The sequence below is a fragment of the Sorex araneus genome, chromosome 10 (genome assembly GCF_027595985.1).
Source record: "Sorex araneus isolate mSorAra2 chromosome 10, mSorAra2.pri, whole genome shotgun sequence".
Lineage (NCBI taxonomy): Eukaryota > Metazoa > Chordata > Mammalia > Eulipotyphla > Soricidae > Sorex > Sorex araneus.
Window position 1 is genome coordinate 63797216 of NC_073311.1, and position 135000 is coordinate 63932215.

The 135000-nt window shown below is 52.5% G+C and overlaps 1 protein-coding gene across 4 annotated transcripts; it reads right to left on the reverse strand.

The window, feature by feature from the left end:
* Positions 1-38994: 38994 nt before the first annotated feature.
* On the reverse strand, positions 38995-107147 carry BCAT1 (branched chain amino acid transaminase 1). 4 transcript variants are annotated; one of them, XM_055117950.1, is made up of 11 exons: positions 106991-107147; positions 86928-86999; positions 76420-76620; positions 75409-75519; positions 73121-73240; positions 63805-63968; positions 59505-59647; positions 54532-54617; positions 50965-51105; positions 48624-48698; positions 38995-45978 (listed from the first exon to the last, which is right to left on the reverse strand). In XM_055117950.1, exons 1-11 carry the CDS (start codon positions 106994-106996, stop codon positions 45937-45939), a joined length of 1161 nt encoding a protein of 386 aa, XP_054973925.1. In that variant the 5' UTR covers positions 106997-107147; the 3' UTR covers positions 38995-45936. The 4 variants fall into 4 exon arrangements, with proteins under 4 accessions (XP_054973925.1, XP_054973923.1, XP_054973926.1 ...); XM_055117948.1 differs by lacking the exon at positions 106991-107147 and adding an exon at positions 88031-88259; XM_055117951.1 differs by lacking the exon at positions 106991-107147 and adding an exon at positions 87670-87869.
* Positions 107148-135000: the final 27853 nt, after the last annotated feature.

Genomic DNA, 135000 nt, shown 5'->3' on the forward strand with positions numbered 1-135000 from the left:
CTTAATTACGGAACCAATTTGGGACACTATTTGTTCCAACATTTGTTAAAGGCCTTCCCTCGATTATAAGAACACATCTAATTCAGGATTATTTTTCTAGCTGGGAGACTATACACTTGAGTGCAGGCAGTTGGGACGGACCCCAGGGGCTCTGGTGTTTGCCACCACATTCTGCTCGAGGCTTTATAGTTTGTTTACGGGGCTGACCTAAAACCAGAAATATTGTTCCCTGAAGCTGAAAGGACGACAAACATCCCCACTCCAGGGGCTCCGGCTGACCATGGGGCTATAATCATTTAGCACCTGGAGGGCCCAGCAGGGGCAGGAGAAACCAAATAGTCACGGAATGCCCATCCCTCTGGGGTTTACTGCGGAGAGAAACTCTCCGTGAGCCGAGGCATTGCCCTGGGAGGCCAGCAAGGCCAGAGCAAGTGTGGACCGAGTACTAACTCTGGGCTAAACCAGGCTCAATGAAACCACTTCCGCCATTGGCCAAGGCCTCCGGTCTGGCGCACTTCTCAGAGGGTGTCCCTGGAGGGAAATGGCCAGGCTGGGATTGGCGTGAGGGACAGAGACATGACAGCTAAAGGCGGGGCTGTGGACTCTGTCCCAGACCTCTCGGCTTCCAAGGGAGCCCGAGGGCCCCGGGTATGTTTGCAGTAAGGAACCCACTATGATTGTGTGACTAGCATGTCCAACTGCTAAGAAGTCTTATCCAAATCTCTTATGAAAAAATAGTCCTGAGGTGTTTGGTCTCTGTGAGGAAGCTAACGTGTCACTCACTCTAGAAGGTCATTCTGTAGCCAGATAACAACGGAACCAATCTTCCTGATCTTTGCTGTCACTGTCATCCCGTTGCTCATCGATTTGTTCAAGCGGGCACCAGTAACGTCTCTCATTGAGAGACTTATTGTTACTTTTTTTTTTTGGGTTTTTGGGTCACACCCGGCAATGCACAGGGGTTACTCCTGGCTCTTCATTCAGGAATTACCCCTGGCGGTGCTCAGGGGACCATATGGGATGCTGGGATTAGAACCCAGGTCAGCCGCATGCAAGGCAAACGCCCTACCCACTGTGCTATTGCTCCAGCCCCTTATTGTTACTGTTTTTGGCACATCCAATACGCCACGAGTAGCTTGCCAGGCTCTGCCGCGAGGGTTCAATACTCTTGGTAGCTTGCCGGGCTCTCTGAGAGGGGCGGAGGAATCGAACTCAGGTCGGCCGCGTGAAAGGCGAATGCCTAACCGCTGTGCCATCACTCCAGCCCTTTGCTAATATTGATAAAATGGACTATGATCAAGAAATAAAGTTTTGATGGGAGAAAACCTGGGGACACTGATGGGGGGCTGTGGACACGGGTGAAGAGAGCAGTGTTGAGACATCGCACGCCTGAAAGTCAATCCTAAATATCTTTGTGACTCTGTAATTCATGGTGCTTCACTTAAAAAACATATACATAAAGTTGCTTTGAGATTTGGCTAGAGAAAGAAAGAAAGAAGAAAGAAATTCTGTTGGCTCAGTCTGCATCTCGTCAGTGATTTTTGCAGCTTTCTCAGCATGACCTCTTTTACCTAGAACAATTGATCCAAGCCTTCCTCTCAGGGATCCTCCACATTCTGAAATGTTTGTCAAGAAAGATTCTGTATCGGGGCTGGAGCAATAGCACAGCAGGTAGGACATTTGGCTTGCGTGCGGCCGACCCAAGTTCGATTCCCAGCATCCCATGTGGTCCGCCGAGCACTGCCAGGAATAATTTCTGAGTGCAGAGCCAGGAGTAACCCCTGTGCATCTCCAGGTGTGACCTTCCCCCCAAAAAAAAAGAAAAGAAAAAGAAAGATTCTGTATCTGTTGTGTAGGTATGAATCAATTTCCGTGAATTATTTCTTCAGATTCCCATAAGAAAAAGACTCATTATGGACTGACTGTCTGAGGCCCCATCTATCGGCAAGCTGGGGGCTGCTGTGCCCACGGCGTGGCCCTCCTGCCAGGCCTGGCCCGCGAGGAGCAGAGCCCTGCCCTGCTTCTGCCCTGCGAGGCTCATCTTCCTCCCCAACGGCTGACTCTCCAGAGCGTGACACCCACCTCGACCTGAAGCCTTCCGTGAGGGTCCAGAGGGCCTCCTGAGGCACAGAGATGGGGGGGAGCACGAGTCTCTCCCTCCTACTCTCTTTCTGCTTCCCGCCTCTTGCCACTGTGCCCCCAAATTATCACCCTCAGACATAGTAGACAAACACACTTCCATGACCCGTCCAAGAGCCCTTCGGGGGGAAAGTGTCTCTCGTCCGTCCCAGACTCCTCTCCTCAGCTCTGCTAGAAGCGGGCCGGCCGCCGCTGCGGGCATCTGCCAACACTCCATGCCGGGAAGCTCCAGAGCTGAAGGTCACCTCAGTGGCCAAGGGCAGGCGGAGACAATATGGGACTGTCCCATCAGCTCCCCGCTGTCTGGCCCCCTTCCAGCAGGAGAGGGCCCCTGGCTGGACGGGGCCACACAGGCTCTCGGGCCCATGCCTTTGAGTCTGGGTGGCTCTGGCTTGGGGTCCTGGACTAGACTTTTGTCAAATGTTCCTGGTGACCTTCGGGGAGCCTGGGAAAGCGTCTTCCAACTGACTGTGTGGATCAGCGTTCTTCCGCTCAGCACACACGTCTACCCAACTTGAAGAGGAACTCGACGATAGAGCAGCCCCCTGAGCATCAGAATAATGAGAAACTCTCGGGTTCCATGTCCCACAGTGTGGGGGGCTACTTTTGTAGCAGAAAGGAAGGAGACTGCCAGAGTTTTTCCACTGAGTCTCCAGGTTACTGGTGAAAGCACGATCAGCTAGCTTAGGGGAAAGTAGCTGTGAGCTGGGCTTTATTTTCCTCTCATTACAAAGGAAACAGAATGTGTTATGGATGCCTCTCTTAGGACAACTAAATTCCGGGCCAGAGATAGCACAGAGGCGAAGGCACTTGCCTTGCACAAGCCAGCCTCGGTTCCTCTCTGGGCACCGCAAAGGGCCCCCAGGCACTGTCAGGAGTGACCCCTGAGCCCTGCCTCCCAAGTCCATCTTTGCTAGCCTCTGGGGTCTGCTGGTGGCTCCCGTTTCTCCTCTCCCCTCAGGGTTGCACCCACCAATCTTCTCTGGGCCGATGCCAGCATAGGGCCACCATCTCACGTGCCCCAGGGAATGCTGGGAATCCAGTTGGTTTGGGTTATGGTGATTCTGGATGGAAGATATGAACATTTGATATGAACTTGGGCATGGATCACAGATAATGAAGAGCATCTTCCCAAGCCGAGGAGGTCCCAGTTTGCAGTCCTCTTAGAAGGGAAGGCTTGGCAGGTGCCGTGAGTGGTATTTGTTTTGGACCCTTCCAAAGGCACGTTTGGGTCCTTCCAAATCCATAGCGTGAACACTTACCCCATGTCCCACCCAGTGAGATGCAGGTTAACGAGCTCATGGGGGTGCTGCCTGGTGAACAGGCTCACAGCCTCATGAGAGAGACGGGCACACTTGTCTCTCTGCTCTCTGCTGCGTGAGAATCCCACGAGAATAGTCTCTCTCGGGGCTTGAGGGATAGTAGAGTGGATAGGTGCCTGCCTTGCATGTGACCAATCAAGGTTTGATCCCCAGTGTTCCACCTAGTCCCTGGAGTGCTTCCAGGAGTAATTCCCGAGTGCAGAGATAGGAATGACCCCTGAACATCCCCAGTTATAGTCCAATAACAAGCAAACAAGAAGAATATTTACCTGCCAACCGGGAAATGACCCACACGAATACAGATTTTTTGTTGTTGTTGTCGAATCACCATGAGATACAGTTACAAAGCTTTCGTGTTTGAATTCCAGTCATACGGCGATCAAACACACATCCCTCCACCAGTACACATTTTCCACCACCAATGCCCCCAGTATCCTCAACCCCCCACCCTGTGCCACCCCTCCCCCTGCCTCTATAGCAGACAATGTCCCTCTTACTTTCTCTCTGCTTTGGGACATTATGGTTTGCAGATACTGAGAAGTCATCATGTTTGGTCCTTTTCCTACTTTCAGCACACATCTCCCATCCTGAGCAATCCCTCCAACCATCATTGACTTAGTGACCCCTTCTCTATCCCAGCTGCCTCCTCCCCCAGTTCATAAGACAGTATTTCAACCATGGAGCAATCTTCCTGGCCCTTGTCTCTACTGTCCTTGGGTGTTAGTCTCACATTATATTATTTTACATTCCACAAATCAGTGCAGTCATTCGAAACTTTGGTACATCTACACAGTGGAATACTATGCAGCTGTTAGGAAAAATGAAGTCACGAAATTTGCTTGTAAGTGGATGGGCATGGAGAGAATCATGTTAAGTGAAATGAGTCAGAAAGAGAGGGACAGACATAGAATGAATACAGATTTTGCAGTCGTTAGGGTCCTGACCCCAAAGCTTTCACAACTGTGAGAAGTGTTGCATACATCACCCAGGGCCTGGCAGCTTGCTGGAGATGTGCAAACGGACTAAGCGAGCGTGTGTGACTTATCCCCGTCTATTCTCACTCTGGCCAATATCCCAGTGACAACAGAGTGATCCTTTCACAACCCTTAGTAGAGTTACAAGCACTCGGCTCTCCGAGGGAAGGGGAAAGAGCTGTCGACAAACTCTGAAACTCCCACTGTCCAGGAGTCTATGTGTGAGAACAAATGACAGGAAAGAGATCACGGAAATTCCAAGGGAGTCACAACAAATAATATGTGTATAACTATTTTGTTTCTGATTTATATCTTTTCCAAGTAAAACTTCCTGCAGGACCCTCCAATAAAAGATCAGACCTTGTGACCTCTCGCCGGCTTCCTCTGCCCATCCTCTGTTGGGTCTTAGCAGACAACAGGAAAACAAGAGAGAGGAAGAAGGGAAGAACCCCGGGTCTTAAATAACCCGCTTTATTAACAAAGTTAGCTGTACTCGAGAGCCATAAAAATCAGCCTGAGAAAGAATTCTTTTGTGTCTATTCACACTGTTTCATCTCGTCATTTATAATTTTTTGCAACATTTATATGGCATTTGGACAGTTTAAGAAGCATTTGCATTTAATCATTCATTTAGTCAGTCGTTCAGCAAGCATTTATTATTCAATTATGTGTGTCAGGACCATATACCATCTCCTTCCTCCCGAATGCAAGGCTGGGAGGAGAGTAAATATTATTACCATACATACCTGTTTACCAGAGGATGACGGAGAGAGTGAGGATCCCAGAGGCAGAACAGCAGAAGAGAAAGATTTTGGTCCTAGGTCTATTGCCACATGCCTGTGTCGGAATATCCTGCACTCTGCGCTTGAGCGATAGCACAGCAGGCTGGACACTTGCCCTGCCCGTAGCCCACCTGGGTTCAATCCCTGGAATCTCAGATGGCGCCCTGAGCCCCACCAGGAGTGATTCCAAGCTCAGAGCCAGGAGTAGCCCCTGAGCATTGTTGGGTACACCCCCCCCCCCCCAAAAAAAAAAGAAATATCCTGAACACGTGAAGAACTTTGGGTGATGATTTATAACAATAAATGTGAGAAGATGAAAGACTATGAAGAGGTGATACAGGCACAGGAGGGACAGAACAGGAAGGTGCAACCGGGCAGCAGATTAGAAAAACAAGGAACGGGCCTGGAGCAATAGCACAGCGAGGAGGGCATTTGCCTTGCATGCGGCTGACTTGGGTTCGATTCCCAGCATCCCATATGGTCCCCCAAGCACCGCTACGAGTAATTCCTGAGTGTAGAGCCAGGAGTAACCCCTGAGCATCGCCAGGTGTGACCCAAAAAGCAAAGAAAAGAAGAAGAAAAGAAAAGAAGTAAAACAGTGTGTGTATAACTCAGGACTTTGGGAATCACTAATGGGGAACCTCAAATTTCAGAGACCTCATGGCTATTAGAGAGGAAAAAAGGAAGCATGGGGTGGGGGGCCCAGAGATACAGTCCGGAGTTATGGTTCCTGGCCTGCGTGTGTCTGATTCCTGCACCGCACGGTGCAGGCATCACCAGATGCATCCCGAAGGGCCCGGGCACGACCAGGGTGCCCAGGTGCCCCCTGGCACGGCAGGCCCTCAGGAACAGTGCCACAGCCCCAGGCCTTTACGTTCATTTGTTTCTTTGGGTGGTTTGCGGAACATGCCTGCACACACTCAGGGTCCATACCACACCCTGGGCTTCACCTGCAGTGGCCAAGGGTCACTCTCATGCCAGCTGCAAGCGTCCCAGGCTCAGCGGGCACCACAGAGTCTCAGATTCCTGCCCCCAACCCTTGCCCCAAGCCCCAGGAGTATTGTCAGGAGTCGGTCCTGGGTGCAGAGACAGGAGGGACCCCTGAGCATCCCCAGATAGGGTCCAACCACAAGCAAACAGGAAGAAGAATATTCTCTTTGTTTGGGGCACCGTAAGCGTTCAGCTCCTCCAGTCACCGCCCTCTCCAGCGGGTTCGAGGAACTCCTGTCACATCCATCGCAGTTGGGTCCACCTCGTTGCGCAGGGGAGTTGAGGTCCCTGGGATGAATCTACGGCTCTGGAGGCTGAGAACTCGGGGCCTCCCCTGCAGAAGAAACCCTGGAGGAGCAATGTCATGGTCTCCTCAGAGGCTGAGCCCCAGGGACCCGCAGCAAGAAGCAGCGCAGCGACCCATCCGTTTTCTCCTCCCGGTTCTATTCTTCCTCCTCTCACCTCCAAGGTCAACTAGCTGCCCCCAAGTCCCTGCCCAGGCTCAGATTTGTATTTCAGGGAAGCCACCTGGGAGGGTTCCCGGATGATTGGACTTGTGTGATATTTGCACAGCACTTTGCATTCTCCTCACGCAATCCAGTCGTCTGCTTTGGGACACCGGAGTGGGACAGAGAGAGCATAGGATGGGGAGCTTAACTCTCACACTCAAGAGAAAACTTGCCAAACAATTCCTCGCCCATGAAGCTACTTTGAATTCTAAACTCCAGCCCATCCCATCTGACTAGGGGCCTTGGGTGCAAAGTAATACAAAATAATGCCCCATAATCATCACTGTCTCTCCACCTACACACTGCCCAGGAGTGGCCCGTAACTGAATGTTCTTGCCAATGGTTACACAACTGCCTTTCCTCGGGAGGGGCTCGGGCACTGTAAGTGTCCGGCTCACTTAGTTAGTCACCTCCCTCTCCAGGGGGTTCAAGTTCAAGGAACGCCTCCTACAGAAGGATCTAGCCTACTTCTTGGACAAAGAGGAAATCCAGTCACCTGGAATCAGCCTCAGTTCCAGAAATGTCACACAAGGAATTAACATATTAACACAAAAAACATAGCATTAACTTCCCCGCCAGATCTGATCAAAAACACTTGCTATGTAGCAGTTTCACTCTAGAAGAATTTTAGGAGCCATTTCTTTAAAACCTGCCCACATAGCTAAGCATAAAAATAACCACTGTTGTGACCGATGGGAATAAATAGGTGCATTTGGACACTCTCGCCCTGGGTGTTTGTTTGTCCTCGGAAGGCAGATAGGAGCAGTTGTTAGACAGGAATGTACCCCGGAGGGGTGACTGCCCCTCCCTGACATGGGAAAGGCCCTCGGTTTGATCCCCAGAACCACAAAAAAAAAAAAATGAACAAACACCCCATAAACACCGTGATTGATGCTGTTGAAGAAAGGATATCATTGTTGCTTCTTAGTTTTTATTTTTTTTTATTTTTTTTATTTTTTATTTTATTATTATTATTATTATTATTATTTTGGTTCTTAGCTTTTAACTCAGTGGTAAAATCTTAGTTTCTACCTAGAAAGCACTTCTAAGTAACGCCTCGTGCTGGATTCTCTGGCCCAACGTCCTTCCGTTGATTTTCTCCTGTCCATTTCTTGTGTTTGGGTTTTCTCCGCATTTTAGGAGAGCAGCAAAAAGTCCGGAGTTGGTATGAAGATCCGGGGCGCCTTTATCTGTTTGAAGGTCAAGCACAGCTGGACTATTTGGACAAGGCTTCCATCCTCATCGTCCGTGCCGCGGGCTTTGTTTTGTTTGGACAGTGGCGGTGAGTAAACAAACCCTCTATCTAAAGCGAAGAGGAAGTCGCAGTTTACAGCGGGTCCTCCTTTAAAAATGTCCCATCATGACTTTCGCTCCTTATACGGCCAGCAGTGTGTCCACTCCTGAGCCTCTAGATGCCAAAGACTTGGGGCTGAAATCAAATGAGGTTGCTGTTCCCAGGAGTGGGGCTGGAGCGATAGCACAGTGGGTAGGGCTTTCGCCTTTCATGCAGCCGACCCGTGTTCGATTCCTCCGCCCCTCTCAGAGAGCCCGGCAAGCTGCCGAGAGTATCGAGTCCCGAGAGGCAGAGCCTGGCAAGCTCCCCGTGCTGTGTTGGATATGCCAAAGACAGTAACAATAATGACGTTACACAATGAGAGACGTTACTGGTGCCCGCTCGAACAAATCGATGAGCAACGGGATGAGAGTGACAGTTGCCAGGAGCAGGAAAAAATGAGGTATCTGGTTATGGATGTCCAGTACGTGCTCACTAAGCTTGCTGAAAATTTGTGCCAGGCTGTTCAAGGCTCCTCCTCCTTCAAAACACAGAGCTCAGACCCAGCCCTCTTATTTGCGGACTAGGAAAGGGGTGCACAGGGTAGCTCAGGAGTGGAGCACCCGCCTACCGGGCACAAGCCCCACGTTTGACGCCCCGTACCACCAGCCACACCACGTGTGTCCAGGTGGCATTGCCTTTCCGGCCCCCAAAGCCATGACCACGTGTCCCATCTCGGGCACAGCACAGGCGTGTTCAAGCAGGGCAACTACAGGGAGTCCTGGGGCACCCCTCACCCGCCGTGCCCACACAGAAACAAGTGTGGCGATCCTGGTCATCACAACAGCAAAACAACCAAAGGGAAGGGGAGGAGGGGGTGTCATTCTCTAAAAGCAGTTCAACTCCCACCACTCACCCAGGATGTAATTCCTTCCGGTGGGTCGGAGTTCACGCGTGTCCAGTTGGTGAGTTTCTCAAACTCTGAGACACGGAAGCAGGGACCCGGCAGGCTCTACCCAAACACACCTATGCTGTGGTCTCCCAGCCTGTGTCCCCCGCCGGAAACCACCGCAGTGGGCAGGTCGTGGGAGAGCAACAGGAATCCTCTCCGCCAACTTTGCCTCCTTTCGGATGAAGCAGCCGTGGGAGCCTCGTGTTTATGTCACAGCAAATCCATCCAGTGGACTGGAGCACTCTCCCGTGAGAGCAGTTTGAAAGCGAGGACCTTCCAGCCACTTGGCCTCGGAGTTCTGCTCCCGGAATCTCTCTCTGCCTGCTGGTGGGTGGGCATGCAGGTTTCTCGCAAGCCCGTTTGGGCCAGTCCCTCTGCACTTTTCTCTCCCCACCCTCCGTGAGAATGCACCATGGATTTCCTGGTGCAGTCACGGAGGGGGCAAGCCGTTAGACATGCGTGCAGGAGGCATAGCCCCCCGTTACAGGAGATGGCTTGGAGGACCACACACGGTAGCACGCAGGAACTACTCCTGGAGGTGCTCCGGGGACCACATATGGTGCCAGAGATCCAAGTGGGCTCAGTTGCATACAAGCAAGCTTCTGAATCCCCAGACTATCTCTCTGGCCCTGGGAGAATTATTTTCTTTTTTTTTATAGTACAAATAAATTTTTTTTTATTTTTTAATTAGTGAGTCACATCTCCCTAATACCAAAAGCAAACAATGACACCACTAACAAAGAAAACTGTAGACCAATATCCCTGATGAACACCGATGTGAAGATCCTCAACAAAATACTAGCAAATAGAATCCAACAACTCATCAAAAAGATCATACACCATGATCTTTTCTTTTTTTAAACACTCAGATTTAACAAAGAATTCCCCCCAAGAAGATACTCTAATATAACTCACCCATTGACTCATCTGATGCTCAAACCCTTGCCCGCTGCCATGGATGAGATCTACACTGTATACACCAGGAATTCAAACGCCTGGAACTTGACCCTTCAATAACGAATAATTTCTGGCAGAAGCTTGTTTTGAATGTAACCTGGCACAGTCTGTAGTCTCCAAACACCACCAGGAATGACCCCTGAGCACAGAGCCAGAGCACCCCCTACTATGATCCAATTTTTTTTCTTAAAAAAAAAAAAAGAATTGAGAGTTTATGAAAGAAGGTGGTCAACAGTCATCATCAGAAAGATAAGAATGGGGGCTAGAGCCATATCACAGCGGGGAGGGTGTTTGCCTTGCACGCGGCCAACCTGGGTTCGATTCCCAGCATCCCATGTGGTCTCCCGAGCACCGCCAGGAGTAATTCCTGAGTGCAGAGCCAGGAGTAACCCCTGAGCATTGCTGGGTGTGTGACCCATAGAAGCAAAATATATATATATATATATATATATATATATATATATATACATATAAGAATGTGCAAAGGGCTGGAAACGCAAGCGCTACTTGAGAAGCAGGTTATATTTTTATAGTTTTATGATAAAGTGAACTGGATTTTCATGGCATCAACTCCATGTGGCTTTCCTTGAAGTGTTGTCTAGAGAAGTGAAGAGAATTCAGGAAGAATTTCTAACTTTTCTAAACCCTGATGCTTTTGTGGAAGGGATCAAGGGAACTGATGGCTTCATGCTCACTTGCCAGCGTGAGCTGAGGCTCCTGGCCAGACTGTGCACAGCAGCCCCCCTTACTCCCCCTCACTGTCCCCGGCCATCACTGTCCCCAGCCATCACCTCCCCTGGCCATCTCTGCACCTGGGTGGGAACACTCCGGGGAGAAGAGGATGCAAATCCCTTTCAAGTGTGAGCAAGATGAACTTTCTAGGACTTGAGGTTTCTGCTCCCCGGGGGCACATATCCTGAGAGCACTGGACTCCAGATTCCTTAACAGGCCCTTTAATGGGAGGAGAAGAGGAGATGATGAGAAAGGAGGAAGAAGGCAAGGACTCAAGGCATGAAGAGAGCCCGGGATTGGAAATAGAACATTTCTTTCTCCCCTGCAAAAAAATAAGTACCAGCCACATGGCATGGAAGAACACAGATGATGGGATGCAGATGTGCTGGGGAATGAAACCCAGCCACACACAGTCCTTCTGTCCACTGATTTTGCCACTGCACCGTCACCTGTTATTAAGTACACAGGGTCAGTCTGTGCCTTGTCTGGCCTCACTAGAAAAATATATATGTATATATATCTTTTAATTTTCCTGTGCCTGATGAAGCTCGCTGGACCACTGGAAAATAACTGGGTCCTCAAAAGGAGAGAGAAAGTAAGAGGGAATGTGTCTGCCATGGAGGGAGGGGGTGGGAAGAGGTGGGGGTGGCGGGAGAGACACTGGGGACATTGGTGGTGGAGAATGGGCACTGGTGGAGGGATGGGTACAAGAACATTGTTTGATTGAAGCATAATCACAAAAATTTGTAAGTCTGTAACTGTATCTCATGGTGATTCATTAAATATATATATATATAATTTAAAAAAGAAAAGAAAAGAAGTGGGTCTTTATTTGAGGGGACTGTCACCCCCAGCAGTGTTCGGAGTTTACGCCTGGCTCTGTGCTCAGAGGTCACTTCCGGTGTTGCCTGGGGGACCTTGTGGGACACCGTGATCTAACCGAGGTCGGGGCATGCAATGGGAGTGTCTCGCCTGCTGGGCTATCTCTCCAGCCCCAACACTGGGTCTTTCGCAGCAAAAGTCTCTCGGTCCCAGGGTGGTATTCTCCCATTCTGGGGAGGAGAGATCACAGAGACAGAAGTTGTGAATTCTCCTGAGCTCTCGGGAGGAACCGTGGAGACCCAGAGGGTCTCTGTGACTCGGTTGAGAAGGGTGAAACAACCGCTGTCTGGAAGTCAGAGCTTCTGCCTTCTTAGACGTTGTGTGTCGGTCCCTTTCCAGACAAGGCATTACTGTGCCGTCAGGAAGATCCTCGCTCTGTCAAGCAGAGAAGAAGGTCCTCTTCACGCGTGGTGTGCAGTGGATGTTCCCAAGACGTGCAGTTCACCGGGATTCTCTCCTGCTTGACACAGTGATGAGTCAATTCGGTGGGTAGGTCCCTCAAACATAGCTCTCCCTCTGGACGGAACCCAGGAGAGGAATTTCGTGAGGAAGTGAGTTCAGAAGTTGACACGAATTTATAATCAGTCATAGTCACTGCGCCGCTGTTGGGTGGTGGAACTTCAAGCAATCACTTTTTGGTATTCTCTTGAAGCTTGGGAAGAGGAGTATTAGTTGTGCCTCAGTTGCTCTCTTGTAGGAGTGGCTCAACAGACCTTAAGCTCCCTGTGGGAGCAGCAAAGTGTTATCCAGCATCTCTCCCTTTTCTGTTTACAAAACACAAAACACTGACATTTCAACCCATCCCTGAACCCAGAACAGTTTCTGTTAGAAAGTGTCCAATCATTATGCAGCATCACAGTTGGCAGTAGTCTGCATGGTGCAGAGGGGGTGAGAATCATTTTTATTCTCCTGGGAATTAAAATGGCATTGCCCCATTTTAGGAGATGAAGGAATGGAATTAAACTTTGTTACTTTGTTGCTACAAAAAAGGAAGGAAGGAAGGAAGGAAGGAAGGAAGGAAGGAAGGAAGGAAGGAAGGAAGGAAGGAAGGAAGGAAGGAAGGAAGGAAGGAAGGAAGGAAGGAAGGAAGGAAGGCTGGCTTCCTTGTCTAGTTCCTGGAGGCGCTGGTCTGAGCAAGCCCCTTCCTTGCCTTCGGGGCTGAGTGGTTGAGAGGAAGGAAGAGGCGCTCAGGAGGCCCAGCAGCCCGCAAGCCCACCAAGAGTGAAACCAGGCGTTTCCCGGGTGCCGGTGGCCGGAGCAGACACTCGGTGGAGCAGCGGGCTGGAGAACTGGTGGATGGGGCGCGGGAGGCCAGGCTGAGCCCATCGAGACCCCTCGAGGCAGCAGGGCAGAGCAGTGGCAGTGACAGCTGAGGTCCCCCTGAGCTCCCCGGGGCTGGGGCCACGCACACGCCTAGCCCCCTGCTGTGCCCTCATGCCTGCGACCCCTGGACTCCCTGTAGGCGGGGGCTGGGCATGGTGCCCCTCCTGCTGCTTCCCAGGGAACTCCGGGGGCCTCACCAGCGCCACAGCCAATGCCCCGCTCAGACCCGCCCTTCCTCCCGGTCGTGCCCCAGGGCAGGGAAAGCGCGTGCCCGGGAACAGTCAAGTCTCGCCTCCTGAGTGTTCCCTCCGCTCCTGTCCCTCCCGCCACGGGGACAGAAGAGGGGAGTGGGCCCTCCGAGCCGTGCCTCTGACCCCCTCCCAAGATGCTTCTCGGGACGCTCGTTGCCCTGAGCTCTGAAAGCTGGTGCTGAGACCCAGTTCTCTGCCTGCTGTCACTGTCCTTTCAGGAGATGAGTCAGGTCATCCCCGACCGAAACATCACCCCGTAGCTACTGGGAGACGCAGCACATGTCTCGGCTCTTTATGGACTTAGTTTACCCTGTGCACACGCAAAAATACCGGAATAAAGACACAACCTCCAACACTACTCAGGCACCCAGCCACGGCCCTCTGACCCCGCGGGGTACCTTTGCTTTGTTCCAAACACACTTTTGCTTTCATCCTGGGTCTATGTATCTAACTCTTGAAATCCAGGAAGAGTAGCTGGTTTCACTGTATCACTGCCATCCCGTCACTGTATCACTGCCATCCCGTCACTGTATCACTGCCATCCCGTCACTGTATCACTGTCATCTTGTCACTGTATCACTGTCATCCCTTTGTTCAACAGTTTACTCGAGCAGGCACCAGTAACGTCTCTATTATACTCAGCCCTGAGATTTTAGCAGCCTCCCTTTACTCGTCTTTCCCAATAATTGGAGGGTCACGGGAATGAGACCTAATGTTACTGTTTTGGGCATATAAAATACGCCATGAGGAGCTTGTCAGGCTCTGCCGTGTGGGCGAGATACTCTCGGTAGCATGCCGGGCTCTCCGAGGGGTATGCATATATCTGTTTCTGTATTTTGGATATGAATAGGCCACAGGGAGCTTGCCAGGCTCCCCCAAGTGGACAAGTTTTGATATATTTTGATATATTTTGTGATTATACCAAGATGATATATTTTGCATAATTCAAAAATTCTGAGGATTCAAAACTAGCTTCTACAGATAAAATTGGCTTTTCTAATATGAAAAATAAGGACTATTTGTTTTAGCAGCCACAAGTTAGGACCCAAATTTTGTTGTCTAAGTTTTACTTGTTGAGTTGCCAACAACCATGAATTTTTGTGCTGTTTTAATGTTAAATGTCTTCCTTAAAGGCTGTGTATTTTTCAGCCCCTTCATGACCTTTTGAAAGAAAAGTGGGTATTGGGGCTGGAGCGATAGCACAACGGGTAGGGCATTTGCCTTGCACGCGGCTGATCTGGGTTCAATTCCCAGCATCCCATATGGTCCCCTGAACACTGCCAGGAGTAATTCAGGAGTAATTCCTGAGTAACCCCTGTGCATCACCGGGTGTGACCCCCAAAAAAGCAAAAAAAAAAAAAAAAAAGAAAAGTGGGTATAAATTCCAAAATAAAAAGTTAAAAGTGTCTATAGATAATGCAGTTAAGTATATTTTATCAATGTGATCCCGGGGGCCACACGCATGTGCGGCCTCTCCGCAGCTGTACAAGCGTGAATCCAGACCCAGCAAAACCTCTTTCGGTGTGAGCAACTCCTCGCAGAATGTCTCCAGCCTGAGAACTAAGCCTCGGCCCCGTGCCCGCCCGGGAGGGGAAAGGTATTTCTCTCTCTCGCCTCTTTCTCTCCGGGGATGAAGGGTGCAGTGGCCGCCATATTAAGACGACCACAGATTGGGTTTTCAAGACTGCAATTATCTAATATCTGGAAGAAATCTCCCTGGACTTCTTGTTAAAGTACAGAAATTCAAAACCGCGCGGCCGCTACCGCAGCCGCGCGACCTTATTTGTCCTTCACAGTAGGTCTGAATCTAGTGGGGTACTCCTAACAACAATAGTGAGGTTTGTGTTGAAATATTGAATGTAACCAAAGTAAACAGAATGTAAAATGAAACTTATCAGTTACAAGGTAGGGGGTGGGGGCGGCGGGATGGGAGGTGTACTGTGTGGGTTTTTTTTTTTTTTTTGGTGGTGGTATATGGGCACTGGTGAAGGGATGGTTGTTTCAGCATTGTATAACTGAGACCTAAGCCCGAAAGCATTGTAATCTTCCACATGGTGATTTAATAAAATAAAATAAAATTTTTTTAAAAAAGTATATTTTATCAGTTTCTATAATAATTCAGATGTCAAAATTGGACTGATAACAATTTTTACAATAGATACTTTACATAGAAAATAAGCTAATTCTCCTTTATCATGAACTGAGATCAATTATTAATTATATGAAGCATTTACAATGCTGTTCAACTGCTGGTTGGCATAAATTACTAAAAATACCTGTTCAACATACTATGTTGGGCAGCTGGTTTGGTTTTTATAATAAATAAGTTATACCAGAAGCTAAAGAATAAGCGAGATAACTGATCTTGAGTGGAAGCTTCCCAAGGTGCACGGACACAGGTAGAGCTGTGGAGGGAAGGAAACCCAAAGCCCATGGCCAGAGAACTGAACTCCGGTTGTCTCGTCTTGATTCATTCCACTCCAGCTCAGTGCTACAGACAGATGCGTCTTGTGGACTGAGCCCCACGCAAAGCCTCCTGGGCACAGCCTAGCCCTGACCACAGCAGGTCTGGGCTGGGAGCCTGGTACGGTGGGGGGGGCCCAAACCTGGGTACAGGGGAACCATGCAGACCTAATCCTACCTGAGCTGGGAAATTCCCAGCACAACTGGTGTGCAAGCCTAACAGAGCAGGGTGGAAAGAGAATCCACAAACTGCTCATCGTTAATAATCCCATCAAAATAAAACGAAGAAATGGAAAAGGAGGAAGGCTGAGGGCAGACTTCCCCACAGACGCTGGACTATCTGTGTGTGTTTGTTTTTGATTTGTTTATCTTGCTGAGCTGGCTCTTATAAGACCATTTATTTCAACTCCCATGACATAACATTCTTTATGTATACATAAAGAAGCACACATACATATATATTTATATTTATATATCTGATCTGGATTTCAAAAGTAAAAGCGATATATTCAGGATTAAAGCAAAAGTGCATTTGAACTCAGATAAAAGGCTCTTATTTTAATAATCAGTTTAAGCTTTCGACTGTGAGAATTTTTCAAAGGACTATCCCATTTGAGTTCTGTTTACCAACACTGGAAGCCATCTAAACTTCTTAAAGAATTGCGCTCCCGGTTCTTCTGTCTTTTTGAAGAAGGAAGGAGGGAGAAAGAAAGAAAGAGAAAGAGAGATATATAGACAGAGAGACGAGAGAGAGAGAGAGAGAGAGATAGAAGAGAAGAGAAAGCTGCTAGCTTTAAATGCCAGTTTGGAGTCCATGTACGCTATACCCTATTGTAAAAAAATCTCAAATCATTATTATTTTTGCTCAAATTTCCCCCCACAGAAGTCCCTTTATTAAGAAAGGGAGTTAATGAAAAGTAAGGCTACTGTTTAGATGGCCGCAAATGCCACTGGGGAAATATTCCGTGTTTACATTTTGCTGGGCTATTAATAGCGGGGCTCGTACTGCAGCAAAACCCTCTTTCCCCCCAGAATGGAGCTTTGTGCCGGATTCTACATCCTTACATGGTCCCCACTGCGCTCCCGCGGCCACAGTTCAGCCCCCAGCTCTCCGCGCTGTGTCCGGTGCCCTGCAGCAAGGCCCATCCCGGGCCTGGGTGTGCCAAAGAGGCTATGCCCACCGCACGGGCCTTGAACCCTGGATCCCGGGGACGCAGACCGACTTTGGTGGAACAAGCTGTCCAACAGCGCGGAGAAGCGTCCTGGGTCCCCGGGGCCAGCAGTCCTGGACAGCACTGACGTTTAAGCGACTCCGTTTCTTCCTCCAGATGAGCGGCTGGTCGCCGGGCGGTGCTTTATCTCCGGGTTAACTATCCCGCCTGGTGTCTCCATAAACTGCGAGATGCTCAGACGTTTCCTGGCTGACGGACAGGAGCCAGGAGTGAACTGTGGAGTCCCTCTGCTGGTCACTTAGGTTCATCTGGAATGACACTGACTTCTCAGGGCCGCCAGTCTCACTCGCACACCCTCTTCTCTGCCAGCCTTCGACCCTCAGCGCCCCCCCCCCAGCACCCCTCTCTGGTTCCTACGAGGCCGCTAAATGCCAGCAGGACCCGGCTGTGAACCCCGAGTGTCTGCAGCGAGTGTCCGCAAAGCCGGCACGCTCTCCCTGGCTGAGGCCGCCTGCCGCGGGAGTCGGGCTCGGCTTCCTTCTCTCCTCTCTTCTTGGTGACTCTTTTCTCTGTCTTAATGCCTCTGAATGTTTATTTTATTGGAGCTTAAACCACACGGTTACCATCGTGTTGCTATTTATAGCTTGGATGTACGAAGTTGTTGCAGCCCACCATCAACATCGAAGTGACCCGAGACCCCCTCCACCACGGTCCTATGTCACATCGAGTCTGTCGTTTCTCACCAAATAGCTTTTAAATATGAGGTGGGTTGTTTGAGGGTTTTCTTAGGGTGATGGGTGCCATAGCTGGATGGGGGGGGTGATCCCAGCACAGTGCTCTGGTAACCTCGAGGTGCTGAGGATCAAGCCTCAACTACCCACATACGAAGCTGCATGTCCTTTGCCCACTGAGTTGTCTCTCCTGCCCCATTTTACTTTACTTTAATATACTTTTTTGGGGGGGTTTGGGGGCCACACCCGGCAGAGCTCAGAACTACTCCTGGCTCTGCACTCAGGAATGACTCCAGGAGGTGCTCAGGGGGCCCTGTGGAAGGCCTGGGTGGGCCGCAGACAAGGCAAACACCCCACCCACTGTCCTACCACCCCTCTGCCGTCCCTCCTTCAACTTTAATTGTTTTGATGCACCTTTCTTCAGACGCACAGTCTTTGATGACTTTATATATATATATATGTATATATATATATATATATATATATATTTTGCTTTTTGGGTCACACCCGGCAATGCTCAGGGGTTACTCCTGGCTCTGCACTCAGGAATCACCCCTGGCCGTGCTCAGGGGACCATATGGGATGCTGGGAATCGAACCCGGGTCAGCTGCGTGCAAGGCAAACGCCCTCCCCGCTGTGCTATCACTCCAGCCCCGGTCTTTGATGACTTGTACTTTATTTTGCCAACCCTTTAGGCGTTGCTTTGTTTCACTTCATCTAAAAGCAAGCGGAGCACCAGAGGGAGAGCACGGGGGTGAGGGGCTTGCCCTGCACGCAGCCCATCTGGACACAAGCCCCAGCACCACCAGGAATGCTCGCTGAATGCAGAGTCAGAGTGAGTCCTAAGCACCACTGAGTGTGGCCCCCAAAAACAAAGACAAGGGAAGGAAAAGCCGAGCAGGAACCACGTGTCAGAAGGCTACAGGGAGCCGAGTTCAGGAGCCAGCACTTCCCCTCCCGGAAAGCCTCACTTCCACCCAGCCGGAGTCTCCCTGCCCTGGCCCCCAGCGAGGGGAGGCTTTGCATAGGTTAAGTCTTTCCTTTTTCTCTTTTTCTTTTCTTTCTTGCTTTTTGGGTCACACCCGGCGATGCACAGGCATTACTCCTGGCTCTGCACTCAGGAATTACCCCTGGCCGTGCTCAGGGGACCATATGGGATGCTGGGAATCGAACCTGGGTCAGTCACATGCAAGGCAAACGCCCTCCCCGCTGTGCTACCGCTCTGGCCCCCTAGGTTACGTCCCTCACTGTGCTCTGCAGAGGGCATGGGAGGAGATCAAGCAGTTCTTTTTATTTTTTTTTTTACCTTTTTAATTGAATCCCTGTGAGGTAGACGCTTGCAGCGCTGTCATTTGGCATTCCAACACCCAGCCTTCCGCCTGTGTACATTTCCCAGCGGCAGAGTCCCCAGGCTCCCTCCCATCACCCCCCACCCCCACCCCCTGCCTGGCTCTATGGCAGGCAAGCCGTTCTTTCCTCCCCTGGGCAGAACTGAGGCATCCTCTGCACCTTAGCGGTGGCCCCAGAACCTTTCTGTCGTGATTTCTGTTTCCGGTTGCTGGTCTCACTTCAGCTTTCCTGTGGTCTTCCCGGCGTGTGTGCATGGCCTTACTTTCTGGCCCAAGAGAGTCGTCCTTTAGGGCTCCTGCTTCTCCTCGGGGAGAGTCTGATCGGGAGAGAGAGCACCAGGGCCAAGGTGCTGGCCTCCACTCTGCTTCAGCCTCTGGTACCACATTGGGCCTCTCTGAGCGTGACCAGAGGTCACTGCCAAGCTCAGAGCCAGGAGTGGCTCCTGGGAACTGCAGCTCTGGCCACAAAACAAAACCAGACGATGCATTTAACTTAGTGCTCCTAATGCAAGGGAGGAGAGGGAAGGATCCACGGATGCTGAGAGCACGGGGTGTTCCTAAGTCTGCTCGAAGCAACCTGTCCCTCGGCCCACACTGACTCGCTCCAATACTGAAATGATGCTTAGTACAGCACCACATGAAACCCCACTCACCATCCCTTTCGCTAAGTTCTACTGGACGGAACTTCAGTCAAAAACGCAAGCTTAGGAACCAGAGCAATAGTACAGGGGTGGGACGCTTCCTTGCACACGGCCAACCCAGGTCCAATCCCCGGTGGTCCCGAGCCTGTCAGGAGTGATTCCTGAGTGCAGAGCCAGGAGAAACCGCCGAGCACCGGCAGCTGTGCCCCACAAAGACAAAAATTCAAGCTTAAAAAAAATAGATGCAAGCTTAGCACAGATCATACGTTTTTAATAGGAATGATTGCATAGCAAACATCTACAAAGACACAGACTTTAGATAATTTTTTTAAAAAAATCATCAAACAGATGTACCTTTGTCTGCTGGGAGCTATTTATAAGTCAAGATGCTCGAGGTTGTACGGTCAGAAAGCAGAGGGGGCTGCATCTGTAGGAAGCTCCAGGGGGCTGCCGGGGGCAGGAGTGCAAGCTGCCTGCTCATCCTGAGGGGTGCCTTGCAGGGGGGAGCAAACGGAACCTCCCCCCACTCCCTGAGCCGTCAGAGACTCCCTCCCACACAGGGCTCAGTGAGGAGAGTTTGTGTTTTAATACCTTTATTTATGATTGGAATTTGTGTTTTAATACTTTTAATACTTTTCAGCGTGGTTGGAGTTTGTGCTTTACTACTTTCTCGGGAATGGGGGAAGCCAGTTAATCTAGCAAGAAGGAAAGGTGTGTGACTGCCCTTTGGATGTTTTAATAGATAACTAGTTTTAAATCACAGCGCATCAACGCGATGTCCGTCCGTCGCTGCGCCGAGGAAGGCTGCCTGAGCTGAAAACGATGTGATGCGTAGATTTTTTTTTCCTTGAGTCACTGGACTGTGTCATGTGGTCCTGATTACTTCAATGGAAGTTGCTGGCTGGCAGCATGAGAAACGTGGGTGCTTAGCACCATCTATTGTTCAAGAACAAAACCACCGAACGACAGCTAACGGGCAGCGTGCTGGGGGTAGAGCTTTCAAGGCCAGGCGGGCTCTGAGGGGGGGGTGGCCGCTGGACCAAGCTACCGTGAGCACATCGCCTTGCAGTAACCGCACATCTGCTCTCCGGAGGGTTCTGTGCTGAGCAGCCTGCAGCCCGCCCCCATGACCTGAAACCCGGGTCCTCCTCCCCGCTGGACAGTCCCCGCTGGCTCTTCCTAGCTCGCTGCCCACAGCGCGACTTCAGAAGCTGGCCCTCTGCCGGGCTCAAAGCTCTCTCTCGTTTACTTCACATTTCCTTCATTTTACTAGACGCAGGTGATCTACAACACTGTCCATGATACGGTTTCCTGCAAACGACGTCCCAGAGCACCACACCCTCACCCAGAGTGTCCTCTTGCGTCCACGGTTGTCCCCATGTCCCCCCACTGTGGCCAGCTCAGTTCTGTAGACCAGTTCCCGGCTTCTCTTGCTTTGGATGTTTCTGGTTCCCTTCCTCTGCTTCTTTTTATTTATTTTTTTTATCTTTTTTTTGGGGGGGGTGGGGGGAATCACATCTGGCGATGCACAGGGGTTACTCCTGGTTCATGCACTCAGGAATTATCCCTGGCAGTGCTCAGGGGACCAGATGGGATGCTGGGAATCAAACCCAGGTTGACTTCGTGTAAGGCAAACGCCCTACCCGATGTGCTATTGCTCCAGCCCTTTTTTATTTTACCTCTTTGGGTCACACCTGGCAACGCACAGGGGTTATTCCTGGCTTTTTATTACTCCTGGCGATGCTCAGGGGACCCTATGGGATGCTGGGAATCAAACCCAGGTTGGCCACGTGCAAGGCAAACGCCCTACCCACGGTGCTATCACTCCAGCCCCCCTCTGCTTCTTTATATCCTACCCACGAGGGCATTGGGTCTGTGTCGGTTCCTCTCCTCACTAATTCCACGCCGTGTGGTTCTCTGCAGAAATGCAGCCACGTGGGGGAAGGTGCATGATTTCTTAAAGCCAGGAAGTGTTCCATTGTGTCTATAGACAGTTTCCTTACCCTGGCACCTGTTCCAGGACACTGCAATTGTTTCCGGGTTTGGACTCCCGTGGACAGTGGTGCTGCGAACTGAGGGCCACAGATGTCATCCCTTAAGCTTCACATCCCATCACATCCTGCTGACTCTGAGCCCAGCTGCAAACAGATGTTCGCACGGGACGAGGCCTGCCCCTGCTCGCTCCAGAATGACCCCCCCACACACACACCACACAAAGCCCTTGACCTCATGGTGTCTTCAAGGTCTCTGCTCCATAGCCAGCTATCCAGATGCTGTCGTCAGGACACAGAGGGTAAGACACAGATATTATGGGGGAGGCTGACATGGCTACCAGGGGGCGGGACGGTGGGCCTTATCACCTATGATGCCACCCATGATAACACAGACCTTTGTTATCAACCTCAGAAGTGCCAGCCCTTGGCTCTTTTTTGGGGGGGAAGGCAGCACCCTAGCAGTGACGTACTAATTATAATACCAGGGCGGGAAAGAGGAGGGCACCTTCAGTTTACAATGTTCTTTCCTGGAGCCAGAGCGATAGCACAGCGGGGACGGCGTTTGCCTTGCACGCAGCTGATCCGAGTTCCATCCCCGACTCCCCATAAGGTCCCCCAGGCACCTCCAGGAGTAATTCCTGAGCACAGAGCCAGGAGTAACCCCTGAGCATCGCTGGGTGTGACCCAGAAAGCAAATAAACAAATAAATAAAAATACGATGTCCTTTTCTTTCTTTCTCTCTTTTGGCAGGGTGGACAGGAGATGGGGGGGAAGGAGCTACTGGTGATTCTAGGTCAACCAGGCTGGGGTTCACTACAAGGGCTCAAGGACACAGTGCTCCCCAGGCCCTGTCGAGGTGGGGGTCATAGAGTCACCCCTACAGTACTGGAGACCTCCGGGGCTGCACCCAGCAGTGCTCATGACCCCCAGCTCACAACTGGCAGAGTTCAGGAGTGGAGCCCAGGTTAGCCGACACGTGCCAGGCGTGCGCCCTAACCACTGTACTATCTCCGGGCCCCACATTTGTCACCCTTAACATTCGCCTTCTTAGGACCTCGGGCTGCTAGGTGCTGGGGTTCCTGGACCAACACACATTCAGTAAGGATTCCAAAAAGGGCTGCCACGCACCTCCTTCCCGGAACTTCCCTGTTCCTCTACACAATGACACTTTTCTTTTTTTAATTGAATCACCATGAGATACAGTTACAAAGTTTTTATGATTTTCAGTCACACAATGATCAAGCACCCATTCTCTATCAGGGTGCATTTCCCACCACCAGTGTCCCCAGTACTCCTCCCGTCACCCCACCCCAGCCCAGCCCCTGCCTCTGTGGCAGGCACCTTCCTTCTTTCTCTCTCTCTACTCTTGGGCATCATGGTTTGCAACACAGACACTGAGAGGCCATCGTCTTTGGTCCATAGTCTACTGTCAGCTCACATCTCCCACCCCAAGCCATCCCCCCCAACCATCACTGACTCAGTGACCCCTTCTCTATCCCAGCTGCCTTCTCCCCCAGCACATGAGGCAGGCTACCAACCATGGAGCAATATTCCTGACCCTTGTCTCTACTGTTCTTGGGTGACAATCTTATAGTATGTTTGTTTGGAGGAAATTCAGAACCAGTGTCCTGGTCTCACATCCCCAAAGCCCACTGGGCCTTGGAGTCATCACCTAGTGATCTTGACTAGCGTTGGGCTCCATTTCCACCCCCAGTTGGCCCACTTGGCCCCGAGGGAGCCCCAGCATTGGGATGCTAAAAGTTCCAAGTCAGGCATACAGCTGACCCAAGTCTTAGCCCAGCACCCCATATGGCCCCCCGAATACTCCAGGAATGATCCCTGAGCACTGCCAGGTATGGCCTCCAAACAAAGCAAAACCAAAAAGATCCCCAGGAAAGTCCAGTATGCAGAAAATGAAACCCGCCCTTCAGAAGGGCTGTTGACAGTACCGCTGTTATTCTCATTTTTTTTTTAATTGAACCACAATGAGATACACAGCTACAAAGTTGCTCGTGTTTGGGTTTCAGTCATACAGTGTTCCAACACCGTCGTTCCACCAGTGTACACTCCCCACCACCAATGCCCCCCCGTTTCCCTCCTGCCACTCCCATATCTCCAGTCCGCCTCTAGGGCGGACACTTCTGGTGCCTTAAAGTAAGCCGATGACCCTAAAAGTCCCCTGTAAATTGTGTCTTCTGAGGAAGAGTGTGGGATGTGAACGAAGGTGGAAATAAAGCGTGTCTGTCTTGGAGGCTCGGCTGAGGGCAGCCGACCAGAGACTGCGACTGTCCAACAGAACCACCCGGGCCCCTCACCCCAGAGTCCCCTCAGCTCTGTCAAGGGGAGCCCGAGCCCAGAGCCAGGAATAGCCCCTGAGCATCTCTGGGTGTCACCCAAAAGTCCTCCGAAAAGGCCGTATGTTGCGCCTTTGATCCCCAGACTCTCCTGGGTGTGATGGCCAAGGCACAGGCTTGTGGAAATGGTCCATGGGCAGAAGGGAAACAAGTGACCACCCTCCTCTATGGTTCTCAGAGCACTTGCAGAGGAGCACCAGGACCCAGTGACATCAGCCCCAGCCCCAGACTTAAACAAAAGAGATAGAAGAATGACCAGCTGCTTCGTGGCACCCCCATGGGCAAGACTTTCACCCCAGAAACACGGAGGCTGTCGGGTGAGACAGGCCTGTTTCAGATGCAGATATTTGTAATTGATTTTCTTACTGCCTAGACTTTATTTGGTGACTCACTGATCAAAAATCTGGCAGCAGCCAAGCCAACATGGCCCTCCATACGCGTTGCACTGCTTCCTGCTTCATTCCCGCTAACCTGGATGTCCCCTAGGAAGCAAGCCCCATGCACCCACTCCAGTCTTTGAGGGGCCGCAGTGGGTCTTTCTAATTGCCAACCTGTGAGGCAGCAAAATCAAAAGGGCAGGGGAGGGAGTCACCTGCATGTAAAGGGCAGGGGAGGGAGTCACCTGCATGTAAATCGTCAGTAAAGCCAGGGACACGCTGTGGTCTGGTGAACAGTCATGCAATGGTGGGTGCAGAGCAAGTCCCTTGGAGGAAGGGAATTCCTGAGCCACATCAAGGCAAAGAAAGAACCTGTGTGCGGGCCGGAGCGATAGCACAGTGGGTAGGGCGTTTGCCTTGCACGCATCCAACCTGGATTGAATCTCCGACATCCCCTATGGTTCCCCAAGCACCGCCAGGAGTAGTAATTCCTGAGTGCAGAGCCAGGAGTAACCCCTGAGCATCGCTGGGTTGGACCCAAAAAGAAAGACCTGTGTGTTCCTCCAACACCACCTTCAGTGGCAGAGTTTCTGCACACAAACGCAGCTCCAGCTTTCCTTGATGGTGTGTGTGTGTGTGTGTGTTGCAGAATTTACAAGGAGGAGAGGAGGCGGATGACCCACAAGCATTTATTGCACGCCCCCTGCTACCTCATGCCCCCGGGAACAGCCTCCATACACACTGCTGGGTTCATCTCACAGCACCCCTGAAACGTGGCTGTACCCACTCTCCAGAAGCCCCGAAGTGGCAGTGCTCAAGTGCCTGCTGTGTGGCCCCTACCCTGCCAGAGGAGCACACAGGGAAGGGGGGAGGGGCTGGTGAGGGAACTTGCATTTATCTGTGCGGAATCGCCTCTACCTAGTCGTCTAGGGCTCACTGCTGCCTGGAGTGTGGCCTCGGGGAACTGTCCTGGCAGCCCACGGTACAGCCTCTGTCACTGCACGGTGGGCTGAGGATGGATCGCTCCATCCGGGCGTTGGGCTGAGGTGACTGGAGGGGATGTATCGGCAGTGCTCAGATGTGGTCTGGGGCCCGGGGAACAGGAGGAGCTGGTCCTGGAGAAATTAAAACCCTCCTCCCAGCACCACTGGGCCTGGCGGTCTGCCCTTGAGCCACTGGACCTGAGTAGTGCATGCTAGGCTCTGGCATTTTGAACTGACAGGAATCAATGGGGTGGCCTTTGGGCGCCCTGAGCGCTGCTGTTGAGACCTCTCTCTTGCTCCCCTCATCTGTGAAAACAGGCTTCGGGGTAAAGTGACTGTGACCGATTCCCAATCCTGAATGCAGGAAACTCTTCAGTAGACATTGGTGAAATGAAAAACTAAGTCGGCACTTTTCTCAGAGACATGTAACTAGACAGGGACGTGATAGAAAGAGACTTTTATTAATGGCGCTATTTGTTCCAGGCTTCCATCGTTTCTATAGGCACAGATTCTGGGCTATCCTGCACTTAGCATGTGAGCATATCATGGCTCGTGCTAGGAAATAGAGCGTTTCCCAGGGAGAGGCTCAGGTGAGCATGTGCCTGGCATGCATGAGGCCCTGGGTGTGACACCCCACACCTCAGCAATAGTAGGAGGAAGGAAGGGAGGAAGGAAGGAAGGAAGGAAGGAAGGAAGGAAGGAAGGAAGGAAGGAAGGAAGGAAGGAAGGAAGGAAGGAAGGAAGGAAGGGAGGGAGGGAGGGAGGGAGGAAGGAAGGAAGGAAGGAAGGAAGGGAAGGAAGGAAGGAAGGAAGGAAGGAAGGAAGGAAGGAAGGAAGGAAGGAAGGAAGGAAGGAAGGAAGGAAGGAAGGAAGGAAGGAAGGAAGGAAGAGAGGGAGGGAGGGAGGGAGGGAGGGAGGGAGGGAGGGAGGGAGGGAGGGAGGGAGGGAGGGAGGAAGAAAGGGAGGAAGGAAGAAAGGAAGGAAGGAAGGAAGGAAGGAAGGAAGGAAGGAAGGAAGGAAGGAAGGAAGGAAGGAAGGAAGGAAGGAATGGAGGGACGGAAGGAGGGAGGGAGGGAGGGAGGGAGGGAGGGAGGGAGGGAGGGAGGGAGGGAGGGAGGGAGGGAGGAAGCTATTTTTTTTCTTTTTGGGTCACACCCAGTGATGCTCAGGGGTTACTCCTGGCTCTGCACTCAGGAATTACCCCTGGCCGTGCTCAGGGGACCATATGGGATGCTGGGAATCGAACCCGGGTCGTCCACATGTAAGGCAAATGCCCTACCCGCTGTGCTGTCAGTCCAGCCCCTGAAGGAAGCTATTCTTGAAAGAATGAAGGTCTAATTTTAGGCCTAAATGAAAACTTCCAAAAATCAGACCCATGAATGTGTGGAAATGTCGCTGCCCCAAACATGCAGGCCCTCCGTGCTCTCATTAATTGCACTCATTGGTTGCAAGAACCGGCTCAGCTGACATGGAGATTCCTTGATGGGGACAGTGTGTGCAAACACGAATTTCCTCCACAAAGCATTGGAGGAAGCTGCCTCCAACACACAGACCACCCCGGCGCTGAGGAATTCTTCCTCCTTGTTTCTTGCTGGACGTGCATCTGAAGCATTCACAGTCAAGGACACCAGGTCCTTGGTCAAGCCTGTGGTTGCTTTCTATGCGGATGGTCCGTCCGAGACTAGGTCTCCCACACAAAGCCTGTGCCCACACCAGGAGCCATCTCTGTCTCTGGCCTCTTACCTCAGTTTACGGATCCAACTCTGTGAAGCATCGTGCCGACCACATGCATCTCTGGATCCCAGGACACATAGGGGAAGGCAGAGCTCGGCCTGTGGCATTCCAGGAGAATGAGACTATCTGGAAACACACTTCTGAAATACCTGTGTAGGATGACATTGGTTTGTCCTTTCTGTTTTGCCACAGGGATCTTAGGTTTATTGAAATACTCCCATCACAGTGCTCCCATTCCTCTGTGTTTTTCTGTAATCTTTCTTTGTGCTCTGCTTCCCCAACTGGTCAATCACCTTTATCTCCTAATCAGACTCTGTTGTCTTGTAAATATTGTTTTTCTCTCCTCCTTACATCCCTTGCATAATTAATCCAGAACAATGTCCTTTTTGTATAGACACAGGAAGACAGTTAATGCTATACTTTTGGAACTTGGGAGTTAATTGACTGTGAATAATATTCACTCCAGGGCATCTGTTTTCTCAACTTAAGCCTCAGTTGCCCTTAGTTCCTAGCACCCCAAAAGTAGGGTCCCGACGAGAGACTGGAACAGGAGTGGAGGGAGATAGAATAAATGGCAACTGATGTCCAACCAGCCTGGCCCTCATTTCCTCCTTTATCCACCCATGGCATCGGCCGTCCTGGGTGGGGAAGCGGCCCGAGACCACTGAACACAGGTGGCGAGAGAGAGCCATCAGGTGTGGGTTGGAGTCTCCTTCGAAAAACGTTTAGGCATTATTCTATATGATACTCTAAAGGTGTTTTATGCATTTGTCAGAATCTGTAACACTATACAAAAATAAGTGAGTCTGTGTATGATACGGATTGTAGGGACTCCTGACGTATTGGGAGGGAAGAAAGGACAGCAGGAAGCTGACTCAGGTCAAATCTCCTGAGTGCATATGATCCCCCCCAAAAAAAGAGGTGATCCCTGAGCACAAAGCCAGGAGTAAGCCCTGAGCATGGCTGATCTGGCCCCAAATCTGAAAATCATAATAATGCATCAATATCAACTTGTCAAGTATAACAATGTAGCACAGCATTGCTTTGGGTTAATAACAGGGAAACCAGGAAGGCTACGAAAATTCTATACTTTGCTCCATTTGTCGGTAAACCTCTCACGGCTCTGAAAAACAGACTTAGCTGAAAAGGAATTTTAATTCAATGGCTCCTTCAGATGCACCAATTGACAGAGGCGCTAAAAGCACTTTTATCTCAGGAAACCTCCGAACTGGGCCTCCTGAGCGTTAGCCTGCTCCCAGCTACCTCGGCATTGTCAGAAGCAGCAGGAAAAAGTGACTCAAGTCAGGCACTTGGCAGGGCCCGTGGGTGCTTGTCAGGGTCCCCTGTCCCTGGGCCCAAGGCGCTCGCTGCCAGGGGGCCATCTGCAGGGTCCGAAGCTCCTTCCAGGCAGAGGGAAGAGAGGGGCCTTCCAGAGACACCCCACAGAGCTTTTCCTTCTCTTCCTTTATTCCTGTTGCAATCCTAAATAAAATTGCTCCTGCTTTTATTTTTTTTTAATAGCTGGTTGTTTTTTTTTCTTAATGTATTGATTGTAGAAGACTTGGAAGAAGAAACAACTGGCAAGTAACAGAGGCCTCAAAACGCGCTGCAGTAGAGGTCCAGGTATAGGAGACAGTGCAGGTGACACCCGAACACAGAGCCAGCAGTGCTGTAAGTCGGACACCCACAATGCAATGACCAAACTCCTAAAGGTGGGCCGGACGGACAGTACAGCGGGGATGGTACTTGCCTTGCACACCTGGCTCACCTAGGTTCGGTTCCCGGAACCCCAGATGGTCTCCTGAGCACAGCCAGGAGTGATTCCTGAGCACAGAGTGAGGAGTAAGCCTGGAAGCACCTCCAGGTATGGCCCCCAAACAAATGACAACAAAAACTGCGCCTGTGAAGGAGGCAGGCTGAGGGGGCAGGCAGGGGGATGGGGGGGAAACCAGGGACATTGGTGGGAGGAAGTTGACACAGGTGGAGGGACTGGCGATGGAACATTGTATCGGAATAAACAACATTATCAATCACAGTGCCTTGATTAAAAACTAATAAAAATTGGTTTTTTTTGCTTTTTGGGTCATACCCAGCGATGCACAGGGGTTACTCCTGGCTTTGCACTCAGGAATCACTCCTGGTGGTGCTCAGGGGACCATATGGGATGCTGGGATTCGAACCCGGGTTGGCTGCCTGCAAGGCAAATGCCCTACCCGCTATGCTATTGCTCCAGCCCCAAAAACTAATAAAATTTAAAAAATACTGTTTGTGCGTTCCCGTGGGAGTTCAGAAGGAGTAGCCACTCTAGTCAGCTTCCCCGCAGGCAGAAACACAGACTTCTGCCGTGTCATCCCGGAACGGCGCTGGGGGTGAGTGTTGCGGGGAGAGAGATCTGGACGGTAGGTAGACATTCATGCTGCCCCAGTGTTTTCCCCTCCCACACCCAGGAAAGGGGTGCTCCAGGCTCACCCCAGCCTGCTCCCCTGTCTCAGAAACCCAGCTGGCTCTCCCAGCTCCCTGGAGGAAGCCGCCCTCTGCCGCCCTCCTCATCCCACACCCTGATCTCCTACAGCTCCTAATCTTTTCCATCTTTGATAATTGTCATCTTTGAAGGCAGCCTATGAATATGCACGCGGCCTTTGGGCACCGGGTAGCCATTTTATCCAATTAACAGGTAATTAAAACTGCATCTTGAGCAAGGACCTTGCTTTCCTTTCCTTATCACCAGAGAGTGAGCAGGGCCTATCAGGAGACGGGAAGGGAGCTTCCCAGCGCTGGCAGTGCCCAGGGAGATGCCAGCCAACAACGGCCCCTGCCTTCCTGCCGCTCCGCCTCTGTGCCTGACCTGCTCCCTTAACCACTTGCCGGGTTCTTGTTTCCGCAGTTGTTTTTTTCTTTTTGGGTCACACCCGGCGATGCACAGGGGTTACTCCTGGCTTTGCACTCAGGAATTACTCCTGGCGGTCCTCAGGGGACCCTATGGGATGCTGGGAATCAAACCCGGGCCGGCCGCGTGCAAGGCAAATGCCCTACACGCTGTGCTATAGCTCCAGCCTCCTCAGCAATTTTATTTTTTAAAAAATATTTTGTGGGTCTGGAGCAATAGCACAGCGAGTAGGGTGTTTGCCTTGCACACGGCCCACCCATGTTCGATTCCTCCGTCCCTCTCAAAGAGCCCGGCAAGCTACCGAGAGTATCCCGCCTGCACGGCAGAGCCTGGCAAGCTACCCGTGTCATATTCAATATGCCAAAAGCAGTAACAACAAGTCTCACAATGGAGACGTTACTAGTGCCCGCTCTAGCAAATTGATGAACAACGGGACGACAGTGCTGCAGTGCTTCAGTGCTACCTTTCTGCCTAACACCTGAGATTGGCTCTAGGAATTGGGTATAACTGAGCATTTTGGTGACATCTGGGAACTCATTGACTGTTTCAGCTCTCAATGAGACCCTGGAAGTTTCTGCTAAGGGCCAATGTCAGGTGAGAGGTCATAGTTCAACTGGTAAGTCAGCACCCCAACCCTCCCAGTCTCGCCCTACTTCTACACTCACTGTCACTCAGGGAAGGTTACTACCACCCGGCCTCCTATTAGCACCCTTGGTTATTCCCTCCATGAACTTCTTGTTGTTTTAGGGACCAAGCAGGGCTTTGTCTCCCTCGAAGTCTGTTTCCTTCCCTCTATAAATCTTTAGAATCTACGGACGTCTGTTGACTTTGCAGTCAGAAATTTTGAAATACCTCTAGGGTTAGCCTATATTTCATCTGCTATTAACTTTGTATTTGTCTTTGTAATGAAATTTTAAATGGTGTGGTGCTTGTTCCTTTAATTAACCACCCAGTCCCTCGTAAGAGCGAGATGGAGAGTGAATAAGGAGTTGAAAAAACAAAAGCTGTCACCAAGTTAAAATTAATTTTCCCAGTTATGATGTGTGCTATTATAATAATGCCAGATGTGACCCGCGGGGAAGCAGAGTGGAGAACATGTATGTTCCCTGTGTATTGGTTATTACAACAGCATGTCAATCAGTATTCATCTCAAACTTCAAAACCAAAAGCCACCAGGCTGGGGAAATAGCTCCACTGCCCAGCCCGTGAGAGGCCCTGAATCTGATCCCCAACACAGCATGGCCCCGACTACGCCACAGTGAACCATACTGTCAGGTTAAGTATCACCAGGAGTGACCCCAGCCCCCAAACACCCCTTGGAGTAGCCCCTATATTTAAACATATATATATATATATATATATATATATATATATATATATACAGTAGTCCTTCAAAGAGAGCTAACTGTTAACACTGATGGTTCTTCAAATCTTCTCAAAAGGCTTGAAAGAGTTTCTTTCTAGGAAATCAGCTAATCTATTAATCCAATAATCCAACCAATCATGCAACAGACATTATTTTAGCCAACAATTATTGAGACCAGAGTCAAAGGACATGTCCATGGTTGATAAAAATATGACAAAAGGTTCATAGATAATCTTTTTCCTTGCTCTCTTTTTTTGTTTGTTTGTTTGTTTTCGGGTCACACACGGCAATGAATGCACAGGGGTTACTCCTGGCTCTGCACTCAGGAATCATGCCTGGTGGTGCTCAGGGGACCATGTGGGATGCTGGGAATTGAACCCTGGTCGGCCGAGTGCAAGGCAAACGCCCTACCCGATGTGCTATCACTCCAGCCCCTCCTTGCTCTCTTTTATCTTTGCTCCCTACCTTCCTCTTTCCCTCTTCCTTCCTTCCATCCTTCCTTCTTCCTTCCCTCCCTCCCTCTCTCCTTCCTTCCTTCCTTCCTTCCTTCCTTCTTTCCTTCCTTCCTTCCTTCCTTCCTTCCTTTCTTCCTTCCTTTCTTCCTTCCTTCCCCCTTCCTTCTTTTCTTCTTTCCTTCCTCTTCCCTCTTTCTCCCTCTTCCTTCTTTCCATTTTCCTTCCTTCCTCCATTCCTCTTTCCATTTTCCTTTCCTCCTCCCTCCCTCTCTCTTTCTTTAAAACACTCCTCCTGCTGTTGCTAAGGACAGTCCCTGGTAAACATCTGGTAACCAAACAGAAAAGGTGTCTGCCCACAGGTGCTTCTATTTTAACGGAGAGGATAAAACTATGGTCACATTCCGAGCTCTGAGAAAATGGGGGTGTTGAGGGGTTGTGGTGGGGGTGAACAGAGCAATGACCAGGACTGTGACAAGCCAGTAGGATGCAGCCTGCAGAGAGAGACACGTGCACCACCCACGTGGAGGAAGCTGCCCACGGCTGAGTCGGTGAGTGTGTCTGGCATGTCCCAAGCCCAGAGCAGGACTTCCACGTGCTGGTCAAGCTCAGCTAGGACTGACGGAATTCCTGACTTTAGTTCTACTGACAGAGACTTGCGGTTGAACTAACGCCCTTGCAACCGTCCTAGCGTTTCCGCTCTGCGTACCATCATCTTGCCCACGTTCCTCCGTGCTCAGTTTCCGAGGCGAATGTTAAGGATGCTAAATGGGAAGGACAAGTTAGGGATCAAGGTGCTTAGAGCCTGATGTCTGTCAAGGAGGCTTCCGCAACAGGGAAATCTGCTGTTCACATTCCGCACACATTCCGGTCGGCAGAGAGACTTTAGTTCGGGCAGGCAGAGCCCTGGGCCCCAAATTTTTCCCCTCTACCCGGCATCTGCTAAAGGTTCAAACTTTCCTTTAAGGGCTGGAGTGATAGCATAACAGGTAGGGCGTTTGCCTTGCACTCGGGCTGACCTGGGTTCAATTCCCGGCATCCCATATGGTCCCCCAAGCACCACCAGGAGTAACCCCTGTGCATCGCCGAGTGTGACCCAAAAAGCAAAAACAAACAAACAAAAACTTTCCTTTAATGTTCATCACAGAGAGTATTGCTTACAGGAGTAAACTCAAATCTACTTCAATCTAAGTCAAAGAGTAAAATGGCTCTCCTGGACGGAGGCTACCTCTCACAGGTAGAGAGGGAGGGAACAATTAGTAATCAGAGTCTATGCAGAGGAAGAAACATTTGTGGTATTATTCTATTAAAATTGCAGGGGTCAGAGAGAGAGTACAGCAGATTGGACGTTTGCCTTGCACATGGCCGACCCAGGTTTAATCCCAGGAGTCCCCTATGCTCCCAGGAGTGCCTCTTGGATTAATTCCTGAGTGCAGAGCCAGGAGTAACCCCTGAGCATTGCTGGGTGTGGGCCCAAAGCCAAATATAAATAAAATTAAATTGCATTGTTCTGGGAGGGCGAAGAGGTAGTGTAGGAGGGCGGGCACTTGCCGTGCACTCAGTCATACTGGCATCACATGTGATCTGGTACACATACTGGCATCATGTGTGATCTCCTGTCCTGCCAGGGGTCACTGCTGTGTCCAGAGCCAGGAAGAGCCCCTGGCACTGCCAGAGGCAGCCCAAAAGACGCTCCCCCAAAATGTGTTCTGGGCGCCTGGATGACAGAACTACTAATGTTGATAATGTCCTGGGATCTGTATCCATTTCTGAACCGTGTCTGTTTGGGGACCACTGTGCTTTATTGGGGCATCACTCTTTGAGGACGTGCTCAAGGACCGTTCGATGCCAGGGATCAAAGGAGAGGCTCCTTCACGCAAAGCATGCAAGCTCTGAGCAATTTCCCTGGGCCCTGAAAAGTTGATTCAAAGTCAGTGGCTAAAGAAGCCCCCCCCCCCCCCGCCACTACACATACACACACACACACACACACACACACACACACACACACACACACACACGCTACCTAAAAGTAGACATTCCTATATTGCATGATTTTGTAGATCATTTTTGGAGACTGTGAAAGTCATTGATATTCATAAAGAAAATAGTTTTTTGCCTTTTTTTTTTTTTTTTGCTTTTTGGGTCACACCCAGCGATGCACAGGGGTTATTCCTGGCTCATACACTCAGGAATTACTCCTGACAGTTGGGTGACCATATGGGATGCTGGGAATCGAACCCAGGTTGGCCGCGTGTGAGGCAAATGCCATACCCGCTGTGCTATCTCTCCAGCCCAAGAGAATAGTTTTTAACACTTGGGGGCCACAAATGGCCATGCTCAGGGGTTCCTCTTGTCTCTGGACTCAGGAGTCACTCCTGGAGGGAGCTGGGGACTGAACCCGGGGCCGCTGTGTGCAAGGCAGGCTTCCTGCCTGCTGTGCTGTCTCTCTGACCTGGAGACACAATCTTTAGCATTCTTAGGCCCAAAAAATCACCAACAAGGGATTAAGGACCTGCATGCTGCCAACCTGATCAGACCCCCGGCTTCCTGGGACCCCCCAGTATCACAGGGTTTCCGGAGAGAGCTAACACAGCTGGGCTGACCCTCGGCACCCCAGTGCCTGGTCCTGGGGACCCTGTTACTGTCAGCACTGGGGGTCGGTCACATGCTTCACAGGGGTGCTCCTGGCCCCAACCATCCTTGGCACAGAGGGCACCTTGCAGGAAAGAAAGCGCTTAGCTGGGCGAGGCCAGGGGCCGGCCCGGCGAGACTTGGCGGGCACCCTGTTTATCTTCTTAATCGTGGATGGATGCCCAGAGGCCCGGTGATGGCTCCAGACCCAAGGGAGAAACAGCACGCAGGAATTTGGTAATTAAGACTCCCGGGCCTCGCCTGTGTGGTAATTTTCCCAGAGACCACCCTGATCATTCACGTCCTGAGACAGGAAGTGCCAGGAGAAGGGGCAGGAAAGGAGCAAGGGAGCAAGCAGCACGTTTCATCATCCAACCCGCCCCTGTGTGCTGCGGGCCGACTCAGACAGCCTGAGAGGGGCGTGTGGAGTCACTGCCATATGGGGGGAAGGGGGGTTAGGAAATGAGCCCTGCTTTTCTCTTCTGTGTCATTCTGTTTGGGGCTGCACCCAGTCGTGCTCGGAGGCACTCCCGGTGGTGCTCCAGGGACCCTAGGAGTGCTGGGAATCCAACCCCGGGTCCCCCCGACCCTGCACTCCTTCTCCCAGCCCTGAGCCCCCTTCCCAGACGAACCCGCATCCCGCCCTGCAGGGAGAGGCCCCGCCGTCTGCTCCCCGGGCTGTTTCACTCAGGATGAGCACAGACCCGGGTGCAGGCGGCCCAGGTGGGGCCTCATTGAGAGTGGACGTTTCCAGGAAGGCCTAGGAACGAGCGTTCGGGCCAGGAGGTTGCACGGCGTCTCCTGGCTCGCCGGGCAGGTGCTATCTTGGATCTTCAAAGGCCGACTCTGGAAAACTAAACGCCACTCAATTAAGCCCAGCAACAGGAAGCTGAGGTGATTCTTCAGTGCTTAATTGTTCCGTGCCCTGCTGCCAACGGAAGCACGCTGGCACGCAGCCTCCGCGCTGTGGGGAAGGGACGCGCCCACTGTCGGCGTAGTTAGGGCCGACTGGGGCCTAATCGGGGCCATTTCTAGAAACAAAGACTGAGTCTGTCTGATGGGGCTCAGTGATAACCAGCAGGCAAAAGGCAGCCGCTTGGTCCCAAGAGCGTCTGTGTGTGTAGGAGGGGCGTGGGCCCAGCCCCCTGGTCTGGGGGCAGGAGCAGAGAAGGGCCAAGGTCCTGGTCAGGGTCCCACGCACAGTCTTTGTAGAAAGTGCCAATTCAGGGGCTGGAGCGATAGCACAGCGGGGAGGGCGTTTGCCTTGCATGCGGCCGACCCGAGTTCGAATCCCAGCATCCCATATGGTCCCCTGAGCACCGCCAGGGATAATTCCTGAGTGCATGAGCCAGGAATGACCCCTGTGCATTGCCGGGTGTGACACAAAAAGCAAAAAAAAAAGAAAGTGCCGATTCAAAGTCTCCCGGATTTTGATCTTTGTTTCGGTTTTTTTGGTCTTGGGGCCACAGCCGGTGGTGTTCGGGGCTTACTCCTGGCTCTGCACTCAGGATCACCCCTGCAGGCTCGGAGGACGAGATGGGGTGCCAGGGATGCAATGCAGATTGGCCGTGTGCAAGGCAAGGGCACCCTCTCTGCTGCCCTGACTGTCCAGCCCCCTCCAGGTTGAACTGATTTTAAGAAATGTTCAGTAGCTCCTGGTTGCGGATGCACCGTCAAACTCTTCACAAGAGTAATTCATTTCTCTTTCTAACCCTCAGCTGGATCTCCAAATACCTGTGATCAATTACTTCAATTGGTAAACATATAATTACATACAGACATAATTTATAGGCAACTTTTATTTACATAATCTTTCATCAGTTTAAGTAATTGATCACAGGGTCGCCTAGTGACTCTTCATCATGCTCTTGGGCCGTCTGCGTGTTAAGATATTTGGTTATATTCAGCCAAGGCTTAGAAGAAATCAGAGCCAAAACCATGTGCCACCTCTGCTTATTATTAAGAATGTTGATAGGGCGGTGAGTGGGCTAGAGTGATAGCACAGCGGGTAGGGCGTTTGCCTTGCACTCGACCAACCCGGGTTCGAATCCCAGCATCCCATAGGGTCCCCTGAGCACCACCAGGAGTAATTCCTGAGTGCATGAGCCAGGAGTAACCCCTGTGCATCGCCGGGTGTGACCCAGAAAGCAAAAAAAAAAAAAAAAGAATGTTGATGGGGAATGTTTATCAGATATTGCAGCCTTCTTTATTATTTTCTTAATTTTTATTGGCATTCTATGACTTGCAGGACTGTTACTGGTGGTTTCCCAAACACATCATTCCAACACCCACCCCATCGCCAGTGAGCCCCCTCCCTCCCCCAGTGCCCCTCCCTTTCTCTCCCCCCCAACCAACTCCATTCACTTGGACTAGTTCTCCTGCGGTGTTGCCTTCTATTGTCTCTATAACAAATGCAGTTTAATATTTAAAATGTAACCAGAATCAGTAAAAGAATGTCCATTGCATATGTGATACAATCAGCCTTAAATCAGCTTTAATTTTTTTCATGACTTGAATCCCTAGTTTTCAAAATCCTATTGATTTGTTGCTGCAGACAGCACTGTTTCTGTTGCGCATAGAAACTGCTAGAACAAGTGCACTGATTATTCTACATGCAAATAAGTGTTTGCAATTTGACTGCGGTCGTTTTGCTCATAGGCAAGTGACAACTTGACACAAAGGTGACAATACCACATTCCATCTAACAGTAAGTTATTATGGTTTGTCGTTACATATTCCATATAATGTTCAATTGCTATGGCTTAAACTATTACATTCTATTATGTATCAGGGAAGTCAGTTCTTTCTTTCTTTTGGGTGGGGAGAAGGGGAGTTTGGGGGCCCATACATGGCTCTGGAAGTCAAGGCAAGTACCTTACCCACTGTACTATCTTTCTGACTCCAGAGTCTTAATTTTTAAAAATAGGGGCTAGAGTGAGAGCACAGTGGGTAGGGCGTTTGCCTTGCATGCAGCCGACCCAGGTTCGATTCCCAGCATCCCATATGGTCCTCTAAGTGTCACCAGGAGTGATTTCTGAGTGCATGAGCCAGGAGTAGCCCCTGTGCAATGCTGGGTGTGACCCAAAAAGCAAAAAAAAAATATATAAAATAAATATATATATATGCCTTATGATCAAAATAGGTCAGCTTAGGAAAGGAAAACAAGGTAATCCCCCCTCCCTTTTAATTCCTTTTAGTACACCCGTGGAGACTTCCTCTCCAAAGGACGTTGCTATTTCTTCCGATAAGACAGAATGCGATCTCTCTCAGTTCCTTCCTCTGGGCCGGAAGCACTGGCCGCTCAGAGGATGTGTCCGATGAGCTTCAGCACTGACCCTTCCGCCCATCTCTCACCAGAGGACAGGACCTGAAGAGGACCGAGGGGCATTCCTGACGCTCGGAAGTTCAGTTTACAGTGATTACATGAAAACTTCTAGTTCTTGGAGTAGGTAGATCACTGGGTCAAAACAAAACGAGTGTGCGGGTGTGAGGCCTTCACCTCACACACAGCCCCGCCAGGTGGATGCCCAGAACTGCTTGGACTCTAAGCACAGAGCCAAGAGGAAGCCCTGAGCCCAGCCTGCAAGGGTCCAAGGAACAAACCAAATGAAATGAACGTGAGCTCAATGGCCCCCGGCCTGCTGCCTTGGTCTTCTCGGGTGTGGGGACTGTTAGCAGTCAGACTGCAGTAGCTTCCTGTTTGCCTTATTTATTCTCAAATGCATTAGTGAATTAAGCACATTCGGGCGTGCGGTTTACCAACCAGGTAGGTTCAGTGCACTGTAGCACTGTCGTCCTGTTGTTCACTGATTTGCTCGAGCAGGCACCAGTAACGTCTCCATTGTGAGACTTGTTGTTACTGGTTTTGGCATATCAAATACGCCACGGGGAGCTTGCCAGGCTCTGCCATGTGGGCGGGATATTCTCAGTAGCTCCTGGGCTCTCTAAGAGGGATGGAGGATTCGAACCCGGGCTGGCCACGTGCAAGGCAAAAGCCCTACCCACTGTGCTATTGTTCCAGTCCCATTTGTGGTATAGAAAAATATATATATAGTAGAATAATATCCATGGCCAGGGTAAACAGGGGCTAGAGGCTAGGAGGACTGGTAAATGGTTGTAACCACAAGAGTGTGTGTGGGGGGGGGAGGACAGGTGGGGGGGGAGTTCAGGGTAGGTAAGATAGAGAAGAGACCAGTAAGACAATAATAGCTGGGAATGAGCCCGCTGGACAAGATCTGAGAGTTACAAGAAGTAGGTAAGGGATATTCTTCATAACCTTTCAGTACCAGTATTGCAAACCACAATGCCCAAAAGAAGGGTGGGGGGAGAAAAGTGCTTGCCAAAGAGGCAGGTGGTCAGGGGTGACGGGAGGGAACCTAGGGACACCAGTGCTGGGAAATGTGCACTGGTGGAGGGATGGTGTTGGAATACCGTGCGACTGAAATCCAATCAAGTTCAGCGCCAGTGGGAAGAAATAAACCAGTCCCGTATCCTGGCAGATCGTGAAAGACCACGCTAGTCTCCTGAGGAAACTTTCCACGCAGAGGAAAGCCTTAGAGAGTCTCTTACCCCGATGTGTGACCCTCTTGGGCTGGTTGGTTTCTGTCTTTCGGACACACTCAGTTCTTTTCGCCCCTCAGTGCCCTTCAATACGTTGCCACACTGTATTTACATGCCGGGAACCCTGAGCCCCGGAACTCCACGGAAGTGAGATTTCAACAGCATCACCTCAGACACCCCACAATCTCCATTTCAAGACACAACGCCAACAGGAGTTTAAGTCATTTTATTGACAACAGCAACAGCGGAACTGTGATTTGATGAGAAACTCGCAAACAATAGAGAATGTGTCTACTGCCAGCAAAACACAACGGCTCCGGGTCCTTTGACATTACAAACATAGATTTCTTTCACGCCAGACAGTTCCTAGGGAACAAAGCCCTGCCAAACATTTAATTGTGCTTCGACAAACCATCGGAGAATGAGGTAGTTTCCTTTACCCATTATTTTCACATTTCATCATCGGGTTTTCAGTGAGCAGAAATCCTTAACGGCCTTTAGCCATTGTTCATGAAAGCCAAACCTTATTTACAAAGTTTTGTTTCCCACCACTTGATTTCTCTTAAAGAGCATCTCAAGAGTCACTCATCACCAGAGATGTTTGAGGCCAGCAATGGCGGGTTATGTCATCACCATTTCACTTAGATACAAGAGAATATGTTAAAAAAAAAAAAATTAATAGCCGAGCTGGTAATCTCCCACTGCTGTCAACTTAAAGGCTATTTTCTCCAACAATTCTCTTCCCTCAGCCACTGTATCAAGCCAGCACACATCCCTCCACGTCAGACATTAACGCCAGGGAGCAGCCAGTTGGCAGCAGGGCGCAATCACTCCCAAGTGACTGGTAAACAAATGCAGAACAGAGACCTCAGGTAGTTCTCTTCTCCTCAGACCTCAACTCTACCTGCAGCCGTACTCTCCAGAGAATTCCTGTGGCCGGAAGCTGGTCAGTGAGGCAGAAACAATGAGTCAGATATTCCTTTCATAACCCTGAGAATGACTTAGGGGACGCTGGTAGACGTTTCTTGAGGAAAGTGCAGTACATTGTCATACATTCTCACTCAAAAACTAAATCGTGGGCACAAGAAGTAGTACCGTGGGCATAGCACTTTGGCTACATGCAGCCAACCTGAATTCAACCCCTGGCACCCCCCATGGCTCTCCAAGCCCTACCAGGAGTGAAACCTGAGGGCAGAGGCAGGAAAAAGCCCTGAACACCACTGGGTATTACCCAGAAACCAAAATAATAATAATAATAATAATAATAATAATAATAGAAGAAATGATAACAGATATATCTAATTTCAAATCGGCTAACCTTCATCAAGAAAAGAAGATGAGGCTTCCAAAGGAGGGGAGACCCTGAATCTACTGATGACTTATTTTTTTTTTCCACCTCAAGAAGCTTTAGACATCTCTCAATCAAAGGTCTGAAGAAATGGTATAACACATCTTGTTAACTATATAATTATAAAATAAAGTCCTATCCCAATTGGTCGTAATCTGAAATAGTTTGTATTTCATGACCTACCAGATTATTCCCTGGAGGTCAGAGTCTAAATCTACCATCTAATGAGCTGCCCGTTCTACCCCATCCCTTCCTGATCGGGCTCTGTATATATTTGTCATCGACACCGAGAGGTGCCTGGCACTTATGGGAGAAGCTTCTGGGAGAATCCAGAGAGAAATCTCTTCTTTATTTACAGTGCAGGGAATCAAACCCAGGCTCTCACATCTCATGCAAGGTTAAGTGGTCTTTGCTGAACCACATTTCAGGCTTGAAGCAAATCTCCTTTTTTCACCTAATTCTATCACTCCGTTCTGTCTCTGCCTGCTGTGGTCTTTTCCCTGGAATCTTCTCTCCTGAATTCAATAAGGAGGATTGTGAAAGAAATCAGTCAGTGAAACTGCATTTTCTTTCATTCATTCCCAATTCCACAGCTGACAAATGATCACTTCGATCACCTTGGAATTCTATATAATAAACATCACGCAGCTCAAGGTTTAAGCCTTATATCATGGTATCTACGGCAAAATGAAAAATATATGCTTTCACACAATAAGATGACACTTCTTTGCTCTTAGCCAAAAGATGTTTTGGCCATTTCACCGTCTAAGCTGAGTTCCATGTCGAAAGCAAATGTGTTTACAGATCGACGGTCCCAGGGACTGACTTGCCCACAAATAGTACTATACCCTCTTGGTATGTTTCAGTATCAACCTTTCCAAATTAATATCAAAAAAGTCTTCTAGAATGGTATGCATGCTGGCTGGAGATGAAAAAATAAATCACTTTTCTCTACCTTTCTATTTTTAAATTGATATTTTGGCAATGATAACAAATCTGCAATTTTGGGGGGGTGTTTTGTTTGGAGGGGCACACCAATGCTCAGGGGTTACTCCTGGCTCTGAGCTCAGGAATTACCCTGGCAGTGCTCAGGGACCATAAGGGGTGCCGGGAACCGAATGTGGGTTGGCCATGTGCAAGGCAAACGCCCTCCCCGCTGCACTACGCCTCCAGCTCCCCCTTTGAAACACTTTATCCAGTCATTCTTATGCCCTCAATAAAGTGAAAAATTACTGTGAAAAAATAATTTTTACGGAAGTCAGTCTTGCACCTGTTATTTTCTGGGTGGCTAGAGCAATCAACTTCTAGCTAACTCTTACAACATCCTGACCCGTAAAAGATATTTTCCACACCATCTCCCACTACGAACATTATCTTTGTTCAAAGACGCTGTGATTGAAGGTGTTCCTTAGGCGTCCCATGACAACTCAACAGTGCTCCAAATAATTCAGTTGACCCATATACAAGCTCGGAGGCCCAGAAGCGACCCAAGAGACTCAGATCACATAGGAGGGGCCGAGTTAGGCCAAACTCTGAGCAGCTGCACGCTAGAGGGAAGGAAGGCCTGGGAGGAAGGGCCGGGGCCTCAGAGTGAGGAGAAAAGTCTTTGTGTTGTCTTGAGAGAGGACGAATCTTTGTCTACACATTGTCTATTAAATATGATTTTATAGCAAAGAATTCATTCAAGTACTAAAGTAGTAGCTCCAGGCAACCAATGTCTACACACCCTTTATTCTCCAATACGAATGTCCTAACCTCTATCGATAGTCGCGGTTAGATGCACATTTGTGAGTAATCAATCAACAAGGGACCAAATTAACCTCCGTCGCAGAATCTTGGTCAGTGAGCAGGTAAAACAGCCAGACAGCGGAGGCTCTGCCTCCTTGAGGGGGAGGCTTCCCAGCGACAGCTGAACGAATCCCACTCGGGCCCCAACAAAGCAGCTGCTCTCCAATGGCCAAGAATGCAATTCGTGCACAGACACATACGAGAAGAAACTCCCGGGACAGGAGGGACACGGGGGCCTGGTGCAGTGCGAGGACATTCCCCCGATCACACCCTCTGCCTCGGGCAGCCAGGGGAGAGATTTTGGCTCTAATAAACCACTCACTCAAAGTAAACAAGTTTCATTCTCTGCTGAAGATAGCATCCCACGCAGAGGAAATGAGAAATATCTTTCAAAGGAGCTTGTTAAGGAGAAAGAACACAGTGACAGGGCAGTGAGCAGTGAGCAACAAGCCCCCCAAAGTGTGGCTGAAACTGTGGCTTTAAGAAAAGCTTCTGGGGCTGGAGTGGTAGGGCGTTTGCCTTGCACACGGCCGACGCAGGTTCTATTCCCAGCATCCCACATGGTCCCCTGAGCACCGCCAGGAGTAATTCCTGAGTGCAGAGCCAGGAGTAACCCCTGTGCATCTCCGGGTATGACCCAAAAAGCAAAAAAGCCAAAAAAAAAAAAAAAAGGTTCTTCAAATCTCTCAACCAACAATTATATATTCATTAATTGCCATCTTGGGCTCAGGGACGCTCTGATGAAGGAATATACAGCCGTTTCGATACCCTTGGGTGGGGGTGAGGGTGGGGCCCATCCTGCAGTGCTCAGAGCAAACATGTGAAATGCTATTAAAGTTTTATGAGCCCAATCACAGATAATTCCTGGCTCTGTGCTCAGGAGAAACTCCTGGGGATGGTCTACAAGTGGTACTCAAGACAGAACCGGGCTCAGCCGCCTGTACAGCAAGCAGCTGACCCCTGTACTCTCTGACCCTAGATAAAGTTCTCCCAAGAGCCAAAGTGGGGGGAAAAAAGAACACGAATTAATGTGCAAGAGTGAAGCTACCAGGGCTGGCTTGCTGCTCAGGAAGGCGTTTTACCTGACAGCAATCTTGGAGAAGAGGAGGCTGGAGTGTTCACCAGGAGAAAGGGGATTCTGACAACTTCTCAGCCATTTATTTCCATCCTCCTTTCCCTTTGCTAATGTTCGAAAGCAAAGGTCAAAGTAGGTGGCCCCGGGAATTGCGAGTGACAGCCAACGTTTGAAATTGTGTCTGCAGGAAACGGTCAGGCTTGTCTCTCGCTGACCCCTTCGTTTCAAACTCTTGGTTTCCCCTCATGTGCTTTGGGGGAAAAGCTGACAAACTTTCATCTGAAACGTAAATACCAGGAAAAGTGGGAGGAATGGAACGTGCAAAATAAGTTAATCATTATCATTTTAAGTACCAGTTCTGTTTATATTCATGCACATGTGAATTGCTGAATCTCATTTGATCAACCCAATTAAACATTAAATAATTGCAGCCAATTATGCAAATATCCACAACAATATTAATTTGTTGATCTTTCTGAGCAGATTAGTCTCACATGTTCCTAATGCTAGACTATCTTACGTCTTAAATGATCAATTAGTGCGACGATAACTAAATCTTGAAGAATGGATAATTGCCTAGTTATAATGTGCCACCCTTGCTGTCTTAATCCACTGCAATTAAACAAACAGTGCACACGGAAAAAAGACTCTCGGATGTTCCTTTTAAATCTATTTAGCAAGTTAGTAGCAAGGTCAATTTCCTGCCTTACTGCTTTTACAGGAATAGCAGATTATGTTCGATGTATTAGGAGACCAGTTTTAGGGGTGGAGGTGGGGGAATAATACGGAGCAGAGTGCCGAGGGCCTTGAGGTACCAGGGATCGAAGCCAGGACCCCACACATCTAAGACACATGTTTACCACTTGAGTTGCAGAGTTATATCCTGGACCTGAAAACTCCATTAAAAAAAAAGAAGAAGAAACTTAATCCTTAGTCTTCACTAAAATATGTGAAATGTTCTTAAAATTTTAAGAGCGAAATGACAGATAATTCTAGAAATGCTGTCCTGTGATTTTTTTTTTTTTTAACAATGGATATGTCTTCAGGCACTAAACTCAGAGAGGTGAAGTCACAACTGTATTTATGGCAAGCAAGGATTTCCACTTCCAGTAAGAATGTGAGTTTTGCAAGTAGGTTCTACTTCACAGCTTCAGATCACACAGAAGGCTTTTCTAGTCTACTGTGCTAACAATGAGGCCACGGGACTTAGCCGAGGAAAAAAAGGTTCTCTTCAAACACCCCTTGTGTAGAGAGGACAAAGTTCCCAAGGCCTCTGAGGGCTTCAGGCCCCCAGGGGGGTGCCCCCTGCTCTCAGCACACACGGCCCTCCCCGACAGGCAAGGACCCTATAAGTGAAAGTCTGGGGAAAAACCGAAGCCCACCACTAGGAGGAGTTAAGTGGTCCGAGCTGAGGCCTGGAACATTCAGAATGTTTCCCCCTTTGCCCTGAGGAGAGAATAAACTCAGAGCAGTAAGATGAAAGTAATCAGGATGGAAAAGAAAAAGAACGAAAGGAAAGAGGGTGGAAGGAAAGCAGATTATAGGACCAGAATATAAGACCACCCAAACGTAAGTCAGCCAAGATCGCCCCTAGGAAAAGCCAAGCACAACTTTAACCTTCAGCTCTGAAACTAGGAACGTACCCCCTCGTCCTGCTCCCCCCGGCCCCAAGCATGTGCCCCCTGATCCCCGGAGGGGGAGACCCAGAATAGAGCCCTGGGTCTCCCACCCCACAGGAAATGGGGTGATGGGCTGAACTTGACACCTGAGGTACCCGTTTCCACCTGGTCGGTGTGGCTCCCCAACCTTCTAATTTCTCCTGGAGTCGGGGCTTCCTCGCCAAAACAGGCTTCATATGCGGGGTAATTCCTCCGACACACCAGTAGTCAGCCCATGAAGAAAGATCGTCTGAGGTGAAAAGCAGTGTAGACAGCCACCCCCTCTAATGCAGAGGTGAAATGCAGCGTAGACAGCCACCCGCTCTAACACAGAGGTGAAATGTAGTGTAGACAGCCACCCCCTCTAACGTAGAGGTGAAATGCAGTGTACACAGCCACCCACTCTAACACAGAGGTGAAATGTAGTGTAGACAGCCACCCCCTCTAACGCAGAGGTGAAGAGCAGTGTAGACAGCTACCTGCTCTAACACAGAGGTGAAGATGCAGTGTAGACAGTCGCCGCCCTCAGGCAGAGGTGCCGTGACAGAGAAGGAAAGAAGGCACGCTTCCACAGAAATTTGGTGTTCACTCGCTCACACTTTGCCCTGCGTGTGCCCAGCACTGGGGCCCCACAGGGAGTCCTCTATCTTATTCTGGCACGTGACACACAGCTGGTGACTGCACAGATGGAAAGGTCACAGGACAGCTGGCACCCGCCAGGGTGCCCACTGGGACACCAGGAAGAAGAGTCAGCATTCCCTCCGGGTGGGCTGAAGCCCCTACAAGACAAGGTGATGGCAGCTACCCAGTTTTTCCATCTTGATTTTTTTTTTTTAAAAAAAAAAGACGCTTTTCAAGGATGAAGTTGAATATCTGGAAATGTTACCTACGCACTTTACTCAAATCAACTTGCAAACCCAGAAACGCTCATTTGGTTAAAAAGCAGAACATAATTTATGCCAAAAGGACAAGGAGACCTTCTGATGTCGCCATGAAGGATGAAGACAGGCACTAGATCATGGAGGGAAATTCTAGGCTCTGTGGCTTGGACAATCATCTGTCTTTCTACGAGAAAGGTGAGGTGATTTTCTACTACCAAATTTGCGAGACACCATTTGAGGAATGCAGTTCATTTTCTCCAACCCGAGGACGCCATCACCGGCTGGAGACAGACAAGCTACACTGAAGCACAACTACAGACACGGAACCAGGGAAATCTATCCTAAGTCCAAAGCAGCAGTTGGGTCTGGCCCAGCAGCACACAGGTGGCCCGGGACGGCGCACTCAGGACACCAGCTCAGTCCAGTCACTCTCTTCTCTTCCGTACTGCAAGAGAAGCAAGAAATCACGTCAGCAGAAAAGCAAACAGTGCAGTTCATAAGTCAGCTTACGCCAATGGAAGTTGTACAGAAAGTTCTCCTCACTTCTAAACACTGAAAGCATAGTCAGGGCTTCATAGCTAGGGTATGGGAACAACCATGTCCAATGATGGATGAATGATGAAATTGTGGTCTTTATACACAATGGAATACTACGCAGCCATTAAAAAAGATGAACTTATGTTACTTGGTACTGGGACCTGTGACATTATTTTTCACCATATCTGTAATCTATGAGCAATCAGACCATGAATCATCCCCTCATCATTTTACACAAACTGTTGTGAAAATAGACTTTCTCTGTGTTCTTTCTCTGTGCTCAGTTTTCCGGTTGTCTATTCAAAACTGAATTCTATAAATCTAAAATTCAAATATATTCACAAGTATAAAGAAAACTCCAAGGGGGGAGAGGAAAAAACGAGAGAGAGGGAAAGGAGGGAGGGAGAGACAGTTTCCAAGAACCAGGAAAATGTGTCACAGGGCAACGTGAAACCAGTTCCCCGGCCAGTGTCACTCTCGCAGCTAAGCCCGCCTGTAGCTGGCCCTCGGGATTCAGGCGGCGCCCAGTCCTGACCACTCTGTGGCACGTGCCTGCATCCCCGGAGAGGGGCTCACCTGACAGGTCAGCATCACCTCAAGGACATGATGTTCTCAGGGTATCTCCATTTCTGGGAAAGGCGGGAGAGCTCGGCGGCCAGTGCAATCCCCACCACGATGCTGCCTGCAAGCCTCACGTGCAAGGACAGCGATTTCAGGGGCTAAGCCTGGCGCGCAAACACCACCTTCAGCCCTGGGAGCACCGGCATGACTGCGAGGCCCCAGCAGGCCCTGGCAAGCACCGAGGTGGAGCACGTGAGCACTGCAACCAGATGTGCGAACACCAGACCCAGATATGTGGCCACCACACGCAAGGGGGCAGGACCCTTGATGATGACCAAGTGGTGGCAGCCCAGAGGAAGGGAGGGGACAGGAATAGGGCCTCACGGCCTCCAGCTGCCAAGCATGCCCCTCCTGGTGATTCTGCTGGGGGCCCAAGTTTGAGAGTTACTGCTCAAACAGCGCCCCCTTTAGAGAAAATCTCATGTTCACGAACAAACTATTACGTTGACAATACGTGGCTCTGAGCAGCCACTCTGCTCCCTAAATGCAAGTTCTCGGTGTCACTTCAGCATCCCCGATTTTCATAGTCCTTTAAAACAGCAGCAGCATTCATATGTACTAAGTTGTAGCTCTCTCGTCCTGTAATTTTAGTGCCTTCAGGTAAAAATCACAGCATCCTGAGATGTGTGCAAGAGATGTGCTAAGACCGGGAATTCAGAACATCTGAGCTCTGACAGGTGACAAACACCACCTGGGTGGTGGATAATTCAAATAAAAATCTCAAGGCAGGGGCTGGAGCAATAGCACAGCGGGGAGGGCGTTTGCCTTGCACACAGCCGACCCAGGTTTGATTCCCAGCATCCCATATGGTCCCCTGAGCACCGCCAGGGGTAATTACTGAGTGCAGAGTCAGGAGTAACCCCTGTGCATCGCCAGGTGTGACCCAAAAAGCAAAAAAAAAAAATCTCAAGGCAGAGAGCTGGAGAGAGAGTACAGTGCGTAGGGTGTTTGCCTGGCATGCAGCTGAATCTGATTCCATCTTCAGCATCCCATATGGTCCCCTGAGCCCCGCCAGGAATAATTCCTGAGTGCAGAGCCAGGAGTAACCCCAGAGCACCTCGGGGTGTGGCCCAAAACCAACCAAATGAATGAATGACACAAAAAGAATTACAAGGCAAAGCAGACAGACTTGAGTCGAGAGAAGTTCAGCTCTTTCTCCCAGCCTGGTGTTCAGGAGGAAGGCGGCGGCCAGGGACACAGGACAGATGTCCTTCTCCAGTCAGTCGTAAAACCCCAAGATCTGGGCCGGCCCGTGTCCCCCCCTCTTGCCCCCAACACGTGGCCAACACACTGGGGTCACCTGACTTGGTTCTTGCAGTATCCAAGATGTGTTGAACACCAGGTTCTCGAGGGGGTGGCACTTGGCAGAGTGTTATTCGTTTACAGGGACACGCTACCGTGGCACACAATTAACGGCAAGCTCCTGACTCCACCTCAAGGCAGAAATGGCCCAGGACTCTCATGTTCATCAGAACGTTCCAGCCAGGCAGGAGAATAATCTGCAGGCTGGTACTTTCTCCGCACGATGCCCCAGACAGCCAGTGTCGGTGCCACCCATGAGCACCCGCTTGTCCCCCCTTTTTCTCACTCCTCAAAGGCTGGAGCTCAAGCGTGGCACACAGGAGCTCTGGGCTCACTCCCTGGCACCACATGCTTCCTGGGCACTGCCAGGTGTGGCCCCAAAGGCCCAGTGGTGGGAGGGGAAAGAGGAGACTGTACTTTACAATGTTCCCATCATTTGTCTTACGCCAAGTAATTTGGAGTCTCCGACAACATTTTCTCTCCTTTTAAATTCACCTTCCTCATTTCTGTTTCATTTGGGTCCACGGAGAATCCTTAAGACTGCTTGGTTGGACAAATGGGGTGTTTACCACAGGACTGGCTCCTAATCTTGATGGAAAGAAAATGGCATTTGCCGGAAGAAGTCCTTACCTGAATATCCGTCAGCTTCTCCAAGATCCGGCTTGCGAGCTTCGGCCCGTGGTCCATGGTGGGGATGTGGAGAGTCTGTGGAAGGAGAGTGGGCGGACCTCGCTGAGGCTGACCCTGTGCAGGGACAGGGCCCCCCATGTGCCATGTGGCACTGGAGAGCCTGATCCCATACCCTGGCTCCCCAGGCCAAGGGGCCTCTTTCCTACCTCTCAGTGGACTCTACAAACTCACCAGGGTAGGTGATGGCTATGCTAATTTCTATGCTGGTGAGAAGCAGGTGATGGATAAGGGGGAAGGGCTTTCTAATAGGCTGGCTAGGCTTAGAGACCCTTCCAGAACTTTCCAGACCCTTCCAGAACTTTCCAGGTCCTTCTAGACCCTTCTAGCATCAGGGATGAACACCTGATACCACACAAAAACCTCCCAACAGGGTTGGGGGCTCAAGCAAGTCTCAGTTCTACACCTTTGCCTCTTCCCAACTAAATGCTCACACAACCTCACAATGTTGGCATGGGGTAAATTCAAGGCCGAGAGATCTCATGCCCTGTTTTATACGCTCATGCCTGTCCGTGCCCCACAGGCTGGAGATGCTTTCGGGAGAGTCCCTGACCTCGCTTTTATTACCTTGAGCATCCTGAGATGTGCCCTCTGACTCTGAATGGTCCCTAAGTCAAGACAGATTAATATTTTTACTTGAAAATGTTTTTTAGGGGCTGGAGCGATAGCACAGCGGGTAGGGTGTTTGCCTTGCATGCAGCCGACCCGGGTTCTAATCCCAGCATCCCATATGGTCCCCTGAGCACCGCCAGGGGTGATTCCTGAGTGAAGGGCCAGGAGTAACCCCTGTGCATCGCCGGGTGTGACCCAAAAACCAAAAAAAAAAATGTTTTTTAAAAGGAAAGATCTTTTAAACTTTACAGATGTCTTTTTCTAGAGGTGAATAATAAGAGAACTTTAAGTGAAAACTCTCTGACTGAACAACACTTCCATTCAAAAGTGGGCCATCGGGCTGGGGAGAGATGTTCAGAGGGTGGAGCTCAGTCTTTGTAAGGAATTCTGGGCTCCCATACCAGCACCGCGTGGTTCCCGGAACGAGGAGTAACCTCTGGGTGGGGCCCAAAAACAAGCTCAAAGTGGCCCAATGATTCATTATCAAGACGCTATTCTGAAAACAAGACAAAACTGAAGCTTTTCTATCAGCTATAGGTGGGATTGTATCAGAGGTCGTTCTCCAAAAGCAAAGAAATCTGAGCAAGGATGCTCCAAACAATGAAATTATTAGGGGAAAGGGTCAATTCAGTCAGCTAAGGACAAAGAATCTTAATGCTGAACAGCAACAACAACAGCAATAATAAATAGATAAATAAAATGTGGGTATGATCCACAAAAGTATATTTAACAGGAATCATTTTGACCAATCACATTTTAAGAATAATATCTGCATGTGTTTAAGTTATAGTTTTGGAGCTTTGTTGTGACGGGAAAAGCAAACTCACTGACAAGCAAGTGTCGCGCTTATGGGAAATCCGATGAATGCCCTGCAAGAATGCTCCCCACCCAAGCACTAATTGCTCTGGAAGACTTAGAAAGGCACCAGGTCTGTTTGGGAATAGCTCCCTGGCAGGGCACAAATGTCTCCTCCCCCGGCCCCCCTCCCCCCTCTCCCCCCGGCCCAGGGAGACACAGGCTGGTCCCAGCGATCACCACCACCACAGCAATGGGCAGTTCTGACTTCAAAGAATTTGGGGAGTGGCCGAAGGAGCACAGCAGGTAAGGTGCTTGCGTTGCATGTGCTGACCCTGGTTCCATCTGCCGCACCCCATGTGCTGCCCCCAGCCCTGCCAGGAGCGATCCCTGAGCACGGAGAAAGGAGTGACTCCTGAGCACAGCTGGGACTGTGTCACAGCCCCCGAGCAATAACAACAATAATAATGCCGTATTTTTAGGTCTTAGAAAGTGCTATAAATAATATTAACGAAGGAGTGGCTAAATGTAGGACTCCAGTGAATTTTATCCTTAGCCCTCCCCCCCATTTAGTTTCCTTTTTTTGGTTTGGGGGGCATATCTAGTGGTGCCCGGGGCTTACTCGTGGCTCTGTGCTCAGGGGCCTCTGCTGGCCAGGCTCGGGGGGGCTTATAGGGTGCAGGGGACCAAACCCGGGTAGCCCTACCCGCTGTCCTGTCGCTCCTGCCCCAGCTCCCCCCCACTTCTTACTTAAGCGGCCAGAAATGGGCGGCAGAAGGGGAGCAGCATCCCGGAGGAGCCCCGGGCACGGGCGGGCAGACGTGGGCATGGACTCTGGACTGCGGCCTCCAGGACGGGCAGTGGGACGGCGACCTACCTGGCCCTCGTACCGGATCTCGGAGACCGGGCAGACCACGCAGGCGGTCCCCGAGCCGAACATCTCCCGCACCCGGCCGCCCTCCAGCGCCGCCGTCAGCTGGCCCATGGTCAGGTACCGCTCCGACACCTTAAACTCCCCCTGCAACCAAGCAGACACGAGCGAACATTCCCTAAAGGCAAAGACCCCAGAACCAACAGCGCCCGGGAATCATGCCCATACGACAAGCCACGCCCCAGAACAGACCACGCCCACAAGGCAAGCCACGCCCCCAGAACAGACCACGCCCACGGAACAAACCACGCCCACAGAACCAACCACGCCCTCAGAACAGACCACGCCCACTGAACAAACCACACCCACAGAACCAACCACGCCCTCAGAACAGACCACGCCCACAGGACCAGCCATACCCACAGAACCAACCACACCCCGGAATAGATCATGCCCACAGGACAAATCACGCCCGTAGGACAAGCCACACCCACAGAGCCAACCATAACCCCAGAATAGACCACGTCCACAGAACAGACCACGCCCCCAGGACAAACCACACCCACAGAACAGACCACGCCCACAGGACAAATCTCACCCATAGGATAAGCCACACCCACAGGGCGAGCCACGCCCACAGAACCAACCACGCCCACAGAATAGATCTCACATACACACACACACACACACACACACACACACACACACAGGACAAGCCACGCCCATAGGACAAGTCACAACCTCAGAACCTACAACGCCCCCAGAACAGACCATTCCCACAGGACAAACCACACCCACAGAACCAATCACACCCAGAAAAAGCAACGCCCACAAAACTAAAGGACCCAGAATAAATCACACCCAAAGGACAGACCACACCCACAGGACAGACCACGCCCACAGGACAGACCACGCCCACAGGACCAGCCAAGCCCACAGTGCTCTGCTCCCCCTTCTGACTACACCTGGCTAATTTTTTTTTTTTTTCAGGCCTTCGAGAAATATTTATTGTCGGGATAGAGTCTGTAGGCAGCGTGTGCGCGGCGTGTGTGAGGTGTTTGGTAGGGGGCTGCCGGAACCCCTGCTGGCTAATTTTAAAGAGAAAGATGAGGGACTCCGTGGTCGAACATTTGCTGTGCTTGTGTGAGGCCCTGGATTTGATCCCTGGCACCACAAAAATTAATAATAATAACAATAATAAAATAATCAAGATTTAGATGAGCATTTAGTACACTCAATTGTTAAAAATAAAAATCCCAGGCAAGCTTCAAAACATTAGAATGCCTCGTACTATAAAATGTAACACAGCTAAGAAATTATGCCTGCACAAAAAAGTACAATCGAAACAACATCTGCACATGTATGTTCATCGCAGCACTGTTTACAATAGCCAGAATCTGGAAAAAACCCGAATGCCCCAGAACGGATGACTGGTTGAGGAAACTTTGGTACATCTATACAATGGAATACTATGCAGCTGTTAGAAAAAAGGAGGTCAAGAATTTTGTAGTTAAGTGGATGGGCATGAAAAGTTTCATGCTGAGTGAAATGAGTCAGAAAGAGAGAGACAGACATAGAAAGATTGCACTCATCTATGGTATTTAGAATAACAGAGTGGGAGACTAACACCCAAGAACTGTAGAAATAAGTACCAGGAGGTTGACTCCATGGCTTCGAGGCTGCCCTCACGTTCCGGGGAAAGGTCAACTCAGAGAAGCGATCACCAACTACATTGTAGTTGAAGGCCATGTGGGGGAAGGGAGTTGCGGGCTGAATGAGGGCTAGAGACTGAGCACAGCGGCCACTCAACACCTTTATTGCAAACCACAACAGCTAATTAGAGAGAGAAAACAGAAGGGAATGCCTTGCCACAGTGGCAGGGTGGGGTGGGGGGGAGATGGGATTGGGGAGGGTGGGAGGGACACTGGGTTTACAGGTGGTGGAGAATGGGCACTGGTGAAGGGATGGGTTCCCAAACTTTGTATGAGGGAAGTATAAGCACAAAAGTGTATAAATCTGTAACTGTACCCTCACGGTGATTCTCTAATTAAAAATAAATAAATTTAAAATTAAAAAAAAAAAAAAAAAAAGAAATTATGCCTGCAATAGAAATAAGGCTTTTTGCAAATTTCAATTTATCTCAGTCTATAATTGCAATTATATGGTCCAGAGGTAAATAAATTCCAGAAAGTCAGCCAAGTTAATTGAAAATAAGCTGAATTCTATGTTCTGGAAAAGGAAAAATAACACAAAACAAAACAGTCTCTTGTAAATAAACAGAATTGTTTTCACTGTGCCCACCGTTACTTATCTTTGGACAATTTCCCCCGGTCTGGCAAGTAATGGTAACCCCCCACATGGCTCTTGGCATTTATGTCTCACTGTTTTAAAATAGCTTTTAAAATAAATTACAGCGAAGGAGTCAAGAGAACACTTCCTCCATAATAACCTATTTTTCATGCTAGCAAATCATTAGTGTGGGGAAGCTTTTCCACTTGCAACTTGTCATCAAACCTTCTGGACTTGGTTGATTTTTGTTTCCCCCTTAATACAACAAAAATTACTGAGCTTCGAAAATACATCTTTCCAACTGCAAGCATATCTAGGACAGGGCAAGCTGTTTGAAATTATACCAACAGTTTGCAAATGTCAGCAGGCATGTGGCAGTTGGGTCTTGTCTACTTTGGGGTTTTGGAGGATTATTTATAGCCTATTTCCTCTATATTCAAAGTCTTTTCCAGAGGAAACTGCTGGTTCATGCTGCTCCGAGCATGTGTTTCGAAACATGTGTCTTAGCAGTCCTGGAGGCCAGCACTCAAAGGTGTCCCGGAGAACACTTTGACAAGGGTCAGTCGTCCCGTCCAAAAGCGTCTGCCAGATAACCAGCTCACTCCGTGTCCTACATCTCAAACAGCCTGGCCTTTGCCACATGGATGAGGAAGTCTACTTCTCTCCAGCGTTTTGATTTCAAAATAAGTGTGTGTGTGTGTGTGTGTGTGTGTGTGAGAGAGAGAGAGAGAGAGAGAGAGAGAGAGAGAGAGAGAGAAAGAGAGAGAGAGCGAGAGAGAGAGAGAGAGAGAGAGAAAGAGAGAGAGAGCTGGGGAGGCAGAGAGGCAGGAAGGCAGCTAAACTAATCATGCTGTGTTAGTAAACATTTACGCATCCGTCAAACTCTTTCATTCTTATGCCAAGCACAGTGACTGCAAGAAACAGACAGGGGAGAACTCCGTCTCCCGGCCACCTAGCTGCAGACGTGAACAGTGAACGCCTGCCTCGACGCAAACACAAACTAGAAGCCAGCGGAGCTGGGAGGAAACGCCGTCTAGGCTGGAGACTGGGGTGCCAGCCTCCTCCTCCTCCCGGGAGAGCTGGGTAAACTGGTTACTCCGTGTCCTCCCTGGAAACAATACTTGCTCCGGAGTCGTGCCAGGAGGAGTCCGGTGAAATGGAAAGATTAGATAACCTGGGTTAGACCACGGGACATTATCTCAACACTGAGTTAGCTTATTTGGACGGCTCGGTTCGTGTTTATGGAGGCGGGCGGGGGGGTGGGTGGGGGTGGGCAGGACCTACCCATGAGCGCGCCAGGTCCAGGATGCTCTGTCGGGTCACGCCCGGGAGGATGATGCCATCTAGCGGAGGGGTCGCCAGCTCTTCTTCTGTCGAGGAGAAACAGGGAGACTCAAACTTATTTACTTATTTATTTATTTTTGCTTTTTGGGTCACATTCGGCGATGCACAGCGGTTACTCCTGGCTCTGCACTCAGGAATCAGTCCTGGCGGTGTTCGGGGGACCATATGGGATGCTGGGGATCGAACTGGGGTCAGCCGCATGCAAGGCAAACGCCCTACCCCCGCTGTGCTATCACTCCAGCCCCCCACCCCCTGCCCACGGTCATCCTTACCCCTATGCCTACAGTATTTCCCTCGCTGGCCACCCGCTTCTGACATGCAAACAGGATGCTAATCCTGGGTGGGTCTTTCAAAGGAACTTCAAAGCAGGGGAAATAAATCTAAGGAACCAAACCTTCACGGGCAACCTACTGGGAGCTGGGGACAGAGGTGCTGATGTCCGGGGGCTGCCAGCCGGCCCTGAGGGCTGGACTCTGCTCTTCCACTGCTCCAAGCCCCCACCCCACCACCCCTCGCTCACCCTCTCTGAAGACAGGGACCCTGGATGGCGAGGTGGCATCCCACTGACAGGAATTAAAGGCCACTAGGAAACCCCCACCTGTGTCTCGGGACCCCCCCCATTCCATCCTGGGGAGCTTGATGGGGTGCAGGCTCACCTGGCAGTGCTCAGGGATCGTTCCTGGGTGTGGAGCCGAGGATCAAACCGGGGCCAGCAGTGTGCAAGGCAAGTGCCCCCCGTGTTACTGCCCCAGCCACGCTCACCCGCTCACTCTATTCTCTTTATCTCCATTTTTGTTTGTTTTTGAGCCACACCCAGCAGCGCTCCGAGCTTACTCTCGGCAGTGCTCAGGGGACCACAGGCAGCGTCAGGGATTCGAACCTGAGTCCGAAACGGGACAGGGCAGCTCTCTGCGCTGTCTGTCCTCTCTGCCACACTCGCCTGCTCTAAAGTGAACGAGGGCCTCCCTGAGGCCCTGAGCAGCACGCACACACCAGCCTCGGTGACTCGGGGACAGTCGAGAACAGCGCATCAGGGACGGACCCAGCTGGACACACAGACATCGAGGCACGCCTGCTTCCGGGGCCCCAAATCCACACTCCGACCACCCCGCCATGGGGAAACGTGGGGGTCTCTGTTCCTTCCAGCTCCCACAGACTCAGTACCCGGCCCACAGGGGATGTTGGGGGTAAAGAAATTAAAATAAAATATTTCTGAATATAAAATAAGTGAATAACCACCTTTGCTCGGCTGCAGCCCTGTGGCTTGGGAAACTCAAGTCCTGGAAACTCATCTGCTGGAAACACTTTCTGGGAAGAAAGGGACTTTGTGCTTGGCAGCCTCGCGGGGCTACTCTCTTGTCGTATTTAGAAGTGTTGGTCTCAAAACAAGCCTGTGTGTCTGCAAGACGCTGCCGGGTACATGAGGGCCTGGATCTGTGTGTAGACACACACACACACACACACACACACACATGCACGCACACACACGCACACACACACGCACACACACGCACACACACACGCACACACACGAACGCACACACACGCACACACACGAACGCACACACACGCACACACACACGCACACACACGAACGCACACACACACACACGCACACACACGCACGCGCACACATGAACACACACACACGAACTCGAACACACACACGAACGCACACGCACACACACACGAACGCACACACACACACAAACTCGAACACACACACACAGAGAAATGCGCGTGCGCACACACACACACACACACACACACACACACACACACACACCCCAAACGGGGCCTCGCTGGGCTGCAGCACTCAGCGGGCCGCGCCCAGCACGGGCAGCTCTGTGAAACACAGTTAACACCCAACGCTGTAACCACGAGCCCGGGTCAAGGCACAGAACATCTGCTTCCCGGCTCGCCAGACGGGCCTGATGACACGAGGACATTTGGGCGAGAAATATTCACTTTCCTCTGCAACCACAAACACGCTCGCGCGGCCAGGACTGCTCCAGATTGCCGGGCGCCGGCACACACGCTCGCTCCCGGGGCGCAGCCCCCTCTCCACAGAGGACTCGGGGCAGGGGCCTCCTCGGGGCTCAGAAGCCGCCACGGCGGGACTCACGGCCACATGCCAGCACTAATGGGAACCAGGCACCAGGCGGGGGTGGCCCCAGGGCCCCGTCACTGTCAGCGCAACTGTTTGTGGATCCGACATCAGATCCACGTGCAGTGCCTGCTGCGGGCGGGCAGTGGCCCCGAGTCTGGACCCAACCGTCAGGAGCTCCCAGCGGACTGTCTGGAGGCGGAAGCAGCCGGTCAGAGGCGGGCTAGTGCCCAGGGGGAAGCCGGGAGGGGGGCGCGACCTACATAAAGGGGGTCTTATGGAGAACAGAAAACCTCCCTTGGGGCTGGAGCGATAGCACAGCGGGTAGGGCGTTTGCCTTGCACTCGGCTGACCTGGGTTCAAATCCCAGCATCCCATAGGGTCCCCTGAGCACCGCCAGGGGTGATTCCTGAGCACAGAGCCAGGAGTAACCACTGTGTATCGCCAGGCATGACGCAAAAAAAAAAGAAGAAAGAAAACCTCCCTGGGGAGCTCTCCGGGCAGCTGTGGGGGCGGGGTGGACCCAGCGGCCCCGCGCCCTGCCCCGCCCTGTGAATTCAGGCACGTATAAGAGGAACGGATGCACCTTTCCAACACCGAGCGCCGCCGGGCTCAAACCCGACACCTCAAGTTCCCGCGAGCACTGCCAGAAGCAACCCTCGAGCACTGAGCTGGGGGAACCCCGAGCACCAGCGACGGTGGCTCCCTGCAGAGAGAAAGAGCGGGGGCCGGAGCTCGTGCCACCGAGTGGCCGTTACTGGCCCAGCGTTCCCCGCCCCAGTTGCAGCCCAGCCTCTCGGGCAGACAGCACCCCGGGGCTCTGCTCTCCCTGTTGGCCCACCGCAGGAGCCGAGGCGAGAGGCCGGGGAACCTGCACCCTCTAACTCGTTCAGTGAAAACCTGAGTTTTGCCCTCTGCGCACTCGTTACTCTGATTTTCCCCGAGGCCGTGCGGCGAACATGGGAGCTTTGCTGGAGTGGCTCCCCTTTGCTCTTCACTCTAAGGCTATCCCCAACGCTGACTTCTCTCAGAGCGCTGGCAAACACGACTCCAGCTCCCTGCTCCTGACTTCACATTTTGTTTGGAAGGACACACACACACGAAAACTCAAGTGACTCATGCAGCCTCCATATGACATTTACGTGCTTGCCTTGCAGGTGGCCAACTCCAGTTAGATCCCCAGCACCCCATACGGACCCCCTCCAATCCCCACCAGGAGTGGTCACTGAGCACAGAGCCAGGAGTAAGCCCTAAGTGCCACAGGGTGTGGTCCAAATATGAGAGGAAGGAAGGAAGGGAGGAAGGGAGGAGAGAAGGAAGGAAAGAAGAAGGAAGGAAGGAAGGAAGGAAGGAAGGAAGGAAGGAAGGAAGGAAGGAAGGAAGGAAGGGAGGGAGGGAGGGAGGGAGGGAGGGAGGGAGGGAGGGAGGGAGGGAGGGAGGGAAGGAGGAGGAAGAGGAGGAGGAGGGAGGAAGGAAGGAAAGAAGGGAGGGAGGAAGGAAGGAAAGAAGGAAGGAAGGAAGGAAGGAAGGAAGGAAGGAAGGAAGGAAGGAAGGAAGGAAGGAAGGAAGGAAGGAAGGAAGGGAGGGAGGGAGGGAGGGAGGGAGGGAGGGAGGGAGGGAGGAGGAAGAGGAGGAGGAGGAAGGAAGGAAAGAAGGGAGGGAGGAAGGAAGGAAAGAAGGAAGGAAGGAAGGAAGGAAGGAAGGAAGGAAGGAAGGAAGGAAGGAAGGAAGGAAGGAAGGAAGGAAGGAAGGAAGGGAGGGAGGGAGGGAGGGAGGAAGGGAGGGAGGGAGGGAGGGAGGAAAGAAGGAAGGAAGGAAGGAAGGAAGGAAGGAAGGAAGGAAGGAAGGAAGGAAGGAAGGAAGGAAGGAAGGAAGGAAGGAAGGGAGGGAGGGAGGGAGGGAGGAAGGAAGGAAGGAAGGAAGGAAGGAAGGAAGGAAGGAAGGAAGGAAGGAAGGAAGGAAGGAAGGAAGGAAGGAAGGAAGGAAGGAAGGAAGGAAGGAAGGAAGGAAGAGGGAGACAGGAAGAGGAAAAGAGAGAAAGCACATTTAGGACATTGAAGAAAATAAAGAAGTCAGCTCACTTCAATAGCAGACAAATATTAACGATCTTGAATGAACCGAGAGCAAACCACCATCCCAAATAGACCAATGTGTCCTTAGAAAGACTGAGCTTTCATCAACCTGAGCTGCAAGGGAACCCGCCTGATGGCTGACCAAGACACACAGGAAAGGCAACAACTGTTAACAGGATTACAGCAGCAAAGTCCTGAGGTGCCAGCTGACTCAATCACTGTGCTCAACAGGCGACCGCTGTGTGTCACGCTCCGAGTGTGCAGTGAAACTCCCGCCCTGACCTCAGAGCTCTCCCCAGACGCAGGGGACTGCAGACAGGGAAAACCGTTAAGAAGACAGCAAAGAGGACAAGGCTGCCAGTCTCCACACGTGCGGCTGGAATTCCTGAAGCTGGCGTCTCGACAAGGGGCTCGGGAGAGCCAAGGCCTTCCCAGGGCGTGTGGACGGAGCTGCCCGCAGTGAAACACTCGGTCTGAGCCGCTCCTGCCCTCGCACGAGGCCTCGGTGCCTTTCCTCCGGGTCCCCAGGAACATATCCCGATTGGCAGAGGGCTGGACAGGTCGTTCCACGAGCAGAGCGCGTGCCTTGGCCCTGGCCAACCTACCTCAGCCCCCGGCGCCACGTACAGGCCCCAGAAACACACCAGGAGTGACCCCTGCGCGCAGAGCCAGGGGGAGCCCCGAGCACCGCTCCGTGGGGCCCCCGAACAAGGGCTGCAGGCTGAGAGGGTTACCTCCGTCCTCGTTGGTCCAGTAGAGAAAGAGATTCATGGTGCCGACCTCAGTGATCTGATTGTCCTCCCCATAGAGCCACAGGACCTGCTGGCACCCGTTCTCGGCCGCCTCGCACTGGGCGAACAGAGAGGACGCGTAGTTCCTTTCAAGAAAGAGAGCACAGTGGCGATGAGCACCCGGGACAGTAAATGTCTTTAACTGACATGGGGATTGGATCAATGGGTACACATACTCTCTCTCCTCTCTCTCTCTCCTTTCTCTCTCTTCTATTTATCTATCTATCTATCTATCTATCTATCTATATCTCTCTCCCTCTCTCTCACTCTCTCTTTCTCTCTCTTACCCTCTTCTCTCTCTCTCCCTCCCTCCCTCCCTCCCTCTCTTTCACACTCTCTCCTTTTTCTCTCACTCTCTCTCTTTCTCTCCCTCTCTCTTTCTGCACAGCACTAAAGGAAAACTTGCTATTGACCCTAAAAGACCTCCCCGCACTCCCTTTGGCGAAAGCACCGTCATTCGGGAAGCCGTGATGCAGAAACACCGAGAGGGCTGGAGCAGTGGCGAGCGGGGAGGTGCCTGCCTTGATGCACCCACCCGGGTTCGAGACCTGGCACCCACATGGTCCCCCAAGCCCTGTAGGAGCGATCCCTAGGCCAGGAGTGAGCCCTGAGCATCACATGACGTGACCCCCAAACAACAACAAGACCAGAAATACAAAGAAACACCCCACTGGACGCCAACAGTTCAGTTATTAAGATCCGTTTTTTTTTTTTTGAGGGGGGAGCTATAGCACAGCGGGTAGGGCGTTTGCCTTGCACGCAGCCGACCTGGGTTCGATTCCCAGCATCCCATATGGTCCCCCAAACACTGCCAGGAGCAATTCCTGAGTGCAAAGCCAGGAGTAACCCCTGAGCATCGCTGGGTGTGACCCAAAAAGCAAAAAAAAAAAAAAAAATTCGTTTTTTTTTTTAACATACCAATTTTTCAAGAATATTTCACCCAAACTCTATTTTAATGCCTGACACCGAGTATACCTTAGCCACTATCACTATTTTCTCGTTCAGATGACGAACACAGAGTTAGAGACAGGACATCAGGGTCAGAGAAGCAAGGGAGCGACAGCAGGGATCTCTTTCCCAAACACTCTTCCAGACGTCCAAGGAAACATCTTATGCCCAGCGTCAAAATTCTCCTGCGTGGCCCAAAATGCTGCAAATCCCGACCACAGCCCCCAGCCTGTCCTCCTTGCACTTGTGACTGGTGTTCCCATGGGTGTCACATGCTTGTCTGAGCAAAGGGGCCAGCAAGGGCCATGCTAGGAATCGACATCTCCCAACGTGGACTCTCAACCACAGAGCCCCAGCGTGGGCCCCTTAACCAGAAGGTTCTTGCACGCCCGCTTCTCTCACCCACGCGGCCCACGTGAATGACTCAAAGCCAGAGGGACATGGCACACCTTCCTGGAATCACTGGTTAGCTTAGTAATAGTTCTGATTATCTCTTACTAAATTGGACTGGAGCGATAGCACAGCAGGTAGGGCGTTTGCCTTGCACACGGCCAACCCGGGGTTGATTCCTCCGTCACTCTCGGAGAGCCCGGCAAGCTACCGAGAGTATCCCGCCCGCACGGCAGAGCCTGGCAAGCTCCCTATGGCGTATTCTATATGCCAAAAACAATAGCAACAAGTCTCACAGTGGAGACATTACTGGTGCCCGCTCGAGCAAATTGAAATGGAAAACATATGGAGTCTAGTACAAAATATGAATGAGTACTTTACTTTTTATCTTGGAGGAGTTTGGCGGGGGGTCCAATTCCGGTGGTGCCTGGGGGAGGGGTGGGGGTACTCCTGGCTCAGTGCTGAGGGACCATGTGGTGCCAGGGATAAAACTAGGGTCTCCGGGGCTGGATCGATAGCACAGCGGGGAGGGCGTTTGCCTTGCACACGGCCAACCCAGGTTCGATTCCCAGCATCCCATATGGTCCCCTGAGCACCTCCAGTGTGATTCCTGAGTGCTGAGCCAGGAGTAACCCCTGAGCATCGCCAGGTGTGACCCAAAAAGGAAAAAAAAAAAAAAAAACCTCTTGTCTCCAACACAGGAAGCTGCACTCCAACTTTTGGAGCGACCTCCCCGCCTCAAACAAAGGACTCTGCCGTGGAAACCTGGGTGTCCCTGAAAGCCACCGCCTGGCTGCCTCCCTGACCACTCAGCTTCCAGGACAATGCCAACAGGTTTGAAACGCAAGAGTATGAGGCGGGACTGGCAGCGGACGCCTCGGCTGGAAACACTCAGAAACTGTGACGTACACGGAAATAAGCAAACAGACCGCTGGAAGCTATCTTCCGTGAGATTCCCACCGAGGCCTCTAAACCAGCTTTCACAGCCAGGCAAGAGGCAAACGCGTCGTCTGGTCCGAGTAAAGTGGAGGCACCGAACCACGAACGACAGCGGCTCCCTGCCCGTCTTCACGCTCTCTCTTTGATCCTCTCCGAGGAGACGAGTCAGTCTGGTTGTCAGATCGACAACGACGGCATCTTGCCGTATGCAACTTGTGTTTTAGCTGCAGTGACATTCTACTGCTATGCTGCATTGCTTAAAATCCAGATGCTCAGAGAGCACTGCATTGCACCACTAAGGTGCAAACCCCCTTCACCAGTCACCTGCCCTCTTCACCCAATCTGCCGCCCCGCCGCCCCGCTCTCCGTAAAAACCACTAACTTGGTTTTACGATGTTTGTTTAGCTGCATCTAGCTCCTGCGCTCAGTGGATTTGACACTCGGCAGATGAGTGAGACCACGGGACATTTGCCTTTTTCCAGCAGCGATGCGGGGAATTGAACGGAGCCTTCCGGCTGGATCCGTTTTGAATCAATGCTTGTGCGCGGTGTTAAGGATTGGTGGCGTTGTTTTCCCAGCCCCTCTCTTACTAGAGACACTTGCTCAGCTCCAGCGTCTGGCTGAAGCTCTTTCGCCAAGAATTCACTGTCCATGTATATGTGGGCTTATTTCTGATGTTTTCAACTTTGTTACAGTGATCTGAGTGTTTTTATAAGAATATCATGACTTTTAAAAAAAATTGTATTGAGGCACCATGATTTACAGAACAATTCAGAACTGCATTATACTGTAGCTTACGGTACGATTACTGTAGGGTCTCATGGTTCCCCAAGCACTTAGCTAGGAGAAGCCCCCAAACACCAGCAGAAATGAATACCCCCAGAAACACACACAAAAAACCTTCCAAGATAAAAATAAAGTACTTACTGATATTTTGTACTACAATTCGTGTTTTTCATTTAAATTTAGTAAAATATGAATTATTTTAATTGATCACTATTGATATTTTACCAGATCTGAAAATAACAATGTCAGAGTACTGAGAGTCTGTTTTTAAGAAAGGTTTTTTTGGGGGTTGCTTTTTTGCTTTTTTTTTGGGGGGGTCACACCCAGCGATGCTCAGGGGTTACTCCTGGCTTTGTACTCAGGAATTACTCCTGGCGGTGCTTGGGGGACCATATGGGATGCCGGGGATCGAACCCAGGTTGGCCGCATGCAAGGCAAACGCCCTCCCCGCTGTGCTATTGCTCCGGCCCCAAGAAAGGTTTTTTTTTGGATTGAAGAAATAGTACAAAAGTGAAGGCACTGGCCGTGCATGCAGCTGACCCCAGCTCAATCCCTACCACCACATATGGTTCCCCTGGCACCGCCAGGATTGCCGGGCACAGAGCCAGGAGTAGACCCTGAGCACCAAAAGGAAGCAAAACAAAAGAGTTTTCACTGTATTCAGCCTTTTTCTTTTTTTTTTTTTTTTTTTTTTTTTTTGCTTTTTGGGTCACACCCGGTGATGCACAGGGGTTACTCAGGAATTACTCCTGAATTACTCCTGGCGGTGCTCAGGGGACCATATGGGATGCTGGGAATTGAACCCGGGTTGGCCGCGTGCAAGACAAACACCCTACCCGCTGTGCTATTGCTCCAGCCCCAGTATTCAGTCTTTCTAAGGCAGTTACAGCACACACACACACACACACACACACACACACACACACACACACACATACTCTGAGAGGAAAACTCAACGAAAGCCTTTGCTAGCTGGAGAAGGAAAAGGGAGGGGTAAAGGCTGCGTGGCTTTACTGTCACCGAGGGAGGAAGCCTCTGTTTGTCCGGTGTCTTAATCCGGGCAGAGACACATTCCCAAGGTACAGCTTCTATTCCAACAGTTTTTCCGCACGCACACGTGAACACATGCGTGAACACGCCATGTGCACACGCCATGTGCACACGTGTCACAGATACTCACCCTCCCATCTTGCAGTGCCCGGTGCCCCCCTTCCAGGCCCGGATGTACTTCGGGTTGGCCCACAGCGACACCGGATTAAAGGTTCCACTGGCAAAATAGGGTCCCACGGGGCTCAGGATGACGAAGATCAGGGCCTTGGTCGGCTTCTTGACCCCGAGAGAAGGCTGCAGGGAGAGAGAGCAGAGGCAGCTGTGGGGGCTGCCCCCCTGGGAGCACCTGCCCAAGGAGCATGGAGCAAGAGACTCATGGGACAGTGCTCCGTGAGCGGGCTTTGGAAGAACGGCTGGGGAGTATGGCCCGAGGAGCACCCAGGAGCGAAGCCAGAGGCCAGTTGGGGTCCTCACTTTCCCCTGCTGCTTCTGGGCGGCTCTGGAGGGTGGAAGGAAGGACAGTGCACCCAGATGGGGACCGGCTCAGATCCCAAGGGCCCAGCAGGCAGAGACGCAGAGAATCAGAGACAGCCCCGGGGGCGGGAGGGCCTGGCTCACTCACAGGCAGGAAAAGATGCCAGCAGGGAAGCAAGGGGCTGCCGGGGGGTTCCGGAGGCCGAGGGCGGCCGCATCAGTCAGCAAGTGCCACGGGGAAGGTCCGAGTCCCGGCATCGGCCGAGCCTCCCGGCCGGTGGAAAGAGCGAGAGAGAGAAGGAAGGCAGCTGGTCCTGCCGGGTTGAGAACCTCCAGTAACGTTCGATGAAATGTGCCCCCCGTGGCCTCGGGGGTCTTTCTCTCCCCCCACCCGCCCACCTCTCCTCCCCTCCAAACTCCCGGCCTAATGCCCATCGCCAGCTCTGCCCCTGCCATCGGGAATTTGGGGGCACTGCCATAGGACAGAGGGGGCGTCTGCCTTGCACACGTCCAACCCGGGTTCGATCCCCGGCATCCCGTTTGGTCCCCTGAGCATCACCAGGAGTGGTTCCGGAGAGCAGAGCCACGAGTAAGCCCCGAGCATCACCAGGTGTGGGCCCCCCACCCCCGCCGACCAAAAACATTACTGCAAGATCGGGCCAGTGCAATACTGCTGTTTCCATGCACTCGGGGACACGCTGAGAGGCCAGAAGGGCCACTGACCACGCAGCGCCAGGTGGGGAGGGACGGGGCACCGAGCACAGGAACCGACGGGCAGCTGCTGGTCACCTGCCTCAGAAGGACCCGAGCCTGCAGGCTGCTCCCGCCCTTCTCCCTCACCTCACCTCAGCTGACGGCGCCAAGGGATGTGCCCACTGACTTCTCTTCCCAGAGCTCGTAAAGGTTGACTTGTTCATCTCGGCACTGTGTTTTGCCTTTGCTCATCTTGGCACTGTGTTTTGCCTTTGTTCATCTCGGCACTGTGTTTTGCCTTTGCTTTCTGGTCGCACCCGAGATTATCGGAGGTTACTCCTGACTCTGCACTCAGGAATTACTCCCCGGCGGTGCTCAGGGGACCATGTCATATAGGATGCCGGGGACAGAACCCAGGTCAGCCGCGTGCAAGGCAAATGCTGCCCCACAGTCCTGTCCTCCGGCCCTGCACCCTTTGTGGACCCATCCGTTCAGCAACACCACTGCTTTGGTTTTGCTTTGTTTTTCGTTCTTTTTTTTTTTAATTGAATCACCGTAAGATACAGTTACAACTTTTCATGTGTGAGTTTCAGTCATACAATGATTGAACACCCATCCCTCCACCAGTGCACATTCCCCACCACAAGTGTCCCCAGCATACACCCCCCCACTCCTTCCCCTGCCTCTGTGGCAGACAGTTTCCCCCATACTCTCTCTCTACTTTGGGGCATTATGGTTTGAGAATCAGACTGTGAGTTTTTGTTTGTTTGGAGGGGGGGGGTGTCACATCCAGCAGTGCTCAGGGCTCATTCCTGGCTCCATGCTCAGGGAGCACTCCTGGTGGTGCTCAGGGGACCACGTGCAGTGCCAAGGCTCCAACCTGAATCTGCTTCATTCAAGGCAAGTGCCCTACCCACCCACCGTGCCACTGCCGGCGCCCCAGGAGTGTTAATGTTTATAGACCATTCTAGTGGCGAGTTCCGAGACACTTCTCGAAATGATTTAGAAATACAATACACAGGACGCAGTAGGACACAGGACAAAATTATGAAGATTAGGCTCCAAGCACGTGCACATTCTAGTAGACCAACATGAATGCCTGAACTTTTTAAACTTGGCTCATGTGTTTTTTTAAATCTTCATCATGGCAAAACACACACACACACACACACACACACACACACACACTCTATCTTATCAGACATTTCATTAGGTCTCTTTCATCTGACTGACTCTTTCTCCATTCTGATAGATAAATTTGCGTTTACTCCACTAGGTGGCAGCATAGAAAGCACCGGTGGAAAAGAAGGAATTCTGAATTCTGAATTCTGTGAATTCTGAATTCAATCTATTTGGGGCGTGTGGGCGCAGGGATCTCAAAAACCCTCTAAGAGATACGTTTATCCAAACGAACCAGCAAATTACAGAGGTTTGTTTTTTTGATGAGGAGAAGTGGGTGTATATGTACTAACACCTGCCAGCTGAAACTGAAGCAACGCTCGTTCACGTTCTACAAACCCACCAGGCGCTGGGGGGGCAGGCGGAGGTGGCACCCTGGGCGGTTTGTGACCACAGTCTCTCCGTGAAAGGAGCGTAGCTGTGACTGTGCTGGAAATACCCACATGCTTCAAGAGCAGAATAAAAACGTGTAGTGCGGGGCCTGGGACTTCTCGTCAGTCCTGCAAAATAATATTGGGGGACAGAGAGAGACTGAGAGAGAGACAGACAGAGAAGTAAATAGAGGGGAAGAGAGAGAGAAGAGAGAAAGGGAGAGAGAGGGGGAGAGAGGGAGAGAGAGGGCAAGGGAGAGAGAGAGGGCAAGGTACAGAGAAGAGGGAAAGAGAGAGGGAGGGAGAGAGAAGAGAGAGAGGAGAGAGAAAGAGAAAGACAAGAGAGAAAGGGAGAGAGAGAAAGAGAGGAGAGAGCAGAATGAGAGAGGGAGAGGGAGCGAGAAAAAGAGAGAAATAAAGAGAGGGAGAGAGGAGAGAGAGAGAAAGGGAGAGAGAGAAATAGAGAGGGAGAGAGAAAGGGAGAGAGAGGGAGAGAGAGAAATAAAGAGAGGGAGAGAGAGAGGGAGAGAGTGAAAGAGAGGGAGAGGGAGAGAGAGGGAAAGAGAAAGAAAGAGAGGGAGAGGGAGAGAGAGAAATGGAGAGAGAGAGAGAGAGCGAAAGAGAGGGAGAGTGAGAGAGGGGGGACGGAGGGAGAGAGGCAGCAGCTGCCAAGTCAAAACACACAAATCAGAAGAAAATCTCTGGGCCAGGATGTGGCGGGGAGAGGAGGTGGCAGTGGGGTGTGCGAGGAGGTGAGAGGGGTCTGAAGGCCCCTCTGGCGGCCCTGGGACACCTCAGGGGAACGGAGCGGTGCGGCTCTCTAGACGGCACTACAGAAGCAGAGATCACAGTCACGTCTCCCACCGTCCTGGCATCAGGATCCCCGGGAAATACGGGAATACGGACTTGCCGCCCAGCCTCTACCACTCAATCCTGTCCCAGTCCCTGACGCTAAGGGGCAGGTTGCCACGACGCAGAGGTCTCGTGGCCGTGAAGAAGGGGCTCCTCTGCCGGGGACTCTCCTAGGTCAAACTCGACGTGTAACATGAAGATACTCAAGATGATGCCCGGAAAGCCCCGGGCGGGAAGGCCAGGACAGCGGGCGGGCCCCTGACCGACACGCAGGCCCTGAGGCCAGCCTCAGAAGCACAGCCGTGGGCCCCTGAGGAAGCCAGGAATGACCCGAGTGCAGTCAGGACTCAGCCCTGAGCACCCTGGGGGTGGCCCCAAACCAACACTCCTACCTCCCATCCCCCCAAAACAGCGGACGTGCCTGTGGACGCTGCTGTGTCCCCGGAGCTGGCAGCGGGAATTGTTTTCCTCTGTTGGGTTTGGGGCCTTCCCCGGCCGTGGCTCAGGGCTGGGCCTGTCTGGGGCGGGAACGGAACCCGGTCGGGCACGGGCGAGGCGAGCCCTTCACCTGCTGAGGCGCTCCCCGCACACCCGGTTCCCAGGTGAGAGGAGGAAGCCGCCCCCAGGGCTCTCAAACTGCCCACCCTGCCACGCCGGACCCTGTGCGCCCAGGCTGGGGGTGACCTAAGGGGGACGCTTGGAGGGGGAGGGGGCGCAGCTCCAGAAACCAGCAACCCCGTGACCAACTCACAGACGGGAGGGACGCACCAAGTCCAGTCCTGCGGTCGCCGGAGACAGCCCGTCTCCACATGCAGCCTGGACAGCCCGCACACATCCAGGGCACAGGGCAAAGGGCAAGTGGGGGCCAGGCGTGGATGCATGTCCTCGGCCCCGAGAGGAGGTGCCAGCCCCATCGCACCCCGCTGCAGTGAAGAGGGACTGGGGTGACCCGGGAAGGGGCTGGGGGCGGCCAGGAATGGAACGGGAGTCTGGGCGGTAGGTGGAACCACGTCTCAGAATCACCAAGGAAATAATCGTGTGTGTGTGTGTGTGTGTGTGTGAGAGAGAGAGAGAGAGAGAGAGAGAGAGAGAGAGTGAGTGCATGAGTACATGAGAGAGGGTGTGTGTATATAAGTGTGAGTGAGAGTGTGTGTGTGAAAGTGTATGAGTGTATAAGAGTGTGTATGTGAGAGTGTGTATAAGTTTGTGTGTGAGTTTGTGAGAGTGTGTATGAGTTTGTGTGTGAGTTTGTGAGTGTGTATGAGTTTGTGTGTGTTTGTGAGTGTGTATGAGTTTGTGTGTGAGTTTGTGAGAGTGTGTATGAGTTTGTGTGTGAGTTTGTGAGAGTGTGTATTAGTTTGTAAGTGAACGAGAGTGTGTGTGAGTGTGTAAGAGAGTGTGAGTGTGTGTGAGTGTGTGTAAGAAAATTTTAGTGTGTTATGTGAGTGTGTGAGCGCTCGGGCTTCTGTGTGTGTGTGTGTGTGTGTGTCTGTCTGTCTGTCTGTCTGTCTGCGGCTACAGTTCCTGGAGCGATGGGTGAAATGGGGGTTTCGCCTCCTCCCAGCCGGCTGCTCTGGAAAGAAGGCTGCCGGCCAACAGGGGGGAGCCCCGGGCCACCTCCGGGGGAGACCCAAAAGCAGAGGAAGGAAACAATTCCTGCTGTGTCTGTGCATCTCACGGGTGCCACGGGGCGGACGGCGACCGAACAGGCAGTTCCTGCCGTTCCCTGTCTGGTGAGGATGCGGAAGGGACAAGGGTCACGAACACACTCTCTACTCAAGTCCTCCAGGGTCCATCTTCATTCCCAGCCAAGACTCAACCAGCTTTGTGTCAAAACTCTCCAACTCCTCCTTTCCTTCAAGTTGTTAATCAACTCTAAAGTGGTTTCAGGGGCTGGAGCGATAGCACAGCGGGGAGGGTGTTTGCCTTGCACGCGGCCGACCCGGGTTTGAATCCCAGCATCCCATTTGGTTCCCTGAGCACCGCCAGGAGTGATTCCTGAGTGCAGAGCCAGGAGTAACCCCTGTGCATCGCCGGGTGTGACCCAAAAAGCAAAAAAAAATAAAAAAATAAAAAATAAAGTGGTTTCAGGTGAGAGGGACCCAAATCCTGTGAAGATCCTGCGGAGATGTCCTGTTTCGACAGAACAATGTTTTAGTTCGTGAACTATTTTGCATTTTATTTTGGTCTTTGGGCCTCGCCTTCAGGTCAGGGATTGGACACCCAGGGCTCCTGCATGCAGAGCACTGGCTCCAGCCCTTTGAGGCCTCTCCCCTGCCCTCATTTAAACTCTTTTAAAGTGTGAGTTTAAAAAAAAAAAAAAGTGTGGACAAGGAACTGGAGCATTCATTCGGTGTCCGAGAACCATCCCCCTAGCCAGCCCACGGCGACGAAGGACAGAGGTCGGGAACAGGGGAACTGGGGAACTGCTTGTAGACGGTTTATTTCTCTCTCCTCCCCAACGTAGCTCATCTCTCCCTTACAGCACAATAATTTCTCCTGTCTCCCCAGCGCAATCCCTTTCGTTCCTTGTCCTTAGCCTCCTCCTCTCTCTGCCCCCTCCCTTAGCCTCATGCCCTGTCTTCCCCTTACAGCAGTTACATAGAAACATATATAAACACAGTTATATATGAAGGACGGGGGTACATACAGGTGGGGTTGGACACTGTCATAACAACAAACATGTAAAGTCGCTCCTTCAGGGGAAGAAGGACAAGATCTCATGTGAGGGGTCAGCACTCCGGATTCCTAGGAGACCCGCTCAAGGGCGGGATTCCATCCAGGGTACATTGCTTTCTCCTCTCCTCAGCTAGTAATCCATTTAAACAGTCATAGTAAATTCACTTCTTAGAATATTTTTAGGCATTTTTTTTTTGGATTTTTGGGTCACACCCAGCTGTGCACAGGGGTTACTCCTGGCTCTGCACTCAGGAATTACTCCTGGCGGTGCTGGGGGGCAATATGGGACGCTGGGAATCGATCCCGGGTGGGCTGCATGCAAGGCAAACGCCCTCCCCGCTGTGCTATCACTCCAGCCCCTTTCTAGGCATTTTGTATGAACACAGTAAGAGATATATTAAGCTTAAAGGTTGGCTCTTCCTGGGGACATCTCGCTATATATCCCAGACCACAGTGCTCAGGCCAGGTTAGTTTTCCCTAACCCCAGCAGGGTCCTTATTCAGTTACTTCTTTTTGGGTCATGACAAAATTTGTTCCATGACTGTGCTCTTAACTTAGCTTGTCCCTTTCCAATGCCACGGTAGCTTATAGCTTGCCCTGGGTCCATCCCTGTCACTCGCTGGGACCCTCCTTTTGGGGGTGCTGGGAAGTAAGGGCAACTGAGGCTTAAGTCAGGGAAACATGGTGGATGCCCAGGAGTAAATATTATTCGGAGCCAATTAACTCCCATGGTACAAAGCTTAGCATCAACTGTCTTCCTGTGTCTTTACAAAAAGGACACTGCTAACCCATGCAAAGGACGTAAAGGAAAGAGAAAAACAATATAGAATTATTAGTACTTGATGGAATTGGGTGTAACTCGGGAGCACTGCTGTGGGAGTAACTCAATAAACCTTAAGCTCCTCGGGGGAGCTGAATTGTTATTTAGTGCAAACCTTACAAAATTCATTTTTCAGATTTCCACCCACTGGTTATCTGGTTCTCTTTATTGTCAATCAATACTCTGGTTATATATTAATAGATAACTAAACACATTCTGATTAATAATACTCTGGCTTAATCGAATTCTAATTCTAAGAGGTTTTAGGGACAGATTTAATTATTATCAAAGAAAATAAATGAAGAATTGCACAAAAACACGAGTAATAATGTAAGTAATTAAAAATGAAGGGTGAGTCCATTACACAACATGGAAGGAGGTAGGCAGAGCAACTTTTGCAAACATGATAAAATTCAAAAGCCAATCAAGAGCCATTCTAATTACTCGGCAACTATGAAACAGCATCTGTGTGAGAAGCAATAATTAACCGCAGCCTATGAGTGTGGGACCACACCTCGCCCCGAGGGGGAAGTGTTTCTTAAAGACAGAAATCTTGCCAGCCTGGTGCCAGCCTGCAACCCCGCGAGAAGCAAACACCCAAGGCAGCTGGGCTCTGCCTGACCCCTTGTGAGACTGGGCAGTGGTTCCCTCGGAAGTAGCCGGGAGATCCCTGGAGCATCAGTACGAACCTGATTTCTCCACTCCTGGCTCCAGAGACTCAGGTGTGTCGGGGCTTATGCTGGAACTTGGCATAAACGTGCCCACTGTAGAAAACCGCATGTTTCATATAGACAAGCGAGCACATGTGACCAAGGAGTTGGTTGTACTATGGGGGCTGGAGCGACAGCACAGCAGGTAGAACATTTGCCTTGCACGCGACCAACCCCAGTTCGATCCCCGGCATCTCATATGGTCCCATGAGCACCGCCAGGAGTGATCCCTGAGTGCAGAGCCAGAAGTAGCAGCACTGGGTGTGGCCACCAAACCAAACTATAATAATAATAATAATAATAATAATAATAATAAAGACTTTACTATGACTTGAGGTCAAAGCAGGTTTGATCAGCAGGTTTGAACAGCAGGTTTGATCCGGGTTCGATCCCTAACATCCTGTATGGCCCCCAAAACCTGCTGGGAGTGATTCCTGAGTGCAAAGCCAGGAGTAACCCCTAAGCAATAAGGGGTGTGGCCCCAGAACAAAATAATAATTATTATAATAATGTACCCTTACAAATGTTTGGTCCTTCAAAGAAAGAAAATCAGGCTAGAGGTATAGCACAGCGGGGAGAGCGTTTGCCTAGCACTCGGCCAACCCGGGTTCGAATCCCAGCATCCCATATGGTCCCCCAAGCACCGCCAGGAGTAATTCCTGAGTGCAGAGCCAGGAGTAACCCGGTCACCGGGTGTGACCCAAAAAGAAAAAAAGAAAGAAAGAAAGAAAGAAAGAAAGAAAGAAAGAAAGAAAGAAAGAAAGAAAGAAAGAAAGAAAGAAAGAAAGAAAGAAAGAAAGAAAGAAAGAAAGAAAGAAAGAAAGAAAATCACCTCTAGGGTCTAAGAAGCGTTTGATCTCCCCATGAAATCTCAGTTCATCTCACCATGAAAATAAAACAAAACAAACAACCACCCAAGAACACACGGGCTCGGGCTGGACAGAAGCATCGTCTCTTCTCTTCTGAGAGACCTCGTGTGTCCCCGTCCCCACCCACCACTTCCGGTCAGCCCTCAGCCTCCTCCACCCGACACGGCCCCCGCCCAGCAGGGCACAGGGAGGTCGCAGGGTGGACACAGGACACTCGCCCGCACCAGCAGCCTCTGACCCGCAGGCCGACCAGACCCTTCCCCGCCCCACGGGAGCTCGGGCCACTCTGGAAGCCTGGCCCTCAGCCCTCAGCCCTCCGCGCTCCCGGGTTTATTCCCAACGTTCTTCTCTGGGGCACGATCCACCTGCCCACCCTTTCCAGGGGACACCGAGACTTCTGGCAGGTGAAGCGGAACCTCTCCACGCCCACCCCCAACTTCTCAACCGTCTCGTGGCCCCCTGGGAGGAGGGTGAGCCTTCTGCGGGAGCACGGACATGAGTCCTGGGCTGCTTCTGAGCCCGAGGGAGATGAGACGGAAGCTGGAAGACGCAGAGCCTGAGGCACTATCCTGCGAGAGGCGTGTCCTGACCCCGGAGACACAGAGGACGCGGTGGTGAGTGCCAGCAACCCCCCGTGCAGAACCGGAACATCGGGGGAGGCGCCGGCCTTGCACGCGGCCTACCTGGGTTCTATCCCCGGCACCGCCCTGTGGTCCCCTGAGCACTGCCAGGCCTCCCTCCTGAGCCCCACCGGATGGAACCCAAACAGGACAGGACGGCCAACGCCGCCAGCTCTCACCTCGGTTCCGATGAAGGTGGGACGGATGTACAGACTGGCGGACGTTGAGTGGGGGACCCAGTCCTGCTCCAGCTTCACGAGCTGTTTAATGCACTCTAGAAGCTCCTCCTCGTCGAACCCCTGGAAGGGTGAAAGTGGCCTCCAGTGAGTATCGTCCCCTTCACGTCAGCTTCAGACGCCTTTTTAAGGGAGTCATGTGAAAACCAAAAAAGAATTTTCTCCTGGGACCGGAGCGATAGCACAGCGGGGAGGGCGTTTGCCTTGCAAGCGGCCGACCCGGGTTCGATCCCCGGCATCCCATATGGTCCCCCAAGCACTGCCAGAAGCAATTCCTGAGTGCAGAGCCAGGATAACCCCTGAGCATTGCTGGGTGTGACCCAAAAAGCAAAAAAAAAAAAAAAAAAGAATTTTCTCCTGCGACATTTCCCCGCACACAATGTGGTGACTGAACAGACCAATCCACGTGGGAGCAGGTTCGCTGCTTCTCACCGTTTCCTCACTATTAACCAGAACTAGTCAGACGCTTCAACGTAGTAAAATGCTAAGATTGGGCCAGAGAGAGAGCACAAGCATGAAAGCACTTGCCTTGCATGCAGCCAGCCAGGTCTGATCCCTGAGCCAAGTGCCAGGATTAAACCCTGAGCACCTTTGAGGATGGTTCCAAAATCAAGAACCGAAACCCCCTTAAAAAGACAGCGACTTGAAAAACGTGATACAATTTAAAATGAGGCATGAAAAGAAACTATGGCTTTTATTCTTAAAGAAACAACATGACCTTCAGGTGATAAAGAAGGGACCATTATGACAATGATAGTTGGAGGGATCGCTCTGGATGGGAGACGTGTGCTCAAAGTAGATAAAGGACCAAACATGATGGCCTCTCAGGTTCTTAGTGCAGAGAGAGAGAGAGAGAGAGAGAAGGGGCTGGATCGATAGCACAGCGGGTAGGGCGTTTGCCTTGCACGTGGCCGACCCAGGTTCGATTCCCAGCATCCCATACGGTCCCCTGAGCACAGCCAGGAGTAATTCCTGAGCGCAGAGCCAGGAGTGACCCCCCCCAAAAAAAAACAAAGAATAAATAAATAAAAATAAAAGAGAGAGAGAAGAAAAGTGCCTTCCCTAGAGGCAGACTGTGTGTGTGTGTGTGAACCTGTGTGTGTGTGTGTGTGTGTGTGTCTTTCTGTGTGCGCACATGCGGGGGGAAGGTGAAAGGAAAAATATGAATATATGGGAGATACTGGTGGCAGGAAATATAAGCTGGTGGAGGGATGGGTGTTGGAATATTGTATGATTCAAACTAATCATGAAAGCTTTGTAACTGTATCTCACAGTGATTAAAAAAATGAAGAAAAAAGTAAAAACAGTAACAATAAGTCTCTCAATGAGAGACGTTACTGGTGCCCGCTCGAACAAATGGATGAGCAAATATATATATATATATATATATATATATATATATATATACATATATATGTATATATGTATATAAATTTAACATAAAGAAACAGACTCTTGGCCCTGGATTACAGAATATAAACTCGTGGGAATGAGAGAATGTGGAAGCATTTTGAAAACTAAAACACGGGGTTATGGTGATTTGCTCTGAATATGGTTTGACTTGGGCTAGAGCGATAGCACAGCGGGTAGGGCGTTTGCCTTGCACACGGCCAACCCAGGTTCGATTCCTCCACCACTCTCGGAGAGCCTGGCAACCTACCGAGAGTATCCCGCCCGCACGGCAGAGCCGTGGTATATTCGATATGCCAAAAACAGTCACAAGTCTCACATGGAGATGTTACTGGTGCCCGCTCGAGCAATCAATGAGCAACTCGATGACAGTGACAGTGGGATGAGAGAGATGGGGGAGGAGGTCAAGGTCAGGTCAGGTGGCCTAGAGGCGACTCACGGGCAAAGCCCAGGGTCGTAGACTTGTCTGTGGAGTAGCCCTGGGTGAGGCGTCTGTGTGCAGGTGAGGCACCAGCACCAGCGCTACAGGAAGCACGGGACCGAACTACAGCAGCTAAACTGAAAAATGGGTCTGTCGAGGAGACGGGACGGAGGAAGCGGGTGGCCAGTGGAGGGGAGCTGGGCGGCGGTGGGCCGCAAGCTGGAGCACTGTGCTCAGGGGATTCTAGCACCAGGAGCATTGGGGGTGGCAGGAGAGAGGCAGGAGGGAGGCCCGGGGTCAGTGCCCATCTGGTGTGCAGTGAAGAGGAGCCGACATTGAACGACGGGTGTCTGACTCGGAACTGAGCCGCGTGTCTGAGGGGACCCCAGCGTGCACGTACCGGCAAGGTGGCCCTCGTGGCGGATCGATGCATTCGCTCCATGTTGAGCTTCGGCCGAAACAGGCGAATTTTACCATCCACGCCTCGGAACGCCTTCAGCCCTTCAAACAACTGAAGATACAAGAGAAGGCTTCAGGGCAAAGAGACGGAAACCTCCCCGTGTTCAACAGTGACCACCGCCTGCGTCCAGCAGAGTGACCGTCTCCCATGTTCAATAGCGTGACCGCCTCCCGTGTTCAACAGAGTGACCGTCTCCCATATACAACAGTGACCGTCTCGCAGGTACAACAGAGTGACCGCCTCCGTGTTCAAAGAGTGACCGTCTCCTCACCACACCACAGCTCTCAGTGGGCCCGAGCTGGCGAGAGCCACAGCTGATTAGCACCACCAGGTATGGCCCCAACTACCAAGACCATCCTCCTCCTCCTCCTCGTCTCAAGGTAGCATTTGGTCTCGTGACCCCCATCATGGATATCACCCGCTGTGAGAGAAGACACAAAGTTGCCGCAGTGACCAGCGTTTTGAGGGCTGGAGCGATAGCACAGCGGGTAGGGCATTTGCCTTGCACGCAGCCGACCCAGGTTCGATTCCCAGCATCCCATATGGTCCCCCAACACCGCCAGGAGTAATTCCTGAGTGTAGAGCCAGGAGTAACCCCTGTGCATCGCTGGGTGTGACCCAAAAAGAAAAAAAAAGTGACCAGCGTTTTGATGGTAATTTCCCTTCCCACTGGCCTTCCAAGCTGCTCTCCATGATTTTTTATGGACCTCATGGAAAACTTGAGATTGTCTGAAAACATAGTTCTGAAGACTGACCTCAAAGACCGCAGAGCAGAGATGTCTGAAAGGCTACGGGGCTCCCAGAGAAAACTAGATGACTCTGGAAGGAGCAGCTAGGGAACATGTGGAGAATCGAGCACTGAGCACCGAGCATGAGCACTGAGCACCGAGCACCAGCACTGGGCACCGAGCACCAAGCACGGGGTACCGAACACTAAGCACCAAGTCTTACCTCCACCGCATAGTGCAGCACTGAGGAGCCGGGGTGCAGGGACAGGTTCTGGAGCGGCTTGATGTGCGGCTTCTCCCACCCGAACTCCAAGGACCACTCCACCGTTAACATATGGTCTGTGAACACCGTCCCGAAGACCAGCGTGCTGGGGTCTGGCTTCGCCTTTAAGATGGAAGCCGGGGTGACGACCAGGTCCTTCGCCTGGAGGAGAGAAAGCAGCAGCACTAAGGAAGGACCGGCCTCTGACAGGAGCGAGGGCGAGCAGGGGAAGCTGAGGACAGTGGCCCTTCCAGCGTGGCTCCTGGAGTAACCAGTGCTGGCGTGGATGTGGGGGGAAAGGGACGCTCTTTCACTGCTGGCGGGAATGCCACAGGTCCGGCCTTAATGGAAAACCGGAAGGACATTCCTCTAAAAACTAGAAATTGAGCTCCCCTATGAGCCCGCAATACCACTTCTGGGAATATTTCCCGAGGGTGCAAAAAAGCACGGTAGAAATGACACCTGCACCTGTATGTCCATGGCAGCACTGTTCACAATAGCAGAATCTGGAAACAACTGAGTTCCCGAGAACAGACGACTGGTTAAGGAAACTTTGGTACAGCTACACAGTGGAATACTATGCAGCTGTTAGGAGAGATGAAGTCATGAAATTTGCTTATAAGTGGATAGACATGGAGAGTATCACGCTAAGTGAAATGAGTTGGAGAGACAGACGTAGAATGACTGCACTCATTTCTGGAATATAAAATAACATAATATGAGACGGACACCCAAGGACAGGAGAGACAAGGGCCAGGAATATTGCTCCATGGTTGGAAGACTGCCTCATGAGCTGGGGGAGAAGGCAGCTGGGATGGAGAAGGGGTCACTAAGTCAGTGATGGTTGGAGGGAGATGTGTGCTGAAAGTAGATAAAGGACCAAACATGATAGTCTCTCAGTATCTATATTGTAAACCACAATGCCCAAAAGTAGAGAGAGAGTATGGGGGAGATTATCTGCCATGGAGGCAGGGGGAGAGGTGTGTGTTGGGGGGGCAGATATTGGGGACATTGGTGGTGGAAAATGTGCACTGGTGGAGGGATGGGTGTTCGATCATTGTATGACTAAAACTCAAACATGAAAGCTTTGTAACTGTATCTCACAGTGATTTGAAATTTTTTAAAATTTTTTTTAAATTTAAGAAAAAAATCACGAACAACTTTGTAACTATTTCACAGTGATTCAATTAATTTTGTTAACTAAAAATTTTTACTGTAGGGGCTGGAGTGATAGCACAGCGGGTAGGGCGTTTGCCTTGCACGCGGCCGACCCGGGTTCGATTCCCAGCATCCCATACGGTCCCCCAGCATTTCCAGGAGTAATTCCTGAGTGTAGAGCCAGGAGTAACCCCTGTGCATCGCTGGGTGTGACCCAAAAAGCAAAAAAAAAAAAAAAAAAAAAATTTAAAAAATTTATTGTAATGGGAAAAAATCATGGTTCCTTAATTATATTTAAATATATATATATATGTAAATTGTTTTAAAGTGAGATCACTCTTCCTTCCCGGCCCCGGAACTGAACCATCTGACAACTGAAGCTGGCACCACTTCCCCAAGCCCAGGCCCCAACAGTTAAATGTGGGCAAGCAATTTCAGAAGCTTAGCCGCCCCGAGTGAGTTCACAGCCTGGCCTGTCGCCTGTGACCTTAGTCATGCCACCCAGTAAGGCCCCAAGTTCCTGTGATCATGGGGAGACAGGGACAGAAGGACAAATGGGCTCAGACGGTGCTGAGGAGAACACAGCCACTTCTTCGCGGCCATCCCAGGACTCCTGCGGATCGTTCGAGGGAAGAGAGGGGCTTCTCCCCTCGATGGTGGACAGGGGCCAGGCTCGTGCGACTGGGGCGACCACCAGGAGGGACCAGGCCTCCCTCGCAAGACCACGCTCCAGCTCCCACCGAGAATTCTTGGCCCCCACCTTCAACACCCCCGGGGGGGTGCAGGGGAAACGGCCGAAGGAAGCAAATGTTTTTCCCCTTGGAAAGTGGAGACTGGACACAGCTGTTAGTGTTCTGCTCGGAGGACGGTGCACAGAGGCCCTCTGATCCCCAGAACGAGCAGACAGACAGAAAGCAGCTGCACCCAGCCGCATCTCGCCACCTCTCTGCCGACCTGCTGACCACACAGACAGTGTGGCCACTCGCCTGCACCGCTGGAGACCGGGGAAACCGCACGACAGGGGGTGTCTTGGGACATTTAAAAAAAAAAAAAAGAAGGGTTAACTAGGGTCAGACTCAACATGCTGGGGGTGGCTGAGGTGAGGGGCCGGCGAACTCGACTCCTGATCCCAGACACCCTCGTGCACCCCCAAATCACAACCACAGAACAGCCTGTTCCCTCCTGAGTGCTCATCACTCGTGACTCATCCATCTGGTGGACGAGGATGAATTCACTGCCTCCCATTGTCTTCATCGCTCGGTTTCCTGTGAGCATTCATCAGTTTTATTTTTAGAAATAATATGCGGGCTTCAAAACGCACTCTCCAACAGCCAGAAAGCTCAGAGGACAAAAGGAAACCTCAGACTGACAGATCGTGGTCATTTCCGACTCATTAGTAAACCTCCTTTGGAGAGTCAATAAAATGCAGAACTGGGGGAGAAAGGACTTCCTCCTATTGTGACCAAGCAGCAGGCCAGTTGACTTAAAATTCCTTGCTGAGTTCGGGGCAATAAATCATTTAAAGGGAGCTGGCCCCTGACGGGAGAGACAGAATGGGGATGAAGGCACTTGCCTTGCATGAGGCTGACCCAGGTTATACCCTGGCACCAGCTCTCTCCCCTGAGCATCACCAAAGGTGCTCCTGCTGCATATGGCCCAAAGCCTCCCCCCAAAAAAGAATGTAGGGGCTGGAGTGATAGCACAGCGGGTAGGGCGTTTGCCTTGCACGCGGCCAACCCGGGTTCAAATCCCAGCATCCCATATGGTCCCCTGAGCACCACCAGGAGTAACTCCTGAGTGCAAAGCCAGGAGTAACCCCTCTGCATCGCCAGGTGTGACCCAAAAAGCAAAAAAAAAAAAAAAAACCAAAAAAGAATGTAAAATCTACAGTACTGAGCCTGCCCCTCGGCCTCTCCACTGAGACATTTGCGTCGGGGATTCTCAACCCAGACACACGGGAGGCGAGTTTATAGACACGAATCTCAGCCCCTTTCCAGAACCCAGCCCAGAGCTGGGACGGAGCGGGCTGGTTTGCTTGGAGCTGCCCCCGTGATTCTGAGGGGCGAGTGAGGCCTGAGGCAGAGCCCCACATCCCTTAGAGAAAGGGGACCCCACTTTCTGCTAACGTCAGCCCTCCCCGAGATGAAACGAACCCACAGGAGACCAGAGCGACACTTGTGGGTTTCAGGGTCTAGGGGGGCTGAGGAGCAGCTGTGAGGGCACGGCCTCGGGGACGATGGGTTCTCCCCAACACACCCTGACTAGTGTGGAACCCCAAGGCCTTGGTTTCCTCAACCTTAGGACACGGGCTATTTCTCCGGAACAGAATCCTTCCTTCTGGAACACACTCTGCTTTCATTTTTATTCTGGGATCTTCATTTTCTTAGTGAGTGACTATACTCATTATTCTATTTTAAAATTGGAAAAAAAAAAAAAAGAACGAAATGTATAAACATTGCCATTAGGGGCCAAAGTGACAGTACCCCAGATAGGGAGCTTGCGTTGTTCACGGCCAACTCGGGTTTGATCCCTGGTTCCCCCTATGGTGCCCCGAGCCCTGCCAGGCCCGATCCCTGAGTGCAGAGCCAGGAGTACGCCCTGAGCATGGCTGGGTGTGGCCCCAAAACAAATGGAAAAAATCACCCTTACTCGGGGGCTGGAGGGGAGGGCGTTTGCCTTGCACGCAGCTGACCCGGGTTCGATTCCCAGCATCCCATAGGGTCCCCTGAGCACCACCAGGAGTGATTCCTGAGTTCAGAGCCAGGAGGAACCCCTGTGCATCGCCAGGTGTGACCAAAAAAAAAAACAGCAAAAAAAAAAAACAATCACCCTTACCCTACCAAGCACATTCCCACTTCCCAGAAATGACGGCCACGACCAGGTCCATCACCTATTTCTGTGACATTTTCTGGGTCTCTTCCTTATTTTCAAGGTCATGTATCACTTGCCACAACTTTGTCCCCACCTCACTTTTCCACAGCAGCCGCTGAACTGAGACACGGGCGTCTGCAAGATCCTCCTTAATAAATCATCCTCCTGCTTTCAGCTCCTGTTCCCTCGGGCCCAGTTATCCAGCCCGCACCTCTTCCCTTTAATCTGTCACGGACAAAAACAATCACAGACTCAACCCTCAGTGCTCATAAGGAGCTCAAGGGCAACTGACTTGAGTCCAAATATCCCAGTGCACTCAAGGGTCCTACACACGACACCCCACGCCTGTCTCTCATTCATCTCTGCCTAAGCGGGAATCTCTTGCGTCTTACTGAGCAATGCGTTCTACAAAAGAAGCAGCGAGGAGAGAGGCCGCGGTGGACCCCATACCTCAGGGTCCCCTGGTTCTCCTGCCCCCTTTTCCCGACTCAGAGGAAGGTTTCGAGGGGCAGAGGGTACTCTGAGGGGTAAGGTGCTGGCCCCGAAGAAAAGCGAATCCCAGGTCAGGAGCAGGGCACCACCACCTGTGACCTCACGACCTCCCGCCGCCACCAAGAAAGGCCTCAGTTCTACCAACCCAGCCAGGGCCCAGAGAAATGGGGACAAAGGGACAAAACAGTTGTTTCCTCTGACCACAAAAGCTCGGTGGCCCCTGCACCCAAAGTCCCTTCTGCCTCACTAGCTGTTAACATGTCCCCTGAGTCTCCTCAGCCACAGCCAGGGGTCTTCAGCTACTGTCCCCTGGCGAGAAGGCTGATGCGGAGAGAACAGTCCTGACTGTCATGGGTGAAAGGACACAACCCCAGGATCCCCCGGGACCCCCAGGATCTGCTCTCCTTTGAGATGGTTCCCTCAGAGGCAAGGTCTCCACGATTCTCTGGCTGAAGCGACATGAGGACCTACTGCGTGTCGTGGGGGCGAAAGGAGCTTTGCAAATAGAACCAGAATTCTGGGATCAAGAAACAGGGGGGAGGGCAGTGCTGGGGGCACATCAGCCCCCCAAGTGCGAACACTGACGCCTCAGCTTCCTGTTGACTTTTCTTTGCTCAGGTGGCAGAACAGAACTGCAGGCATGCAGACCACCCTGCACGCACACACACACACACAGACACACACACAGACACACACACAGACACACACAGACACAGACACACACACGCACACACACAGACACACACAGACAGACACAGACACACACGCACACACACAGACACACACACAGACACACACACAGACACAGACACACACAGACACACACAGACACAGACACACACAGACACACACACAGACATAGACACACACACAGACACAGACACACATGCGCGCACACACACAGACACACAGAGACACACACACACAGACACACACACGCACACACACAGACACAGACACACACAGACACACACACAGACATAGACACACACACAGACACACACACAGACACAGACACACACACAGACACATATAGACACAGACACACACACAGACACACACAGAGACACACACACAGACACACACACAGACACAGACACACACACGCACACACACAGAGACACACACACAGACACAGACACACACACGCACACACACAGACACGCAGACAGACACACACACACAGAGACACACACACAGACACAGACACATACAGACACAGACACACACAGACACAGACACACACATGCGCACACAAACAGACTCACATGCACATGCACACACACACACACACACACTCCTTTCACTCCCTGCCCCACCCCACTTCTAACACAGGTCACAAGGGGCCCTGTTTGCCCAACCCCCTTCTTCCTCCACTGGCGGCGTGGACACTGCCCTCTGCTTCTCAAACCGCCGGCCACCCGCTCGCCCTGCTGGCCACGCCAGTCTGCACCGCTGGGCTCACCTTTAGAAGCTCTGAGAGGATCTGGTGGGTGGCCGTGGAGGTTCCCTCTCTGGCGTGTCTGCTGAATCCCCACCCACCACAGCAACTGCTCCCTTGGGATTTGGCTTGTCCAGTGAATGCGATTCCAAACTTCCCAGACCAGTCTTTATGCCTTGGCTTTCCTCAATGTATTAGAGGACTGTAATTTAAAAAAGCAAACTGAACTTCCTGTACTTTATTTAGAGACCTCTCTGTGTATTTTAGGGGCCACACCTCGTGGTGCTCAGGGCTTACACCTGGTTCTGCGCTCAGGGACCACGTGTGGTGGGACTCGGGGCACCATGTGGGGTGCAGGGGTCGAACCCAGGTCAACCGTGTGCAAGGCAAGTGCTCTCCCTGCTGTGCCCAAAGGACCTTTGCATTGTTCTTTCGAATCCTTCTAAAGATCATTTTCCAGAGTGACCACAACCCAGTATGTAATTTTCCCTTTCCTGGACTCTGGCCTTCCCCAGCATCCCGGGACGACCCAGGTGGGCCCGAGGCCTGGAGCACAGAGCAGAAGGTGCAGGAAATGTTCTCGTGCCCAGCTTGACCCATGACCACCGAAGCACTCCGGGCTTCCTTTATTTGAAGACATCCTGGCCATTCTAAAAAGCGAAAGTGGGGGGCTGGAGCGATAGCACAACGGGGAGGGTGTTTGCCTTGCATGCGACCGACCCCGGGTTCGATTCCCAGCATCCCATATGGTCCCCTGAGCACCGCCGGGGATAATTCCTGAGTGCAGAGCCAGGAGTAACCCCTGTGCAGAGCCAGGTGTGACCCAAAAAGCAAAAAAAAAAATTTAAAAAAATAAAAATAAAAACCGAAAGTGACCATTTTAAATAGGACTCCAACAGAAGTGCTCAAAGAGTACCAAGCCTGAACCTCCAGGAGAGGCAGTGGAGTGAAGCCCAAAAGCAAACGGTATTTGACGGCTGGCAGTGGAAACGGCATGGAAGAAACAAGTCTGTGCCCCTGCCTGGGGGATGCAAGCCCTGTCCTGGGTCACAGGTCACCTCTCGGGTCCCCCTGAGGAATTGGGAATAGCCCCTGGGTGCAACCAAGCGTGACCCCAAACCAGAAGACAGAAGCAAACAAACAGCCTTCACGGACATCTCGTGTTTTGTTCTGTTGGGGCCACACCAGGCAGCGCCGGGGGACTGACCAGTAGGGGTGCCGAGGACAGAGCTGCGTGGGTCGGCAGCCGGCAAGCGCCCGCTGTGCTACCCCTCTGACCCAACGGGCCACTTTTATCTTGCCCTTTAAGAACCGTCTTCTCCTGCGTTGTTTCTGGTGCACACACAGACAACAGCACCGTCGATGCCTTGCGTAGCCCCCTCTCTCTCTCCTCTGGAGGCCGCACGGTCCTGGCAGTTTCAAAGCCAGGACATTCCGGTCCCAGTGGCCAGGCTGTGAAATGGCGTGAAACACAATAACAAACACAGTAACAAACAGGGCACGCGAAACCCACGACTTTTCTATTTGAAAGCTCTGGGCCGGCAGCCTGTGCCCCGAGTGGGGAACCCCAGGGGTTGGTCCAGCCCGGTGGGTGCCGGAGGAGAGGACCGGGATGTCCCCTCGCCCGTCTGCGCCCCACGCATCCAGCATGAAGCCGCAGACCCGCCTCACGTTGGGGGTGGGGGCACTTTGCTGTCAGAACATCCCCTTCCCACGGGGGGCCCCAAGCACCCCCAGGAGCCCCTCGTTCCCCTCGCTCCACCCAGATGGCTGCACCGCGTGGATGCCGGTTGTTCAGAGACGGGCGTGGGGTGCGCCAGGGGAAACGGTGCGTCCGCAGCCTCTGTCTGTGCAGACTGTGAAGGGGACACCGCTGGCCTCTGGTCCGAGAAAGGGTCTAAGAATGAGGCACCACTGCCGAGTGCTAGCGGGTCCCGGGTCCTCTCGGTGACCCGGCGGCTCAGGGGCAGTGTAGGAAATACTTGAGACCCCAACAGGATGCGAGGGGGGAGTCGAACCAGAGACAGAAAGCTACGTCCAGGACACAGGGTGTCCATGAAGTCCACTGCTCTATTCCTCCCTCTGGAACCACCGTCGCCCAGCCTTGTCACCGCCAACAGAACCAGGGTCACGGCGTGGCACAGAACACCCCAAAAGCTCACCGGCCGAGACCAAGTGAGCATACGAGAGAGCACTCCCGTTCTATAGGGTGAGGGCGGAACTGTTGCCATGACGGGCTGCAGCCGACATGAAGCCTCAACCAGGCCTCGGTTTCTGTTTCCCCGAAGCGGGACTTGCAGTTCCTGGTAAACTCCCAGTTGAATAATTTTCAACCATTATTTAACTATTATTATTTTAACTATTATTTAACTATTTATTTAACTATTATTTATTTAACTATCATTTAACTAGTTAACTATTATTATTTAACTATTATTATTATTATTAACTATTATTATTATTCAACTATTATTTAAATAATTTTCAACTATTATAAAATAAGGAATTGGGCAGTTGGGTCTGGCTCGTCATGAGAGGTCACTGTCCCCTCCTTAGAAACTGTCACTAACCATTGTCTAACTGCTGAGCACTGTTGTAAAATAGACCAGTGTATAAATTGCCTCTTAACTCTGAGCCCTATAGAAACCGCTTGTGACTTGGAGTCGGGGTCCTGGCCAAGACTCCACTGCGTTGGATGAGACTTGAACCCCAGCTCGAGCTAGTGATGGCTAAAGCTAGTAATAAAGTCCATTTTTTTTTTTGCATTATCAGGTGTTACCGACTGGATTCCATGGGACATCAAAAGATCACATGGCTGCCCACCTACGAGACGGTCAGACTTCATTGTCAAAACCCTGAACAAAGGGGCTGGAATGATAGCACAGCGGGTAGGGCGTTTGCCTTGCACGCGGCCGACCCGGGTTCAAATCCCAGCATCCCATATGGTCCCCTGAGCACCGCCAGGGGTGATTCCTGAGTGCATGAGCCAGGAGTGACCCCTGAGCATCGCCGGGTGTGACCCAAAAAGCAAAAAAAAAAAAAAAAAAAAAAAAAAAAAAACCCTGAACAAATGGTTTGAGGCTCTTCATGTTCCTGGAGCGAGCAGATGCCATCGGACTACACTAGTACGCGACAGGGACAAATGGAGATGTTACTGGCGCCCGCATGAGCAAACTGAAGATCAACGGGATCACAAGTAATACAAGTGAAGTAATACATGAGTGAAACCGGGTCTCTCCGCCATTGGGGATCTCAAACTCGGGCACAACAATCAACATTCTTCACTTGGAAGAAACATTCTTTCTAGAAGATTAAGAAGGCAATGGGGTGGCATTATGGCTCACATAGACCCTGTGAGCGATTCACTCACTGTACCAGCAGATCCTCGGAAACGAGCAAGCAGGAGCTCTTGAACTGGTTCTTCCAAAGACCCATATTCAAATCTAGTTCCCCAGAGAGGGCTTTGGAGCCCAGCAGGCATCTGGCTTCCGGCCCTCTGAGCGTCTGTCTTTAGGGGACCAGAAAGATTACAACTAAAATGCCCAACTTCAGACTAGCAAGGTAATGACTGTATCACTGCATCACTGTCATCATCATCGATTTGCTCGAGCGGGCATCAGTAACGTCTCCATCTCGAGACTTGTTGTTACTGTCTTTGGCTTGCCAGGCTCTACCATGTAGGGTAGCTTGCCAGGCTCTGCCGTACAGGCGAGATACTCTCCGTAGCTTGCTGGGCTCTCCGAGAGGGGCAGAGGAATCGAACCCTCGAACCCAAGTCGGCCTCGTGCAAGGCAAACAAACGCCCTACCCGCTGTGCTGTTGCTGCAATTTTAACATAATTCTGAGCAGAGACTGTATTTTGAACAGATCCCAGGGCATCTGCTGCCCGGTGCAGGAAGAGCTGGGCGGGTGGGAGAGAGGCTGCCCCCTGCCCAGATGTGAGGTCATTAAGACAGGATGCTGAGGCTGACAAATGACAGGGACCCACACAGGCCCCTGGAGAGCAGACCAGAGGGGCCACAAAGATAGAACCCAAATCCTCCACGTGGGTGGCGGGGGAAGGGGGTGTGCACACGGCAGGATCCCATCCACCTAGGATGCTGGGGCTTTCATTGCACTTTTTAAAGCAAGATTCTCCTTTGCCGCTCAGCAGCCCTTTCTGAGGGGACATGAAAGAAGCCCACCGTGCACAGGAGTGTTTTTACTGCAACATGTGAGGCGTGGCTCAAAGAGCAAAATGCCACTTTTTCCACAAATGAAATGAAGGATTATTATTAGGCTAAACCTCTGGGAGGCCGTTCACGGGCTGATTATAATCCAAGGGAAGTGTATGATTCATGGAATAAAATGGGCCACGGAGCAGCCGGGGAATTTCGGTGGCGCTGCTCCCCGCCCTCCCAGGACAGGCACGGTCGCTGGGGCCCCAATAACCTGGAGTCAAAAGCGCCCCGAAAAGCCCTGGGTTGGACATCGACCCGCTTAACCTTGAGCTCTGAAAAGCTGCTACCTTGAACGTCTCCCACGCATCCTTGGATCCGCCTTCTCCCGCGTACTCTGCCAGGCAGCCGTTATTGCAGTCCTTGAAAATAAAAGATAAAGAAGACAAGCCCTTAAGCAGCTTGTGGAGGACAGGGTGGAGGACAGGGTGGAGGACAGGGGTGCGGGGTCACCCGGGGCACGCACCCTGACCCTGCGCCCTCCGCAGCAGGGTGCTAACCGGAAGGAGGAGAGGGGACACGACTGTGATGGGCAACGCTCCGGACTCTGCCGGGCCTCCCCGAACCTCCCTGGCTCCGGGGGACCCTCCCGGGGCTCCCCCGGCCCTTCCAGGGTCTTGGGGACCCTCCCCGAGCCTCCCCAGCTCCTCCCGACTCTCCTCGGCTCCCCCTCTGTCTTCCCCGACCCTCCCTGACTCTCCCCAGCTATCCGGGACCAACCGTTCCCTGCTGCCCCGACCCTCCTCTTCTCCCACGCACCCCCACTCAATCCTCCCCGACCCCACCCACCCCATCCTCCCCAGCTCCCCGGCAGGGCCGAGCGCTCGCGCGGTCGCACTCCTGGTGGCCGGCTGGGGACACCGGGCGCTGGTCCTCCCTCCGCCCGAGCCACGAGCCCACCCCACGCGGGGGCTAACCCACGGCCGGGGAGACCCCAGGGGCGCGCCGAGCCTCGTGGCCCGGCCCCTCGGCGGCGCACAATAGCCGGCCGGGGCCAGGGGCCAAGGGCCAGGGCTGGGGACCGCCACTGACCATTTCCTCCGGCGCAGGGTCCCCCGCAGCCCGGCACCAGGTCACCAACGCGGACCGCGGCGCAGCCCCGTCATCTCAGCTCCGGGAAGGCCACAAAGGGAGCGGCTGGGGACGGTGCCCGCGACCAATCCTGTCTGGTTCTGAGCTCCGATCCAGCGGGCGGGTCGGGCCGGGGCAGGAGGGAGGAGAAGCATCCCGGGGTGCCGCGGCGCGCTAGGTGCGACGCGCCCCCAAGTGCTCCTCCCCTCCCCGCCCCGCCCCGCCGCCCCCCGCGGGGGTTCCCGGCTGCGTGTGCGCCCCGGGAGGGGCTGGGAGGACCCTGGATCTGCCGCGGGGTCCCGCCCGCCCGAGATCGCCTTACCTGGCGGCCGAGGGTCGCGGCGGCTCGGGCCCAGGACACTGACGGGCCGGGCCGAGCCCCCACGCGGCGCCCGCAGCCCCGCGCCAGCACCGCGCCCGCCCCGCGCAGCGCCGCCAGCATCCTCGGTCCCCCGCACCCGGGACTCCGGCCACCAGGCGCGGCTCTGTCCCCAGCACCGGAGCCCCGGCGACCAGGCGCGACTCTGTCCCCAGCACCCGCGGCCCCGGCGACCAGGCCTCCTCCAAGGCGCTCCCCTGCCCCGAGCTGGCCACTGCGCGCGCAACTGTGCCTGCGCGCTGCCCTGCAGGGACCCCCAAAGCAAACCCAAGGGAAAGAAAGAAAATCCGGGCGTTGCAGCCCTTCATGCCAACCCCACCCCCAGGATGGATGCGGGGCTCCCGGGGGTGCAGACACCAGGCTCAGCCCCAAGTGCCACGTCGGCCCAGGACTTGGGGGGTTGGTTTGTCTGTTTGGGGTGGGCACCCAGTGACGTTCCGGGCTTGCTCTCTGCCCTGAACTACCCCTGCAGGCCGCGAGCAAGCGCGGTGTTCAGGGCCGGGGACGCGCTGAGCAAGGCACTGGGTTCAGCAAGGCAAAAGGAAGCTGGTCATCAGGCTCTCTCCTGCCGCCTCCCGGCCCGTAGCCCACAATTACGAGCCTTTTAAGTTGACCCAAGTGGTGATTTGGACTGACCTGATCTAGGAAAGTGGAGAGGGCAGATTATTGGAGTGAGAGGGTGGTTAAAAGCAGCCCCGGCTCGTAAGACAACCCTGCAAGGCCGCAGCTATGATCTTCCCGTTCAGGATGTAGCTCTCACAGCCCCAGCCCGCGGGACACCTCTCGGGCTAGGGTGCGAGGGGGCGCAGCTGGGGACCCCTTCCAGCCCAGGAGACGAATCCCCATGATCTTTTTTTAAAAAATCTGAAATAATGTTGAAACATTGATCAAGTAAATTCCGGGGCTGCCTGCTGACGTAATCTGCCCAAAGTTGAAGAAGAAATCCAGGTAGGAAGACGGCTCAGAGGGCTGGAACACAGGCTTTGAGTCCATTCCTGGCATCTGGTGATCCACCAAACCCCCCGGAAAACAGCCCCGGAGCACCGCTGGGTGAGACCCCAAACTAATAAGAAACGCCAAGTCAGGAGTTACAGTTTCTTGGGGCCAGAGCAATAGTACAGCGGGTAGGACATTTGCCTTGCATGTGGCCGGCCCAGGTTCGATCCCTGGCATCCCATGTGGTTTCCTACGCACCGCTAGGAGTGATTCCTGAGCACAGAGCCAGGAGTAACCCCTGAGTATCGCCAGGTGAGGCCCATAAAGCAAGCCAGAAAAAGTTATAGTTTATTTGCTTCAGCAAGGTTGGTGTGCAGTTTCTGGGCCAGCTCTGGCCAAGAAAGAACTCAATCTACCAGGAAGGGGATTTCCCAAAGGCCACCCCCAGACCCGACACCTTTCCTCCCCATCAGAGCCAAACTTGATGAAAATGCCATCCGCACCTTGGGGTCTGCTCCCTCCCCTTCCCATAACTCAAATTTAACTTATTAACTTAAAAAAAAAATCCAATGCCAAGGAAAGAAGGGGGGGAAAAAGGAAGAACTCGGCAGATTTCTTCAGGTTAGAAATGTGAATCTGGTTAAGTGGTGTGAACTGCGCCAGGGCTGGGCTCTGATTCAGATGCCACCCCCACCCCACGCCCCCACTTGAGAGCTGGTTCCAATTTACCATGAGGATGGGTAGGCTGTGCCCCAAGGAGAAGAGAAAATTATGCTCAAGCAACCAAACATTTGTCTTTAAAAGGCTTCATGCAATTCCAGCCATCTGCGCTGAACAGGAAACCGTGTAAGTTGAAATCTAGCCCCCTTATCTCCAGGCTTTATCTCCAGGCGGGTCCCCTCTGGGTCGGGGACATACAAGCCAGCAGGGAACAGCTCCTGGGGGGAAGATCTTAGTGCTGGCCCCCTGGCCCTAGCTCACAGCTACTGTGGTCCCTTTGGTCTCTGCTGGTGGTCCGGAGGGAGGAGGGGCTGGAATGTCCCAAAGCTGGGTGTGGCCACAGGACCCTGCAAGGGAAGGTTTCTTCTCTTTTGGAGCTGACTGCAACTTACCTCCTCTGTGCTCAATTTTAATTTTTATTCCTCACCCTCAGGTTTCTGGCCAATGACCCCACCCAGACAACCTCCGTGTAAGTTGAGATCTAGCCCCGTTATCTCCAGGCGGGTCCCCTCTGGGACAGCTCCTCGTCGAGGGCTTGCCTACCCCCAAAGACATCAGAGATGTTTTAGACAGACTTTTGATTCTTACATAGGCCAGAAAGAGTGACGGGGTCAAGGTCACTCTCTGCTTGTCGCTGAGTGCAGCTTGATTCTCTCAGGACGCACCAGGGGTGATCCCTGAGTGCCAAGTGCGGCCCCCCCAACCAAAGAACATTTTAGAATTAAAAACGAGGTGCCAGGTGAGGCATTTCTGCCCCCCGCGGGCAGGACTCAAAGGGACAATGGGCAAGTACTCCCTGAGTAGCTGTAGAAATGGGAAGAACTCTGCCCAGTAGGTTTGGAAAGGCTTTTGGAAGAGGAGTCCTAGAGGGGGTAAATATCAAACATATCTGGCCTGCCGCTTTTCCAAAAACATTTAAAACACACACACACACACACACACACACACACACACACACACACACACACACACAACACAACCCTGGGAAATCTACCCTAAGCGAAGAAACAGAATGTACCCCGCCCCCAGTGGCACCCAGGGGTACTACACCTCCTGGATCACTCCAGCGCCCCCTACAGGTCAGTATTGCCAATTTAGGAAAGTCCCAGGGCACAAGCAATGAGGAAGGAAAGTGGGTTCCAGGCCGCAGGACCCCTCTAAGAAGGAAAGGAGCGCGGGGCCCAGAGAGGCTACCAGAGAAGGGAGGAGGATAGAGGCAGGCAGGGGGATGTCTATAACAGAGAACGAAATTTCCAGGGCACGGTCGGCCTGGAGACACAAAACACAGCGTGTGTTCTGGAGTGTCGTAAAGTCCCCGGGAAGGGGTGGACACTGGTTCCAGTGCAGGAGGGGCATGTGCAAAGGCCCGTAAGGAGAGGGGAGTGTGCAAAGGCTCACACACTCCCGAGGAGGGGCGTTCGTCAGCTGGGTTCCCCAGGAGGAGAGGCGTGCCCTCGTCGGGTTCTCTGTCTATGAGATGCCTCTAGGACCAGAATTGTTTTGCGCTTCATATGCAGACAGTTGTGGGCCTGGGGTGTAGCTGCGGGGAGGGCTAGCTCAAGTTCCTCTGGAAATACTACACAAGTTGCTACTGATGTCGGTGGGTCCCACGGGGGGCTCATGTGAAGCGGGGAGGAGAGAGACGGTCACTTTCTCCCCATCTGCCTCTGCCACCCGGGACCCAGGGTTACTGGGTTCTTGTCTGGCCTCACAGAAAGGAACTTCAGGAGTATTCAAACAGTGAAGTAAACAGATTTCATTTGGAGGTTTTGAGGGAGAGAGAGAGAGAGAGAGAGAGAGAGAGAGAGAGAGAGAGAGTAACATGCTCAAGAGAAAACCAAGGCTTCTCCAAGGGTGGAGAGAGCCCCTGCACACACCCCAGCATTAACAGAAAAGCATGAAAGTCCCCACCTCAAGAGGGCAGATGCAGGGGACACATGTGCTCGGCCACGTGGGCGCAGGCAGTACTTGGACTAAGGCAGCGCAGGTGGTCCCTGCCTTTGTTCAAGGTGGCCTTTGTAGGGTTGCGCCAACCTGCCCCTGGAGGGCCTTCTACTGAGGTCTTGCTAAGGAGGTTACCAAGGAGGCTGGGAGTGGTGGTAGTCTTCTTTGAAATTCCTTTCCCGGCCTTCAGTTTCTGCAGGAGCTTCTCTGGGTCTGGGGCTGGTGTCGGGGGAGGGTCTTATCAGGCCTTAGTTCCCGTTTCCTGCTAGGTTGGCCTTTGCAACTTCAGAGCAGTTACTTCCCAGGAAATTTACTGCCATCGGCTGGGGAGGGGCCTTCCCCATCTGCCCACTCTCATCTGCCCTCAAGCACCCCAAAGGCTGGAGGGCAGGACCCCCGGGGTGGAAATAGAACCTGAGACTTAAGAGATGAGACGAGGCTAAATCACTTGCCTGACAGTGAAAGAAGCCTCAGTTTCCCCTTGCCAGTAAGAGAGGAAGCCAGTTTCCTCTCTCCAGATGTTCCTTCTCTTCCCCCATCAACCTGACTCACATTATTCCACGCCCGGCTTCTATCCCAGCATCCAGGGGGTCGGGGGCTTCCCAGGAACCCAAGACTCCACCCTGTAGCCTGGGCTGACAGGGGAAATAAGATAACGGGCAATCCCGGAGTCCAGGCCTGAGGAAACTGAGATAATTAGCGATTAGGCCTGGAAGATTTCTTTCCCCTTGCCAGTGAGGTTGGAAGCCAGTTTCCCCTCACCCCTTCCCCCCACTGACCTGACACATTTCTTCCCCCAAGTCCTGGTCCAGTGGTCAGAGATTTCCAGGACCATAAAACTGTGTCCTGGGGCCTCGGCCGGCCGACAGGGAGACTAAGATACGGGCAAATGCCCAGAGAGATTAGAGCCAGCCAGACGATTTTCTGGCATCTTTGTCAACTCCTGTCAACCGATAAGGAAAGAAGGAACCCTTAAGCGGCACACACAAAACTCCCTTTAATTTAGTCTGATACGAAGTTCCTCCCCACTCCTCTCTCCTCCTCTACTTTCCAACTCTGCGTCTGAGCATCTTTATTACTCAATATTTTCATTCTTGAAAATACTGAAGAACCTGGAGATCTCAAGGAACCCGCCCGCCTCACCTGCATCACACCCCTGGCACTGCATAAGGTCCCCAGAGCCCCGCCAGGAGCGAGCACTGAGCACAGGGCCAGGAGTAAGCCCTGCGCACTGCTGGGTGTGACTCCAAAACAACAAAAGACTAACCAGTAAGGGCCAGTTTACCAGAGAAGGGTAAACCACCCCCCATCCCCCTGCAGGTAAGGAGGGCTCGGCTCAAAACTTCATCATCATCACCATCATCATCATCATCATCATCATCATCATCATCATCATCATCCTCATCATCATCATCCTGTTGATTGAGCAGTTTTCTTGAGTGGTCTCAGTAACATCTCCATCCATCCTAGCCCTGAGATTTTAGCAGCCTCTCTTTACTCGTCCTTCCCAACGGTGCTGCATTGGAGGCTCTTTCAGGGTCAGGGGAATGAGACCATCATTGTTACTGGTTTGGGCATATGAATACACCATGGGGAGCTCACCAGGCTCTCCCATGTGAGCAGGAAACTCTCGGTAGCTTGCCAGGTTCTCTGAGAGGGAGAACTATGCTATAAGATGTCGCACACAATCAAATGGATCTGTGATTGCAAATATACTAAAAAAAAAAATTTGAGTGGTATATTTTTATACCATGTTTGGCATATGAATTAAGTTAAAACAAAGAGAAATAAGACAGACCATCCTTTTCCAAGTTCATCTCAATGGAACATCTAGCAAAATACTACTGCATGCCAAAACCAATATATTGACATTCATGTATTCAAGATATAGGATAATTTTACTATCACAAAGATTCCTCATGTCCACTTTGGTTTGCCTTGAGCCTCACATGGCTGTGCTTGCTGAGAGGGGGCTCAGAGACCACCTGTGGGGGCAGGAATCAAGCCTGTGTGCAAGGCAAGGGCCTGACCTGCTATACTATCTCTCTAGCTCAAAACTTGGGGGACCAAAACTTCCTTCCAGCCATTGTTCCCCCCAACAATGCCCCAGCAAGACTCTTACCCCCAGACAAGCCCTGAGTGGAGGCAGTTTACAGAAAAGGCCATAAAACCAAAGCCCAGAGGCCAGGGGCTGCTGACATCACGGGCCTCCAACAGGGATGTGAAATTCCGCTTTCATTTTATGGGCTACTGCCTGGGGCAGGGAGGTAACAGCACCCGGCAAGGGGCCCTTCTGGGAGCCCTAAGACCCAGGAGCCCTTGGAAGAATGTGCAGAGTCCCCGCCCAGAAGCCCACCCACCCTCCTTGGAGATGCAAATAGTGAGCTCTTTGGAGAGGCAGAAAATATAGCACCTCACCCCCACCCCTAGCCCCTCCACAGAGAAGGGGGGACCTCTGGGAAAAAAAGAGAAACTCTTCAAAATAAGCACTGTCATCCCCTTGCTCATGGATATGCTCGAGCGGGCACCAGTCACGTCTCTCATTGAGAGACTTATTGTTACTGTTTTTGGCATATCCAATACGCATGGGTAGCTTGCCAGGCTCTGCCTCGCGGGGCTCTATCTCATGGTGATACCATTTTAAAAAAGAAAAAAGTCCTGTGGAGTTCATGCCCAATTCAACCAGCTTAATCAATGGCTGAGCAAATAGCAGTACTCCTACATTATTTAAAAAAAAAAAAAGGAGAAACTCCAAGAAAAACCAAAGGCTATGATAAGAACATGAAAAATGGCATCAAGGGTGTACAGCCAGGATGGTGAAGTTTTGTAACAGCAGAGAACCTCCGGAAATTTAGGAAAAACTAAACACACACACACACATACACACACACACACACACACACACATAATCCCCCCAAAGCCACAGATGCTGTCTCCCCTCCAGAGACCCCACCACCACCTACTCTCTCGAGCACAGAACTCTCTTTCCCTCATATTTCTCTAAGGAAAACTCTAACTTCACTATTCATCTCCTGAGAGTCTTTTCCGCAGGGCTAACGCCAGGCCAGAGGTCAGGACTGACCTTCCTAGTCCGGCAAAGGCTCCCTGAGCCCTGGGGGCGGGGGGGGGCTGGGGGGGGAGGGAGGAGGCAGGGGGCCAGGGACAGTGTTGCATTTACATGCCACATGCCACTAGGGAAGGGCTGACTGTGTCCCCTCCAGACCGGTCCTTACAGGCCTGGCGGGTGAACCAGGGACTGCTGATGCCCGCCCAGGCGGGGAGGTGCCCGTCACCAGCCACACCCCAGGTCCTGAGGGCTGGGGGCCCCCACCGCTGGCCGCAAGCCTGTGAGCCCCAGCCTGGGCACCTGGCACGTTGGCGAGGCCCCTGCCGCTTGGAGCCAGGCGGGCGCAGACCCTCGGGTCCTGGTCCTCTCGGGCTCATTTGAAAGCCAGGCGCTGGGCTCAGTGAAAGACTCTAATTAGGGGAAGGGGGAAGGAGGGAAAGGCCGCCAGAGAGGGGCTTCTAGAGCCGGGGTCCCGACCAAGGCAGAGCTTCTCCTCTCAGGCCTTTTAACAACGGTGGGTGGAACGTGGGCCGGAGGGCGGGGAGGGGAGAGGGTGCTGGGATGACTCCTTGGTGCCCAGACCTCGCACGGCCAGGTCCTGCGGGCAATCGGGCCATCAAGGCACCCTGTGACATTCCATACCTGTGACATTGCATACCTGTGACATTCCACACCTGTGACATTCCACACCTGTGTCATTCCATACCGGCCCTTCCCTTGCTTGGGCCCCGTCTCAGCCCGCTCTTCCTGCTGCCCTGCCGTGAAATAGTGGCGAGAGGCCTTGGTGACTGAGCCCCGCAGCCACGACAGCCAGCCTGACCTATGCGGATTTGGTTAATGATGAAAGTAAACGCTTATACACAAGGAATAGGAAACAAAATGGGAGTTTACAGCGAAGTGATTAGTACCAGACAGCTAATGCAGGGTTGACCCCACTTCACAGAGCCCCTCCAGGGGAGAGCTCCTGAGCACAGGGCCAGGAGTAAACCCAGCCCCCCAACATTCCCCTCGCACCACCGCCCCCGCCGAAGCGTCACCATCAGCTTCAGGTATCCCCCTAATTATGGCTTTTTCCTACAGCGCCCTTGGCCAGAGGCCCAGAGCACAGCCTGGCCGACCTAACTAGTCTTCCTGCGATCAGGAAATGTTTGTCATTCCCAGGCTCATCCCTGTCCCAGTCCTGGAACATGGATCAGACAAAATTTGTAGTAAGAAATAGAAGACTGGGGCCGGAGCGATAGCACAGCGGGTAGGGCATTTGCCTTGCACGCGGCCGACCCAGGTTCGATCCCCAGCATCCCATATGGTCCCCCAAGCACCGCCAGGAGTAATTCCTGAGTGCAAAGCCAGGAGTAACCCCTGAGCATCGCTGGGTGTCACCCAAAAAGCAAAAAAACAAAAAAATAAAAAATAATTAGAAATAGAAGACTATTCTCTGTCGTGCTTTGGGGTCCCCAGGCTTTTCCTTCTACCAATAGTCTTTATTCTGGCTTGCTGCCTTTACATTTTTTGTTCGCTTTGCTCGCAGAAATCAGTTTCAGCCAGGGGAGCCTTCTGCAAGGATGACCAGTTCCCAGGGCTGGGTCAGCATGCAGCTCTAGAAAAGCTCCCACCCGTGACCCTGCAGCCTGGATTCTAGCCACTGCGGGTCCCGGCCCGCCGGGGGAAGGGTGAAGAAGGTTGGACTCAAGCCTGAGACTTGGGCGTGACATGCTAGTTGCCGAGATCAGCAGCAGTTTTCCTGGGGGCTGGAGCGATAGTACAGTGGGTAGGGCATCTGCCTTGCATGCGGGCGACCCGGGTTTGATTCTTAGCATCCTATATAGTCCTCTTTGCACCATCAGGAGTAACCCCTGTGCATCGCCGGTGTGACCCAAAAAGCCAAAAATAAAAAATAAAAAGAAGTTTTCCTACGTGGCAAGCTGGCGGGATGGTGGAGGGGGTCCTCAGGTTGGACCCTTGTGGACCCCCAGGCCCCGCCAGGAGTCATCCTGATGACCGATGATCCACAGGGAAAGGCCCTCGGCAATGAAACTCGGGTCAACAAAGTCTCTGCAAAGGGAAGTTCTGAGGTTGATCTACCCCGTGGATACGGAAAACAAGATCTGAGCAGACCTGAGGAGACTGCACCCTCCCCATGAAGGAAATTCCTCCAGTACCCTCGGACCTCTCCCTTACTTGGATTGATTTTAGTGATTCAGTCCAGAGACTTCAGAACATTCCAGACCAAGACATCCCGAGAAGATACTCTATAAAAGCCGCCTTGAGCAAAGGAAGGGTTCGCATATGCTGCCCGAGCCCGTGTGCTGCTTGCACCCACGTGGCCAAACACATGCGGTGCCTGAGCACATGTGTCACCCTCTTGAGATGGGGACTTTCATGCTTTCCTGCCTGATGGGGGTGGTGGGGAGGGCTCTCTTCGTCCTCACGGAAGCCCAGGTTCTCTCTTGAGCACGTTACTCTGCACTCTCTCTCTCTCTCTCTCTCTCTCTCTCTCTCTCTCTCTCTCTCTCTCTCTCTCTCACTCTCACTTTCTCTCTCTCCTTCCTTTCAAAACCTCCAAATTAAAAAAACTGTGTAATTTCAGGGCTGGAGTGATAGCACAGTGGGTAGGGCGTTTGCCTTGCATGCCTTGCATGCAGCCGACCCGGGTTCGACTCCCAGCACCCCATATGGTCCCCCGAGCACTGCCAGGAGTGATTCCTGAGTGCAGAACCAGCAGTAACCCCTGTGCATCGCGAGGTGTGACCTCCCCCGCAAAAAAAAGACCCTGCAATTTCACTGCCCATCTGCTCCTGAAGTTCCTTTCTTTAAGGCGAGACAAGAGCCCGGTAAGCCTGGGTCCCGGGTGGCAGAGGCGGATCGAGAGAAAGTGACTGTCTTTCTCCTCCCGACTTCACAGGAGCCACCCGGGCCCCGCCCCCGCCCTGCCCCGACTCAAGCCCTGAGCACAGCACTAGGATTAAGTTTCCAGCCTCGCTGGGTGCAGCGAGCAGTTTTGAGGAGCGGGAGATAACACTGGGGGGTCAGAGTCACGTGGCCGGCCCAGGTCCAAGGTCCTGGACCAGACCCCGGGTGCAGACCCCAAGCCCTAGCACTGCCCAGGAACCCTGGGAGAATTCCCGACACCCCCACTCCCACCACTGAAAAGACATCTTTGCTGAGGGCTCAGCGGGGGCACATTTGCTCTGTGCACCCCTCAGCCAAAACCCACCCCCTGGGCCCTCTGGGCACTAGAGCAGGATGATGCTAAAACAGGACAACAGGGCCAGAGTGATAGTGTAGCAGGTAGGGCACCTGCCTTGCATGCAGCCGACCCGGGTTCAATCCCCGGCATCCCATAGGGTCCCCCAAGCACTGCCAGGAGTGACTCCTGAGTGCAGAGCCAGGAGTAACCCATGAGCATCACCAGGTGTGAGAAAGAAAGAAAGAAAGAAAGAAAGAAAGAAAGAAAGAAAGAAAGAAAGAAAGAAAGAAAGAAAGAAAGAAAGAAAGAAAGAAAGAAAGAAAGAAAGAAAGAAAGAAAGAAAACAGGACAACAGGAACACCGGTTTCCACTGAGATCTCTGCATTGTCCAGAATTGGGGTCATCAATCCCCAAGAGAGAACTTTCTTATACCTGCAAAATCGCTTTGGGGACCCCCGGGTCATGACCTCATCCGGCCACCACACTGGCCAACTGAGGTACCAGGGCCAACCAACAAAGCAAGCCAACTGGATATGCGCCCCCCAACACACACACACACACACACACACACACACACACACACACACACACACACACACACACAGAGAGAAAGTACCTGCTCTCAGGCTGGAGGGAGTGCCATGGGATGAGGGGCACGGGAAGCCCCGAGATCCATCCCCCCCAGGGCCCGCCGCCCCGGGACCCCAGCCCTGGAGCAGCCGAGCAGCGCGTGTGTTCAGACTGGAAGCCCAGACTGGCTGTCCAGGGTCAGCAGGAGTGGACCCCGGGCCCCCGGGCAACGCTTTCAGAGTCAGGCCGGGCCAGCCAGCCCAGCCCTCTCTCCAAGCCAGTGGGCAGCCGCGGCCAGAAGGAACTAAGCTGCTGGGGGAATCACCCCCTGTCCAGGACCCCGAGAACGGGGGCATCACCTGGGGGAAATCACCCCCTGCCCAGACCCCCGAGGTCGGGGGCATCACCTGAGGGAAATCACCCCCTGTCCAGACCCCCGAGGCCGGGGGCGTCACCTGAGGGAAATCACCCCCTGCCCAGACCCCCGAGGTCGGGGGCATCACCTGAGGGAAATCACCCCCTGCCCAGACCCCCGAGGCCGGGGGCATCACCTGAGGGAAATCACCCCCTGTCCAGACCCCCGAGGCCGGGGGCATCACCTGAGGGAAATCACCCCCTGTCCAGACCCCCGAGGCCGGGGGCATCACCTGAGGGAAATCACCCCCTGCCCAGACCCCCGAGGCCGGGGGCATCACCTGAGGGAAATCACCCCCTGTCCAGACCCCCGAGGCCGGGGGCATCACCTGAGGGAAATCACCCCCTGTCCAGACCCCCGAGGCCGGGGGCGTCACCTGAGGGAAATCACCCCCTGCCCAGACCCCCGAGGCCGGGGGCGTCACCTGAGGGAAATCACCCCCTGCCCAGACCCCCGAGGTCGGGGGCATCACCTGAGGGAAATCACCCCCTGCCCAGACCCCCGAGGCCGGGGGCATCACCTGAGGGAAATCACCCCCTGTCCAGACCCCCGAGGCCGGGGGCGTCACCTGAGGGAAATCACCCCCTGCCCAGACCCCCGAGGTCGGGGGCATCACCTGAGGGAAATCACCCCCTGTCCAGACCCCCGAGGCCGGGGGCATCACCTGAGGGAAATCACCCCCTGCCCAGACCCCCGAGGCCGGGGGCGTCACCTGGGTAAAGCTTCGCTTAGTTCAGGCAAGGAGGGTCGCGGGACTCGGGCAAGGGCCGTCCTGCTAGGACAGGCCGAGGGCACGACCTCACTGCGCCGTGTGACGGTGCTGCCGGCCGTCCATCACCCGCGGCCACCGCGGCGGAACAGGCAGCCTCTGCCCTCACGAACCGTCTGTCCTTCACGCGCTGCTGACACAGACAACGGTGGGCGGTGGCACAGGGCAAAGGGCCAGGCAGGGACACGGGGCCAGAGCAGAGAAGGAACCAGCCTGTCCCCTTGTCCGGGCCTGTCGAGGCCAGCTTGCCCCCTGGACAGCCAGCGTCTCATTCCTTGTGACTGGCCCTGCAGGACAGAGGTGGACGGTGCCACCCCCGCCCACACCTGATGTATTGCTCTGAATCACTACTTACGACCAGTGCTCTAGGGGCTGGTGGTCCCCAAGGGGGCCCTGGGGGTGCTGAGTATCAAGTGTCCAGGATCAGGGAAGGCTGGGGGCATTTAGGGACACGTTGAGTCCACAGGGAGACACACAAGCCCAGCGAAGGTCAAACAGTAGCTGGGGGAGGAGGGTGCGGGGGAGGGCAGCGCGGGTGGAGGCGGTGAGGGGCCCCCCAGAGGGAGTTCCCGGCATCGAGGGTCCGTGGAGGCAAGTGAGGATCAGGGAGGAAGGGTTCAGGAGGACGCACGTGAGAGGCCATGCATGCAGAAGGGGTGGGGGCTGGCAACGAACAGCATGGGGAGCCCCGGGGGGCTGGGGGAATCAGGAATCCACCGAGGAGAAGGGGTGCTAGGTGACCCCGATTTCCCTCACGGCAGCCAAGGGGGAGAATGAGGCATATGGGCGGGGCTTATGCAGGGGCAGGGGAAACAGGTCAAGGCCAGCCCCCCACCCTGAGAACAGCTGAGTGGTGTCCACTCCAGAGACGGGCAGGAGGGGACAGGCCCCAGGCCAGCGGACAGCAGGGCACGGAGCCCTCGAGGGCACTGTGGGCAGACGGGCCAAGGGGAAGGCCAGGGGGATGCATGGAACTGGTTACCCGGCTGTGGGGGAGATGCACCCTCGCCCCTTCCTGGGAGGGCTGGGCCCTGGCAAGGCGGTGTCTGCCCCCGCTATCCACGGCGTGTCCACTATTGATTCCCGCACTCAGCTGCCTAGAAACTGGGGGTCTCGGCCCCTGCCCTTTGCTCAGCTCTGCTCCTTTCCCAGCATTTATTTATTCATTTATTTATTTATTTATTTATTCATTCATTCATTTATTCATTTATTTTCTTTTTTTGGGTCACACCCAGTGATGCACAGGGTTTACTCCTGGCTCTGCACCACTCAGGAATCACTCCCGGCAGTGCTTGGAAGGCTGCGAGTCGAACCCGGGTCAGCCGCGTGCAAGGCAAACGCCCTCCCCACTGTGCTATGGCTCCAGCCCCTGCCCGGTATTTCTTGATAACGGCTCCAGAGTCCATCTGATGCCACGACATTTTTCTTCCGTTCAGTTCGGTTTTGAAGGGAACAACTGTGTGTTTCAGAAGCCAGACGATGGACACAGGAGCTGAGCCAGGAGGCTGAGGAGGCTGAGGAGCCGAGCAAGGAGGCTGAGGAGGCTGAGGAGGCTGAGGAGCTGAGTGAGGAGGCTGAGGAGGCTGAGGAGGTTGAGGAGGCTGAGGAGGCTGAGGAGCCTGAGGAGGCTGAGGAGGCTGAGGAGGTTGAGGAGGCTGAGGAGGCTGAGGAGGGCGAGGAGGCTGAGGAGGCTGAGGAGGGTGAGGAGGCTGAGGAGGCTGAGGAGGTGAGCAAGGCCTCACTCACTCCCATGGGGTCATTGTGAATCTTCCGGTAGATGAACAACGCTGCCATGAACACTAGGTTCCTACATCCTCTCGCCCGGGTATCGGGAGATGCAGGATACCTGTCATTAAGCTAGAGCTGAGGATGGCGTTGGACCCTGAGATCCCTCGCACGCCGTCTGGCTCAGCTCATGGGCTTTCTCCCGATGACTGCGGCTCCCTAACATGGGGTGATGGGCAGGTGGATGGGCCCCACAAATAATGTTCGAATTGGTCAGGAGGAGAGAAGGTCGCTGGTTGACCAGCAGGCCCAAAGCCCACGTGAGGACCTGCCTGACATTACTAATGGGGCTACGGCCCCTGACAGCCTGACACCACAAACTCTCTGTTCCTGCCATGACTCACGGAGTATCTGCTCCAGCCTTACTCAGAAGACAAAATGCCTGCTTACATCAGAGCACTGTGATGTTTTAGAAATTTGTTGTTGGGGCTGGAGCAATTGCACAGCCGGTAGGGCGTTTGCCTTGCACGCGGCCGACCCGGGTTCTATCTTCGGCATCCCATATGGTCCCCTGAGCACTGCCAGGAGTAATTCCTGAGTGCAAAGCCAGGAGTAACCCCTGAGCATCGCTGGGTGTGACCCAAAAAGCAAAAAAAAAAAAAAAAAAATTGTTGTTGGGGCTGGAGCGATTGCACAGCAGGTAGGGAGTTTGCCTTGCACGTGGCCAAACCGGGCTCGAGTCCCAGCATCCCATATAGTCCCCTGAGCACCGCCAGGTGTGACCAAAAAAGAAAAATAAATAAATAAATGTGTTGTTGTTATCCGAGGGACCTAATCCCGGGCCTCGGCGCACGAGGCAGGTCTTGTATCACTGGGCTGGGTACTGCAGCACTGCAGGCTTGCATGGTGCTATGTGACCTTCTCAAATGAGCACAGATTCTCTGGCAGAGTCCCAGCATGAACGACTGGTAGGCTTAAGCCACCAAGGACAGGAAAATAAGCAAACGGTCGAGAAACGTCTGAGCAGAGTCAGAACTGCCCGCAAGAGATTTTTAGATCTTGATTTGTAGGGGGATTTCAGTGGACTCGAATTGAAAGCTAGAAAAATAAACTCAGAACAACAGTCCTTCTTTGGCAGAAGTAAATGCCTAAGATGACCTAAGAGGTTGGTTTTTTTTTTTCCCTTGCAGATTCTGGTACTCAATGAACACTGGCGCTCACAGCCCCTTTTGTTGCACTTGTTTGCCTGTGTGTGCATTGATCAGATTGCTTAAACACAGCATTGTCCGAGACCACAAAAGAAAACATGTGCAACACTATTAGAATTACTTCACATTTCCAGACACATGACTTTGTTCGATATTTGCTATTTGCAGTCAGTTCCGCCGGCCGTGAAGAGATTATTTCCCATTCAGCCCGGTTCTGAAGGCGGGACAGAACCAGCCTGGCACGCACAGTGGGGGCTGGGGGATGAATTCTGTAGACATTAGTTCATTTGACAGATTTTGATGTCAACTTTCCCAAAACTCTTTTTTTGGGGGGAGAGGGGTCACACCTGGTGATGCACAGGGTTTACTCCTGGCTCATGCACTCAGGAGTTACTCCTGGCAGTGCTCGGGGAACCATATGGGATGCTGGGAATCGAACCTGGGTCAGCCACATGCAAGGCAAAGGCCCTCCCCGCTGTGCTATCACTCCGGCCCCTCCCAAAACGCTCTGCCATCCATTTTTGCTTCCGATCTATCTGCAACCTGGAGATGTGCAGGAGATCTGCTTCCAATCTGGTTGCAACCCAGAAAAAGACATTTCTGCAAGGGCACCGTCAATGGCCTTAGCTGAACGGGCACTGGAACTGTCGAGCCAACGGCCAGCACCGTGGCCAGCAGGGTTCCTGCTCACGGAGAACATTGGGGGCATTTGGACAGTCAGCAACACCGCTGACCGCACAGCTGTGAGAGACCCAAGCAGCCAGGCCGCTGCAGCTCTCAGAGAAGGGAGCACCAAGGAGAGGAAGGCAGAGGATGTCTAAGGTAACGGGGCGCGGGGGAAGCAGGCGGTGACGGTGGCGAGAGGGGAGGTGGGTGTCCACACTGCCGCTCCCGCCCGATAGATGGGACCATCAGCTCCAGGGGCCCAACGAGCACGTGGCCTGCTTCCCCAAGGGGGCACCTGCAGAGCGGCCACGCCCAAGGGGACTGGGGCGAGGGGCAGCCTGCCCCCCCTCTGTCTGCACAAGGAGGGTCCACTCAGAGGCCCCGAGGCCCCTAGGCAACAGCCGAGCCGCCATTCGAGAAGGTTTCTAGACCTTTCTCCAAGGGGCCTGGGAGCCTCCCGACCGTCCCTCCTTCCCCGCCTGGAGCTGATGCTTAGCAAAGTCCAGGGGACAGTACAGCGGGTCGGGGGTTTGCCTTGCACGTGGCCGTCACGGGTTCGATCCCCAGCACCCCAGTTGGTCACCCAAACCCCACCAGGAGTGACTCCTGAGCACAGAGCCAAGAGTGAGTCCTGAGAATGGCCAGGTGTGTCCCCCCCAAAAGAAAACCCTCAAAGAATGAAAAGTCCAGACAAAGCCTGAAAGTACGAAAACCATTTGCAGCCACACAGCTGCTGGGACAAACCCTCATCTCTGTGACCATGTGTAGGGAGCCATTTTACAAGCCCGGCTCTTATCCTCTAGTCAAGCGGAGGCTTACTTGGGATTCCTGTAACAAGGTCACCACTGCTGACCTTACTGATCTTATCAGTTCGCCATTCCTCTCTCACTAGCCAACGCCCATGCCTGATCTGCATTTTACTATTGTTCCTATGGGGGTCCAAGCATGCATACTGCCCCCTCCCACCAAGAGGTGTAAGTATTGTAACTGCTGTGAATAAACTCTCTCTCCTCCTCCTTCTGGCTCTGTGTCTCTTCATTCGGTTGTGTCCCCTCCTTAGCCCCACGAAGGGTCCTCCCTGCGGGACAGGATGATGCCCGCAGGGGGGACCCCACAACCATGAACTGTTTCCTACTTTTCCTTCACAACAGTTTGATTGATCGACTGGTTATTGGGGGGTTAGGCTATTCCCAGGGAGCCCGGGGGTCACTCCTAGTGGTGCCGGGCACCATATGCAATGCCAGGGGTTAGCGGGGTCAGCCACTCGCAAGAAGCACTTTAACCCCTGGACTATCTCCCCAGCCAGTTTCAAACTTTTACATTCTTTTTTTAATTAAAAGAAAAACTACGAAGGTGGGATTCACGCAGCTGTGTGTTTGTGGGCACAATGTCACCCCATGCCACCTGGCACCGAAAGTGCCAACATCCCTCCCGCACTCCCAGGACACCCTCCCTCCAGTCCACACCGTCTTCCTAGGGTGGAGCCGGGTTCGGTCAGATCAGGAGCCCGTGAGACAGCAAGGGCAGGAGAGAGCCCTGCCAGGCATGGTGAGTGCCCGCCCTGGGCTTCCTCCGCAGGACTGACCTCAGTGTCCATTGCAGACACCACTGCGGACACTCGCTGGTGGACCGGGGGCCAAAATTCATCGGGCTGCCCCCCTGCTGCCCCCCTTTCTCCTTTTTGCATACAGGAGTTGCCAGAAGTGCTCAACTGGCCTCTGTGAGGCTCGCCCCAGGGCAACCGCCAGAGTCTAGACGGCACCCACCCCCCCCCAGCTGCTGTCCGGCCCCTCGCACCCACACTGGTACCCTCTCCCCTCCCCTCAAACCCTCTGCCCTCCCTCTGGCCTACAGTCTCCATCCTCGCTCAGGGCACCACAGCACCCATCACCGCGTCCACACACAACCGTCCGAGCAAGGAATACACACGTGAAACCCAAAGAGGCTCATTCTCGGAGCCCAGAAGAGACAGGTCAGCAGGGAAGGCGCTGGCTGGCCTTGCGGGTGCTTGGCCCAGGTTCTATCCCCAGCATCCCACATGGTCCCTGGAGCACCACCAAGAATGAATCCCGAGCACAGAGCGGGGAGTAAGCCCAGAGCAGCGCCGGGTGTGCAGTCACAACACACACACACACACACTGCTCATTTTCCTATACAGTTGGCTGTACACATCAGATCTCTTAAACCATAAACTCCCAGGGGCCAGAGAGACGGGACAGTAGGTAGGGCACTTGCCTTCCACGCAGCCAACTCAGGTTTGATCCCAGGCACCCCATAGGGTCCCCCCTCCCCCCACCCCCTCCCACCCCCCAGAAGGGATCCCTTAGCCCAGAGCAAGGATCTGTAACCCTGAGCATCGCCAGGTGTGGACCCTTTAATTTAGGGGACGAGGGAGGCATGGGGTAAAAGCTGTTTGCTGCACGCAGTCAGCCCAGGTTGGACGCCCCAGTCAGCAGGTTTCCAGGGCACAGAGGGGCTCCAACAAGGCGCGGCTCCAACCCTGCTCCTCCACCCTCTAAAAAGGAAATAAAACAAACCCCCCAACCAGAGCTGTCTGCAAAACTGACCGAGGTGCTCTCACCACGTGCGCATCTTAACATTTTTTTAAGGACGTCAATACAAAGGTGCAGAGATTTTTAGTATATGGGGAAGAAACTTAAAGGCACTTGCTACTTCTCTCGTTGGAGGGGTTGGTTGTTTCTTTCCTCCTCTTAGTAAAACGGCAGAAAATAGAAATGAAAGCATTTGAAGATGCCCTCCCGCTTCCTGCCGGCACTATGCGGTGGAGGGGGTGGGGGGGCACGGGAGGGGGGGACTGCAGGGTTTCCCGGCCAGGCGCGGGCGCGCGGGGCAGCGAGGCAGTCCACTCTGACTGCACGTGGGAGCGCGGACGCCCGGGCTGGCGGGGGGCCTCGCCTCTCCTGCCCACTCCGCCACCGGCCACCACCGCGGACTTTCCGGCCGAAATCAGGCATGCGCGAGCCAAATGCAGACTCATTCTGCAAGAAAGAGGCTGCGCGGGGGGTTGTTTTTTTGGGTCCCCCCCTCCCTCTCCCCCTCACCCCGTCCATTTGCATGACCTCTTTTTTGGTTCAAAACGCAGTGTTCGCACTCAGTTCCTGCTTAAGCTCGGTGGGGAGTTTTGTGGTGGGGAAAGGCGCAAAAGAAGAAAGCAACTTGCTTCCCCTTACAGGCAGCTCCGGGGGTTTGGAGAAGGGTCGCCCGTGCGCTTAACGACCGCGACCTCCAGGGCGCTGCAACCTCTCCAGCAAAACCCGCTCCGGGGCCCCCGGGGTCGGAGACACCCGGGACGGTCCTCCTGCTCCTCTTCCTCCTCCTCCTCTTCTTCCTCCTCTTTCTCCTGCTCCCCATCCTCCTCCCCGCCAGGCTCCCCTGGCGTGCACCCCGCGGGCGCCCCCGGAGCCGCGTCGGGGGGCCGCCCCGCCCCCACCCCGCGCCCCCCGGAGCCCCCCAGCCCGGCGTATCTTGGCCAGGGACCGGCTCCCCGGCTCCGCTGCAACTTCAGGCGGGCAGCGGGCCGCGCCGCCGTCCCCGCCCGGAGCCCAGCGGCCCCGGGTGACAGGGTGACAGCCCCGGCGCGGGGCGACCACCCAGAACGCGCGGCGCCGGGGGCGAAGAGGGCGGCCCGGGGGTCCCGCCTGCGCGCCCCGGCACCCCCCCGCCCCCAGCCGTTACCTTCATGGTGGGGCGCAGCGGGGCGAGCGGCCGCACGTGGGGCGCGGGGCTGCGGACTGGCGCGGGGGGCGGATGACATCAGCAGGAGGAGTCCGGCCCGCGCCCACAGCGCCCGCCGCTGCGCAGCCGCCCGCGCCCCGCGCCCAAGGCGGCTCGTGCGTGGGCGCGCGTGTCCCTGTGCGTGCGTCTCCGTGTGCACGCGTGTCCGTGTGTGTGCGTCTCCGTGTGTGCGTCTCCGTGTGCGCGCGTGTCCGTGTGTGTGCGTCTCCGTGTGCACGCGTGTCCGTGTGTGTGCGTCTCCGTGTGCGCGCGTGTTCGTGTGTGTGCGTCTCCGTGTGCGCGCGTGTCCGTGTGTGTGTTTGCGTGTGCACGCGTGTCCGTGTGTGCCTCTCCGTGTGCGCGCGTGTCCGTGTGTGCTTGCAGCCGTGCGCCTGAGTAGCCGTGTGTGCGCATGCATCTGTGTGCATGTGTGTGTGCATATATGTGCGTGCATGCGTGTGTGCGTGTGCAGCTGTGCATGCGTGTGTGCTGTAGTAGCTCTGTGTGTGCACATGTACACATGTGTGCGTGCAGCCCTGTGTGTGTGCGTGCAGCCATGTGTACTGCTCTGTGTACTGTTGTGTGTGTGTGTGTGTGTGTGTGTGTGCGCGCGCGCGCGCGCGCACTGCACCTGCAGGTTTATGTGTGGGAAAGAGATCAAAGTTGCCCCACTCGGGACTGGATCACAGTAGATAGTACAGCGGGTAGGGCATCTGCCTGGCACACCACCCGTCAGGTCAATCCTGGCATTTCGTAGGGTCCAGTGAGCACTGCCAGGAGTCACCTCTGAGCATCGCTGGGTGTAGCCAAAACCAAACACAAACAAAGAGTGCCCCCCAGCCCCCGATCCCTGGCCACCCATCCACCTCGCTTCCCACCACCCAGAGGAACTTGCCCCAAGTCCCCACTCCAGAGCCAACCATGGGAAGCATTTTCAAAAGCAGAAAATTATGAAACCTCAGTTTGCCCACTTCCCTGTCACTCTTCTCCAGACCCGTGGTCCACCTCAGACTTCTCCCCCTTCCCGGGCCTCTGCCCAGACCCCTTCGCGTCTGTGGGACTGGACTCTAGGTTCAGTCTCTGCCCCAGCCCCTAGGAAGAACCTCTGGGCTCACTCGCTCCAGCCCTCTGCCCGGGGGCTGACTCGGGGCTAGTGGCTGTCGCAGAGTCTTGGCCGGAAGCCCTGCTGGCTCCTGGACCTGCCCCAGGCCTTTCTCGCCTGAGCACTCTGTCCCTACCCTTTACTTGAGTCAGTTTTCTGAACCTCATTGATTTTTCATCTGGGCCCTGGTGCTGCTCATTCAGAGCGTGCCGTGTTGAAGACGGCGCTGGGCTCTCGTCCCACAGCCATGGTGTGATCTTGGGGTGCTCAAACCCTGGTGGGCGGGGGGGCGGGACCAAGCCCTTGGTCAGGCAGATCAACCGATGCTTAAATCACTCTCCTGGAAAATTTCTTGAAGTCTTGGTACATGCCAGGCACTAGATAAGAAGCTAGAAATAGAGCAGGAAATAAAACAAAAGTGTTCGTATGCTCACGGAGCATATTTTGGTGTGGGAAACAGAAAATAAACATTCAATCGGGCAGCAAAGTGTCCATCAGTGGATGACTGGGTAAATACAGTGTGGCACAGGGCCCAGAGCAATGAGTCAAAGAAGCAGAGCACATACCCTGTACGTGGGAACCCCAGATTCAAGCCCCATACCACACGGTCCTCTGAGCACTTCTGGGCGTGCTTCCCCACCCCTCCCCCCGATAAATTACAAGTAGATCCTTTAAAATTTGTTCAATAAGGACCTGGAGCGATAGCACAGCGGGTAGGGCGTTCGCCTTACACGCAGCCAACCCGGGTTTGATTCCCAGCACCCCATATGGTCTCCTGAGCACCGCCAGGAGTGATTCCTGAGTGCAGAGCCAGGAGTCAGCCCTGAGCGTTGCCGGGTGTGACCCAAAAAGCAAAAAAAAAAAAAAAAAAAAACATTTGTTCAATAAAATGAACTGCGGGCGTAGAGGAGGAATTTAAATTTCACCCACCCCGAGTGAGTTTTTCTCAGCTGGTCCAGGAGCAAATCAGCATGGTAGCACTGTCGCCCGGTTGCTCAACACCAGAAAACTCAGGAGGAGAAAAGCTTAAGATTTAGTGACATGATCGGAAGAATCGCAGCAGGCTGAAGCCAGTGAGGCAAGAGGAGGGAGTGGCCTGAAGGAAGGACAGGACGGGCAGGGACTTGGGGGAGGAACATGAGGCAGGACGTGGGGCAGGAGAGGGACTGGGAACTGTGTGCCGGAGAGAGGGTCACTCCCGTAGAGCATCGTCCCCCTGAACAAAACCCCCCAGGTCTGGGTGGTCTCCGGGGCCAAACAAGTGTATCGGAGTTTCGGCAGTGCGGCCTGCAGCCTGCGCCAGGTAGGAGGCATCACGCTAGAAAGAACCGGAGGTCGCCAGGCTCTCACTGCCGTCACTCCCAGTGCTCGCTGGTTGTGGATCACCCCGGGGCCACGGCCAGGGGCGTATTCTTTTTTTTTTTTTCTTTTTGGGTCACACCCGGCGATGCACAGGAGTTACTCCTGGCTCTGCACTCAGGAATTACTCCTGGCGGTGCTCAGGGGACCATACGGGATGCTGGGATTTGAACCCGGGTTGACCGCGTGCAAGGCAAACGCCCTCCCCGCTGTGCTATCGCTCCGGCCCCAGCCAGGGGCATATTCTTAACGACCCTGCTGTCTCTCAAGGGCCCGTTGCTCACATACTGGCTCCTGGGCCAGGAGTCGGGGTGCAGAGAGGGGAAGCTAACGTGGAACTCTAGTGTTGTGGTACACTCGGGGCTGTTGAGGCCAGCTTGCCGCCTGGGCACTGTCTCATCCTTTGCAACCTTCCCTGCTGGACAGCGGAGAAAGGTGCCCATCTGATTGGCTGTATTGTGGTAGGTGACCGTAAGCAGTTCTGACAAGGGCCCAGGGCCCCGGGCTCAGCTGCCAGCCTGCCTTGGAGGGAACTCTCCGTACATCGGTTATTTATGCCGGAAGTCTGAGTCCTGGGGCAGGGGGATAGCACAAAGTCTGGATTCTGGGGAGGGGCTGGAGGGCCCGCTTGCATGTGGGAGCCCTGGGTTTCGTTCCCGGCACCACATGGCTCCTGAGCACCATCAGAGCAACCCCTGGGAACTGAACTGAAAGTGGCCCTCAAGCAAGGCCTGGCCAAAAGGAAAAAAATAAAAAATCTGGGACCAGAGTGATAGCACAGCAGTGATAGCCAGACAAGGGTGCTTGCCCTGCACATGGCTGATCTGGGTTCGACTACTGACACCCCCTGTGGTTCCCCGAGTCTGCCAGGAGTGATCTCTGAGCACAGAGCCAGGAGTAAGCCCTGAGCACTGCTGAGGGTGGCCCCAAACAAATGAATGACCCTTCACTGTGCAGTTTTGCTCATCTGAAGTGTCCAGGATGGGCTGTGGGGACAGGTAGAAGCGGCCACCAACCCGGGCCAGGGGGCATGGGGAGTGGCTGCTAACGGCACGTGGCTCCTTTGGGGACCTGATTAGGAAGTGCTAAAATTGCACTGTGCATGTCAGAAAGCCTGGGTTTGATCTCTGGCACTAAAAAGAAAATAATAATAATAATAATAATAATATCAGTGGCAATGTTCGCATAACTCTGCGAATACACTGTAAACCACCGATCCAATCCTTCTTCCATGGGGTGGTGCGAGCTGTGTGCGTTCTCCTCAGGAAAGATGCTTTTGAAACTGAGGCAGCCGGAGCTGGGGAGGGAGCACTGGAGGCTCTTGCCTCGCAGGCAGCTGTTCATGACTCCACCTTCAGCACCGTCTCTAGTCCCTAAACAGCGCCCGCCAGGAGTGACCCCAAGCACTATGGCCTATGGCCCAAACCCACTCACCCCAACACCCCCTCCCCGAAAAAAAAATAAAAGAACATGATGGCCGCTTAGTACCCGTATTGCAAACCATAACACCCAAAAGGAGAGAGAAAAAAGGCTGTGCCGGCCACAGAGGCAGGGGGAGAGTGGGGGGTGGGAGGGATACTGGGAACACTGGTGGTGGAGAGTGGGCACTGTGGAGGGATGGGTAGTCGATCATTGTATGAATGAAACATAATCATGGACGTTTGTAAATCTGTAACTGTATTTTATGGTGATTCATTAAAAAAAAAAATTTTTTTAAACCGAAAAACCAAAATTAACCAAGTAACCCTGGGTAAAATATATGGAGAAATCCTGCAGGAGAGAGAGCTGGGATGGCCGACATGAGCGTACCGAGTCGATTCTGTGACCTCCTGGGGCACCCACCGCTGCCCACCCTCCCCCCCCCAGAAGTGCTCTTTCCACAGTGCCCACAGAGGAAGGGAAGTGCCGTACGGACCCAGCTTGAACGAAAACTGAAATTAAAAGAATGAAAAACTGGGGGGTTGCCCTCCACAGACGTTCCAGAACAATCTGGCCGGCTCTGCCCCCCGCAACTCTCCCCCTCGGCTCCCGTGACGAGGCCCCAACAATTCCTCTTCCCGATGAGAAGCCACCGGAGAGGCCCAGGGGGCTAAAGGCAGTTGGTTTCTGCAAGCCCGAGGCAGTTCACACCTTTACCCCAAGACCTTTACCTTTGTTGAAGAAAGCCGTGACCTCAAGTCCCCAGAGACACACGCTCCAGACAGCCCAGCCTCTCACGCTGCTGCCACACCAGCGAGGGACGGAGGCCAGCAGGCAGACAGCCCCGAAGCACGTCAGCCCCAGGTGATGCCGTCTTCATCCTGAGTGACAGATTTGGCAACTGCTTGCACCATCTCAGAACGTTTCCTCCAGGAAAGGGGACGCAGGCGGTGGCTACGTTCTTGACACGTGGGTAAGAGACTCCACCGCAGGCAGTAAAGTTTTCCCTCGGACTTCTTCAAAACTTCACTCTCTGCACTCAGAGGAGAAAAAAGGTGTTATTCTTCTATCTCTTAGTTCCCAAAATGGAAAAAAAAAAAAGCTACGAAATTCTGCTTCTTTTTCCACATTTTCCATAATGCTTGCACCATATACACATACACAACCCCTCATTTTTTTTTCTTTTTGGGTCACACCCAGCAATGCACAGGGGTCACTCCTGGCTCATGCACTCAGGAATCACCCCTGGCGGTGCTCAGGGGACCATATGGGATGCTGGGATTTGAACCCGGGTCGGCCGTGTGCAAGGCAAACGCCCTACCCGCTGTGCTATCACTCCAGCCCCAACAACCCCTCATTTTCAATGCTCATCACTGTAGCACTGTCGCACTGTCATCCTGTTACTCATCAATTTGCTCAAGTGGGCACCAGTAACATCTCCATTGTGAGACTTGTTGCTACTGTTTTTGACATATCGAATATGCCTCGGGGAACTTGCCAGCCTCTCCGAGAGGGATGGAGGAATTGAACCCGGGCCAGCCGTGTGCAAAGCAAATGCCCTACCCGCTGTGCTATGGCTCCAGCCCTTCAATACTCATTTTTAAAAAATGCTCTATAGGAAATTTAAGAGTGTTTCTGGGCCTGTTTGAACTCTGTGAATTCCTTTGGAACCTAGGTCTTAACCCCCACATCTTTTTTTTTTAATTTATTCTTTTATTGAATCACCATATGGAAATTTACAAAGCTTTCAGGTTTAAGTCTCGGTTATACAATGCTCAAACATCCATCCCTTCACCAGTGCACATATTCCACCACCAAGGATCACAATATACCTCCCCCCACCCCCCACCTCCCCAGCCCCCCACCCCGCCTGTGTAACTGATAAATTTCTCTTTATTTTCACTTTACTTTGATTACATTCAATATTTCAACAAAAACCTCACTATTATTGTTTGGAGTTTCTCCCCCCTAAAGTCGGACCTGCTGAAAAGGAAGCATTTGATAATTTGTTTTCCATTGCTGAGAATAAAGAGATATGAGGTCGAGCAGCCACACTAGCACCCGCACGGTTTTGGATTTCTGTATTTTAGTAACTAAGTCCAGAGAAATATCTGCCAGAAATTGCATCATTGCAAGCTTGTACCTCTCAGCTACTTTATATTCCACAAATGAGTGCGATCTTTCTATGTCTGTCTCTTTCTTTCTGACTCATTTCACTCAACATGATACTTTCCATGTTGATCTACTTATATGCAAAGTTTATGACTTCCTGTTTTCTGATAGCTACGTAGTATTCCACTGTGTAGATGTACCAGAGTTTCTTTAACCAGTCATCTGTTTTGGGGCACTCTGGTTTTTTCCAGATTGTGGCTATTGTAAACAGTGCTGCAATGAACATAGAAATGCAGATGTCATTTCTACTATACCTTTTTGCCTCTCCAGGATATATTCCCAGGAGTGGTATTGCTGGGTCAAATGGAAGCTCAATTTCTAATTTTTTGAGAATCGTCCATATTGTTTTCCAAAAGGGCTGAACCAGTCGACATTCCCACCAGCAGTGAAGGAGGGTCCCTTTCTCCCCACATCCACGCCAACAGCGATTGCTTTTGTTTTTTGGGATGTGGGCCAGTCTCTGTGGTGTGAGGTGATATCTCATGGTTGTTTTGATCTGCATCTCCCTGATGATTAGTGATGTTGAACATTTTCTCATGTGCCTCTGAGCCATTCAGATTTCTTCTTTGGGGAAGTTTCTGTTCATCTCATCAGCCCATTTTTTGATGGGGTCGGCGGTTTTCTTCTTGTGGAGTTCAACCAGTGCCTTGTATATCCTTGATATCAACCCTTTATCGGATGGGTACTGCATAAATATCCTTTCCCATTCTGTAGATTGTCTTGTATTTTGGTCACTGTTTCTTTTGAGGTGCAGAAGCTTATTAGTTTGAGATAGTCCCATTTATTTATCTGTTTTCACCTGCTTGGCCAGTGGTAACCCCCTGCTGGAGACTCGCTCTGGAGCAGGCTGGGGAATTCCAGGTTGGACAGTCGCTGTGTGGGGGGTGGGGCGTGCATAGAGAAGAGTGTTGGCTGGGGACTTCCTGTTGGGGTAGAGGTGACAGTGACTCCCACACCCACCATCACTACAGTTCTCAGTCATCCTCGTCGGGCAAACGTGCCGTTGGAGGGGCTGGGAGGCGGGAGGGGAGTAGCAGTTTCACGTTGCGGACTTCTCTGCGTGACTCTAGCCCGCTCTGCCTGTCAGAGAGCAAAGGGACTCAGGCCTCCCGTGTAGCGGTCTCTCAGAAAATCAAAGGGGTGGCACAGGTGTCAGGAGAGCGAAGGTTTGTTGGTGACTTCCAAGCAGAGCTCAGCAGGGGCTGGAGCGATGGCACAGCGGGGAGGGCGTTTGCCTTGCACGCAGCTGACCCGGGTTTGATTCCCAGCATCCCGTATGGTCCCCCGAGCATCGCCAGGAGTAATTCCTGAGTGCACGAACGAGGAGTAACCCCTGAGCATCGCCGGGTGTGACCCAAAAAGCAAGCAGAGCTCAGAGGGGTAGGGGACATTCCCAGCAAAAACCAGCCAACCACAGGACCAGAGAGAGAGTCCAGTGCACTGAGCTCATGCCTCGTATGTGAGAGGCCCGTGTTCAGTCTGCAGCACTGCCTGGGCCCCCCCCAACCCTGGTGGGAGCAGCCCCTCGCACAGAGCCAGGAGCAGCCCTGGGCACTGCGGGATGCCACCCCCAAACAAACCAACAGCAGCTAAAATCAGCTAAGCAATAAAATTTTTTTTAAATTTTAAAAAGTAATGTGGAGTTCATGCCCATCTCAATCAGCTTAATCAATGGCTGAATAAACAGCAGCGCTCCTACATTAAAAATAAAATAAAATACAATAAAATCAGCTAAGCAGACAGTTGAATGCAAGAGGCCAGCGGCGGGGGCTGCTCGGGCCCAGCCCGCAGTCACTGAGGCAACTCCCCAGTTCTGGTCCAACCTTTCACAAAATGTCTCAGAAACTTAGACGGATTTTTTCCCCAAGGCCCAATGATCAGAAGAGGAGGCGTCTGTGGCATGCCAGGTGAGCAGGGAGTCAGCAGCCGCCCGCCCGGCACGGGATGCCACTCCCATCCAGCCCCTCAGTGCCCATCACCACAGAGAAAGTTCCAGAGACTCATTTTCCATGTGGAGCAAGTGCAGGAGCCACAAAGAATGTGCAACCTCAGAAAAACTAAAATATTGCAAACACATCTCCATCCTGACCAAGAACGGGATCCCATGGGTGTTGGGGGAGGAAGAACACTGGGGGCCAGGGGTGGACGCTGGGGTCTTGGGCACAGTTTTGCTCCACCCCCTGAGCTGTGTCTGGGCCCTTCGCAAGGGCGTTTGGTGTTTCTCATCCCAGAGCCCCTGATTTTCAGTGACGTCTGACTCTGACTCAGCCATGGGCCCTCTCCTTCTAGAAACGTCCCTCGAGGAGCCCTGGGCTCTGGCAGGTTCCTCTCGCGCCCGTGAAGACCCCAGCTCTTTCTGCTTACACCTGCCCCAGGTTGGCAAGGGTGTATTTGACCTTCTGGTTGATCTTGAGCCTCCTCTCAACACGCCCTGTTCCTGGGTCATCTGTTCCCAGGCCAAGAGTCCAAATCCAAACACACCTTCTTTCCCTGAGCACCACTGGGTGTGACCCAAAACAAAGCAAAACCACAACCCAACTCCCCAAGTCCAAGTACATGTTCTTCCCTTTCACTCATGCGTGTCCCACCATTGTCCTCTGTGCTGATGGACCTTTCTGTTCTCTGGCACCAGCGTTAATAGTGTTCGTGTCGTCATAGCCGGCCTTGAAAGCAGGAAGAATGAGGAGAACCTCCCAAGGTGGGGGCCGCCAAGCCCCTTCATTTACTCTGCGCAAGGCAAGGGCATCCCACCTGCTTTGAGAGGTCTCCGCCCTGGTTTAGTCTCTAGGCGTCCCTCTCCCTGGGGTACCGTAACTCCTGCTGGTAACCACTCCTTGCCTCTACCTGTTGGATAACTGCCTGTTGGTTAGTCCTTTCTCCGTGCCACAGGGAGCTTAGGTTTATTGAGTAACATCATCACAGTGCTCCTGAGACACTGGCATTCTTCCGTGGCTTCTTTTTGACCTTTCCTTTGTGCTTCCCCTGTCAGTGAATCACTTATATTCCCAAATCAGACCCCGTGACTTGTAAAGTCAGATTCTTCTGAGAACTCTGGATTTGTACAGGCAAGTGAAATATTGCTTTTCTCTTTCCTTTATGCACTTTGCCTTGCCTACTTTCGAGCAAGGTCCTTTTTGTACAGACACAGATCACGCTATGCTTTTGGAACTTGGGAGTTAATTGATTCCGAATAATATTTACTCCTGGACCTCTGTCATATTTTTTCCATATTTTTTCTGTCATATTAAGCCTCAGTTGCCCTTAGTTCCTAACACGCCCAAACAAGGGTCCTGATGAGTGATTTAGATGGACTCAGGGCAGGTCATAAGTTACCCAGGCATCGAAAAGGGACAGACCAAACACCATAAAACATATAACTTAAGAGCACAGTCATGAGACAAACTCTCTCATGATCCAGAGAGAAGTAACTGGATGGGGACCCTACTGGGGTTAGGAAAGACTAACCTGGCCTGAGGACTGTGGTCTGGAATATAAAGCAAGATGTCCCCAGGAAATTCACCCTTTAAACTTAATATATCTGTGGGAACCTATGACTGAGATCTCTAAGCCCACTTGGATTGGGACTGGACCTCCTCCCCCCAGATCCCCAGTTTTCCAGAAGCTGGGCAGTCACATCCACAAACGGCCCCTGGCACCATGTATTCTCATCAATGGCCAAGACCCAGATACTATAAACTAAAGTTCCCGGAAGAGAATGACACAGAATATCCTGGACATTATATTCTATCCATAACTATAGCACTGTAGCACTGTCGTCCCATTGTTCATTGATTTGGTGAGTGGGCACCAGTAACGTCTCCATTGTGATACTTGTTGTTACTGTTTTTGGCATATCAAATACATCAGGCTCTGCCATGTGGGCAGGATACTCTCAGTAGCTTGCTGGACTCTCTAAGAGGGATGGAGGAATCAGAGGAATTGAACCCAGGTCAGCCGTATGCAAGGCAAATGCCCTACCCACTGTGCTATTGCTCTAGCCCATAACAAGCAATACAAAACAAATCGTCTAGCATATTCTTTTCGGCAGGTTTGAGTGGTGATGAGACTGGTGTTGAAATATTGATGTAACCAAAGTAGAGAGAGAGTATGGGGGAAATTATCTGCCACACAAGCAGGGAAGGGTTGGTACAGGGGGGGGCGGGGAATTCTGGGGATTGTGGTGGTGGAAAGTGTGCACTGTAAAGGGATGGGTGTTTGATGATTATATGGCTCAAACGTGAAAGCTTTGTAGCTGTATCTCATGGTGAATCAAAAGAAAAGGGGGAAATAATAATGAAGGATGGTGTGCATGGGGTGGGGGTGGAGTGGGGGACACTGGGAACATTGGTGGAGGAGAATGGGCACCGTGGAAGGATGGGTAAACAATCACTGTGTGACTGAAATGCAAACACAAAAGTTCATAAGTCTGTAACTGTACCTCACAGTGATTCACTAATAATTTTTTTTATTTTGCTTTTTGGGTCACACCTGGCGATGCACAGGGGTTACTCCTGGCTCTGCACTCAGGAATTACTCCTGGCAGTGTTCAGGGGACTATATGGGATGCTGGGAATCGAACCTGGGTCGGCCACATGCAAGGCAAAAGCCCTACCTGCTGTGCTATCGCTCCAGCCCCTAATAAAAAAATTTTTTAAATTATTTTTTAAATTAAAAAATAAATAGGGGCTGGAGTGATAGCACAGTGGGTTGGGCCTTTGCCTTGCACATGGCCAACCCGGGTTCGAATCCCAGCATCCCATATGGTCCCCTGAGCACCGCCAGGGGTAATTCCTAAGTGAAGAGCCAGGAGTAACCCCTGTGCATCGCCGGGTGTGACCCAAAAACAAACAAACAAACAAAAAAAATTAATTAAAAAATAAATAAATAAAAATGCCATCACCAAGGTTACACCAGCAAATAATAATAATAATAATAATAGTAATAATAAAATAAAGTTAACATTCAGAATAGAATAAAAAAAGTAATGTGGAGTTCATGCCCAGTCCAGTTGGCTTAATCAATGGCTGAATAAATAGCGGTACTGTTACATTATTAAAAAAATAAAAATAAAAAATACACTTAATATATCTTTCACTGTGCCCATGCAAAATGACTAGAAATATTACTACATAAATTTAGGATGACTGTCTAAATGGATTTGGACTAAGGAAAGGAGAAATCTGCGCTCAGAGGGAATTCTGCCCTTGGCACGCCTCCCAGAGGCTGGGACTCTGCCGGGAAGAGCCTCCCCCAGGAAGGGCTTGACCTGCTGACGGTGCAGCCACAGCCATGTGGACCGAGACCCCCAGCCCCTCACGGTTTCTCTCTAACTAACACGGTGAGGCTGAAATAAATGGCAACTGATTACCCAGCCGGCCCCCGGCCCCTGTTCCCTCCTTCAATCCTCCGTCGCCGTCGGCCAGCAGGGAAGGGGGCACAGCTCTTGGACACCAAATGTATGCGTTGTGCACCCACAATTTGAACTCACATCTGGTATGCCTGGGAAGGAGAATCTTTTTTTTTTTTTTTTTTTTTTTTTTTTTTTTTTTTTTTGCTTTTTGGGTCACACCTGGCGATGCACAGGGGTTACTCCTGGCTATGCACTCAGGAATCACCCCTGGCCGTGCTCAGGGGACCATATGGGATGCTGGGATTTGAACCCGGGTCGGCCGCGTGCAAGGCAAACGCCCTACCCGCTGTGCTATCTCTCCAGCCCCTAAGGAGAATCTTTTTTTAATATTTATTTTATTATTATTATTATTATTATTTTGCTTTTTGGGTCACACCCAGCAATGCACAGGGGTTACTCCTGGCTTTTCACTCAGAAATTACTCCTGGCGGTGCTTGGGGGACCATATGGGATGCCGGGGATCGAACCCGGGTCGGCTGCGTGCAAGGCAAACGCCCTACCTGCTGTGCTATCGCTCCAGCCCTATTTTATTATTATTATTATTATTATTTTGCTTTTTGTTTGGTTTTTTTTTGGGGGGGTTGGGGGGGTCACTCCCGGCGATGCACAGGGGTTACTCCTGGCTTTTCACTCAGAAATTACTCCTGGCGGTGCTTGGGGGACCATATGGGATGCCGGGGATCGAACCCGGGTCGGCTGCGTGCAAGGCAAACGCCCTACCTGCTGTGCTATCGCTCCAGCCCTATTTTATTATCATTATTATTATTATTATTTTGCTTTTTGTTTGGTTTTTTTTTGGGGGGGTTGGGGGGGTCACTCCCGGCGATGCACAGGGGTTACTCCTGGCTCTGCACTCAGGAATTACTCCTGGCAGTGTTCAGGGGACTATATGGGATGCTGGGAATCGAACCTGGGTCGGCCGCGTGCAAGGCAAACGCCCTCCCCGCTGTGCTATTGCTCCAGCCCCTATTTTGCTTTTGGGGTCATATCCAGCGATGCTCTCTGCACTCAGGAATTACTCCTGGCAGTGTCTGAGGAGCCGTATGGGATGCTGGCATCGAACCCGGGTGGGCCGCATGCAGGGCAAACACCTTACCCGCTGTGCTATCCCTCGGCCCAAGGAACATCTAATAGGAACACCTTTTCATCTCTCTCTAGAACACCCATTTGTATTGGAGTGCCTCCCTGTTTTTCTTTTCACCCCCAGACTTGGGTTTGTACCAAGCCCCCAATATGTACCACCTCTGATCACTTACTTACGCATATCTGCTCCATTGATGTGACACCCACTAATTAAACCTCTCTGGGTCAACCTTCCTGAGAGGTTGGAAAGGCTCTCGGAGGGAGTGGCCGGAATGCGGGTCTCCCCTCTGGGCAAATTATCTCAGAGGTGCTTCTGAGTTAGCTGACTGAGGGCCTGGGGGGAAGTTTGTTCCTGGCTGTGTTGATGATCCTGATTATGCTAAATGTCATGTTCCCCCGGCAGCCAGTTGGCCTGTCACTTCTCTTCTGCGGTTCACTCAGCTTTCCTGTCCAGACCCACAACCTGTAGGAATGGGGGGACACGACACCCCCTCACTCACAGGTGATGTGTAGTGAAACGCTTCATCCCGAGCATACGGAGCTGTGTTCATAGCCTAAGTGTGTCAGGAAAGTGGCTGCAACCTTAAGCCCTGGCCACTATTGGGGTGGGGGCGTGTGTGGTTCTCGGCAGCTCAATGTTGCTTGTACCTCAGTCGCAACTCCTCTTTCCACATGAAGGCACGTGTAGACAGCCTTCTCTGTTTGCTCCAGGCACTCTCTCTTTCTTTGACCCCATGCAAAAAAGGGTATTTGGGTCGTGATTGTGCATTATGCACCTGCCTCAATTCTTTCCTCTCAGTGCTAGGTTCTTCCCGCAGTATCATGTTACTAAAGGCCTCATCGCATATATGACGGCCGGTGAGCCTGACCAGAGAATGAAGTGTCCCCCTGCTGAAGGGCTGTGACAGAAGTCGTGACAAGACTGCTCTGGGATTCCTGAGGATTCCATGGACCCCTGATTGCAGCTCTCCTGCTGGGTCACTGCTGGGACCACTTCCGCTGCTGTTGCAGGCCCGGCTCTACACGCCTCGATCCAGATGCAGGATGTGGTCAAAAGGTGGCAAAATGACTCTCACCACCCCTGGACAGTGCAGGCCGCATTCAACTGCGACATTGAGCAACTATTGGACATTTTATTATAAGCACAGTTCTGGGTTCAGGGACAGGTTGAAATTTCATTTTTTTTTTTTTTGCATTTGGCAAACAGAAAAGGGGGGAGATGGGGGATGACTTTGGTTTGTTCTTTCTTCCCTGACTCAGGGAGCTTCAGGAGCCTAAGCCTCAGGGAACTGAGGTTTATTAAGTAACATCCATCACAGTGCTCCTGAGGCACGCGCATTCCTCTGTGTTTATCTCTAACCTTTCCTCTGTGCTTTCCCTGCCTGTGAGTCACATATGTTCCCAGATCAGACCCTGTAGCCTGTATGTAGGTCAATTCTTTTCAGGCTCTGGATTTTGTAGATGTAAGTGAAATATTGCTGTTCTCTTTCCTTTATGCACTTGGCATTGTTTACTTCAGAGCAATGTCCTTTTTTGTATAGACACAGGAGGACAGTTTGTGCTATGCTTTTGGAACTTGGGAGTTAATTGAATCTGAATAATATTTACTCCTGGGCGTCTGTCATATTTATTCAACTTAAGCCTCAGTTGCCCTTAGTTCCCAACACCCCAAAAGGAGGGTCCTGATGAGAGACTTAGATAGACCCAGGGCAAGTTATAAATTACCTAGGCATGGAAAAGGGACAGGCCAACCACCATGAACTGTTGTAGCACTGTCGTCCCGTTGTTCATTGATTTGCTCGAGCGGGCACCAGTAACGTCTCCATTGTGAGAATTGTTGTTACTGTTTTTGGCATATCAAATACACCACAGGGAGCTTGCCAGGCTCTGCCGTGCAGGCAGAATACTCTTGGTAGCTTGCCGGGCTCTCCGAGAAGGACGGAGGAATCAAACCCGGGTTGGCTGCATGCATGGCAAACTCCCTAACCACCATAAAACATATAAATACTTAAGTCATGGGACAAACTCTGTCATAACCCAGAAAGAAGTAACTGGATGAGGGACCCTGCTGGGGTTAGGAAAGACTAACCTGGCCTGAGGATTGTAGTCTGGGATATATAGCAAGATGTCCCCAGGAAGAGTCACCCCTTAAACTTTATATATATCTCATTGTGTTCATACAAAATGACTAAAACTATAATTACATCTTTTTTAGTGTTGTCAATGTTTTATTTTTTTGTCAATGTTTTAGATGTTGGCAACCCTAATAGTTGCATGATGCATCTCAGTGTGTTTTATTTATTTTTTAAAATTTATTTATTTTTTAATTAGTGAATCACCTTGAGGGTACAGTTACAGATTTACACATTTTCGTGCTTGTGTTTCCCTCATACAATGTTCGAGAACCCATCCCTCCACCAGTGCCCATTCTCCACCAGTAATAAACCCAGTGTCCCTCCCACCCCCGAATCCCATCTCCCCCCACCCCACCCTGCCTCTGTGGCAGAGTATTCCCTTCTGTTCTCTCTCTCCAATTGGGTGCTATGGTTTGCAATAGGGGCATTGAGTGGCCATCGTGTTCAGTCTCCAGACTACTTTTAGCACGCATCACCCTTCCCTCGCATGGCCTCCAACCACATTTTACTTGGTGTTCCCTTCTCTATCTGAGCTGCCCTCTCCCCAGCATGTGAGGGCCAGCTTCCAAGCCATGGAGCCAACCTCCTGGTACTTATTTCTACTATTCTTGGGTGTTAGTCTCCTACTCTGTTATTTTATATTCCACAGATGAGCGCAGTCTTTCTATGTCTGTCCCTCTCTTTCTGACTCATTTCACTTAGCATACTTTCCATGTTGATCCACTTATATGCAAAGTTTATGACTTCATTTTTTTTCTAACAGCTGCATAGTATTCCATTGTATAGATGTACCAAAGTTTCTTTAACCAGTCATCTGTTCTAGGGCACTCGGGTTTTTTCCAGATTCTGGCTATTGTAAACAGTGCTGCGATGAACATATAAGTGCAGATGTCATTTCGACTATACTTTTTTGCTTCTCCAGGTTATATTCCCAGCAGTGGTATTGCTGGGTCAAATGAGAGCTCAATTTCTAATTTTTTGAGAATTGTCCATATTGTTTTCCAAAAGGGCTGAACCAGTCGGCATTCCCACCAGCAGTGTAGAAGGGTCCCTTTCTCCCCACATCCTCTCCAACAGCTGTTGCTTTTGTTCTTTTGAATGTGTGCCAGTCTCTGTGGTGTGAGGTGGTATCTCATGGTTGTTTTGATCTGCATCTCCCTGATGATTCGTGATGCAGAGCACTTTTTCATGTGCCTTTTGACCATTTGTATCTCTTCCTTGGGAAAGTTTCTGTTCATTATGACTAGAAATATTATTAAGTAAATTTAAGATAACTGCTAAAATGGATTTGGACTGGGGAAAGGAGACATCGCAGATGGAATTCCGCCCTTGGGTGGATCTCCTAGAGGATGATATTCTGCCCTGGAAGAGCTTCCCCTAAGGAAGGGCTTGACATCTGTTGCTTGTGCAACCACAGTGATGTGTATGGCCACCCCCAGCCCTTCACGATTTCCCTCTAACTAACGCGGTGAGGCTGGAATAAACGGCGACTGATTACCCACCAGTCCCCCGGCCCCTGTTCCCTCCTTCAGTCGCCCATCGCCGTCAGCCGGCCGGGAGTGGGGGGCAGCTCTTGGCCCCCAAATGCACAACTTTGAACTCACATCTACCCACCCAACTCTGGAAATGGCCTCCTAGACCTGGCTTCTGATTCTCCACGTCAAAAGAACGCAAGTCTCAGGCCTGCAGGGAGGGCCCTGGGGGTTCTCAGGCCTGCCTTGATGCTTAAGGCCGGGAGTTGGGCCCCTGAGCTTGCCCCCGGAGCCGAGCGGCATCCTGGCAGCTCTGTCCTCGGCAGTGCCTGAGCCCGATGATGCAGCCCGGCAGGTGGCACAGCGCCAGCGAAGGCGTGCAGACACACAGCCAACACGTGGGGCACAGAGCCGGGCTGGTGTGGGCGCCTGGTCTCCCCGCCACAGAAGGGAGGGAGAACCGGGAAGGGAATGTCCCTCTCACAGTGCTCCGAGGGCTCCAGGGGCAGCCCAGACGCTCGCCTCTGAGCACCTGCCTCCTCCCGTCATTGCTCGTCCACCAGCACCTCAGCCACCCTGTGGAGGCCCATCTACAGATGTGTAGCTTGGGGGATACGCCCGGCAGTGGTCAGGGGCTCCTCCGGACTTGGTGCCACGGGGTCACTCCTGGTGGGGTTGAGACCACACGGTGCCGGAGCTTCCTGAGTGCAAAGGAAGGGCTCCAGCCCCTTGAACTTTGTTCACTGGCCCTTTTTCTTTGTTTGGTTTTGCCTTTTTTGGGGGGTGGGCTCCACTGAGCAGTGCTCAGAGGCTATTCCTGGCTCTGTGCTCAGGAGGGACCCCTGGCGGTGCTCAGGGGGCCGTATGTGGTACTGGGATTTGAACCAGGGTCCGGAGGTGTGTTTAAGGCTTTGCCCATGGTACAGTCCTCCAGCCCCCCCTTTTCCACGACTGTTCTTAGACCAGGTCTCCAAGAGGTGGCACCGAGAGTGCCCAAGGTGGAAATCATTATGTCGAGGATGGCGATGACCTTGGGGTCAGCTTGTCAAACCCGGAGTCTCGGGGCTGGAGTGATAGCACAGTGGGCAGGGCATTTGCCTTGTACACAGCCAACCCAGGTTCAAATCCCAGCATCCCATAGGGTCCCCTGAGCACTGCCAGGGGTGATTCCTGAGTGCAGAGCCAGGAATAACCCCTGTGCATTGCCAGGTGTGACCCAAAAACAAACAAACAGACAAAAAAACCCGGAGTCTCCTCCTTGGTGGCACACACTCATTCTCCGTCTTCTGTGCCTTTCCTCTATTGGTTGACTAATTGTTTCCAACACCGAGCACAGTTTGTGGCGTTAGTTCCTGCTGCAGTGCTCAGCTCTGGGAGTTCCCAGCTGCTCCCGGCCTGGTGCCCACCCCAGGACACCCACAGCCCGGCAGAGGTTTATCTCATTACAATCGCCACATTAATTCAGAGACTTTTCAGCAAATGCACACACGTTCCCTTCCCTGTCTCATCTCTCTGCACAGACAGACCCATACACACTTAGCACCCGCCCTGCGCGATGAGGTCGGTCAATCCTCTTGCATTCTCTCTCCTCTACAGCACCCTTGGGCTCGTAACTCAAGCGACAACCAGCTTTAAACCCTACCTGTCATTCCCTCTCTGCCAACTCCCTCAATTATGATTTCATCATTTTTTCTCTGTCTTTGTTCTCCAACGTGTCTTCAGCCGAAGGCTTTGCTTCCAGCCCTCGTCTCTCAGCTGGTTCAAATCTCTGGGACATTTGAGCAACTGAACCTGTCTTAGCTTCGCCTTCCTCGCCTCTAAACAGGCCCGAGAAAGCCCGGCGCAAGGGTTGAAGAGTCAACAGAGGGGTTAAGGCATTTGCCTTGAACGTGGCCAGCTCACATACAGAGGAGTCATCCCTGAGCAAACAATAAAAACCAAACAACGGATCCAGCCCAGTAGGGGCTGGGGCTCTGGCTCAGGGGCAGGACATGCCTTGCACGTGGGACTCCGGATCCCATCCCTGAGCACTGTGTAACCCTACAAGGAAAAGGAGAGCAAGGGGCTGGAGCGATAGCACAGCGGGTAAGGTGTTTGCCTTGCACGCGGCCAACCCGAGTTCAAATCCCAGCATCCCATAGGGTCCCCCGAGAACCGCCGGGAGTAATTCCTGAGTGCATGAGCCAGGAGTGACCCCTGTGCATCGCCAGGTGTGACCCAAAAACCAAAAAAAAAAAAGAAAAAAGAAAAAGGAGAGCAAGACCTATGGTTCTCGCAAGAAAGGAAAGTTGATACTCTCCATTACTCTCCACTAGAGTCACGCTTAACACATTCATAAATGCTCAATAAATATGAACTACCCACGGTTGGCTTCAATTTCTTTCCATTTTATAATAATGGTCCGGCGATTTTTAAATAAATCATTATTAATTTACAGGGCTGCCCAACAAATCTCCGCTGCCCAGATGCTCTCTCCGGAGCAATCTGCCCGACTTAGCCACTGATCTCTGCCACCGTGACCGCAGGTCTGAGGATCCTGCTCAGAGCTCATCAGCCTTCACTCCTCCGGGCCCGCCCGATTCATTTCCGCTTTCCTGGCCCCCGTGTCCCGCTGTGTACCTCGGAGTGAGTCTCCGCTCTCAAGCCTGGCCCTGTCTTAGATCTCCCAGGCGCCTGGGCCACCTTCAGCTGGCCGCCATCAGAGTTCAGGTTCACTGCCATCCCATTGCTCATCGAGTTGTTCGAGCGGGCACCAGTAACGTCTCTCATTGTTACTGTTTTTGGCATATCCAATACGCACGGGTAGCTTGCCAGGCTCTGCCACGCGGGCTCGATACTCTCGGTAGCTTGCCAGGCTCTCCGAGAGGGGCGGAGGAATCGAACACGGGTCAGCCGCATGAAAGGCGAACGCCCAACCGCTGTGCTATCTCTCCAGCCCTTGTAACTCTTCTTTTTGTCATTGTTTTGTTGTTGTTGTTTGTTTGTGGGGCCACATCAACATTGCTCAGGGGCTACTCCCAGCTTATTGCTTGGGGGCCATTCCTGGTGCTGCTCAGGGCTACTGCACCTGGGACTCTAGAACCCCCCCACCCCCCACTTCCAGCCCTCACCCACTGGGTTACTGTCTCACCTCTCCCCTGCAGCCTCTGACCCTCGGGGGTAGAAGCTTAGTCCGGGCAACTTCCTCTCCTCTAGCAGGACGGAGCCCTGCGTGGCTGGGAACGTGAAGGATGCCTTGGCTCTACCCGGAGTAACCGTGACTCATCTGCATGAGTGTTGGCTCCTTTCTGAGTGCTCTAATGGGAGGAATGTTGCAGAAGCTCCTGGGTTCACCTTCTTCCACACAAACAAGAAGGTCAGTGCAGTGTTCACAGGGGCTGCGGCCTGACTCCAGCGTCTACCTGCCAGGCGGGGAAAATAAAAATATCTGTCTGGGGAGAGGATCCGGGCGCTCATTGCAAGTGTGTAGGGCTGTGTGTGGGAGGGAGGAGGGGACTGCGGCGATAGCACAGCGGGTGGGGCATTGGCCTTGCACGAGGCCGGCCAGGGTTTGATTCAATATCCCTCTCGGAGAGCCCGGCAAGCTACCGAGACGATCCCGCCCGCACGGCAGAGCCTGGCAAGCTCCCCGTGGCATATTCGATATGCCAAAAGCAGTAACAACAAGTCTCACGATGGAGACGTTACTGGTGCCCGCTCGAGCAAATGATGAACAATGGTTCCACAATGCCACAGTGCGACAGTCTGGGAGGGGACAGTGTCTGCCCGCCTGCTGCCTGCAGACCAGCCACCATCCAGGGTGACCCTTGGAGGTGGCGGGTGGTCCGGGCAATGCGGAGCTGCAGGAACTGCCCAGGGTGCGGGATTGGCTTGCTTTGGTAAAATTTAAAATACATGAAATTTTATTTTCATTCATTGTCTTTTAAAAAATAAATTTGCTTGGACTAGAAAGATAGGACAGCAAGTAAGGTACTTGCATTGCCCGTGGCTGGCCTGGGCTCGACCTGGGCCCACACAGGGACCCCCGAGCCAGGAGCGATCCCTGAGTGCTGAAGCACGGGGTCTGCAGGAACCGCTGATGGATAACCACCCCGGGCTTCTCAACCAAAAATTAAAAATCCAAGCCCAGAGGGAGACTATTTTGTTTTTAATGTATGTATGTATGTATGTATGTATTTGTTAGTATCTTTTCCCTTTCGGGTCACACCTGTCAATGAATCTTGCTCAGAGCTCATCAGTTGCTTCTGGCATTGTGTGAGTTCACAAAGTCTCTTAGAGCTGCCTTGCTGCCTCCCCACCCCCAGGGCTCCCCAACAGAGAGACAGAGAGCCGGGAGGAGGGGGGGCCCACAGCCTGATGGTGAAAATGGCCCGGTTAATGCAGGCTTGCTAGCATACTTCTAGGACATCAGAAAAGGGGGGTTGAGGTAAGGACGTGAGTGTGGTTGGTCATTTGCAGAGATAAACATTTGGCAGAGGAAACTCCCCTGGGGAGATCAACACTCTGTCTCCCAGGAGCATCTACATTGCTTTTTATCTTTCTTTCCAGTTGTACAAGTCACCGATACCTGCAGTTGTTTGGATAAACAAAGCAAGAGACAAAGATCCTAACACTTAGTTCTCTGGGCTGAGAGCAAGCAAGGCTTTTAACACTTAGTTGTCTGGGCTCTGAGAGCAAGCAAGGCTTTTACCGTAAATCCCAGACTAAGTCCTCAGGCCGGTTCAGCTGGTCCTTCCCCACGGGGGTCCTGTCTCTTAGGTTGTAACAGTTTGCATCAAGACCATGCATTTATGCTTTCACCGGGTAGCTTTGCCACTCGCCCGGGGTCCATCCCAGTCCCCCGGCAGGGTCTCTCTTTTTGGGGTGTCAGGAGCTACGGCAACTGAAGCCTGAGTCAAGTAGTTATGACCAAGTAATTATGCCCAGAAGCAGATATATTTCAGAGTCAGTCAACTCCCCCATATTAGGGTCATAGCGCTAGTGGTCTTTCTGTGTTTAGCCAAAGAACATTGCTTCATTGTCAGATATAAAAAGGCTAGAGGGGAGACAGAAAAGCAGGTACAAACATACAACACTTCAAATACAAAGCAGCACAAATACAAGTTCAGAATTACCAGAACGTTTTGGCTTACAAATAATCAAGACTGACTTGGGGAACTGTGATAATGAGAGATAAAATACAAGGGAAGGTTAAAGGTAAACTTAGCTAAGTGAGGGATGCTAGCAAGGCATGTTAACTTCTCAGGGAGGAAGGAAGGGGGCAATTGACTGATGAAGCCTAAAGCACTTAGGGTCAATATCCAACACAAAGGAGAGGTTGAAGATAGACCTTAACCAGATTAGGGATGTCAGCTGGGCGGGGAAGCTTCTCTGGGAGGAGGAAAGGGGCAGTTCACACTGAGGGGTGATATCCAAGGGCTTTGCACTCAGGAATTACTCCTGGCGGTGCTCAGGGAGCCCTATGGGATACCAAGGACAGAGCCTGGGGTGGCCATGTGCCATGCAAATGCCCTCCCCACTGTCCTATCGCTCTGCCCCCCGGAATAGAGCCTTTTTAAAAAGTCACACTGGTGAATAAACGGTGTTCGGTTGCAACTCAACCCAAAGGAACTGCACAATAATCATTTCTAAGACAAACTCGGGAGTCAGCCCTGAGCACCGTCAGGCGTGTCCCCCAAAGAAACAAAATGTGTCGTGCTTCATCCCCGTAGCTCTATAGAGGGTTCCTGGTACCCACCCAAGTTCAAGGCCTTGAATATCCTCCTCCAAAGAGCCCTCTGTCTCCCGGTCCCCCCACCTCTCCCTCTGGAGACCATCCAGGGGGCTCTTGGTGGTCCGGGGGAGACAAACAGCGCCCTGCAGCGAAGGCCCCCCTTCCTGGGGGCATGTCCCAGGTCCCCCCTCCCATCACGGGCCCCAAGGGGCCACACCCAGGGGCTCACCAACCGCAGCCCCATCACAGGCAGATTCCGATTCCACAATTCCACGTCCCCACAGGCCCCGCCAACGCCCCAGCCTCACCTTCCTCCCACCCTTCTAGAATCTTCCAGCGCCAGCAACTCTGGCAATGCCCCTCCTCCCACGCGTGCCCCTCCCCGCCCCCTACCTCCACCTGCCCGGGGGGCTCTCTCCGTCCCACCAACTCCTCGCACGCACGGCCCGACTTGGGGCGCCCGCCCTTGCCCGGCCGGCCCCGTCCCCCTCGGCTAGACCCAGAGCAGGGGACAAGCCAGTGCACCCGGTGCCCACGGCCAGCCCCTCTGTCCCCGCCGGCCTGCCCACAGGCTCTGCCCAGCTCGCTGAAGCAACCAGAAGGCCGAGCTCAGCAGCCTGCCCCGGCCGCCCACCGCCTGGCTCTGTGCCCCCCTCCCGGCCTGCTCACAGGCCCGCGCCCCTCCCCCACCCCGTTCTTCCTGTGCCTTGCCCCCTGCCCCCACGCGGGAACACAAGCTCGGACTCCCCAGCTAGTCCAAAGGAGCAGGACTCTCAGCCCTGCCTTCCCTCTGCGGGGTCCGGGGTCCGTCTCCCCCGTCCCTTCTCACCAGACGTCACCAAGGAAGAAGGCAGCAAGGTGGAATGAATCACGGACACGGCTAGAGAGGGGGTACAGGAGCGAGGTGCTGGCCCCGCCACGGCCCCCGGGGCTCGGTCCTCACCACAGACTCCCCGGAGCACTGCCAGGAGCCACCTCGGAGCACAGAGCCAGGAGGCGTGGCTTGGTCTCCCCACAAAGGTCCCCAAGCACGACACGCTGTTGGACACAGGCAGGCACCTGATACCAGCAGTCAAGGGGAGAGGCACAGCCCCACGCCCCGGCGTCTCCCTGAGCTCTTCACGTTAGGAGCACGCAAACATGTGTGTGCACTTGTGTGCGTTATTCAAAGTCCCCTCCGGACCCAAATTCTGCTTTCTAGATGTCTCTGCCGTTGCAAACCTTCTCCCTCCAGACTCCGCCCCTCTCTCGTTCCTTTCTTCGGCCTCTCCCACACCGCGGCACACGATGTATTCTGGTCACTTCTGTGAGCCTCCGTCTCCAGCGGTGGCTGCTGTGTTGGCATGAGCTGTGAGTGAACAGAGACAGAGAGAGGGAGAGAGAGAGAGAGAGAGAGAGAGAGAGAGAGAGAGAGAGAGAGAGAGAGAGAGAGAGAGAGAGAGAGAGAGAGAGAGGAGAGAGAGAGAGAGAGAGAGAGAGAGAGAGGGAGAGAGAGAGAGGTAGAGGGAGAGAGAGAGAGAGAGAGAGAGAGAGAGGGAGAGAGAGAGAGGTAGAGGGAGAGAGAGAGGGAGAGAGAGAGAGGGAGAGAGAGAGAGAGAGAGCTCAGGAAAGGACAGTGAGTTTATTAGAGGCTCAGCATCGAGGACCCCATCAGAAGCCTGTGCTGAGAGGGTCTCTCTCCTATCCTCTAAGGGTGGGCTCGGTCCATATACCTTCTCAGTGAGACGGGGAGACAGAGGTAAGTGGTGAAAGATCAAACAATCAGAGCCTCTTTCCCTGCGGCTGGCTTGGAGGCGCCGAAAGGCAAACAGTCCTGGCAGTCCATCTGCCACCCTCAGGCGTGTCTCAGGGCATCCCGTCCATTCCTCAGGCCCAGCCCACTCCCGGGAATCTGGTGGCCTGGGGTGGGGGTGGTCAAAGGAATGTGTCTCCCTCCCTTCTCTTGTTAAACGTCAGGTTCAGTTTTCTGTTCCCCAGTCCCCATTACATTTTTAGTTCACATTGTCATCCCGTTGCTCATGGATTTGTTCGAGTGGGCACCAGTAATGTCTCTCATTGAGAGACTTATTGCTACTGTTTTTGGCATATCCAATACGCACGGGGAGCTTGCCAGGCTCTGCCTCTCGGGCTCGATACTCTCGGGAGCTTGCCGGGCTCTTCAAGAGGGGCGGAGGAATCGAACACGGGTCGGCCGCGTGAAAGGCGAAGGCCCAACCGCTGTGCTATGGCTCCAGCCCGGTTAGTTCACATTACAGTTTCCTTATTCTTATTACGTTCGGTTTCTTACCATCACAGTCGCCGTGAGCTCCGTGAGACAGGAAGTTCTCCTCCTCACGCCCAGGGTCTCTTGCCGCGGGACATCCCTGGCTCATGCCCGTCCTCAGTGTGGCCCTGGCACAGCGGAGTCAGTGGAAAGACTCTGTCTGCCAGACAAGCACCAGTGGTCCTGGCTTTCTACAAGCCGGTGATAACCGGGTCCCAAACGGCTGCTGGTATCTCCTGGATGCTCCCTCGGTGTTGAAAGTGAAATTCTCCACTCAGAATAGCGACTGGACAGCCCCGTGGGGTTTATTTCTCTAGGAAATCTACCACTGGGATTTCATACAGGAACGTGCATCCGCGTGTTCTTTGGTTTGGTTTGTTTCCGTGTGGGGGCCACACGCTCGGAATCAGACCTGCTCTGTGCTCAGGGATCACCCCCAGCCGTGCTTCGGGGGTCCTACGTTGTGCCCAGGGCTGGGTCTGGCTTGGCCTGTACATCACCCCACCCGCTGTACTATCTCTTTGGCCTATGACACATCATTACCTTTCTTTTTTTTCTTCTTTTTTGATAGTTTTTCGGCTACACTGGGAGATATTCAGGAGTTACTCTTGGCTCTGCATGCAGGAATCACCCCTGGTGGTACTCGGGGAACCATATGGGATGCTGAGGATGGAACCCAGGTCAGCTGCGTGCAAGGCAAACACCCTCCCTGCTGTACTGTCTCTCGGACCCCACACCCGCATTCTTAAGATTTACTGTTAGGAGCTGGAGAAATAGTTGGGCGGAGAGTACTCGCCTTGTACTGGCTCTCTCAGCCCCCTGCACATCAGGAAGGCCCCCAAGCCCCTCCAAGAAAGACCCCTGAACTCAATGCCAGGAGTTAGCCCAGAGCACTGCAAAGTGTGCCCCCCAAATAAAAAAAAAGGGACTGTCTTTTATTTATTTATTTTTATGATTTATGATTATTATTTTTATTGAATCACCATGAGATACAGTTGCAAACTTTCACATCTGAGTTTCAATCATACTGTGATCCCATCCCTTCACCCGTGTACATTCCCCACCACCAATGTGCCCGTACACCCCCCCTTTTCAAGCCTTCCCATTGCCCTCATGGCAGACAATTTCCCCGATATTCTCTCTCTACTTTGGGGCATTATGGTTTTCAATATAGATATTGAGAGGCCATCATGCTTTGTCTTTTATCTACTTTCAGCACACATCTCCCATCCCGAACAATTACTCCAACCATCATTGCCTTAATGATCCCTTCCCTATTCCAGCCGCCTTCTCCCCCAGCTCATAAGACAGGCTTCCAACTATGGGGCAATCTTCCTGGCCCTTGTGTCTACTGTCCTTGGGTGTCAGTCTCATGTTATGTTATTTTATATCCCACAAATGAGTGCAGTCCTTCTATGTCTGTCCCTCTCTTCCTGACTCATTTCACTTAGCACGGTACTCTCCATGTCCATCCACTTATAAGCAAATTTCATGACTTAATCTCTCTTAACAGCTGCATAGTATTCCACTGTGTAGATGTACCAAAGTTTCTTTAACCAGTCATCTGTTCTAGGGCACTTGGGTTGTTACCAGATTCTGGCTATTGTGAACAGTGCTGCAATGAACACACAGGTGAAGATGTCATTTCTACTGTGTGCTTTTTTGCACCTTCGGGATATATTCCCAGAAGTGGCGTTGCAGGGTCTGATGGAAGCTCAGTGTCTAGTTTTTGAAGGAATCTAACTGTCTTTTACAACAATCACAAACCAGAGGATGAGCTAAAGGATGTGCAAGTTTATCCATTCCAAACTGGAGTTTAACAGTCAACCAGCAGAGGGCGCGAGAGGCCCAGTTTCTGGTTTAGAGCCAGGAAAGGAGGTTCTGCCGGGGACAGAAACGCAGGAACTTTCTTAAATCAAATTTCTAATGGATTTACCATTTAATCTCGTTCTATCAATTTAAATTGATAAAGCACAATTACAACAGTTTCACAGCTAAATACTTCGACTCTTAAAATTATGTTCGTTCCCTGTAGCACTGTAGCCCTGTAGCACTCTAGTCCTGTCTGGTTGTTCATCGATTTGCTCGAGCGGGCACCAGTAACGTCTCCATTGTGAGACTTGTTGTTACTGCTTTTGGCATATCGAATACGCCACAGGGAGCTTGCCAGGCTCTGCTGTCCTTCCCTGTATCCCTTTAAATTGATTTTGTCCATGGCCTCAGTAAGGGACTACGGAGAAAACTCAAATTTCCCCCTGCCCCGGTTCCCTGTCTCCTGGCGCCTCTTCCCAAGGCTGTCATGGCCCTGAGGTTCTTCCATCTCTGTGAGCACCTGTGTTTTGTGTTTTGTACTGCGTGATTTGTCTTGCTGCAGTGCCAGAATCAAACCCAGAACTCCACACGGCGGTGCAGTGCCGACACCGAGCATCCCAGTCCAGGCTGCGTGCCTGACTCAGAGAGGTAAGGTCTGCTCTGCCCCAGAGAGATTTATAACGTGGCCACGTGATGTTAGGATTCTAAACCAGAACCTGCAGCGCCAGGAGAAGGAGCACAGGGCCGTGCGTACGCTTCTCTGCGGGAGATCTGGATTCAGTCCCTCTGATCATCACCGGAGGTGACCACTGATGGCCAGAGGAGCCAGAAGTAACGCCCCCAAGCCCCCCAAATAAACAGCCGCATTTCTTCCTAACATACAATTGAACTGTGATTATGTGAGCAGCCTGCACTTGAGGATGCTCATGTTTTGCTGCTCCAAGTAATATGTCATCACCTGTATCACCTGTCGTCCCACTAATCATCAATTTGCTCCAGTGAGCTCCAGTAATGTCTCCATTCGTCCCTGTCACGTGCTTTTATAAGCCTCTCCTTACTCGTCCTTCCCAACGCTGCCGTATTGGGGGCTCTCTCAGGGTCAGGGGAATGAGGCCTATTATTGTTACTGTTTTTGGTATATCGAATACTCTGCGGGTGGCTTGCCAGGCTCTGCTGTGTGGGCGGGATACTCTCGGTAGCTTGCCTGGCTCTCTGAGAGGAACAGAGGCTTTTGACGCAGCCTCTAATCGCCTTTACAGGTGCTCCAGGGAAAACAAATATATCATATCCTTAGAAATATTGTATGTTGAATACAGGCAGAGTGGACAGATTCTGATATTTATATTTGTAAATATGTGAGGTATATCTGTATATAGATATATCTGTATATAAAAAGATGGGTGACCACACAGGTGGCAAACCTGTGTGCCAAAATTAATTCTATATGTATTGAGTCATAAAAAATGCTAGAGGGGCTGGAGCAATAGCACAGCGGGTAAGGCGTTTGCCTTGCATGCGGCCTGACCCGGGTTCAATTCCCAGCATCCCATACAGTCCCCCGAGCACCGCCAGGAGTGATTCCTGAGTGCATGAGCCAGGAGTAACCCCCGTGCATTGTCAGGTGTGACCCAAAAACCAAAAAAAAAAAAAATGCTAGAAAGAGGGAGGGCCAGAGCAATAGTACAGCAGGGAGGGCATTTGCCTTGCAGATGGCTGACCCGGGTTCGATCCCTAGTATCCTATATGGTGCCCTGAGCACCGCCAGGAGTAATTCGTGTGCTCAGAGCCAGGAGGAGCCCCTGAGCATTACTGGGTGTGGCCCCTCCCCCCCACAAAAAAAAAGAAGAAAGAAAAATAGGAAAAAAACCCATGGGTGAATGCTCTTTGAGTCAGGAGTTCGAATGTCCTTTCTTAGTCAGAAGTCACGTGGACTGAAATTTGACATGATTAAAATATTTATATATATCTTCCTGTATGCGTGACAAAAAAATACAGTAAGCAAAGCCCAGACATGACAAGTCGTGAAAACGC

What these genes read in the sequence shown, in the direction of transcription:
- BCAT1 (XM_055117948.1), bottom strand. Translation starts at nt 88,150, where the DNA reads ATGCTGGCGGCGCTGCGCGGGGCGGGCGCGGTGCTGGCGCGGGGCTGC. An exon ending in CCGCGACCCTCGGCCGCCAG is followed by an intron (nt 87,000 to 88,030) that starts GTAAGGCGATCT and finishes TTTATTTTCAAG; the next exon opens with GACTGCAATAACGGCTGCCT. An exon ending in TGCTGCACTATGCGGTGGAG is followed by an intron (nt 75,520 to 76,419) that starts GTAAGACTTGGT and finishes TTGTATCTTCAG; the next exon opens with TTGTTTGAAGGGCTGAAGGC.